This window comes from Melozone crissalis, unplaced genomic scaffold, assembly GCF_028551555.1.
Source record: "Melozone crissalis strain CALT ecotype California unplaced genomic scaffold, PUWL_Pcris_2 ptg000014l_1, whole genome shotgun sequence".
Lineage (NCBI taxonomy): Eukaryota > Metazoa > Chordata > Aves > Passeriformes > Passerellidae > Melozone > Melozone crissalis.
The window spans coordinates 16,760,405-16,890,833 of NW_026535792.1; the positions used below are offsets into that span (position 1 = coordinate 16,760,405).

A 130,429-nucleotide genomic window follows, 5' to 3' on the forward strand; every position below is an offset into this window, starting at 1 on the left:
AGGGATGGTCCCAGGGCTCCAGCCTCCCCGTCCCAATCCCAAAACCTCCCTGGCAGCTCTCAGCAGCCCAGGAGATGCTCTGGATTTCACCAGGAGCCAGGAGCAGCATCCTGGTGCCCTCTCAGGGAAGACAGGCCACGCTGCCTGATGGCAAGTGATGAGGAGCAGTCTCCTGGGAGGGCAGGAGGACACCAAGGCAGGTGAGGGGGGGTCAGATCCTCCTAGGAGCTGTTTGATGAGGAAAGCTCAGAGCCAGGGCCGAGCTGACAGCTGCCTGGTGTGACAGGTCTCAGTACCTCCAGTGGGCTCCAGGCCAAGCCCAGTGCCCCGGGATGCTGGAGCCCTCCCTGCCTGCTACGTGCCTGTCTGATCGGGGCCAGCCGTGCCCACAGCCGGCAGAACAGGCTCGGCTGGCAGCGCGCCCGGCACGGCGGGATGGAGCCCTCGGGAAGAGCTGGAACGTCACCCTGGGAGCACCTCAAACAAACGCACACAGGGCCGCTGCTGGCCCCGGGAGCCTGGCATCTGTCCCACCACCTGCCCACGGGAGATAAAGCACACGGATTTACACTGCAGGGCCGCAGGAGATCCCCAGCTCCCAGGGAATGAGCACCCAGCCACCAGAAAGCATCCCCGTGCCTGCCACGGCTCCCCCGGCCAGCTGCGATTTAAATTTCAGACAAATTGAGCCTGACCTCTGTTTCCACACCCAGCAACTGCAAGGCAGACAGACAATGACGGAGGGATAACCACAGCCCAGAGCCTGGGCTCTCCACCCCTCCTGCACAAACAACACACCCGGAGACACAGCTCCGTGGCAGTGCAGGACCCACCTCCCCATGCTCAGCACCTTCCCAGGACTACACAGAGGGAATCCGGGCTGGCACAGAGGGTTGGCACAGGGGCTGACCTCACCTGACCTGGCTGTGCCTAGCAGGGGGAACCTGAGGTTCACACTCATGGGAAGAGCTGGCTTGGGTCACACCCCCATTAGAGCTGGTTTCCAGCTTATTCCCTTAAACAGACACCACTGATCCACCATAATTTCCCTGGGCTGGGAGCAGGAGGGAGCTTTATTATATCCATAGCCAAGAGAATACAGGGGTGCTCAAGGCAACCAGCTGCTGCTTGTGTATTTGCCTGGAGGAGCCAACTCAGGGTCATGCTTCGGAAGTATTTGAGAAGCACAGCAATTAAAAGATTGGAGCTGGCAGAATGAGCTGTCTCCCTCTGCCCTGCTCCACGCCTGCGTCCACCCACCTGCATCCGCCCGGAATCACTCCTCTGGGCGGGAGGGGTGGCACGGTGGGGGTGGCAATGAAACTCCACTTGGCTCCATGCCCGAGCTGCTGCTGACCCTAACAGGCAGGCAGGGCTGTGCTGCTGACCCTGACGGGCAGGCAGGGCTGGGCTGCTGACCCTGACGGGCAGGCAGGGCTTCTCCCCGCTCCCCGAGGGTGCTCCCCGCTCCCCGTTGGCGGCTGTGCCTCTCCAGCCCCGTGGCAGCGCGGTGTGCACAGCAAGCCCCGTCCTGCCCGCCCCAGCAGCAGCTGCACCCTGCGCTCCCCTCGCTGGGAGGAGCTGGGTTGGGTCACCGCGCTCCTTTGGCGGCGGATCCCGAATCGTTGAGCACTGCTGGGTGGATCCGTGTGGCTGACAGCGCTCTGATCAGCAGCTCTGCTTGCCCCAGCGTTCCCATCCTCTGCCCTCCAGCTGTTTGGCTGATCCTGCCCACCCTGGAGCATCTTGCTGGGCTCGGGATACAAACACAGGAGATCCCTACAGCCTGATAGCCTGGCCCACGCACAAACCCTGGGCTCCCAGAGCTCAGAACGAGGATGCCAGGTTTCTTTCCCATGGTGGAGGGAGCCCAAAGAGAAGCAGCTAGAAAAGAGCTCCGGGAAGCCTCACGCAGGAAGGGAGGCAGGCACGGGCTCTGGTGCTGGCTGCAGCGCTCTCCAGGCAGGATGCTCCAGCCACCACTGCTGCTGCCACCTCCCAGCCCTGCTGTCAGCACTGACGGGACTCACACAGGCCTCAGCCTCGGCTTTCCCACGCAGGAGCTGCCTTGGGAAGTGGGAGGAGGAAACGGATCTGCTCCGTGTCCCCGGTGCTTCCTCTCAACCCTCCATGCCCTGGTTTTTTTTCTCTTGTGAGAGCAGGGAACAGCCTGTGTCACAGATAACAGAGGCTGTGACAGACACTGCTGGGACATGTGAAGCACTGTGCACAGCCCCAGACTCCTCCCCACCACCATCCTGCACCTGGGACAGCCACCAAAATGCTCAGGGCTGGGTCTATCATCCAGCTCTGGGCATGTTTGAAGGATGCTGTCGGAGGTGTGGGGGGCAGCAGCAGGATGCTCAACCTCCCCATCTGGCCAAGGCAGACTCTGAAATGCTCACCCATGGGCAGTGAAGGCCCAGCTGCCTACTGCCAGGTGGGAAAAGGCAGGAATGCTAATGGAATACTGGTTCTAGCCAATGGATCTGCTGTGTCCTGGGAGTCTGGTCCAGACATGAGGGTACGGAGGGGGTGGATGGTGGAGCAGGGAGATCTTTGTGGATGCTGGAGGACCACAGAGAGCACAGATCCACCTTTGGGGAAAGTGAGCCTTCCAAAGGGGTGCTTGCAGCCCACAGGGACCTTAGCCCATCCCTGTCCTCATGCCAGGACACCAGAGCAGAGGATGAACTCCTGGGGTGCTGGGACATCTCCCTGCTCCAGCTGCACAGTCCAGCTTCAGAACATCCCAGGGACTGCGCTCCCACGGGGCTCCCCAGGCAGGGAATGCCCTTGCCCAGGCAGTCCAGGGGAGCTGGGATGCTGGCTCAGCTCTGGAGGCTGCCTGCAGTGCCACAGGCTGGCTGCCAGCCCGGGGACGGCGGTGGCAGGCTCAGCCCCAGTGCCCATTGTGCTGCCGAGGGAGCGGGGCTGGGGGAAGGGACACGTTGTGGCCTCAGCGTGGGGCCAAGGCCACCGTGGTCACCCAGAGCAGGGCCGGCAGGGCTGGGGACATGTCACTCCTGCAGGATTAGCACAGGGTCAGATACCATTCCCACGGCTGCTGAGCTGGGATGGGCTGGGATGAGGAAGGAATGGGGTGAGACGGTGCCAAGGAAGGATCCGGTCAGGTGAGGAAGAGGATGGGGTGGGATGGGGCTGGGGCAGGATGGGACCAGGCTGGGACAGGGCCAAGGTGGAACACGGCCAGGGTAGGATGGAATTGCAGTAAGATGGGGTTGGCATAGGATGGGGCCAGAGTGGGCCCATCCCATCCTATAGATGGGACTGAGATGGAAATGGAGAGGGATGGTGCCATGTAGGGATGCAGCCTGGCTGGGATGGGACTAGAGTGGAACAGGGCCAGGCTAGGATGTGGCCAAGCTAGAACAGGGTTGGGATGGGATGGGATGGGATGGGATGGGATGGGATGGGATGGGATGGGGTTGGGCTGGGATTGAGGTGGGCTGGGATTGGGATGGGGATGGGATGGGATGGGATGGGATTGGGATGGGATGGGTTAGGGTGGGATGGTACCAGAGCGTGCTGTGAATGGGGCAGTATGGAGCCAAGGCAGGATGTGGTGAGGGTGGGATGAGGCTGGGCTAGGATGGGACTGGTGTGGGATGGACCCAGGGTGGGATGGGGCCACGTGAAGGGGCCTGCCCTGGCTGTGGGATGCAGGAGGAAGCACGTCCTGCCTGGATGGAGGCTGTGAGCAGGGCTGTAGCTCAGAGTGCTCGTCCTGCAGCCTGGGGCCAGGGAGGGCTCGGGAGGATGGAGCACAGCCCGCAGCATTCCCAGCGTCGCTGTTAGTTTAACAATACCCCGCTGGCCTGCATGCCGGGGCTAATTTTATCCTTGGAGCCAGGCCAAGGCGGCCCTAACTTTCCTCGCTGTGATTTATCCCAGCCATTTCCCTTCAAAAACAAGGCCCCCGTGCCAGCCCTGCTGTCTCCAGGCAGCAGCACACTGTCCCAGCCAGGGCAGAGCGGGGCAGGATCTGCCCCTTGGGGGGCTGTTTAGAGAGCACGAGGGGGGTTGCTGTGGGAACCCCTGCTAGGGTCATTCCCCCCACAGCATGGGGATGTTTAAAGCTGGCTGGAAGCCAGGGGATGCTCAGGCAGAACCTTCCCCGGGATCCTGGAGCAGCTCTATTTTCCACAGACATCTCTGGGAAGGAGGTGGGTGTTTTTTCTACCAATGATTTTATTGAAAAGGCTGTGGGGCTATTTTTTTCCCTTTTTTTCCTTTTTTCTCCCTTTTCCCAGTCAGCAGCCATACTTGAGAAAGAGCTTTCTCTTTGCCTCTGTGCATCTAGTTAAAAACTGATCAGTAAAAATGCTGCAGAAAAATGGAAAATATTGAAAACATCTTGTGACAAACAAACAAAAAAAAATTCTTCCAAATAAAGATCTCTTTTCCTCTCTCTTATTTTTTTCCATCAGAAAAGCTTTTAGTGTGCAAAATGTCGACCGCTTGGATTTCTCCTCCCAGCGGGCTGGGATGCGCCCACCCCTGCTCCAGGAGAGTGGGTTTCAGAAAGCTAAAAATCACTGGGCAGACACCCCAGCACCGTTACCTCCCCACCTGTCCCTCTAGTGATCCCCCCACACTCCTGCCAGACCCGTGGCAGGGTGGGAGATCCCCAGGGAAAGAAAGGAAGAGGTGGCACGGCCAGCCCGCGGGCGAGCCCTTCCCTGCCAGGGCGGGAAGGGGGAGCAGCCCAGAGTCATTTGGTCACTAGCGTGGTGAGTTCCAGCCCGTGCGAGGAGCCCCGGGGGCTGCGGGCAGGGCGGGATGAGGGTTAGAGGTTGTCGTACATGCGCAGCGTCTTCTCCAGCTGCTGGCTGACGCGCTGGTAGAAGACGATCTGCTGCCTCAGGTAGGACTGCATCATCCTCTTGAAGTCGGCCACGCGGCGCTCGTGGAAGTGGTTCATCTCGGCCTGCAGGGCGAAGCCCACCACGCGGCAGCGCTTGCGGATCCCGTCCGCCTCCTCCTGGTCCATCCTGCCCTCGTCGCTCATCCGCTGGCTCTCCTTCACCTTGGCGAAGGCGCCTGCCGGGGCAGGACAGCGTCAGGGGATGGGTGCGACCCTCGGGACCTTCCCTGCATCTCCCCCTGCCCATCAAACCCCTCCCTCCCCTCCTGGCAGGCAAAGACCAGGAGCATTTTCCCTCTTTTTCCCTCTTGACTCTGGCATTCCCAGCTCCTTTTCCATCGTAGGCAGTCAGCCTCATGTATAGTTGGTTTTGGGGGTCTGGGCTCCTGAGTGCTGTGACTCAAGGCTTGGGGTGCAAAGCGGACGTGGGGCAGTGTTAGCACAGTGAAGCACCCCAGCCAAGCCCGCCCTCCAAATATTCCATGCCATTCCATGAATAGGGGTCAGGAGCAGCCCTGGGAGACCTCATGAATAGGGGTCAGGAGTAGACCTGGGAGACCCCAGCCCAAGGAAGCAGTGAACCAGGATGTGGCAAGGGCACGTGGTGCTGTCTGGAGCTCAGCTGGGAAAGCATCTCCCACTCCCAGAGGCAGCTGATGCTCTGACACCAGTTTTTCCCTCTCCTTCCATGTTTTTTTACAGCTCGGTTTCGAAAGAATCCTGCCTGGCTCCAGCCCTGCATTCCTCCCCCTCATTAGCACAGAGGCTAAAAAACTAAAAACAGGATCTGGCCCGCTTCTGGGCTCTCTTCCCTTCTCCCTGCCCCTTGCCCGGAGCACCAGACCCGGGGTTACAGCGCTCCCGCTGCGCCAGCCCTGCTCCCAGAGGGGAGGAGGAGGAGGAGGAGGAGGAAGAAGCAAAGTTTGGAGGCCAAATCCTGCCTTCCGCTCTGCCCACGCGGCCTCGCTTCCGGACGGGATCCAGCCCCTCTCCATGGGTAAACAACACTCAGAGGAAAGGCAGGGAAGCTGCCCGGGCAGGACTGAATCCTCCCTGCGCCCTTTGCCTTCCCAGCCTCCCCCAGGGATGCCGAGTGATGCACAGACATCCCGGCACACTGGACACAAACAGCCCTGGCTTCACCCTGGGGAAAACCTGTCCTGCACACTCTGGGGACACTGGTGTGGGTGTCCCCTCCCTGCTGCGGGCAGCTGGGCGGGGAGGAGTGTGTGTGGACTTTGGCCCCACACCCACAGTGCTGGCTGCCTGGGTGCAAAGGGACACCGAGCCCTGCCTGCCTGCTGCCTGCCCCAGGGAGAGAACACAGACACTCCTCCCTCGCTCTGATCCCACCAAATCCAGGGAACCAGGACAAACGGGACGTGGGGAGCTCTGATGCCCTGGGGGTACTAACACCCTCCTGCTGGGCTTGGAGGTGCAGGGACATACTCTTGAAAAGTACAACCCTGGTTGCCCCCAGAGGCTCAGTGTGTCCCCTATCCCAATGCCCTGCCTCCTTGGGCCCTCTGACCAACCCAAGGCCATGTCCAGCCATGTCCCAGCCCTGGGGGAGCAAGCTCTGGTATTCCTGCTGGCCACCCATTCTCTGCCTTGGCAGGAAGGGAGGATGAGGGGAGACAAGTGGCAGTGGGTGGGGATGCACAAGAGGTGCAGGGCAGGTCACCCCAGACCTTACAGCAGCAGTGCTGGCTCCTGCTCACAGTCTGGAGGAAGTGACATCCGTGCTGATCACCCCTGGCAGTGCTTTGGGTAGCACCAGCAGCAGTTACAGAGTCCACGGGATCACTGGGGCAGACTCTGGACCCAACAGCCCTAGCAGACTCTGCCAGGCTGGGCTGACTGGAGGGCTGTGCCAGCGGGGACCACACCACACCCCTAAGAGGCATAGGCAGTGGTTCCCACCCCCATTCTCATCCTCATTCCCCATTTCCTTCAAGGCCCAACAGAGGATTTCCTCATTGCATCCCCATCCCACTTGCAGCACCATTCCCACTCACACGGGGCCATTCCTGGGGAGAAGAATGCCTCCTTACCTTTCTGCAGGTGGATGATGTCTGGGAAGTTGGAGAGGAGCCCTTGGTACAAGGAGAGAGTGTCCAGCATGAGGAACAGGTCGTTCTTGGGCTGCTCAGCAAACATCTCCCCCACAGTCTCATACGTCTTGCCCGTGTGGGAGATGGCGTTGTTGAGGGCATCCAAGCTGTAGGGAGGGTCCATGTGGAAGGAGTGGCTGATGGCTTGGAAGGCATTGCCCAGCTTCTGGAACTCCTTCCGGAAGCCCCCCACGTGCTTGCGCACCAGCTCCGACGCCACGTTGGTCAGCTGCAGGACGCTGTCATCCATCTTCTTGCTGAAGGCCTTGAAGGCATCCACGCGGTCCTCCACATCCTGCAGGTCCTGGTGCTCAGTGGGAATCTGGATGGTGAGGAGGAAGCTGGCGCCCACCATCTCGTCCTTCTCCGCCCGGCGTTTGCCCAGCTTCCACTGCTTCTCGTCGCGGCAGCAGAGGAAGTGCTGGAAGCCCTCGTACTGGGAGAGCACGGGGTGGCTGGTCATGTGCTCCATCCAGAGGATCAGCCGCCGCTTGCGCTTCTCAATGAAGTCCTCCTCGAAGCGGCCGGTGGCCTGCTTCTCGGGCAGGTGCGGCACCGAGATCACCGTGAACTTGTGCAGCAGGCGGTTGTAGAGCCAGTCGAAGTGCTTGTAGCGCCGGTACACGGGAGAGTTGAAGTTGCTGGGAGTCAGCTTGTAGGAGATGTAGCTCTTGATGCCCTTGAACTTGGTTTGCTTGGTGGGGTCCTCCACGGAGCAGATGAACGGGTGGGGGTTGGCCCTCCACTGCGGGCCTCTGGAGCCCATCTCGATGCAGTAGGTCTCGGCGATCTTGGACATCAGGGGCACGTCGCCCAGGATGAAGGCTTCCACCCCGGAGCGGACGAAGCAGGAGAAGCGGTTGAGGTTTCTGCCCACCACGCTGCCCCTCTTGGAGGAGCCCATGCTGTCCTGCCTCTCCAGGGCCGGCTTGGGCCGGTAGCCGGCGTGCTGGTGGTGCCCATAGGCCGCCGGGCACGGCAGGCTGGGCGAGGGGTGCCCGTTGGTGCCCGGCGCGCTCCGCGGCTCCTCCACCACCGTGCACGCGTCGTCCCAGTCATCCCAATCGTCATCATCATCATCCTCAAAACTGCCCTGGTAGGAGATGCCGGGGTTGGGGGATGCCGAGTACAAGGAGGAATCGTGCCCGGGGGAGCCGGCCGGGCTGCTGGAATAGTCCGTGTAGTTGGAGCCCGAGCGGGAGCGGAGGATCTCGACATAGGAAGCGGGGAAGAGGCCGGTCTCCCCACGGCTGTTTTGGCCCTGTAACCACCCGTCCAGGGAGTTCTCGCTGAAGATGACGAGCTCCTCGTTCTCCTGGATGCTGATCTCCTCTTTGTTTTCGCTCTGGAAGTTGTAAAGCGCTCTGGCTTTCAACGCCATGGCCGGTCCCGGCTCGGGAAGGGGGGGGAGCCAGAGGAACGCAACCCCCCCGGCCAAAACACCCCCCCGATCCCGGCAATACCGCGGGCTAGCGCGGCTCCGGGATCACCACCACGCGCTGTGGGAAATGGCTTGGCCGCTTTCCCAGGAAAATAATAATAATTAAAAAAATTAAAAAAAAAAAAGGTGCAGAAGAAATCCCTTACGAGGTGACGCCAACGTCCCTATGTCCAAGTGACCCCCCGCGATCCCGGCGCCCCGGTTAAAAAGAACATTCCTCGTTTAAAAACGGCATTCCCTGGATAAAAACAAGATCCCCAGTCACGCGAGCGGCGTTCCCCTGGCTGCTGCGGGATGCAGATTCCGGCCGGCCCGAGAGCCGGGCTCTGCCATGTCCGCGCAGGGTTTATCTCCCTGGGAAGCTGATCCCGAGCTTTCACTCTCCGGGAAGAAAACCCCCGGCTGCCAACGAGGAAATAAATCCAAAGCGATTTTTCTCGGGGCTCCTGTGGGTATAACACCCTAAATTTCCCGTCGGTGGGCGCTGGGAGAGCGCCGGGCACGACCCCAAACCCTGCCCAACCTCCCGGTGATCCCGGGATTTTGCAATTCCTTTCCGGGCCGACTTTCCCGATGGCTGGTGGGGTCTGTTTTTTCCCTGAAATCCGTAAATCTCACGCAGGACGGAGGCGGCGCCGGCGGTGGTGCCCGTGTCGGTGTCGGGGCCGCTCCTGCCGCCACCGGCTATGACGGGGCAGCGCCGGGGCCGCTCCCGCTGCCGAAGGGGTGGCGGAGCCGGCCGCCAGCCTCCCGTGACGCAGGGCAGCGCTCCCCGCTCCGCCGCCCGGTTCGCGGCGGGGAGCGGCCCGGCCCGGCCCGGCCAGCCGCACGCTGCCCTCTGCAGGCAGCCGGCCCCGGGGGCACGACTCCCCGCCCGCGGGGGCTGCGGCTGCTCCCGCGTCCCCGCCGGGTCGTGTCCCTCGCCCGTGCCCGGTCCCAGCCCGCAGCGCCCCGTGCCGGTGCCCGGGCGCGGGGGAAACTGAGGCACGGGGCGAGCGGGTTGAGAGGGGCGCGGGGCCTCCGCGCCAGGCGGGGGCGCTGCGGGCGGCGCGGGCGGAAGCGCGGCGGGCGGGCCGCGGGGTTGCCATGGAGGAGCTGAGCGCGGCGCTGGCGGCGGGCGTGGGGCTGGCGGGGCCCTGCAGCCCGGCCGCGCCGCACCCCCGCCTGGCCGCCTACAAACCCCGCGGCGGCCCCGGGCAGGCCGAGCGCCGGCAGCGCCTCCTCCGCATCCAGAGAGAGTGAGCGCGGCGGCGGGCGGGATGGGAGCCGCCGGGAGGGGAGCGCGGGGCGCGCTGGGCCGGCTCGGAGCCGCCTGAGGGGAGCGGGCCGGGCCGCGTGTGCCGTGCGGGACCTCACACCCCGCGGGTTGTTTGCTCGACCCCAGGAGGCGGCTGGACTACGTGAACCATGCCAGGAGGCTGGCGGAGGACGACTGGGCAGGGGTGGAGAGCGAGGACGAGGACAAGGAAGGGGAAGATGCGGAGGAAGAGGCGATGGACGTGGATGCTGGTAAAAAGCTGCCCAAGCGCTACGCCAATCAGGTGAGGAGCCAGCTGTGTCCCTGTGGCTGTGGGGCAGGAATGTGGGGTGCTTTGAGGCCATGGTGATGGCCATTTGCGGGCTCAGAGGAGTGTGTCCTGCTCGGCTTGGTTCTCGCAAAGAAGTTGCGCTTAGTTCACCTCCAAAACACGTGGAGATGGGATGTGCTTTAGAATCGCTTAGGCTGAAAAGACCTCGAAGGTCAGTGATTCCAGCCATTAATTCTGCACCACTGTGTTCCCCACTTTAGGAAATTTCAGCTCAGCCAGCAGCATGAGTACCCTGTTAGGCAGTATTCAGCTAAAGATTTCTGTTTCCCTGTGTTTGGAAAGGAAAAAAGGGCAAACTCAGCTGGTTTTTATCAGCCTGGGTGCTATATTGGTTCTAGATAACACACAGCCACTTAGGCAACCTCTGAAGGGGTCAGCTTGTCCAGGCTCTTTACTCCTGGCGTTTTGGAATCTCTAAGCCCTGCTGTGTTTTTAAACCCCAAGGTGTGGGGTGCCCAGTGTGAGCCCTGTGCTGTGGCCTGAAGCTCAGTCAGCAGCTGGGAAGCAAGAGGAACACTTGGGGAAGAATGTGTTAGGCAGGTTGGACTTCATTAGAGGGGAGGGAAGGAGCCCTTTGTGGGGTGACAAGCAGTGCCGGCTGCCCTTAAAACACCCAGTGTCAAAGCTAAGCCAAAGCCTCCTTGCTCTACCCTTGAGCTGTTTGTTGTCCTTAACTTGAGGAGAGCTGTTACTGACTGGTTCTTCTCCCTGGGCTCCCTGTAGCTGATGCTGTCGGAGTGGCTGGTGGATGTGCCCTCAGATCTGGAGCAGGAGTGGGTTGTGGTGGTGTGTCCCGTCGGGAAAAGGGCTCTTGTCGTGGCCTCCAGGGTAAGTGGGCTTCCAGCAGCTGCTGAAGGATGTCTGCCCATTCACAGCCAACACAAAACTGGCTTGACTGGGTTTTTTCTCTCCTTTTTTCCTCACAGGGCACAACAGCAGCTTACACCAAGAGTGGCTTCTGTGTCAACAGGTTCCCATCCCTGCTGCCGGGGGGAAACCGGCACAACTCAACCAGTGACAAAGGTACAGGGGTGAGGAGGGTCTGGATGGAGAGAAGGGAACTGCCTGGGAGTTTGTGTGTGTTCTCAGACCCAGTGCTGCTCCTCCAGCTCCCCCAAGTTCCACGGCTGTGCCCCTTTTTTGTGCTGGGGGTGCTCAGCTTCAGGCCAGTTTCTGTATCCCTGGAGATAACTAGATGGGAGCAGGATCAGATGCCTTTATAAGCACATAGAATCCCTGAATGGTTTGGGTTGGAAAAGACCTTAAAGCTTGTCTTGTTCCACTGCCCTGCCAAGGACAGGGAACCTTCCTCTAGAACAGGGTGCTCCAAACCCTGTCCAGCCTGGCCTTGGACGCTTCCAGGATGAGGCAGCCACACCTGCTCTGGGCAACCTCTGCCAGGGACTCAGCACCTTCACAGGAAAGAATTTCTTCCTAACATTTAATCTGAAATTGCCCTTTTCCAGTTTAAAACCATTGCCTCATGTCCTGCCACATCTTTTAATAAACTTCCTGTTTGACTGACACTCTTAAAGCCTGACATCCTCTCTGTCCTTTAAGAGACACCTTTGTATGGTGTCATCTTCCTTAATATGTCTTGGAATTATTTTTATTGCCCCAAAAAGAGAGGCTTATTGTCTGGCAAATGCCATTTTTTTAAACATGCCTTTGCTTGTGCCTCTGACTGATCCCTTTGCAGCCTTGTGTGACTCCTCAAGCTCAAGGCTTTTTGTGGCTGCAGTTTGTGTTGGCAGGAGGGGATCCCACAGTCCCACATCAGGGCAGAATTAATGTCAGAGAGCTGGGACCTGGTGTTAGCCAGCTGGCTTGGGCAGTGCCAGGAGCAGGTGTGGACCTCCCTGTGTTTGTGTGTGCAGTGTACAGCATCCTGGACTGCATCTACAACGAGGCCAAGCAGACCTACTACATCCTGGACGTGATGTGCTGGAGAGGACACCCTGTTTATGACTGCCAGGTACTGACCCTGCCCTCCCTGCTGTTCCCTAAGCTGCTTTGCTCCAGCACTGTGTGAAGCTCACTCTGCAAAAGGCAGAAATTTCCCCTAAGCACAGCTTTAGAGCTGCTGGATAAGTGTTTGGGTGGGAGCAGCAGGGTTTGGGGTGCTGTTTCTGCAGATTAAGTCAATTTGTAAATCTCCCAGGTGAAGGCAGAGGAGCAAATGTGGTCAGCAGACGCTGCCAGGTGATGTGTGGTGAATGGTGAATGGTCACTAACTCTGCCTCCTTTCACAGACTGACTTCAGATTCTTCTGGCTCTCCTCAAAACTCCAAGAGGAGGAAGGGCTGGGAGAGAAAAGCAGGATTAATCCAGTAAGTCCTTTTGTACTGAGGAGGAGGCTGAGGGGGGGTAAGCTCTCCTGTTCAGCAGGCTTCAGCAGTTTCTTTCACAAGTGGAAGCTTTTTTTCCCTTTTTTTCCTTTCCCCTCACAGATCTGATGAAATGGGATGCCGTGGTCAGGATGTAAATAGAACCACTGCATATTGTAAATGGGTTTAGTGGGGTTTTTCCCCCCCCATCCAAAGTGCTGAGGGAGATCACACTGCAGGGTATCAGCTAACTTCCATGCTGTTTTTAGCTTTCCCTTGTAATGGAATGGAAAGCCAGTGTGGTTTCTTCAGGAGCAGTGTTGGTTGGCAGCCTGACTACAATGGGGTTTATTCTGGCAGTCTTGTGGGTTTGTAAAGCTTTAAGCCTTCCCTCTGTTTAAACTGATCATTGAAGTTGTCAGGATGAATGCTGGCTTGCCACCCAGAGTTCCTGCTGAGCCAGAATAAAAAGTCTTCCTTTGAAGGCTTACACATGGGGGTCAGACCTAGAGTCCACAGCAGCTTGGAACATGAATTTTGGGTGCAGACATGAGAGATTTGTCTGCTCAAACATGGCCAAGCAGAACAGCTCCTGTGAGCTGAGCATCTCGGTGATAAATGGAGCTGACTGCAGTGAGGGTGTCTGTGTTCAGAGAACATCCTGTCCTGACTCCCAACAGGAATATCCAGGAGATAACTACCTAATGGAGGGGGGATCATTTCAGCTTTCATTTCCTGGGTGGAAAGATTGGCTTGGCTGAGGCAGCAGCCTGGAGCAGACGTCTGTCTGCTTTGCATCCTGCCCGGAGGTCATGCTTTTCTATTTTGGTTACAAGAGCATCTCTGGGTCAGATCTCCTGAAAAGTCCTTCCTGCAGTCTTAGGTGCTTGGGAAAAAAGGTATCAGGAATGTGGGAGCTGTTCCTCACCCTTTCCCTCTTATGCCACATCCTGCAGTGGAGGAATCCTTCCTTTTTAGCTGCCTGCACACCAGTGCTGGATTCAGAAACTTGTTCTCCTGTAGACCAGAGAGTTGCCTCTTCTAACCCTCTCTTACTCTTCCAGTACAAATTTGTGGGCCTGCAGAACTTCCCCTGCTCCTCGGACAGCCTGTGTGAGCTGCTGGCTACAGACTTTCCCTTTGAGGTGAGAACACTCAGGTGGGGGCCTGGACTCTCTGACAGTGCTGGGAGAGAGTGCATCCCCTCTCCTTGGGAATTTGCTCTCCTGAGGCTGCAGAGAGCTTGCCAAGTTGCTGTTTGCTGTGTGTGAGATGGATGCCTCTGTGCCCGTGTTTGATCTGTTGCCTTGTCACGCACCTCATCCAACCACACAAACGAGCAAGAGTTAAACCATGGCACTCCCTGGGTTTGTGCTGCCCCTGCTGCATTTGGCTGTGTCTGAAAGAGCCTCTTGGGGTGAGAGCACACTCAGGCTGCCTCCACAGCAGCACAACTCAGGTTCACATAGCAGTGTGATGGACAGCTGACCTTTTTAGGGCCAAAACTGGTACTGACCACTACCCTAGGTGGGCTTGTGTGCGTTTCCTTGGTGTTGGTGCTTCCAACAAGGCAGCTGGCTGTTTTGTGGGGAGGAAGGAGAAGGGTGGTGGTGAGATCCCAGTGTTTCTGGGGGGTTTGGGTGTTCATGATGGGTGCCTGAGGTGTACTGGAGCTGTGGGCAGTTGGCTGTGACAGAAATCCCTGAGCAGTGTTTACAGAGCAGGACACCTGTGTTTGCTTCATCAGCTTTAAAAGTAGAATCATACAATATTGACTGGAAAGGGACCTGCTAGTAGCTCAAATTCCAGATCTGGCCCTGCACAGGACAGCTCCAAGAATCCCACCCTGCGCCTGAGTGTTGTCCAAAGGCTCCCTGAGCTCTGGCAAGCTTGGGGCTAATGGCTGCTGCTCTGAAGAGCCCATTCCAGTGCCTGACCATCCCCTGGGGGAAGATATTTCCTATATCCACTCTAAACTTCCCCTGCCATAGCTGTTGTGCTGTTCTGACCTCCAGGAAAGGGCAGGACAGGAGCAGCCACGTGCCACCCAGCTCAGTTGTGTGTGGTTGTGAGCAGTGAGTCTCAGCTCCTTGTGGAATCAGCTCTGGCTGCTTTTGCCTGCCCTGGCTGATTGTCACTGCAAGGGAAGGGGATGGAGGAGGCAGTGGCATTCCGACCCGGTGACAGTGACAACATCTGTGATCCAGAACCTCCTCCAGTGGCTGCAGCTGTTCCTGGGAGTGCCCAGCTCAGCCCTACATCAGGAACAGCTTCCACAGAGATTCCTTGTCCCACAAAGCCAAAAGCCACGTTGATGTGACAGCATCTCTCATGGTCTCCCATCCTGAGTTAGCCATTAAAATAGGTCTAGGTTTAAGTTAAGGGCACTAACTTGGCTGTGAGGGCTGACTTTGCTTTCTGCTTGTGAAAGCCAGGACAGTCATCAGAACAAGTTGGAAAGTCCCAACCCCTCACTGGTCTTGCCAGACCCTGCTCTGAACATGGATTGAGGAGCCTTCCCAGCTTTCTTTCAGCTGGCTTGCTCAATAATAAATGCTCCAAGTGCCTCTGTAGAAACAGTCATTCCTGGCTTTCCTGAGTAAAGTCTTCATCCCCTTCTGAGGCATCTGCTCCCGTGAGGAAGGCTGCAGTGTTTGCCCACTGCAGTCAGATCAGCAAACCTCTGGGCTACAAAGGAGGCCATTGCGAAACTCTGGAGCAGGAGATGGAGCTGAACAGGCTCCAGCTGTGTAATCCAGCTGTGATTTACCCCCCCAAACCCTCTGCTGTATCAGGGTGTGACCCCAAAAAGCAAAACGTGGTGTACATTGGCTCAAAGCAGCCCCAACAGCACAGGAACCGTGGTGCTTTTTCCAGGAAGAAGGGAGCTGTGGGTCTGTGTGGTGTGCCACAAGAGGGAGCCCAAAAATCCCCAAAAACACCTACTACCACGGGCACAGAGCAGAGTAAACTTTGCAGGAGGCAAAATACATCCTGACTATGGGTGGAGGGTAACAGAGGTGTTCTTAGGTGTGGACCCAGCATCTTTGGATGCTGACAGGGATCCTGTGTGTGTGGTGGCCACAGAGGAGGTCAGTGCTTTTAGATCTGGGTCTTCAGAGTTAATCTGTAACCTCAGAGCTAGGGCCTGCTCTACTCTGTTCAGTGGACTCTTATTCCCTGGAATTCAGTAGATTTTGGATCAGTTGGCTGGCTCTGAATTTCAAGTGGTTTTTGGAGTGGATCTTAAGAGCTGCTGTCCCTCTCACAGATCTGATAAAACCATGCCCAGGCAGGGCAGCCAAAACCTCTGAGAAACCCTGATGCTTAGGAATGGGAGGACTGTTAGGCACCTAAAATCTGGAAAGCATGGCTGTGGAATGTTAAATCCTGCCAGGCCAGTCTCTCCTGAGGTTCAGGCCTTCAGGGACAGCGTCAGTCCTCGTTCTGATGTGGCCACTGTCACTGTGGTGACTTGGCCAACAAATGAAATAAATGGGAAGGAATATAGGAGTAAATATAGGGAGCCTGACCTGTCTCCACCAGGCTGAACTCCTTTGAATTCTCCAGCTTGGGGAATGGTCTGGAAGGCCTTCCAGGCTCTGATCTGTACCAAAACATTCCTGTGGGTACCAGAGAATCCCCGTTGCTCATCAAGTGCCACGCACCCGCAGGAATGGGCTGGATGTACTGGAGTGCTGCAGAATCTGATTCCTGCCAGGAGGCAGGGTGGGGGAAAAACTTTTCACTTCATATGTCCAGAGGGGTTGCACAAGCTCATCATGATGTTTACTGTTGTGGTTTTATGTTTTCCTAGCGCAGAAATCCCCCTTTTTCTGGGATTATTTTGCAAGATGTTAGCAGTGACTGAAAATTATGGACAGAATAGTGCCAGAAGTTTTACCCTCTCTGCCAGAGGTTAGCATCTGTGGAGCAGAAGTGGACATATGCTGCTTTGTGCTCAGCCAGTGTTTCTGTTCTGGAGTCTGTAGGATCAGGGAGGGCCCTGGGATGAGTTCATCCTGAGGTGGGCTCTTGTTCTCCCCTTTTCTGCCCACTCAGCCACTCTTCCTCGTAGCCAAATGGCCTTTTAAGAGCTTGTGAAGCTGAGCTAAGAGGAGCACCACCTCCAGCATTAGTCAGCCTGACAGCAGGATCCAACCTCGCAGAGCACACCCCTGGGAAGCGTGGGAAGAGGGGGGATGAGAATCCCTGAGCACGGTGGGGAAGTGGGGAAAACGTCAGCCAGCTGCAGCACTGCAGAGTGTGGAAATAGTAGCACAAGAGTTAGGGCCTAAACCTTTAAAGTCCTGAGTGCCCTTAACTGTCACTGATTGCTAGGAGAAGTTCTCTCCTGGGAAACGTTAAGAATTTTTTTGGCATAAGCCAGCTGAAAGAGCTGTTAGGAATCGGGGCTCCTTGGCGTCACACGCTCGGGCTAATTACTTTCCAAATGTATTATTTAAAATAGCCCTAATCCAGTAAAGTGGGCTGCCTTATTCAGAGACTCTCTGGCTTTTCTGCAGAATGGGATGAAAGCATCCGGAGGACGTTGCTCTGTGCCGACACCAAGCTGGACTCATTTGCCTTTGACAATTTAAAGCCATCTGGGAGTCGCTGATCTTTCAGGGCAGCAGCTCTGCAGGTTTCTCCTTTCCCTTCCGCTATTTATTGCACTGCTTGAGGAAAAATGATCCAGCTGGTGGTTTTGGCCTGCAAACAGAGAGCAGAGCCGTTGTCTGGTGCCTGGTCATTCACCTGCAGGAGCCTCAGCTCTGCCCTTTCATTCATTGTCTCTCCTGCCTGCAGGTTGATGGGCTGCTCTTCTACCACAAGCAGACCCACTACACCCCGGGCAGCACCCCGCTGGTGGGCTGGCTGCGGCCCTACATGGTCCCTGAGATCCTGGGGCTCACCGTGCCCACCACTGAGCTCACAGCCAAGCCCGACTATGCCGGGAGGCAGCTCCAGCAGATCATCGAGAGCAAGAGGAGCAAGAAGCTGGCGGGGGAAAAGGGCCAGGCAGCCACGAGGAACGGACACTACGAGCTGGAACACTTGTCCACCCCTCAGCCAGAAAAGTCTCCGGAGGGCCGGGATGGAGCAGTGAGCCAGATGGAGAGTTGAGCTGCTGGGACAGCCCAGCTGGGCAGAGAGCAGGGAAAACCTCCCTGCTCCTCACTGTGCCACGTGCTCCTGAGGGGGCAGGGTAATGATGATAGGATGGCTTTGTTTAAAGGGCATGACGGTGGAATATCTTGCCCCAGGTGCTGCTGGATATTTTGTATTTGTTGTTACTATGTACCTATATACTCTTTGCCAGGACTTCTGTGAGGCCTTAACAGTCTGGTTCTTCACTAAAGCAGTCATGTGTTGGGAAATTATCTGTCCCCATGGCACAGGGATACAGTTCAGCTCCTGACCCCGCTTCTGTTAGAGTCTTGGCAAAACTCCAGCATAGGAACAGTGCTTGGACCTCTGAGGTGCAGCTGCTGCTTGTGACCCTTGCAGCAGCCCCACCTTCCCAGCCCTGGAAATTGGGGCTTCTCAGCCTTTGATCCAGCTGTTTTCTGAGGCCTTTCCAACGAAAGTTGTTACTAACAAAAAGTTTGCAGTGATCTGCTGTAAATGCAAAGGCTGGACTTTCCACACCCATGCGTTCTTGGGAAAATCTAAATTTCCCTGCGTTGCAGCAGGACCTGCCTTGGAGCAGGGCTTTGTGCGGCAGAAGCCTGTCTCTCCTCGAGGCTTTTCTCCCCAGTGGGGGGAGGAAGGAATGGGTTCTCTCTGAAAAACGCTACCATTGATCGTGCCAAATAAAAGGTTTCTCAGAAAGACAAATTCTTGAGCGTCTTCCTGCTACCTAAGGGTGGATGCGTGCTGTGCCTCCCAAATAGGGATTGAAAAATTGGTTCCAGTGCTGACTGGAGCAGAGGAAACGCTTGTGTGGGTTTAATTCTCTGCACATCGAGGTACTTCAGTCTCTTGTCCTGTCTTTCTCATCCCCAAGCCCAACCCCACCTTTTAAGCACCGGCTGCTCCCCCTCCCTGGTTTGGGGGGGATGAAATGGGGTTCTCACTGTCCCCATGCTGGTTTCCAGAAAGGGATGAAAAGGAAGGAGATGAAATACCAAGCTCACGGCAGCGTTGGGGACTCTCCTCCCAGCTCTCTATGGAAATTCCCCTGGAGGAGATACTGAGAGTGGGGATGGCCACCTGCAGATAGCGGGTGCACTTGTATCCTGCCCTTGCACCCCCCGTTTTTCCCAGAAAGAGCCTGGTTTCTGTGCCAAGCGTGTGAGCTGTGTGCGACCATCTGGCCGTGCAGCGCTATTGATGATGGCAGTGGGCAGCAGGAACCGGCCTGGCTGCGGGAGGGGGCTGCCCTCCCTCCCTCCCCTTCCCCGCCAGGGAAGTGGCACCCGGGCCCCGCAGTGTTAGAGCTGTCGCTTTCTAACAGCTGCTTAAGTTACTGGTTTCGGTGTTGTTTTTTTAACATATGAAGCAGCTGACCCAGGGAAAGAGGATGAGCACCTGGACTGCCTTAACCTCCCAATCCCTCAAAGGTTCCCACCTTCAGCCTCCCTGGCTGGCAGACGTCTGCAGGGAGAGCGCTGAGCAGGATACAGCATCCAGCCTCCTGTCAGCGCAGTTTTCCTTCCATCAGGCAATTAAACCCGGAGGTGGGCATCTGGATGGAAGATTTGTGCATCCCTTAGGGCAGAGAAAGCTGCAGCTCAGGTTACTGCCCTCCAGCAGCTTTCCAAGGTCCTCCAGGAGGGAAGGAGAGGAAATAGAGCCGAAGAGGGGCTGTGTGCGCTGATGGAGGAGAGCAAGAGGGAAGCGACTGCAGCTTCCCGCCGGCTCCAGATGATGCCTCATAGTTTCCCTTTTAAAAGCACGAGCTGGGCTGGAGGAATAAATATTTGTGTTACAATTCCTGTTGGGAACGAGAGGCTGTTTTCGGAGGGAGGGTGTCAAACGGAAGTCGCAGGAGCCAGCACAGTTTGGTGCCGTGACTATTCTGTGTGCTGGGTGCGATCCCACTCCCAGCAGGAGCAGGCAGCAGCTCCGCTGGAGGGGTCACCCCACCGGGGGCTGAAATCTGGCCTGGGGCAGGAGAGCTGAGCAGGCAGCTCGACCAGGAGCCTGGAGCCCTCATCCAGCCGGGGCTCTCAGCCCCTTCCCTCTGCCCTACTTCCATTTTCTCCCAGTTAGGTGCAGAGGCTCCGGCTGTAGGCACGCTGCCAGCACAGTGCTCCTCGGCTGAACAAAATGTCCCCTTGTCCCAGGGCCTGGCTTTTTGGAGCGACCGCTGCTGCGCTTGCCGGGATCCCCGCTCCTTCCCGGAGGAGCTTCGGGGCTCTCCGTCCAGGCGCTGACACCTGCGCTCGGCTGGGAAATGCAATTTAGGGACCGTAGAGGAGGGAGCGGAAAGAGACGACTGGAAACCCCGGACTCCCGCTCGCGGGGGGAAGGCTGGAATCCCGGCAAGGGAGAAAGCTGTGCCGGGAATTTTATCCAGTAACAGCAAGGGAGGATGCGGCTGCCGGGAATTTTATCCAGCACCAGCAAAGAGAGGAGGATGCTGCCACCATTTTAGCGGCGGCGCTCCCGCCTGCCGCGGCCGGAACCGGGGCTGGGGGAGCCGCCGCGGAGCCGGGGGGGCTCCGGGCCCCTCCGGCTCCATCCCGGCTGCTGTCCCCCTCTCCCCCCCCCGCCGGGGAGCGCTTCCTGTCCCCCGCCCGCCCTGCGGGGTCGGCCGAGCCGCGGGGAGGGGACGGGGAGGAGGGACCGGGGGCTGCGGGCGCTTCCTGCCGCCGCCCCCGCCGGGGCAGAGCGGAGCGGGGCGGGAGCTCGGCTCGGCCCGGCCCAGCCGAGCGGCGCTCCCGGGCCGAGCCAAACTTCCCGGGGAGCTCGCACCAACACACGCACACGCATACGTAGATATTTAATTTAATTTTTTTGTTCCCCCGTTTTATTTTAATTTTCTCGGCATTTTCGGCGGGGCCCCCGGGGCGGAGCCGCCCTCGCCGCCGGGAGGGGCCGGTGCCCGCAGCGCCAGGGATGGGCTCCGCCGGGGCGTCCTCCGCCTAGAGCAGCCCGGCTCGGCTCGGCCCGGCCCGGCCCGGCGCGGCGCGCAGCATGGCCGCGGAGCTCAGCGCCGAGGAGGAGCAGGTAGGTCCCGCCGGGCTCCTCTTCCCCGGGTCGGGCTGGGCAGGACCGCGGGGGCTCCTTCCCCACACCGCTCCTTTCCCATCGTTATTTGGCTAGCCCGGGTTGCCAGGCTGGTTTTTCTCCCAGCCAGGCGATTCTCCCGATGGGAACCCCCCACATCCCCACGCAGCCCCCCCATCCATCCATGCCAAACCCGCAGCCTCCCAACCCACGCAGCGCCCACCCTGCAACCCCCATCCACGCACCCCCCCAGCCTTCCCATCCCCAGGAGACCTCGCAAGGCCCCCGCCGTGGGTGCTGGGGCGTGGGTCCCGCATCCCCAGGGCAGCGTGGCCCCCAGGCAAGGCTCCCTGCGGTGGGGATGGTGCGTGGGGATGGATGGATGGATAGATGGATGGATGGATGCGTGTGCACGCGCTTCCCACGCCCCAGGCCTCCCGTGACGTCCCGGCTTCCTCCGCCGGCCTTGCGTCACCGCGGGAGGATGTTGCTGGGCTCGGGGAACGGGGCCCTGGAGCCGGCCGGGCCGCCTCGGGTGGCCGCAGCCATCCCTGCCTGTCCCCTCCTTTGTCCTCTCCGCCAGGCTTGCCCGCCCGCGGCCGCTGGGCTTCCCCGTGCATGGGGATGTGGAGCCTGGCAGCGGGGCTGGGCGAGCTGCCGGCATCCCTCTGCCCCCTCGGGCTGTCACATTGGCCACGTTGGTGGCGCTGGGGACTGCAGAGCAAAAAGGCAAAAAGTCCCGTTTTCCTTCCAAAATGGTCGGTTTTCCAGCTGGTTGCCTGGTTGGTTTTCTCCTTTAAAAATCCTTCGTTTCTACAGGGAGGTTTAGGAGGGCTGGGATGGAGATGCCAAGTCCCAAAACCTCTATGGAAGAGCCCCTCCTGCAGCCTGCGGTGGTGCTCAGCAAATGCAGAGCTACCAGGCTCCTTCCTCCTGGGAGCAGCACTGCTCTCTCCAGGGTGATCAAATCCCAAGGAATGGGGAGTGTCCTTGGAGTGTCCAAGGAGGGAGTGTCCTCTGTCCCCACAGGTGCCTGAGATTTGCGTTTCTCCTGTGTCATGGAAGGGGCAAAGCTTCCAGAAATAGAGGTTTTGGAGATCCTGCACTGGCAGGGAAGGCTGGTTTGCAGTGGGAGCAGCATCCCAGGGGAGGGATCTGAGATGTCTGGTTTGTTTGGGAATATTGGATGGAGAAGGTGAAGAGATGTTTGCAATAATGGCTCCAGGTTTGGGTCATCAGCTTGGTGTGGGGAAGGCTGCCTTCCGTGCTGCCCTCGGTGGCCTGGAAGCCAAAATAACAGAAATTCCCTTCTTTTCATGGGTAAGTTGTGGTTTGGGCTGGAACATGCCCTTCCTGCCATCCCTTCATCAAGATTCCTCCACTCTCCCCTGTTACCAACAGCAAGCCAGGGGGAAATTCACCCTTCTCCTCTTAGGCCAGCCTTGGGACATCTCATCTGCTGGCTCTCTGCAGCTCCCTCCCTGGCCTATCCCTGAGGAGCCAAACCAATTTTCCTCGAAGGTTTTCAGCCCAGCTGCAGTTTCCACAGCTTTATCCCCCACTTCCCCACGCTGGAGAAGGAGGGCAGGTTTTGCTGCCTGGGGGAGGAGGGCTGGGAGAACCCCTGGATTCCTGCAGCAGTGGCTTTGTCACCACCCTGCTCCAGCGCAGCGGGGACGGGGATGACGCCAGCACTCCAAAGACCAGCATTGTTCCAAACGCCTGGCCACGGACAGTTTCACTCCCAGTGCTGCAGAAACAGGACTTCTTGCTGCAGCTCTGGGTCACAGGCTTTGTTTTTGGCGCGTGGAGCGATCCCTGCTCCGCTGGGATTGACATGTGTATAAATCCATTTGGGATTGGGGCTGGGAATGATGATGAGACCCAGTGGAGCACAAAGAGGGCAGAGCTATGGCTGGCATTGATGCTCAGCTCTGTAATGCCTGGCTCCCTGCTGTTGACTGGCAGCACTGGTAAGTTTGGAATTTGGTTTTGTTCCCAGGGAAAGCTGGAATTCATGGCTGAGCTGCCCTGCAAAGATAGTGCTTGTTCTTGTGCATCTTCCCCTTGCAAAAACCCATCACCCCTCGTGACAGCTGCTGGGAATGGGATTGTGTGAAGTGTGCCGGGTTAGATGTTGAGGAAGCAGAGCTGAACTGCAGGCTGCATTCTCCCCTCATTGCCATCATGCCCTCTGGGCCCCTCTTCCCATCATCTGGGGACTCCCTTCCCATTATTTTGGAGTATCATTGCCAGCTCAGGCTGCGGTGTCAGCTCTGGTCTTTGTCTGAGGGAAGTGGGATTTGTACCTGGCTCTCACTCCCACACCTTGCCTGTGCTGGGGAAGGATCTTCTTCACTTATTTTGGGTTTGCATCTGCTGCCCTGGATTTTGAGCAACTGGGTGCCACAGGGGATGCCCTGGCAAAGCAGAGGTGTGCCCAGGATATATTGATGGGATATGTTTACAGATATGGATGTGTGGATGTGTGCTGTGTTAAGGCTGAAGATGGTTCCTGTATTGCCCAATTTATTATCCTGTGGTGCTTGCCTGGCTGCTTTGTGTGACTCTGGGACCACGTTAGGGATCTCCTGGCTGCAGAGTGCTGGGAGAGACCCCGGGATGAGCCGTGCTCCTGTGGCCCATCCCATGAGAGGGGCTCGCTGTCCCTGCCGAGCCTCGCGCCGCCGATAAACCCCGGCCCTTCGCTTCCTCCTGTCGGAAGTCATTAACACCGACAAGCTTTTCTGGCTCAATAGCTCCCAGTAACTCTGAATAGTTCCCAGTAACTCCGTGCCTGACATCCTACACCGCTGCCTGGCTGCCTCCCTCCCTCCCTCCCGGAGCCAGCCTTCAGCACTGCCCTCCCTCCTCCACCTCCTTGCTCACCATCCTCCGCTCTGGGAGCCTGGAAGAGGTTTTATTTGGCGTGTGCCTGGGTGGGAGGAAGGCATTTTGGTGTCTCCTTCCATTGAGCAGGATGCAGTGGAAGACTGGGCTGCACTGCCCTGTCTCCCCTGGGGACAGGGGATCAATGCACGACAGAAGGCAAAGCTGTGTCCTGGGACCCTCCTGGTGTTCCATGTATGTGTGAAACTGGTGTTACCGAGTGAGCTGGTCGAAGTGTCAGCCCTCCAATGTCACTGCCTGTGTTCCCTCAACCAAGTTCGCTGCCCCGTGGTGGAGCTGCAGCCCCAGGAGGCCACTGCCAGCTGATGGGGCTGTGCTGGGGATGCTGTGTCTGAATGGGAGCTTGTTGCCTGTAAAATCCTCATTTTGCTCCCCCTCTCCTTTCCATAAGTGTCCCCAAGCCTCCAGGCCATTTTTCTCACCCCTTACTCCCTTTCTGCCACTGCCCTTACCCTTTTTGTGGTGGAGCTCCCTGCTTCACCCCAAGAAGCTGCTTGGTCTGTTGAGGATTGTAGCTCCAACAATGACCAGGGATGCTCCTTGGCCACTTCTCCTCCTTCTCCTCTTCCTCTCACCCTGTCTCACTGCATGCCCCTGATGTCTCCCACAGGCCACCAAGCAGTTCCTGGAGGAGATCAACAAGTGGACAGGCCAGTACAATGTGTCCCCGCTCTCCTGGAATGTGGCTGTCAAGTTCCTCATGGCCCGCAAGTTCGACGTCCTGCGGGCCATCGAGCTCTTCCACTCCTACCGGGTGAGTGAGATGGGAACCCCCCATGTGAGGGCTTCCTGCTCCCTGGGACCACCCTCCCCCTCCTCCTTTTTCTTTCTCTCTCTCCCTTACAAGTTTTATCCAGCTGGAAAATCCTTTTTCAGCCAAGGCGGGTTGCCATGGAGATCTCACCGATCCCGATCCCTTCCCGTGCTCTGGGAGGGGCTCATGGGGTGCCCTCCTGGCTGGTGTGTGCTGCCCACAGAGCATTTCCCTGTGTGTTAAGGATACACATCCATGATTGCCTTTTCCAACCTGCTGTTGCAAAGCTGCTCCTTCTGTTACTGGGGGGGTGTGCTGGAAGATGATCCCATGGAGCAGAGGTTCCCTGGGACAGCTGGGTGGGCTGTGCCTGTGTCCCCTGTGCCCCCTGTCACTGCCCTCTGTGCCGCAGGAGACGCGGCTCAAGGAGGGGATTGTGAAGCTGAAGCCGCACGAGGAGCCGCTGCGCTCGGAGCTGCTCAGTGGGAAATTCACCATTCTGGTAGGTGGGGTGTCCCCCAGGGAGCTCCCCCAGCTGGGGGGCTTCTCCCAGCTCTGTTCCATGGGGATGCTGTGGGAACCTGACCCTGTTTCCTTGGCAGAGCGTGCGGGACCCCTCGGGAGCCTCCATCGCCCTGTTCACAGCCAAGCTGCACCACCCCAGCAAGAGCGTGCAGCACGTGGTGCTGCAGGCACTCTTCTACCTGCTGGACCGAGCTGTGGAGAGGTGAGCCTGCCTCTGCAGGGGCACCCTGTCCCACACTGAAGGGTCCCAGGGAGATCACTGCTCCCCATGGCTTGAAATTCCCTGCTTTGAACTCTAGCCAGCCCTCCTTATGGAGCTGTTCAGCAGGGGAGCAAAATCCCCCAAGCCCTGAGCCAGGCTCTTTGCTGCCTTGCCCTGTCCACGCCCTGGGTTCAGTTTAGCAAAGTCCTGGATTCCTGCAGGCTGTGGCTGGGGAGGAGGCAGCCCCACCATCGGCCAGACGTAACGTGAGCCCTGCCAAAAATATAAACCCAGGACATTCCCCTGCCATTTATCCTGCTGGGCTCTTTCTGGTTTTGACCTTACCCATCACGAGTGATGCTGCTGAGGCAGGCTTAAGGCACGAGTCTGGCTTAAATGAGGGTTGTAGGAAGAGATGGTGATGCAGCTGGGAAATGCAGAAGCAAGGTTTGGGTCTGTGAGTCCTTCTGGAAGCATGGGAAGGGATTTTTGGGGGTCAGTATGGGGCAGAGCTGCTGATGCAGGAGCCAGGTTTTTGCATGTTGTGGGGTTGATGTTTTTCTTTTCCTCCTCTCAGCTTTGAGACACAGAGGAACGGGCTGGTATTCATCTACGACATGGCAGGGTCACAGTACACCAACTTTGAGCTGGACCTCAGCAAGAAGATCCTCAACCTGCTCAAGGTGGTGCCTGGGGGTTAATTCATGTCTGAGGACAGTGTGTGGGCCACTCACTCAGCAAGAACCCAAAGTCCTGTGGTTTTGGCATCAATTTGCCCCCCAGACCACGCTGACCACGTCTCAGCCAGCAGCACCAGCTGCAGGACCTCGGGAGGCACTGGGAGCTTGCCAGGCTGCACCCGGCTGTGGCTGCGGTGTGGCGCGGACGGGAGGGATCAGCTGTCCTCGGGCTGGATTCCTCTCACAGCTGCTGGCAGCACTTTTGGGAAAACAGATGCAAATTATTTTTTAATCGTGCTGGCATTTGGTGCCTCCTCCCTTCTCCGGAAAAAAATCAATAAGAGTAAATACTGGCCAGGGTGTGTTCTTTGCATAATCCCAGTTCCCAGTCTTCACCTCTCCCTGTGGAGCCAAACCCTCTGCTTACCTAATTCCAAGGAAGTAATTTGGTTCCTTATCAAGTCATAAAAGCAAGCACAGCTGTGAGCGTGCGAGGCACACTTCAGATGTGGCATTGCCCTCATGGGTTCCTGTGCTGGCTGTCACCTCTGCTGGGATATGTCCCCTGCCACAGCAGAGTGGGTCTGAACCCCTTCTCACACCCACAGGGTGCCTTCCCAGCTCGGCTCAAGAAGGTTTTCATCGTGGGAGCGCCCATGTGGTTCCGTGTGCCCTACTCCATCATCAGCCTGCTGCTGAAGGAGAAGCTGCGGGAGCGGGTGAGTGGGGACCCTCCTGGCATGGGACTCTCCTGGCACAGGAGCCTCAGCAGGCAGGGCTGAGGCTGCTTTCCTTTCGTGCCAGGGTGATGAAAGCAGCTTGTGCCATTCAGCCCCATCTGCTGGAAGCTGCTGAACACCAGACCTTTGGCATCCCTGTCCCATCCCTGATGAATCGTCTCCAGCCTTCTTGGAGTCACCCCTGCCTGTCCCCTTCCTCTCACAGGTGCAGATGGTGAAGATGTCGGAGCTGAAGGATCACCTGCCCCGGGAGTGCCTCCCTGAGTACCTCGGGGGGTCCCTCAAGCTGGACCCTCTGAGCTGGAACTGCCGGTTCCTGCCCCAGCAGAACGGGCACCCCGACCCCCTGGACGAGCTCATCCTGGTGCCGCTGGCGGCCCCCAAAGATAACGGCTCCGTCCACGTCCCCGGGCCCAAGTCTGTCACCCTGCAGGAGCTGCTGGACCACGTCAGCCACAAGCAGAAACGTGGCATCTATGAGGAGTACGAAGACATTCGGCGCAGGAGCCCGGCCGGCACCTTCGCCTGCTCTTTGTGAGTTGTGGGAGGCATCCAGGTGCCCCTCTCACCCCAAAAAGCTGCATGCACCCCCACCCCAGGCTTCTGCTGCTGGGTGGGGTTCATTGGCCTCTTCATGGTGTGGGGCTTTGGGTTAGCAGCACAGAACCCCGGCCTAGGGATGGTGGGAGCCCCCTTTGTGGGTCATGCAACCTCTGGGAATAAGGGGGAGCTGCAGAGGACAGCAGGGACCAGGACCTGGCCGGGACTGCTTCCCGAGGCTTTGGCCAGGTGATGGCAGCAGAGCCCAGGCTACGGGCCCCAGAGGCTTGCACAGAGGGAGGGATGCTGCCTTTGCCTTGCCTGGAATACATCCCTGCTTCCCTCTCCAGGGCACCCTACAACCAGGACAAGAACCGGTACGGGGACGTGCCCTGCCTGGACCAAACCCGTGTGAAGCTGGCAAAGCCATACAGCCGCCCGGAGGTGAGCCAGCCCAGGAGGGAGCCCCACAGTCCTGTGGGAAGCTGGCACAGCTGTCCCAGGGGTCTGGAGGCCTTCTCTCACCCATGCTTTTCTCCCTGCAGCTGACTGACTACATCAATGCGAGCTTCATGGATGGCTACAAGCAGAGGAATGCTTACATTGGCACTCAGGGTATGGCTGAGCCAACAAGGGGATGTTCTGCTCCTGGTGCAGCCATGGGTTCCACCTCTCTGCCCTGTGTCAGCCCCTGGCCATGGGGGACATCCCAGGAGCTGGGCACTGCCCAGCAGGTCCCCCTTCTCCCAGGGTGTATTTACTCCTCCCTGGGTGTATTTATTCCTCTCTCAGTTTCCAGCTAGTGGACTGAAGTTTTTCCTTCTCCCCCTGGAAGAGAGCAGGGGGATCCATCTCCATCCATGATAGCAGCCCTCTCCCTGCCCCTATCCCAGCTCTGGATTTGCCCCATCTGCCCAGGGATGGGCAGAGAGGCAGGATCAGTGCTGAGCCATAGGGACATGATGCTGGAGGTGACAGTCAGTGACAGCTCCAGGCTGTTCATGGAGCCACACCTGGGTCAGCCCCTGCAGGAAGGGGCTGTGGTTCCCTAGGGGGGTGATGGGGGGCTGGTGGATGCAGCTGGCCAAGGGGTTGCCCAGATCCGTGAGGTTTTGGGCTGATGTGTGGCTTTCCCTGCAGGGCCTCTGGAAAACACCTACGGTGACTTCTGGCGCATGGTGTGGGAGCAGAACGTCCTGGTGATCGTGATGACAACCCGGTGAGCGCTCAGGGAGGGACACAGCCCCCTTTTTCTGTGCCAAATGAGCATTTTGGTGTGGGATAAGCAGTGCTGGGCTCGGGGCAGTGATCCTGCAGCAGTGGTGCCAGCCAGAGCCCCACAGAGGTGGGACATGGGGTCAAGGACAGACTGTTGGGTCCCTGTGGGATCCCCAAAGGACCAAGGCTGGGTGGAATGGGAGGTGTCTCAGGCAGGACAAGGAGGACATTACCAGCTTGTTGTTGTCATGTTCCCAGGCTGGAGGAGGGAGGCAGGAGGAAGTGCGGCCAGTACTGGCCCCTGGAAAAGGATTTCCAGGTGTGCTTTGGGGCCCTGACCATCACCAACCTGGGCGTAGAGAACCTCAGCCATTACAAGAAGACCATCCTGGAGATCCACAGCTCAGAGGTGCGTGGGCACAGCTGCCTGGTGGGGGAATGGCATGGGGGCACCAGGGATCAGGGGAGGGAAGAGAGTCTAAACCCCCTGCTTTCCCCAGACCAGGGAGCGGCGGCTGGTGTCCCACTTCCAGTACCTGAGCTGGCCAGATTATGGTGTCCCCTCTTCCGCTGCCACTCTCATTGACTTTCTGGGGGCCGTGAAGCAGCAGCAGAGAGTGGCTGTCAGCGCCCTGGGACCTCGCTTCAAGGGCCACCCCGGGGGACCCCCAGTCGTGGTGCACTGCAGCGCTGGCATTGGCAGGACAGGTAATGGGTGTGGGGGAGGATTGGGGATGGTGGGGTGACAAGTGCAGCTTCTCTGGGGCGTTTCCATCCTGGGGACCCACTGTCTCTGTCTCTCTGGGAGCCTCTCAGGGACCCTCAGCCAGTCCCGAGTGGGCAGACACCGGGGAGATAGTATCTTGTGCCCCGAGGGTGCTGAGGGCACCTGGGCTGGTCACCTTTGCAGCAGGAGAGACACCAGAGACATCGGTAGAAGATGAAGGGCCGTCTCTTAGCAGGGGTTACTCCAAGGTTTTATTCAGGGGCTCTGGGGAGCTCCTGCGCCTCCTGCTGAGAGCCCCGGGAGAGGTGCCAAGGTTACATTTAAAGGGAGGTGGAAACCCAAAGTAGATAACATTTTACTAACCAATAAGTGACACTAAGGGTTGGGTACTGGGGGATAGACAGGACAGCTTGGGGGGCTGAACCCTGGCCTCTGGCTAATCACTCGGTGACCTGGACTGAAGCTTCTAGATGGAGGGATGGGATGCTGAGTGATTGACAGAGAGTCAGGGTGGGGATTTGGGGATGATCTCATCCAGGGAGTGGGATAACACAGGTAAAGGGAGGAGGGTACAGTCTGGGATAAACCATTTGGGAAAAATATGGGGGTACAAAACAAAACTACTTCAAAGTATTTCAAAGTATAAAAACACACTATAACAACCCTGAAACATGTCCTCAGGACTTCCCACAACCATCAGACCTGGGAGAAGTCCCCAGATGCCCTGAGGAGATCAGTGGAGGGCTGAGCACCAGCACTCCAGTTCTCACAAGGGGTGGTGATGGTGCCATTCGGCGTCTGATGCCATCCCATCACCGTCCCTAGGTACCTTCTGCGCGCTGGACATCTGCCTGTCACAGCTGCAGGACGTGGGCACGCTGAACATCTACCAGACGGTGCTGCGCATGCGGAGCCAGCGCGCCTTCAGCATCCAGACCCCCGAGCAGTATTACTTCTGCTACACGGCCATCCTGGAGCACGCCCAGCGCGAGGGGCTGCTGCTCTCCAACCACAGCCGGGCCGCCCAGGACAGGAGCTCGCCGGGGCACTGAGAGCCTCCGCCTCTCTCGGACGCCGCTGCCCATCCCCGGGGGCTGCCCCGCCGGGACTCAGCAGGGCCGGAGCGCCTCGGCTGTCAGCACTGCTATGGAACTGTGCCTTATTCAACCCAAACGGTGGCTGCCACTTTGCCGGCACGGGAAGGGGCTCTGACTCCTCCCCGTCGTGTTTCGGTTGGGTTTGGATGGTTGGGGAGGTGGTTTGTCTTCTCTTCGAGTTGTTGGGTTTTTTAATTTTGTTTTCGGTTTTTTTATGTTGTTGTTGGGACCACCTAAGGCGTACCAAGAGAGGGGCTTTGCAAAGTCCTAGGAAATGTATTCCCAGTCCTGGGGCTGAGGAAGAGGCGTGTGCTTCGGCCTCACCTGACGCTCCATGTGTGTGTCTGTATGTATGTGTGTATATAATATACCCCTGCTGTGACCCCGCCCCCGGCTATTATATAGATACATATATACAACCTCCCCGGTAGCAGCTCCCAGGGGTCCCCGCTGTCCTGCCACCTCACTGCTGTGATCTCTGGAGCGGTGAGTTTGGTCCTGGCTCTGTCTTGTCTTCCCCCTTGCCCTTATTTCCCCTCATGGGCAGCGTTGGGACCCAGTACCCCCTCCTGTGCCCATCCCGCTGGAGGCACAAGGATACCCGATGGTGTCCCCCCTGTTTCTTTGTCTCATCCTCCCCACGGAGAGAGATAGCAGCAGTGCTCCTGGGAGGATCTGGAGGACTGGGTTGTCTGTCTGGAGGGTGCTGAGCTGGCAGGCATCCCCTGCCCTTGGGTGCCGCTGAGGGAGTCACTAGGTACGAGGTGACAGGGTGACGGGGCCCTGGGGACCGACCGGCTCTCCAGGTTGCCCGGCTTTCCCAAGCTGCCCTTGGGAACCCGCAGGCCCAGCCCTGCCTTGAGTCATGGGCTGGGAAAGTGCTGAGCAAGAGTAAACCCCAAACCCTGGAGAGGCACCGAGCCTCTGCCCCAGCCCCGCCACTGCCTGGGCCTCCCCAACTTTATACTGTAATAAGCTCTTTGAATGTGTATATTCTTATTTTTTTATAATCTTGGGGGAGGGGGGCGCAGGGTTTGGGAGGTTTTGTTTTGTTTTCTTTTGGGGTTTTTTTTGTGTTTGGTTTTTTTTTTTTTTTTTTGTATTTAACATTAACTTGATCCAAGCCAGAGCCAGAAGTATTTGTAAATGTTCCTATTTTGCTCTCAGAGAAACCTTTTTGTTGTTGTTACTTTTTTGGGAGTTGTTTTGTTTTTATTTGTATCGATATATAAATATACCACCAGTGACCTGTCCTCTTTGCTGTCGTGGGGGCATTGGGCAGGACAGAAGGAGGGAATTCAGGGCTTTGCATGGGCTGTGATCTCTGAAAACCAGCTGGCCCCATCCCTGGCTACACGTGGACTTTGAGGAGCACAGGGCTGTGTTTTGGGCTTCTTCTGGCCTGGGTGAGGCTGAGGCAGAGATAACCAGGCTGCAGGAAGCTTTCCTGGGCAGGCAGGATAGTGTCAGGAGGGAAGGCAGCACAATGAGCTGGCGTAGCCAGGGGGGACACAAGCCACCCTGCTCCAAGCTCCTGCCTCTTTTCCCAGGGCCTTGACAAGCCTCAGGATATCAGGCTCCTGTCTGGCCATGGGATCTGCCTGCTGGTGCCTTTTGCTGCAGGATTTGGGGGTGCAGGCATCGCCTCTGAGCTTCTAGATCCCCTCTGAGATGGCATGTAGGGCAGAAAAATTAGGGGGAACTCCTGGGCTGTCAGGCAGCACCAGCGCCTTCAGGTGCAAGCAATGCCAGTCCCGGAGCAGCAGCAGCAGCCTGAGGCTTAGGGATGAGGGAATAAAAAAGGCAGCTTGTGCAAATGAAGCCCTAGAGCCAGCCAGAGAGCTCGTGCCCCAGAGCAGGGCAGCTGGCAGGTGTGAAGAGCAGCACCTGTGTTTGTTCAGCTGAAGCCTACAAAAGTGAGGGATGCCAGTGTCTTTCTAGGACTGGCACAGGGAGAAGCTTTCCCCTGTGCTCCGGGGGTGGACTGGCGTGGCTGTGCCAAACTGAGGTCAGACACAAGCGCTGGAAGGCTGGAACAGAACCAGAGGCAGCAGGGAATCTGTCTGGAAGGGCTGCATGTCCCAGGGCATAGGAGTGCATGACAGACGGGTGTTGGCAGCACCCCTGGAGCTGTGCACATCCTGCCTGAGAGTGATTCTGGTTCAGCTGCAGTGTCCCATCCTTCCAGGTACCATTTTCCACCCAGCTGTCTCCTGGAGCACCATCAGGCCAGGCAGTGTGATCTGCTCCTCTGGCTCAGGCTGCCCCAGAGTTTCCCACCAGGCACCCATTCCCTCTGAAGGAAGGCTCCTGGGGCCCTCCCTCCTCACTGCCAAACTTTTTCACCCAGCTGAGCTTTCTTCTCAGCACACGTGCAGGAGGGGAGTGTTGGCAGTTCATTGTTAATCCTGTGCTGTCAGCAGCAGCTCTCTGTGGCTCAGCGGGGCTTTTGGCAAAGTGTTGGGTCCAGATCAGAAAGCTGCAGGTGACGCCAAGTGTCCCACGTGGCCCCACGAATGTGCCCAGCCCATGTCTGTGAAATCCCAACAAGCCTGCTCTGTGCACACGGTAAAGGTGGCTGTGCCTTCTAGCTCAATGCCACAGGATGTGGGCACAGAGAACCAAAAGGTTTCCAAGACTCATGTGCTGGGTATCTGATAGGAATAACCAGAGGAGAGGGAGGGAGGGAGGGAGATAACCAACTCTGGCTCTGAATGGGAACAGCTCGGATATGCTGCTCCCTTTGAGGAGGGATGAAGAGCCCATCTGTGCTGGAGGCGGAAGAAAAGGTTGTAAACCTTTTCCACGGGAAAACAACCCAAACATTCACCCTCCCTTACTATTTCCAGGGCTGCGTTTCTTCTCAAAGCCAGCATTTTCAGTCCTCTTGCACAACATGAAGTTTTGTTCCATCCATTCCTTCTGTGCCAGCAGGTCCTGCTCAGCAGTAGAAACAAGGATTTCTCTGGAAATGGTCACTTTACGCAGGCAGCCAAAAGTTACTGGAAAGAAAAACTTTGTATTGTTTGGAGAGCGGTGGGAAATACGGGCTGTTGAGTGCAAGCAGCCTGATGCCTGGAGGATCTCCCCTTCCCTGGAGTGGCCCAGAGATGGGGATCAGCCACCACGGGCAAAAGTTAACAACACAAAACAAAATCCAAAGTTCTGCTGGAGTTCGGAAACAGGGATTTAAAGGCATTGCAGGGCAATCCTAGAGCGGCACTGCCATCGCTGTGCCCACCTGTCTCGTTCGGCTTTCTTGGCTGCGCGCACGCCTCGCTAATGACGATTACTTTAGTGCTTGTAATTTTGTACCCTGGGAGTTTGGAAAGAGCCTGGCTCCAGAGCGCTTCATTTCCCAGCCCTTCTGCTTCCTTGCCTCCGGTTTCCAAGGCTCAGGCTCGATCTCCAGAGGCACCGCAGCCCGTGCAGGCTCAAACCCCCGTGCCGAGAGCCCTTCCAGGGGTTAAATCGAGCTGCAGCTCCCAGACACAGAGAGAGAGGAGAGAGCTCCTCTGCTTGTCCCGGCACCACCCCGCTGCCTGCGCCTGCAACGCTCTCCCGCTCTGAGGAAGGGAAGAACAGCTGGAAATTAAAAATAATATAACTAGGAGATTTGGACCTTGTTAGAGTAAAGGTGCTTGAAACATACATCTTAACACAAATGTGGAACATGTGTGTTTGTATTTCACCCTTTCCCGAGCACGCTCTAGATGCCCAGACGAGCACTAACGGGCGGCCAGGCCTGGCTGCTGCAGCCTCCGTCAGGGGAGCCCAGCAGCGCACTCCACAACTTTCCAAAGGGAGAAGAACGCGGTGATCGCAGGCGTCAACCCCCATGTCCAGCTCGTGTTCTAGCGGAGGGGAAGGCCGGCTGCCGCCGCGGGGGCACCGGCTGGCCCGGCTCCCTCCCGCCCTCCGCCGCCGAGAGAGGCCTTTCCCTGACACCCCCCTCCCTCCCTCCCGCCGTGGGCGGTGCGGCCGTGACGATCGGCACCGCGGGGCCAATCCGCCCCGGGGGGAGTTCCCCCTCCATTCAGGGCTGCTCGCCTGCGCGTTGAGGGTAGGTAACAGCTGCTTCCCCCACACGCACTTTCCCAGTTTCCCCCCCCTTCACGGGAATCGCTTCCCAAGGGCCGGGCGGGCGGCCGGGCGGGAACCTGAGGGAAAAGCGGGGGGGGGGGGGTGAGAGGGGAGGGAAGCGCGCGCGCGCTCCGGATCCCGCCGGCGGGAAGCGCGCGACGGGCGGGGGGGGAGGCGAGTGACTGAGTGTGTGTGTGCGGGGGGGGAGGGAGGGGGCCATTGCCGCGGCGGCCACGCCCCCTTCCTGGCACGCCATTGGCTGCGGCGGCTGAAGGCGCCGCCCCCCGCGGCGCGCACCGCCCACGGCCCCCCCTCCTCCTCCTCCTCGGTGCGTGCGTGCGTGAGTGTGAGCGTGTGCGAGTGTGCGGGGCGTGTGCGGGAGCGAGTGTGTGTGTGCGCCCTGTGCCCCCCGCCCGCACGTGTAACCGGCCCGCCCCACGTGGGGCGCCGCCATCCCGGAAGTGAAGGGGTCGGGGACAAAAGGCAGCGCCGCGCCGCCCCCGGGCCCGGGCCCCGCCGCCAAGCCCCCCTCTCCCCTCCCGCCGCCGAATCGGTTGGCACCGGGGCCCGGGACCGGGGGGAGGACGGCGGGGGGAGCCGCTGGCGCGGGCCGCGGCCGCGATGTAAACATTCCACAAAAGGGCTCCCCAGAGAGGGGGGCGTGGTCTCGCCGGTGGCGGGCGGGGCCAATTCGCCGCGTGGGTGGGCTTCTCACCGTGACGGCGGCGCGGCCCCGCTCGCCAATTGGCCGGCGCTTTGGTACCGCAGCCAATAGGGCGGCGGGGGAGGCGGGACGGGGGCGGGGCGCGCTGCTTATACGGACATTTTTCTTCGGCGGTCGCTCCCCCCCCTCCTCTCCTCCCTCCCTTCCTCTCCACATCCCCTTCCTGGGGGCCGCGGCCAATAGGGGTGGGCCGAGTGGGCGGGGCCAGCTCTCCCATTGGCCGAGACGGTGACGGGCGCGCGTCTCAGCCAACGGGCGCTCGGGGCTCCCCCCCTGCGCGAGGAGGGGCGGGATTTCCCGGGGAACAGAGAAGCGGGCAGCGCTCCGCCGCGGCGGCCGACAGACGGTTACTCCATCTTACCCCCCCCGCCGAGCCCCCCGCCCCCGCCGGGGCACCGGCGCCGCCCCCGCCCGCCCCCCCCCTCCGGGAGGAGGGGCGCGGGGACCCCCCCTTCTCACTGCGCCGGGGACAGCCCGCCCCCGCCGCCCGCCCGGGAGGTGCCCGCCACCCCCGGACCCTGAGGGAGACCCGGCCGCTGCCAGGAGCCGCTTCGAGGTAAGGAAGAGCGGGGCGGCGGGGACGGGAGGCCGCCGGGCCCGGGGCCGGCCCCCTCCGGCGATCCGTAGGGGGCGGGGCCCGGCGCCGGTGCGGCGGCGGCGCGGGGTTGGTGGGGGGGGCCGGTCGGTGCCCGCGGCGCGGCTCCCCGGGGAGCCCCGGCCCGCGCGGGCGGCCGCGCGTCCTCCCGCCCCGCCCCGCCCCGCCGGGGTGTCCCGGCCCCGGCATGGCGGGAGCGGCGGGCGGAGCGTGCGGCGGCCGCTGGGCGCGCTGCGAGCCGGGCGCCGCCTCCTCCCCCCGCCCCTCCGCCCGCCCTCCGCCCGGTGCCGCTCCCGGGCTGCGGCGGGACCGCCCCCGGCAGCGCTCGCCCGCATTGCACGGCCCCGGTACCGGCCGCACCGCGCGCCGCGGCTCCCGCCCGCCCGGGGGGCGTTCCGAGAGCCGGGGGGGGCGGCGCGGAGCTCCCCGGTGCCGGCGCTCGCCCAACTTGCCGGCGGAGTTGCCATGAAGGCGCTGTGCCGGTGCCGGTGCCCGCGCTCCGGGCTGGCCGGGTTCCCCCGTGGCTCTCGCCGCTCTCCCGCTCCGCAGCGCGGCTCTCCGGAAAGACCTGTTGGAGCGGCACCGGCGCGGAAACCCGAGAGCTCCCCGTGCACCCGTTAATGTATCTGCGATTTCAATAGCCAGCCGGAGCCCTCTGCGCGTCCTGCCGTGCTCTGAACTTGGCACATGCTTACATCGGTATTTCATCCATTTTTAAAAAATTCTTCAGGCAGTTGTACATCCCTAGAAACTACTTTAGCGTTGGGTTTTTTTGATAGCAGGAGGCTGGTGGAGTTCAGGTAGCTTTAAAAGTATAACTGTGCTTTATGCCTGCTTAACTAAATCCTGTTTTTTCTGCCTCTTCCTGACCTGGGTTCAGACCCATTCTGAATTTTAACAGTCATTTGTATGAATAGCACATGTGCTCAGATACAAGTTACACCCCTGAAGAAACTTATTTATTTGGACCACTGAAATGGGGCAAAATAAGTTGTGTCAGCTCTGTTTTAAACTCATTATTAAAGGCAGCTCCAGCTGTCTGATTTTCAGTCTCCCACGCTGTCCAGAGGAACCTAAACCTGGTCTGTGTGTTAAAGTGTAGCTTAAGGCTGATATAACGCCTCATGTTTCTTTTAACTTGCCGCTTTTAGTTGTGCTATAAGGTGCAGGCTCAGTAAACAAGTGGGAAATGCCCAACTTAATTCAGTACAGCTGTATCTGTACTGGCCATTTTCCACTCCTGACTTGTAATTATTGTAAAAAATACACTTTCAGAAAAGTAAGCATTACTATATAGGATCAACTGTACAGTGCAGTATTTTAAATTAAAATGGCATTTTATTTTAATACACTTAATTTTAAAGCATCTGTAAAACTTCCTTCATCACATGAAGTGCCTTGGCAGCCTGGTGTCAGCCTGTGCTGGATCTCCAAGAGTAGAAAACCCCTTTTTAGGGTCTTTTTTTTTCCCCTGCTGAGGTGAAGTTAGCAGTTTTTCACATGGGTACGCTCTTTGCAAAAGGAAATCGTGCTTTCTCCCCCCCAGAGTCTCTTCTCTTCATCCCTCCCACCTTCTGCTTCTGCTGAAGACACATGCTCTCAGCATGAATTAGTCTGAGACGCTGCAACGTAGTCGTTCATCCAAAAAAACAGCACTAATCTGCTCAAGTTTGGGGAAAGTCAGGCTGGTTTTGTGAGCAGTGTGGGGAAGGGGATGCTCTCCCCCTGGCCCCAGGCTGGCTTGCTGGGGGAGCCCTCTGCTCAGGCTCCTGGCACGTGTGGGGCTGGGAGCATCGTGTTGGAATTGGCAGGCGGATCATTTACGTTTCCAGGATTTATGAATCGTTTTCTGTCCAGATTGCTGTTCTGGACTTCTCCAGCGTTGGAAAGCTTTTATGGCTGTTGGAGCTGGAGCAGAAAAGAGCCCCATAATAGCTGTCACTTCAGCCTGGGCTGTGCTTTTGGGACCAGGCTACTTTTTTCCAACCCTGCTGGGGTCTTGTCTTTTTTAGTTTGGTTAAATAAAAGGATTCTGATCATTCCCTCTGTGCATGGGGTAGGTGCAGTTAGGAAACAGGGCAGAACAATGCTCGGATTGTGTCTGTGGTGGGGTTTGGCACCTGGGCCACTTTTTGGCAAAGCAGGGATCAATGCCTCACCAACTTGTTCCCCATCTGGACGAGTGGGGTTTGTTTGTGTCCCATCTGCCTCTTGGTGAGTGCTGGCACCATGTCACCCTGCAGAAAACTCTCCCAAAGCTTCAGGTCGTGCTTTTCCAGCACTTTTTTCTAGGGATGCCTCTCATTTAGTTTTGGAACGATGCTCTGGTCCCAGATGTGCCTTTCTGTATTGTGGCCAGGGGGTTGTCCCCGTGCTGCAGGGCTGTGTGGCACCGTGAAAACAAAGTGTAGCAGTGAGTGCTGAGCAAGCTGGGTCACGTTCTGGAAGTCGTGTGGCTGGGTTAGCAGCACTGCTGGAACCCGAGCTGGCTCCTTTCAGCAGGCACTGCTGTGCACTCCTCCATAATCCCGTGTGGGATGTGTCCTGCAGGACATCCGTGACTGTTCCGGGAGCAGAGCTGACACACTTGCTGCTCCCTACTTTTGAGTCCTCTCTCCCTCGAAAGAAAACCTTTTAAAAAGCCCTCACGTGTGTTAAACAAACCCTCTGCAGTTCTGCAGTTTTTCAGAGGGATCAAAATCCTCTCCAGTGAATTTTTACAGGTTGTTGGTGGAGGTGGTGTTTATCCACAGGTGTGCTGCGTTTCCAACAGGTGTTGAGGCACTGCACCTTCCCAATTTGCTTTCTTCCTAGTCTCTATTTGGATATTTCTTTTAACTTCACCAGCTGATCTCCAATGCCTGAAGACCCTGCTTATCTGATGGGGAAAGCTGCAGTAGAAATAATGGAGGTTTTTGGGATATTTTGTGGTAAAAAGCTGGGGAGCAGAGCTGCCACCAGTGAGGCGGTTTTGTGATGGTGCCTCTGTTGCTCCCATGGAGCAGTGAGCAGGCAGGAGGAGAGCCCTGCAGTGCTTCTCCAGCTGAATCCAGCCTTGTCCCCTCTTTGTTCCTTCTCCTCCTTGTGTCAGTACTGCCACTCCTCTGCTTTCCTCAGCAGAGGGAAAGGGATGTGCTCCACTTGCCCTTATCTGTCCCACCAGCTCATGTGGGGCAGGTGGATGGGGAACCCTCTGATGAAGCTGGTGAGGTAAAATTCCATAATTCTAGCATTGTTACTGAGATACAACATGGCTTTTCTTAATTTTTCCTTTGCTTTACCAGCTGAAGATCCTGTGTGTGTCTGCCTGATGCATCCTACCTGTGGCACGGAGCTGGGAGGTGGCACAGGTGGGAAGATCCAGGGATGTGTTCCCTTTTCCTGCAAAAAAAAAAAAACTCAAAAAGCCTAAAAACTAAAAACCTCAGGGGAAAATAACCCAAATAATTTTCATCCTCCCCTAGACAGAATGAAGTGTGCTCCTTTTAAGGAGTTAAAGGGGAATTTGGGTAGAAATGCTGCTGCAGAAAGGGAGTTCAATTCTTGACTTGGTCTGCTCAGGTGGAGCTAAGATCTCCTGCATGCATCCTGTTGATGCTTTTCACAAAGGAAAGTACCTGAATTTTGTGACTTACTTTCAGTCCCTGCTGTATTTTGAGGGCTTTTCAACCCTCAAATTAAGGTTACAGATGCTGCAGCTTGAATTGGGGCTCTCTCAATCTGCACTTCAAAGTCCATGAGGGGATGCCAGAGATGTGTGCTGCATTTCTGAGATGATGCATAAGCATAGTATTGTTTGTAATGTGGAGGGAAAACTCTTGGTACAAATCTTTGATGTTGTGTGCTTATTCTCAAAATACCTTTCCCTTAGCTGGGCTTTGCCATCATTAAGGAGAAATCAGTTGTTACTGAGGGTGGAAGTGGGTGGAATTGCCCCTTTGAGCAGCATGCTTTGGCTAAATCAGTTCAAAATGACATGTCTGGTCCTGGGTTTCTCTCATTGTTCCTTCCTCAGCTTTTTTTGGTGGGCTGTAGGAGGGGAGGGACTTTCTGCAGGACAGATCTCTCCAGCTTTTGAGCAGAGGAGATTGGTGGGAGATGCCAGGTGAAGATCAGCAGGACTTCAGTGAGGAAATGAATGCACTCTGGGACCATCCAGCAGCATATCTCCTCCTGCAGGATGCAGACCAGTCACTGGTGTGGTGCTGGTCTGGTTTCCTCTCTCTCTGGTTTGGGTGGTGATGGATGCAGTGTTACCATCACCAGTCTCTGTCTGGGTACAGCAGAGCTTTGACACCATCTCTCTGCTAGGATTTTATTAAATCAATCAGCAATCTTCATTAAGGGCTGCTTTGCTGTGAGACACTCTTACTCAGTGGGTTGCAGACCCTTGGTGGGAGTTAGTGTGGTGTTAAATGGGAAAATTGACTGCTGCTATTGACTATTACCTATATATTGACTATATATATATACATATATATACCTATATATATATCTATATATATATATATATACACACTATATCTATATCTATATATATATATATATACACACACACTTAGATAATACAGAATTTCACAGCTGAAGCAGCTCCAGTGCTTGGATAAAGCTCCAAGCTCAGTTGGTGAAGGTGAGGGGAATTCAGAAGGAAGATGAGCATACATGAGCTTTAATTTTTGCTTTACAGAAGTTTCAACTAACTTATAATTAAATTACAGAAGTTTTAACCACACAGCAAACTAGATTTTTTGGAAAATTGTACACTTGGCCTGCAAGAATTGGGAGCTTCAAAAACTGATGTTCATGCTGCTGGTGTGTGTGGTGATGGATCCTTGGTGCTGTCATGATTCCTGTGGCCTCACAGGCCAAGAATTGTGGTGTCTTCACAGGGAAAAGTCTTCTGAGACAGCCTGAGGTGGCATTTTAATCCTCATAAGGGCACATGAGCCTTGCAGCCATCCTCTGCCCTCAAACAGCCTCTGCTGCAGGGGCTGGTGAGTGCATCTGCAGGGGTGAGTGTGGAGTGATGCTCTGGGAAGTGAGTCCCAGGGGTGGGACACTGAGCAGCCACCACAGCACGTGGATCTGCACACAATATTGGAAGGATGAGGGCAGAGCCAGCCTGGGGGGTCAGAGGTGAGTGGCAGGGCTGGCTGGGGGAGCAGGGTTCAGAGCAGGAGGGTTTCCAAGTAGGTGAGTAGCTTGTAAATAGCTGCCACCAAGGCTTTGCCCAGACTTTAGTCATGCACTCAGCCATTGTCATGCAAAATCCTGGCCAGCTCTGCTGTGGGTGGATGGGGTAAGGCCAGATTTACTCAGTTTAGTCCCAGCCTTATTAGCATAAAACTCTGGTTTTGCAAAGTGAAATGTGGCCTGTGCCTGAGAAGGGTATCTCCATGAGGGGAGTAGCTCCATGGTAACCTTCCTGGCCCTTAATTTATCAGCAGAGACTGGTTGAAAAGCCAACCAGTGCAGCACCACTAGAGAAGTGAGCTCCTGGAGTGTGTTCCTGTGTGTGGGGAGGTCAGGCTTACTCAGGGTTTGTAACTTGCAGTTAAGATGCAGTTGATGAGCTTTTCCCCTTTACTTTGAGCAAGGAGTCCTCCTCTGCTTCCTGTCTGTGACCCGCCAGGTGATTTGGGGACCTCTTGAGAGGTTAAACTTGAAGAGTAACTTCAGAAATAAATTAAGTCATCTTCCTTGTTGTCCTGCCCTCTCTAAGTGAAAGGAGGGACTAATAGGGAAAGTTTATATTGGATATGGGGAAGAAATTTTTTCCTGTTGAGGGTGGGGAGGTCCTGGCACAGGGTGCCCAGAGCAGTTGTAGCTGCCTCATCCCTGGAAGTGTCCAAGGCCAGGCTGGACAGGGCTTGGAGTACCCTGGGATAGTGGAAGGTGTCCCTGCCCATGGCAGGGACTGGAATGAAATGATCTCTAGGGTCCCTTCCAAGACAAATTTTTCCAAATTTTCCATGTTTTATGTCATGGAGAAGAAAATTTGCACCTTTGTCCTGCTGATTCCATATTTGATGTGAGATCTCAGTGAATGGTCTTTGGGTTATTTGATTAGTGACAGGTTTAGACTGTGCAGAGCTGTCCTGACTTGGTAGGTGGGGATTGGCTCAGTTGGCTGTTAGCATTATTCTGGGGAATGTTGTTCCCTCTCATTTATCCATGTGCTTGCCTTAGCAATGAGTGTGCCTTTACTGCACTGAACTGAAGAGGGCTTGCTCTGGAGAGATCCTGAAGCAGAAGAGGGTGGTTTCACTGTTTTCTGTCCTTCCAACATCTTAACAGGCTGCCTGTGCTTTTGATAAACAGCAGATAACATCTCAAGGATGGCAATAACTATCAATGGACAGAAAACAGCACTGGGATTTGCTTGCAGTGAAGAGTGCTGGGGTGACTGGTTCAATCCAACAGAGCCAGGAATTCATGGCTCCTTTTGGAGTGGGACAGTGGCAGAACGACCTGTTGGATTTGAAGTGAAATCAAGACGCAGAAAAGCAACTTGGGGTTGGGCAGGAACATGAAAAGAAATACAGGGGAGTAAGTGAGGGAGCCGCTGACCTGTGCTCCCTGGCAGACAGGCAGGAATCCAGCTTCTGAGTGGGGCAGGACCACCAGTGTGGCATGTGGTACCCAAAATACTCCTAGTAGTAGACCTAGGTATTTCCCTAAAGTTACACATTAAATACACACATGTATTAAATGCTTTGGGGCTTTGTAAGCAGCTTCAAACTCTGATTCTGCATCCTGCTTTTTCCCCATGTTTTAAAGCATCTCTCACAGCTCTCATCCTGGACTGTCCAAGAGAGGTTTTTTTCTGTTGTCAGTATAATTGGTGTGTAGATAACACATCCTTGCTTCCCCAGCCTGTTGTGTTCAAGCACTGCATTCACGAGCTTTGCATCAGTCAGGGTCTGTGTGCTAGCAACATCCTTTAGATCTCTCACATCTCTCATCCTACCTGGACTGTCCAAGAGGGTTTTTTTTCTGTAGTCAGTACAAACAACGTGTAGGTAACATATCCTTCCTTCCCCATTCTGTTGTGTTCAAACACTGCATTCACGAGCTCTGCATCGCTCGGGATCTGTGTGTTAGCAACATCCTTTAGGTGAGACTGAAGAAATCCTTACCTTTCAAGTTCCTACAACAATAAGGCTGTACTTTTTGTGCTGAGATATGGTTGCATGTTTTATGCTGAAAGCTAAATCTTGAATTCCTCTTTCCCTTTACAAGACACCAGCACCTGAACAGACAGAAGCTCACCGTGCCTGCTCACGGTGATCTCTGCAGCACAGGAATGCTGGATCAACTTCCCTGTGTGCTTTCCCCAGGTTTTGAGGTGCTTCCCGAGCATGAGTTCAGCATGAAGCGGCGATTGGACGAGCAGGAGTCTCCCGTGTATGCGTCGCAGCAGAGACGTATCACCAGCAGCACCGAGGCTTTCCCGCACCAGCACCGCGTGCTCGCCCCGGCCCCGCCGGTCTATGAGGCCGTGTCCGACACCATGCAGTCAGCCACGGGCATCCAGTACTCTGTAACTCCCAGCTACCAGGTGTGTGTGCTCAGCCCTTAGCTCCCTGGACAGCCAGCACTGTGTTGTAGTGCCACAGAGTTCCGTATTTAACACAAAGTTTTGTTTTGGTAACCGGGGTTTCCTTTAAAAAATGGACAATGTACGTCTCGTTGTCAGTGCTTGCTTTGTTGGCTTCATTCATGAACCAACATGGTGTGACTTGGCTTTCTTGAACATGATTCTTCTACATGATTCTTCTAATGATTCTCTCAGACCAGGTCTCTGAATCAGTCAGGTTTGTGGAGGGTTTTTCCTCCGTTTTTCTGTTTTTCAGCAGGAAAAGGTTTGCTGTTGTAAAAGACGTATGGTATCTTGGGTGATCTTAAGCTTAACGGACTAGATCAGCCTTTAGATTGAAGACTTTCAGGAAAATTGAAATGTTTCGTAAAACATTACCCCAGAGTCATTAGGTGGCACTCTTCCCTCTCTTGCCTCCTTTACAGGGAGCTGGCAGTTGGGAACAAGGAAAAAAGGAATCTTTTTAAGAGTACACTGGAGATAGCCTTTTCCTTCTCTTTCACTGACAGCTATTTGTAGCATATTTGTCTCTGCCACATTTCTGGTATGTTCAATCTTCCACACTTGTGTTGCTGGTGAGCTGCTCTCCCTGTCTAGTGCCAGGTTTTACACACAGCTTCATCCTTGCTTCTCCAGAAAGGATATTCACAGTGATAGTGGCAGCCACAGAGCTGAAGAGCTGCAGGCAGACCCTTTGTAAGAGGGTGTGTTGATACTGGCAGTCCTTCCTAAAAAGAACTTAGATGGACCAGCAAGCAAACCTTATTTTGTCCATGAAGATTAAATTAAGTATGTCCCATCTAAAAGAGGCTTGGATGGAAAACTGAGTTTGTGAAAATGATTTTCCAAATTGAAATTTTCCTGGTTTATGGTATGAAGAAGTCCTGAAAGTGCATGGTTTCTGTTCTTTCCTTGGTTTTCTAGGGGAAATACCAAGCTGGGTTTTCTCCTGAGCCTGCTGATGCCAGAGAGCCACAATTTGACTTTCAGTACCTAAACTGAATTATCAAGAATGTTGATTCATTCATTCCGATTATTACTTGTGACATGTAGGGAAAGGACAGAACCGTGGCTCTTGCCAGATGAAAAATTCCATTTTACCCTCCTTTTCCAGGAGGACAGGAAAGGGGACATACAGGACAGGCAGTGAGTGTGCAGGCTGGGGACAACCTGTGTTTGGCGCGTGTCTGCAGGGAGGGTGGGATGAGAGTTGTCTGGAGTTGGTCAAGGAAAGCTGTTAGCACTCATGGTTAAAGCTCAAACCAGCTGCCTCCTGCTTCCTTGACTGTCCTGCAGTGTCTGGGGAGTTGGGAGGCCGTGCCTGATGTGCTGTTTGCCTTGGCAGGTGTCGGCCGTGCCGCAGAGCTCGGGCAGCCACGGGCCGGCCATCACCGCCGTGCACAGCGGCCACCACCACCCCGCGCCCGTGCAGCCCCACGGCAGCCAGGTGGTGCAGAGCCACACACACCCCACGCCCCCAGCCGTGCCTGTGCAGGGCCAGCAGCAGTTCCAGAGGCTCAAGGTAACGTCAGAGGCTGCCTGAAGTCAGCCATCCTCTCCCAAAATTCCTTCTGCGGCCAGGTCTCTTTTTCCGTCCATTTTTAACTCCCTTTCCTTTCTCCCCCTTTCCTTTCCCCCCCTTTCCTTGTTTGGCAATCTATTCAACACAGAAATGGACTTCTCTTTCTGCTGAAGTCCTGTTGTTTCACATAGCCATGATAAAAAGAAATTGGACTGGCCGGGAAAAGATTTGTGGCAGGGAGGGAAAGGAGGAATGTATTGCTTAAGAGTATTTGGATGAATGGGTTAAATTACCAAAACATTTGGTGCTTTTCTGAACACATGGCATATGTGGGTGGTTGTGTGGGAGTAATTTGGGAGTAAGGAAGGCTCTATTCTCAGATTATGTGCTGTAAAACCCTTAAACAAAGAGAAAAGTCCACCAAAAATAACCCCTTTAAGTTGCTACATTTGGAGAAGGCACATCCATACAAATTGATGCCTGTTTCAGCTTCTTCCAAATACGGTGTGAGTCTTTTCCAGTTTTGGTGGAAACCACTGCCCTTTCCTTTTGCTGAATGTGGGAAACTTCATTTCTACAAACCTCTGAAAACCAGTTTCAAAAAGAGTGCTTCTTCCTCACAGTGAAATCCATGGAAAGTCCTTTGCTGATGCAAGGTTGGGGCTATACATGAGCTTTTCTTCCATTGTTTAATTTCAGACCCAAGAGGGGTCCCATGTGCAGCTCTTGCAGCTGCTGAGTGCTTGGCCAGGCTGCTGGAGGCTCAGGGACCCAGAGCTCTTGGTTTGGGCCATGGCTGTTCTTCCTGCACCTCTGAAAATTGGCTGTTGGTACACAAATCATGAACCTCTTGCTGTTTGAGGTGTAAAACAATTTGCCACCCACGGTTGCCATTTTCAAAGCCCTTCTATGTTGAACTGAAATGTCTGGCTTTTTGAGAGAAGTGCAAGCGTGTACCTGGCAGACATCTACTACACTGAATATGTCATTTCCACTTTCTGCTTATTCTTAGAGTTCCATAATAATTTCCACATATGAATGCAGGAAAAATACTCAGTCTAGTTCTGTTTATCCTAGCAGTCACTTCAGTGATGGTAGATTTGGAGCATGTTGGGTTTTGGGTTTTTTTTTTTCATTCTGAGTAATTCTGCTGATCTGTGTTGCTTTTTTTTTTTTTTTCCTTTTTGTCTTTTTTTTTGGTACAGTTTTATCTTGTGGGCCAGGAGTGGGGAGTGAGTACTTCTTATTCAAACAGTGCTGGTAGTACACAAACCAGGCTCGTGAGCTTTTTGCTCCTTATTTCCCTGCTCAGGCTCAGGGCTAACAGCTGTGTTTTCAAATGCTGAGTGTTTTGCAGAACAATGGGAGGTGAAATCAAATCTTCTCTGCTAATATGACCTGTCTGGTCTGTCTCCAGGTGGAGGATGCATTGTCTTACCTTGACCAGGTGAAACTACAGTTTGGTAGTCAGCCACAGGTCTACAATGACTTCTTGGATATTATGAAGGAATTTAAATCTCAAAGGTAACAAGCTGCATTTGCTTCTTCCTTCCAGAGTGTGTGTGGACATGGGAGCACAGGGCAGGAGCTGAATTCTGTCCTTTGTATACAGAATACCACACCTGGACAATGATGTAAAAGCAGTTGTGTGCTTTATTTTCTGAAAATGAAATGCATCCCTTCATTTATACTAAATCTCTGCCTAGAGTGTGAGTTCACAAGTTCAGCCTTGACAGCTGATTCATCTGGTTGTCTGCCCATTAATAATGGTCAGACTTGGGACTGGATCTCATGGATATAAAGCCCTGTCTGGGCTGATAAAATAATGCTAATGTCACTCTTGTGTTCAGCAGTCTGTAGGATTCAGTTTTGCATTGTTTTATGTGTTAGAGGTGATAAGGGGAAGGAAAAGTGTACTGGAAGATTGCTGTGTGGAGAACCTTGTCCCAGTGCAAGGTGCCAGGGGACGGTGACATTGTGATCTTATTCCTTGCCCAGCATCGACACTCCGGGCGTGATCAGCCGTGTGTCGCAGCTCTTCAAGGGCCACCCTGACCTCATCATGGGCTTCAACACCTTCCTGCCACCTGGCTACAAGATTGAGGTGCAGACCAATGACATGGTGAACGTGACCACCCCGGGGCAGGTTCACCAGATCCCCACGCACGGGCTGCAGCCCCAGCCGCAGCCGCAGCCGCCGCATCCGTCGCAGCCTTCGGCGCAGTCGACCCCGACACCAGCACAGCCGGCACCACAGCCCACACCTGCCAAAATCAGCAAGGTGAGGGGCTCTGGGTGACCTGCCCTGAGAGCACAGAGACCCTGCTGCCTCCAGCTGAGCCTGGTGTGCAGCTACAGGGTGAAAAATTAACTCCCACGCTGCTTTCCCACAGTATTCGTGAACCTTCATGTGTTCCCCTTCTGCTGCTGGATTAGTTTCTCGTTTTCAAACTTGAAGAAGTTAATTTGACAGCAATTCAAATAAGCTTTTCAAAACACTAAGGGTTTGGAGAAGCCTTGTTGCTGGCAGTGGGGAACTGAAAGACAGAGCATCTGGTAAATGGCACACACGTTATTCAAGAAGTGATCCAGCAACCTAGGGAAAAGGTTCCTAGTTAAAGCACTGGGCACACACTATCTGCCTGCTTTTGTGTGTGTTGTCTTAGACCTAAAGTCCCAAAAAATTGCCCATAAAACAGAGGTTGTGATAAAGATGTTCTCTTTGCTGTGAAAGTGTGTGGGTCATTTCAAATGCTTGAGGCAATTAAGCCTTTAGGAGACCTTCATTTGTTATTTGGTGGCCTCTGCATTGCTTAAAGTCTTGTTTTCAGATTGAATGGTTTTTGTAGAAGGGTCTGGTTCAGCTGTCAGGGTTCAGGAGTTATTGGCACCATCTAAAGTGCAAGAGTTTAGCAGAATTACCGTGGTGTTGCCTGTAGGTATTGGTTGTGTGTGCCCAAAACAGAGACCTTTGAGTAACAAAGGAAATTTGACTCTGGTTTAGATATAATCCAGATTCTACTGTCCAAAAAATGTATTTTATGTGAAACAGAACAGCATAATAGACATTCAAGGAGATTACTCCAGATGAAATTTTGTGTCTTTTAGCCTCAAAGTGCAAAAATACTTCAGAGCCTTAGGGAGGGGATCTCCAAAGTTTCAAGGGTTAATCCCTAAACTGTTAGATAACAATTGCCTGGAAAAGCTAAAGGAAGAGGTAACATGCAGTTAAAAAGCAGCAGGATTTAAAATGTGGCAGTTAGCTGATCTCTGGGCAAACATTGTTGGGACATGCAACTTCCTGCTCAGAAATGGCAAACAAAAAACATGCTGAAAGATTTGGTAAAAGATTTGCCAAGCTGGACCCTGCAGAACATTCCAGAATGAACTTGTCTGTGCTAGATTTCAGGGATTTTTTCTGAAGAGATACATGCTCTCAGTAAAGATGTAGCAGTCTCCTTCTTAACACCTTGGGATAAGTGGTTTTCTCCCTATCACACCTGCAAAGTGTTGAACTGTCCTTGCTGAAACTTTAAAATGAGCCTGAGGGACAGGCTAGACAATGAGGTAAGATGTCCCTACCAGGCAGGTAAATGCAGGACAGGATATTGTAACAGGATATTTATGCCCATCCTAAGACAGTTATTTAAATTCTCAGTCCTGAAAACTCTGTTTAATATAAGTTTTGAAATGCAAAACATGAGGGGAATAAGTACTTCCATTTCCATTTAAAATGCCACCTCAAAACTAAATTTTCACCTGGCTGTTCAATGTCCATTGAGAGTATTCAAAATAATTACTCACCGCCTGCTTTTTGTCTGAAGAAACTCGTGTTTTCCCTTGCTATTGCCTTCATTCATCCCACAATTGTTGACTAGTGCCAAAGTGACTGGCTGTGTGGGAGCCAGCCATATCTATGCATTTTGTCTCTGTTAAGTTTTTGAGGTAGTTTGTGTCTCTTGTCAGGTTTCAGTCCAAAGCAATTAGCAAGGAAAATCATCTTAATACCAATGGCTTGAATGGCCCAGCTATTTTGTCTTGGTGATGCGGTTTAGTCTTTGCTGGCCCAGTAAATATTTATCTATTTTTATTTATTTATTTATTTATCCCTAAGTGGGTTAAAATTGCTTTATCCTGACCGTGAGGGGGGTCTGCTGCTTCCTAACAGAGCCTGTGTTCTCCTCAGCCATCGCAATTGCAGTTTAATCTCTGCTAGCCCGCTAAATATTTATCTATTTTTATTGATTGATTTATTTATCCCTAAGTGGGTTAAAATTGCTTTATCCTGACCGTGAGGGGGGTCTGCTGCTTCCTAACAGAGCCTGTGTTCCCCTCAGCCAGCGCAGTTGCAGTTTAGTCTCTGCTGGCCCGCTAAATATTCATCTATTTTTATTTATTGATTTATTTATCCCTAAGTGGGTTAAACTTGCTTTATGCTGACCGTGAGGGGGGTCTGCTGCTTCCTAACAGAGCCTGTGTTCCCCTCAGCCATCGCAGCTGCAGGCCCACACTCCTGCCAGCCAGCAGACGCCGCCGATCCCGCCGTACGCGTCGCCGCGCTCGCCGCCGGTGCAGCCGCACACGCCCGTGACAATCTCCCTGGGCACCACACCGTCCCTGCAGAACAATCAGCCCGTGGAGTTCAACCACGCCATCAACTACGTCAACAAGATCAAAAACCGCTTCCAGGGACAGCCAGACATCTACAAAGCCTTCCTGGAGATTCTCCATACGTATCAGGTGAGTGTCGGAAATGTGGGTTTGTGTCTGTGTATGGTTCTTCCTCTTGCTTTGCTTTGGGAGTGCTGTCCAAAACTTGCATTTGGGTCTCCTGCTGTACTAGCAGTGGCCAGCAGGTAATCATGGACTGGTTTGGATTGGAAGGGGCCTTAAAGATCATCTAGTCCAACCCTTTGCCATGGGCAGGGGCACCTTCTGCTAGGTCAGGTTGCTCCAAGCCCTGTCCAGCCTGGTCTTGAATTCTGCTTGAACTAAGCAGAAGTCTGGCAAGTTCGAAAGATTACATAGCGGGATGAAGTAATAGATCTCAATCCATCATCTTTATTTGGAAGTGTCTGCAGTGCTTGTTTAAAAACTGGGTTTGGCTTTTTTCTATAAGCACGTGTCAGGATGAGGCAATGTGGCTGTAGCTCTATGTTAAAAGCAAAAAAAACCACTTCCTTGGTCAGTGTCTTACTGTTCCAGGGCCAGTTGGGCATTTAGGATGCATTTATAGTGTATATATAAGTATAGATATTTAGAATATATGAGTCATACTATTAGTATAGTATGATGCTTTATAAAAGAAGCTGAGACCTTTGCTGTTCCATTATTCCTGTCACTGAAAGTTTTTTTTCTTTGTCACTTGAATAGTTTGTGCATCCTTTCTTCTGACACCTCTCCTCTTTCCTCTGGCAGAAAGAGCAGCGTAATGCCAAGGAGGCAGGAGGGAACTACACACCAGCCCTGACAGAGCAGGAGGTCTATGCCCAGGTGGCTCGCCTCTTCAAGAACCAGGAGGATCTGCTCTCAGAATTTGGGCAGTTCCTGCCTGATGCCAACAGCTCTGTGGTGAGTACCCTTGGAGATTGGGTGAAATACCTAGTGCAGACTGTTCTGTATGAAGCCAGTGTTCAGAAAAATGTGCTCTTGCTCTAACTTTCCTGGGGTGTGGGAAGGAGATCGGGGGGTAGACTGTGTTTTCTGGCTACAACTTGTCTCTTAAAAAACTTTTATTTTAAATGCAAGATGGTTGTTCTAAGTTAGGGCTGTAACTGCAGTAAAATCCATTGATCATTAGAGCTATGAGCTTTGGGGTCCCCAGCACAGGAAGGACATGGATCTGTCAGACCAAGCCCAGAGGGCACCAAAATGATTACAGGGATGAAGCACACCTCCTGTGAGGAAAGGTTGAGAGAATTAGGATTGTTCTGCCTGGAAAAGAGAAGGCTCAGGGGTCACCTAATTGTGGCCTTGCAGTATCTGAAGAGAGCCTCAAAAAAAGATGGAGAGAAACTCTTTACAAGGGCATGGAGTGGCAGGACAAGGGGGAATGGCTTCAAACTGAAAGAGAGTAGGTTTAGATTAGATAATAGAAAAAAATTCTTCCCTGTGAGGGTGGTGAGATACTGCCACAGGCTACCCTGAGGAGCTGTGGCTGCCCCATCCTTGGAGGTATTCAAGGGCAGGTCGAATGGAACTCTGAGCAACTTGGAATAGTGAGAAGTGTCCCTGACCATGGCATGGCATTGGAACTGAATGACCTTAAAAGTCCCTTCCAATCCAACCATTCAGTGACATTTTGTGTGGAACGTAGCCCTAATGGTCTTGTGGGTTTGTCTCTGAACAAGCTGCTGAGCAAGACAACTGCAGAGAAAGTGGAATCAGTCAGGAATGACCACGGGGGCACGGTGAAGAAGCCACAGCTCAACAACAAGCAGCAGAGACCCAACCAGAATGGCTGCCAGATCCGACGGCACTCGGGCACCGGAGCCACCCCTCCGGTGAAGGTAAGAGCCTGGGCTGCTCCTTCAGGATGTGTCTTCCAAGTTCTCGTGGTTTTTGTGGCACAGGCTGCAGCTTGAGAAGATGGAAAATAGTGTTTTGTTTTCAAACCTTTCAGAAGTCCTTGTTTCCAAGCACAAGTGTTGGCCTCTGATTTTTGCGAACTGCTGGTGGTATCTGTTCCTGAGGGTGGGACATAGTTAATTTAATGGCTTGGGGAAACAGAGTTTTCATCACTTTCTAATAAAGATGTAGTTTTAATAGCAGTGTTTAATGAGGAGGAGTGATGGAGTGTGGAGACAAAAGTCTCAGTAATGCCACAGAATAAATTTGCCCAATATTTGTAGCAAGCGTTCCTAAGGCACGTAGGAAAAGATGAGCTAAAAAGGTGTGCCTGAAAGCTTTGTTGTAGTACAACTTGGAGCAGATGCAGTAGAATCATGTTTGCTCATCTTTCCTGTGATGAAGCTTTTAATACAATGATAAATGATTATTCTCTCAGCAGAGTTTGCCCTTTTCAACTGACGCATGATTTGTGAGAGCAGTGAGGCTTTGTAGTGCAACAAAAATTGTCCTGTGGCCAGGTGGCCTCGTGTTTGTGCATGAGGGATAAATTTGCCTGCTTTTTTTGAAGCCAGTATATCTTCCTTTGTCATGAGAAGCATTAGCAGGCATAATTGTACCATTTAAGTCCCCTTCTGCCCTTTCTCCTCCTCTTCAAATCGAGGGCACCAAAATAAAGCACGTTTTGGAGGCACCTTTCAGCCTTTCTGAGAATGGGGAAAATAAAACATCTTTCAGTAGAATGTAAGAGAAAAAAAAATTGTCATTCTGGGGAGGTGTAAGACTTGCAAAACTGGATGAGTGATAGGAGAATCATCTATTCTGGCAGTTTTCCAAACTAGTTATCAAAGTAAGATACGCTGTAGTGTGATTGAAACAATCAGCTAGTTACAGGAAAGGGTGAAACAATGTATTACAGATATATGGAGTGGCATGCTACTTATTAACATTCAGTAAATTAACTTGTAGCACATGCTTTAATAGACTTTTCTTCTTTAAAAAGCCACCTTTCCTTTAATGGGAAGCACATGCTGAGGTCAGGGGGCTGGCACTAACCTGTGATAAATAATCAAATTATCCCAACTTGTTGAACACACCTTTTCTTTTTAATTGCCTAATTGCCTTTTTTTTTTTTTTTTTTTTTTTTTTTTTTTTTTTTTGATAACAGAAGAAACCAAAGCTGCTTGGTTTGAAAGACCAGTCTTTGGCAGAAGCCAGCAAACATGGTGTGGGGACAGAATCTCTCTTCTTCGAGAAGGTGAGAGGCAGGATGCAGATGTTGCATGTCCTTGATGTACGTCCTTCCTATGTACACATCTGGATTTTTATCACAGTGAAGTGTGTGAGGTTTACACCACCCTGATAACATTTCTCAGCTTAACCTCAGATGTATCCTGCGACCTCTAAGTCAGATACATTGAATTTTTTAAAATTGGTGATATTTTTTACATGTGTCTTTTCCCCAAAACTCCTTCTCCAGCTTTCCACCTGCTGGGCAATTTGTTTGAGGGAATGGGATTATTTTCCCGTAACCCACACTCCAAGTGGTTTTCCCCTTTATAAGGTCCCCCTACAGCTGATGATGTGTCTTGCTGTGTTGGCACAGCTTGTACCCATCTACAGCCAGCTGGCTGCAGGGGGGGAGCTCAGTTTACAAAGCACCTGATTCATATTTACTTTGGGTTGGGTTTTTTTTAATTTCCCCTCAGAGATTAATCTAATTAATTGCACAGTTGTTACCTGTTGCTGGTTTAGCACACAGATCGAGTGAAAGGAGATATGGGATGTTTCCAAGTGGTGTACCTTGGTGTCTTCTCTGAGATGTCCATACAGTGCCTTATAGCTCAGAGGGGAGTATGGGATGAAGTTAAAACCATCTTTTAAGCAATATTCACGCACTGATGACAGTCTTGGTTGCTCCCTGCTGATCTGGTGAATTCTGCAGCGTGATGGGAACCAGCTAATGGTAACTGGGAACCAATTTATTGCTTGGAGGATGTGTAGGTGTTAACATGAGTAAACCTAGAAATCCCTGCTGTGGAATTATAACCATAATGATGAATAACTTAACAGTGATAGATCTGTGTGCTGTGTAGATCCTGCTGTTCTTGTAGCAAAGGTAGTGGTGTTGAAATGAATGGTTTGGTTTTCTCATTTTGTGAAGATCAGGGTTACAGAAGGAGGATTGTCTGTGACACTCCAAGCTGGAAGCAGGCAGAGGCTGGAGAGGTGTTACCCAGGGCATGGGTCTCATACCCCCCACTCCCTGCTTGAAATACTCTCTGAAGTTTAAAAGCAGCCTAGCTGGGTTTGTGGTGCTGCAGCTGTAACTGATGTTGTCCATGATTCCAGTGCTTTGTGATCCAGCTGTTAGAGGGTTCTCTGAAGGATTTAGTTCTTCACTTGCAGCTCCTCTCTTAGAGTAATGCCCCAGAGCTGACATTGCAGGGGATCCCAGCGTGGGGGTGGCTCCCAGCAGTACCAGTTTGTCTGGCCCTGTGTACAGGGCAAGTTCTCTCTGTTCAACTCAAAGATTTGTGTGCCTCAGTGGGAAACACAGTGTCAAACCCAGGTCTCCTGGACCTCCCCCAGTGAGTGTCACCCTGACAGCTCCTCTTCTCTTGTCTCTCTGGCTCAGGTCCGCAAAGCTCTGCGCAGCACCGAGGCGTACGAGAACTTCCTGCGCTGCCTGGTCATCTTCAACCAGGAGGTGATCTCCAGGGCTGAGCTCGTGCAGCTGGTCTCCCCATTCCTGGGGTAAGTGCAGCCCCTTTCCTGGTCTGTTCCTCTTGTGGAGCCAGGAAAGAAACACTCACCTTCATGGCCTTCTGCAGTGCCCTTTCCTGTTTCTTATCCCAGAGAGATTCCCAGCTGTGTCCTGACAGGCAGCGTGCAGGAGCAGTACAGGTGTTGCTTGCTGTGTGCCTTCCCTTTCCAGTAGGGCAAGCAAAATTATTAGCAGCCTCTTTTATTTCAGTTTCTTGCTCTGGAATCATTCTCAAATTATGTCATTTGAGAAAAGATCAACTGTCTAATTACACAGGGAAACGTCCCCCCAAAAAAGCAGAGTGCTGATATAAGCTCACTAAAGTTTCCAAAAAGCAGCTGAATTCTGTCACAAAACCAAAAATGTTAAGAGGAACTCTGTACTTTAAATCATGGAAATCATAATTCCTGTAAGTAATCTGTACTTATAGGAATTTATGATTTTCATGATTGTCAGCAGCATACAGAACAGCTCTATTAATTGGTTAAAACCAACAGATATCCTCTCATCTACTTTGGGCAGCAGGATTTCAGTGTTTCTTTTACCTGGGCACTGAATGGCTGGCTCCAAGGGAGAAGGCAGTAGCAACATAAATTGGGTTCAGGACCCCATTACAGTAGCTACTGTGCAGAGAAACTGCCCTAAGGAGCTTCCACTCACTCTGTAGGTCCACTGGAATTAGCCAGACATCAGCAGAATGCCTGATTTTAGGTAAAAAAGGTGCAATATTTGACAAGAAAATTCTGTACTTTTCTCAACTACTGCCTGTGCTCCTAACTATAGGGAAAGATAAAATATAGGGGTTTTTTTATTCTGGAGTTGGACATTGTCTTTTGCCATATAACAAAAAAACAATTAATAACTAGTGATTCAATTAGTAACAGGTTCAGTTCATCCTGTTGCTGGAGCTTTGCATGAAATAAGAGGATGTGAACAAATGCTGTATTTTAGACAAATAAATTTTTCAGGAAATTCTACAAACAGGCAAACTTGGGCCTTGCAGGCAAAGGTTTCTCTGTGATTCATGCTGCTCTGTGAAGTCTGGTTGAAGCAATTGCTTGGCACTGAAACCTTTTGTGTAGTTACAGAATTGCCTTTGGGTTTCTTCTTGCTGCCTCTGGAAAGGAAAGGTCTGGTTTAAGGTTCAAACCATTGGCAAACAATGAGCAGCCTGGCCTGAGTTCTGTACCAGGGTGGTTTGGGAGACGCAGATGTGGCTGTGCCATGAGTGCTGTCCCTGTAGCTAAAGCTTTGACAGCTGCTCCTTGCTGGTCACTAATCCTAAAGCACCTTAGCTGCACCAGGAGAGCAATCCCCACCTGATCAACAGCAGGCGCTTGTTTCCCATTTCTCAGGCTCTGTGAGAGTGGGGCTGAGCAGAGAGGGTCTTCTCACCAGATTGATAATTTAGAGGGTTCTCTGTAGTAATCAATTCTAGCCTCAGCATCACAGCTCAGCACTGTTTGCATTCTGTTTAGCTCATTTTTCACTTTGTTCCTTTTATTTTAGGAAATTCCCAGAGCTTTTCACTTGGTTTAAAAACTTCCTGGGATATAAGGAGTCTGTTCACATGGAGACGTATCCCAAGGAACGGGCTACTGAGGGGATTGCCATGGAGATTGACTATGCCTCCTGCAAGAGGCTGGGCTCCAGCTACAGAGCCTTGCCCAAGAGCTACCAGCAGCCCAAGTGCACGGGGAGGACTCCTCTGTGTAAAGAGGTAAGGCAGGGGCAGTGCACAGAGCAAGGCTCTTGCCAGCCTTTTTGTAGCAAAACAGAGCAAGATGGGGGATTTTGTTTGTATCCCTGTGTTGGAAAGGTTCCTGGGGGTGGTGGGCATGGGGCTGGGGTCAGGCAGCTGCTTTCCCAGCACTGCTCCATGCTGCTCCTGCAGCCAGGCATGTGTGGGCACACCAACCTGGCTCAGGATCACCGCAGTGTGTGTGGCAGCCCCAGGGGAGCACAGCTCAGGAATTCCTGGTGGCACTCCCATAAACATCTGGATCACAGCCAGAAGTTATTGCACAGGCTGAGGTGTCAGTCTAGGAACTGGGTTATGCTGGGAGTTGTGGTACCCACGTGGCTGTGATGGTTGGCATCAGCTCTTCTGCAGAAGTTTGTGTAAGGTTTGCATAGAGTGTTGGGAGGCAGCTGGAGAAAAACCTACTGAATAGTTATGATGGTTAATTACTGACATACCTAATGCTCTTACATCTTGTTTATGATGTGTTATGTGGTATGACCTGTGAAAGGAACATTAAGATTGCAAACTTCAGTAGGAGATGACAGAACTGGTTTTCTGTGTGATCTTAATGTGATCTCAGAGGTCCTTTACAAGGTAGTATGTAATTCAGGATTATTGCTACCTTTTTACCTAAATTCTCACTTAGTCTGCTTTCAGAGTTGTCTCTAGGCCAACTTTAAAAGAAAATCATGTTTTCTGTAGACAGATTCTCCCACGTATTCCCTCAGATGCATCTTTCTTTCTCCCTGAAATGCTGAATTTTTAATCCATGTCTTGACACGTCTCTCAAAAGCTTCTTGTGTGATGCAGTTACAAACTTTTCTCCTGTGAGAATCTAATGACTCAGTTGTTCAGGCTTTGAGTTTATGGAAACTGGATCTGGTTTTCAAGACTACCTGCCAAAATTATTGTTTCTATGCCTTTGGCCTCTTTGAGGTGGTTGTTGGGTTGTTTGTTTGCTTTTTCATGTTCTGCTCCTATATTGAAAGCTGCAGGTGCTAAGCTGTTTTGTCAGGAAAGGTGATGCTGGGGTATGGTTTTATACTTCCAATTAGCCTTATTTGGAGGCAGCAGCTGTGTCTTGTCTGACAGTGAGGTCTGCTGTGGTGACCATACAGTGTTGGTGGTGAATCACACATGGGGAACCAGCTGGTTGCAGCTGACTAATCCAAAGTAGCAGAAAAAGCTCCTTTCACCTTTATTTTCCTCTTTTCCATAAGGTTTTTCCTCACAGCTCCAGCCTATGAATTTTTCAGGCAGCCTGGCTGTTTGGGTTCTGGCTGTTTAGGGTTGCCCTGTGAATGCTGGGCTTTGGAAGGCACCCACACTTTTTCCAGCTGGAAATTAGATTGCCCCATCAGAAGATTGCTCTTGAAGCTGGCCAGGTGTGATCCCCTTGAACACTGACCACAACTCTTGTTCTCTCTCTGCCTCCCTCAAAGGTTTTGAATGACACCTGGGTCTCCTTCCCATCCTGGTCTGAAGATTCCACATTTGTGAGCTCCAAGAAGACCCAATATGAAGAGCACATCTACAGGTGTGAGGATGAGCGTTTTGAGGTAAATTGCTTTTCCTTGGTTCATGTCTCAGAAAGCTCTGTTCTGTGAACAGTTAATGAGTTTGATGTAATGGTACCTTTAATTCTGCATCTTTTATTGTGTCTGCCACCTGGTTTTTGGCATAAAAATTTGTTTTCTCTTCATGCAAGAAGCAGTGGCTGCATAACCACTAAGCTGCCACACCTGCCCCTCACCTTTTGTGTGGAGAATTTAGTTCACCCTGCTCTACATGAAGTTGTTGAATGGACAAGCATGGAATTGCTGCATCTTTCCTGCCCACATAGCGCATGAGAACATGCATTCCCCTGTAATCATCTGCAAAGCAATATGTTCAGGATTTTAAATGACTGACATTTTGACTGGAAATGGAAGTTAGCTGGGCAATTACCTGAATCTGCACAGATTTGGCACGTCCTTTTGTAGAGTAACTGTCAATTGTGTTCTATTCCCAGCTGGAAGATGTAATTTCTGAACAGTATCATTCTGGTAGCCTTTAAATTCTTCCACAGTATTATTTAGGGAGCAGATGAAATGTAATTGGATTATTTTAGAGCAGCTGAACACCAAAGTGCTCGAGTACACCTTGTTAAACAGGCGCAGCTTCTTGTTTCGTGTCACTTGAATGTTTGCCTCCGTCAAGTATCACGTGTTGTCTATTCAAATGCTACGGCTAATGGTACTCTTCTCTCCAGCTGGATGTTGTCTTGGAGACCAACCTGGCAACCATCCGTGTTCTCGAGGCAATCCAGAAGAAGCTGTCACGCTTGTCTGCAGAGGAGCAGGCCAAATTCAGGCTGGACAACACCCTGGGGGGCACCTCGGAGGTGATCCACCGCAAGGCTCTCCAGAGGATATACGCTGACAAGGCAGCGGACATCATCGATGGGCTGCGCAAGAACCCCTCTGTGGCTGTGCCCATCGTGCTGAAAAGGTACTGACTGCCCCAGCACCCTGCCCCAGGCTCCCCTCACAAGGGTGATGTACTCTGTGCCCTCCAAATTTATGGAAACGTGGCTGAGTGTGCCCTCCACAAGGCTGTGAATTTACCCCAAAAGGTGGTTGTGACGGTGTTCATAGGGGTTCTTGGATGAGGGAAGAAACGAGGATCTGACTCCATGTTTCAGAAGGCTTGATTTATTATTTTATTTTATATATTACATTAAAACTATACTAAAAGAATAGAAGAAAAGGATATCATCAGAAGGCTAGCTAAGAATAGAATTGGAAAGAATGATAACAAAAGCTTCTGTCTCGGACAGAGAGTCCGAGCCAGCTCACTGTGAGAAACAACTCTATGAGACCAATCACAGATGCACCTGTTGCATTCCACAGCAGCAGATAACCATTGTTTACATTTTGTTCCTGAGGCCTCTCAGCTTCTCAGGAGGAAAAATCCTAAGGAAAGGGTTTTCCATAAAAATTGTCTGCAACAGGTTGTGGCTGCCCAACCCCTGGAAGTGTTCAAGGCTGGGCAGGGCTTGGAGCAACATGGTCCAGTGGGAAGTGTCCCTGTCCGTGGCAGGGGGTGGAATAGGATGATCTGTAAGGTCCCTTCTGAACCAAGCCATTCCATGATTCTATTATTCTGTGAAACTAAAAAGTTCATTTATATTCTGGACAGTTGGTTGTTCCATAATAAACACCCAGAGGGAATTGCCCTCCTGAAGCAAAATCCTTACAGCTCAGCTGGAAGGATATAGAGCTTTTGTTGTCTCCTCTTAAACTTTTTTCTTCCCTGGTGTCAGCACTGTGTGTAAGATAAGGGAACTGTTGTCCCAGGGCTAACTGTGATCCCTTTCCAAATCCTATGGGTCTGTGTACCCAGATCCTGGTGTCTCTGCCATCCTCAGATTCCCAGTCCTGTTTCTGTTGTCAGCCTCCCCTTCCTCAGTTAAAAGGGAGTGGATGCTGCATCTCCTTGGGGAAGGTTGAGGGGATGTGTAAGCAGCACATGCTGTTTTATCTCTGTGGGGCTCTTGGTCCTGTGTTTTGGAGTTCTGGGGCTGGGCAGAGCAGCCTTCCCAGGATACCTGCAAGGTCCCAGTTTGCCTGCCCTTCTTCAGCTGAATCAGGGGTGCTTTGCTTGGGATGCTGAGTCAAGGTTCAGGGGTGCATTCCCAGGGTACTCAGGTGTCCATGCTTTGTTTGGTTGTCCAAACTAAGCTGCCCTCATTCCACAGGGGGAGCTTTCTGGAGATCTGAGAGACCAGGGCCAGCTTTTTTGCCTTCCCTGTCCCTTTATTCCTTCTCCTAGGGCTGCTTTGTTCCTGCATGGTTTTACCTAAATGTGAAAGAAACCCAGAGTGGTTTCTCCAGAAGGGTGTGTTGAGGGGGCACCTCCTGGAAAGCTCCTTTCTGTGGGATCTTTGATCCATGCCCATTTCATTGGGAGTTCATCTCTTGTCAACACTCACTAAGAACCACGGGCTGAGGTTTTTCTTAGATGCTCACCTCTTAGCTCACCTTTGTTTTCTTGATCCAAGGTTAAAGATGAAAGAGGAAGAGTGGCGAGAAGCCCAGAGAGGATTTAATAAAGTCTGGCGAGAGCAGAATGAGAAGTATTACCTGAAATCCTTGGACCACCAGGGCATCAACTTCAAGCAGAATGATACCAAGGTCCTAAGGTCAAAGAGTCTCCTCAATGAGATTGAAAGCATCTATGATGAGGTGAGATGGTCACCAGTAGCTTCCTTCCCTTGAACTTATGCACTTTGCTAGTGCAGTTTCGGTTCCTCTTCCTCACAGCTTGATGAGGGAGGAAATCTGTTTCTAGCAGGCTCTTGGGTGGTGGAGAGGGATTGTTTAGGCTGGCTTTTATGCTGTTTCTCCTTTGCAGAGGCAAGAACAGGCTTCAGAAGACAATGCTGGAGTCCCCACAGGCCCACACCTCTCACTAGCCTATGAAGACAAGCAGATCCTGGAAGATGCTGCCTCTCTCATCATCCACCACGTGAAGCGGCAGACGGGAATCCAGAAGGAGGACAAGTACAAAATCAAGCAGATCATGTATCACTTCATTCCAGACCTGCTGTTTGCTCAGCGAGGTGAACTCTCGGATGTGGAGGAGGAAGAAGAGGAGGAAATGGATGTGGACGAAGCCACTGGGGCTGCAAAAAAGCACAACGGTGTTGGGGGCAGCCCTCCCAAAACCAAGCTGATGTTCAACAACACGACAGCCCAGAAGCTGCGGGGCATGGATGAGGTCTACAACCTCTTCTACGTGAACAGCAACTGGTACATCTTCATGAGGCTGCACCAGATCCTGTGCTTGCGGCTGCTGCGCATCTGCACCCAGGCCGAGCGGCAGATCGAGGAGGAGACGCGGGAACGGGAGTGGGAGAGGGAAGTGCTGGGCATAAAGCGAGACAAGAGTGACAGTCCTGCCATCCAGCTGCGACTCAAGGAGCCCAGTGAGTGACTTCTGCTGGGAGGCTGGGGGAAAATGGTGTTTCTGTGTGACGGTGTTCACAGGGGCTCTTGGATGAGGGAAGAGACGAGAATGCTGACTTTATGTTTTAGAAGGTTTGATTTATTATTTTATGATATATATTACATTAAAACTGTACTAAAAGAATAGAAGAAAAGGTTCTCATCAGAAGGCTAGCTAAGAATAGAAAAGAAAGGAATGATAACAAAGGTTTGTGGCTCAGGCTCTGTGTCTAAGCTAGCTGGGCTGAGATTGGCCATTAATTACAAACAACCACATTAGACCAATCACAGATCTACCTGTTGCATTCTACAGCAGCAGATAATCATTGTTTACATTTTGTTCTTGAGGCTTCTCAGCTTCTCAGGAGGAAAAATCTTAAGGAAAGGATTTTTCATAAAAGTTGTCTGCGACATTTCTGTTTGTAGTGTGCTGACAGAGTGTTTGGTGTCTTCAGGCACATGACAGCAGTGACCCTTTAAGATGGGCTCTCTTTTATTATCCCTGGGAAGATGGGGAAACATAGGACTTGCACTAGCAGAAGGATAATGAGCAGCAGTTATTTCATTGTTGTACACTTGTGAATTCTCAAGTTCCCTAAGTAAAACCTTTCAGAAATAAATTACTCATGGAGGAGGCTAGAGCTAGAAAGCCAAAGATTATGAAAGTACCTGTGGCCTTGAAAGGTATGATTTTATGTACAAAGATTTATGTCCATAAGGGACAAGTTTAACTAACTCTTCAGCTTACGTGGGTCACCTGAGGACCAAAGCTCCCAGCAGCCCTTCCTGGGGATGGTGTTCCCATGTGTCCCCTTCTCTCCTGCTGCAGTGGACATCGATGTTGAGGATTATTACCCGGCCTTCCTGGACATGGTGCGCAACCTGCTGGACGGGAACATGGACTCGTCGCAGTACGAGGACTCGCTGCGCGAGATGTTCACCATCCACGCCTACATCGCCTTCACCATGGACAAGCTGATCCAGAGCATCGTCAGACAGGTGCCTGCAGCACGGCCTGGGGGCTGGGTGGGGTGGGGCAGGGACAGCAGGCAGGCTGTTTGCTCCAGGCTGGCGTGGGAGGCAGTGTTGTATGCCCACGTGGGGAATTTCGGTAAATTCAGGGTATTTCTTTACCCAGCTCTCTGACCCTCATAGTAAAGAAGTGATAGAGAGTGATTTTTGATCTGTTTGAATTACTGAGAATATTCTCTACAAAGTTTTCCATATGTTTTAGGATGTAAGTATTCAAAGCATGTCCAGAGCTAATCTTGCTTTAGCTTTGAAAAATAAAACAAAGAAATTACATCTAAATAGTTCCTTTCCATCAGTGCTGTAGGAGTGCATGCTTTTTCTAAAAACCTTTTGTCTCTTTTATCTGGCTGCTGGAGTAGCTCATTTTGGCTGTTAAACTCCAGTCCTTTTATTGGGTTGGTAGGAAGAATGCATGAGCAAAGGCAAATTCTTGTGCCTTTTTGTAGCATAAAGAACAAAAACAGACACAAGGGGCTGGAAGTGGAATAGCTTGAAAGGGCCTTCCTCTTTCAGAAGGGTAGAGCTGCTCTTCAGAAGCCCTTCAGTCCAGAGATTAACTGAATTCAGAAGACAGTTGGGAGACTTTTGATTTTTACACTTACACAAAATATGGATTTGATCTTAAACCTCCCACCCCTCTCCTCAGACACAGCAGCAGCCCCTTGGTGAGGAGAGGACACGCTGTGTCACAGAGCTCTGGCCCTTCCTCCCCTGCTGCTGATCAGAATGTTCTCTGTGTGTAGTTTTTCTCTGAGTAGTTGTGCTTTGTCACCTGCTAATTTTTCTAAAGATCTTGTAAGCTTTTCACATAGCAGCAGAGATCATCTGCAAGTGGAAGAAGCTAAGGGATTTTTTTTTTTTTTGCTTGAGCTCAATCCCATTGTCGCACCCTTACTTAATTCTATTCTGATGGGGGTGTAGCAGCCTCCCTGACAAACCCCTTGTCCCTGTTGCTCCTGTTTGCAGCTGCAGCACATTGTGAGCGATGAGATCTGTGTGCAGGTGACAGACCTGTACCTGTCAGAGAACAGCAACGGGGCCACGGGAGGGCTCCTGGCGTCCCAGTCCTCCCGCACACTCCTGGAGGCCGCCTACCAGCGCAAAGCCGAGCAGCTCATGTCCGAGGAGAACTGCTTCAAGGTAAAGCCAGGCTCTGAATGCAGTGCAAAACCAGCAGGAGCTGAGGGGGTGCCTTTGAAGAAGGGAGAGACACTGGTCCTTTGAAAAAGAGCCTTGTTTAGGCACCCAAAAATGAAGAAAATTAACTCTGTCCCAGCCAAAACCAGCGCGCGTGCAGCCAGGTTTTAGAACAGGTTAATGCTTCTGTAAGGGCCCCTCAGAAATGAAGTTTCAAGGAGGAATATATTTCCTGGACAGCAATGAATATCCCCTTTACAGCAGCTTTGGGCTGTATCATACTGACTGCTGGGCTGGCCCTGCTTTGATTTGTTAGCTCAGACTCTCCGTTTCTCTGGTGTCTCAGTTTTGTCGACTGTTGGGAGATCTGCCACTACTCACTGGGCATTAAATCACTGCTGCCTGCATACATTGCTAATAAACCTGTGCTAATCAAATCCATACTTCCTTTGCTGAAGAGGCAGGAAGTGGTCAGGCCCTTTCTGAGCCAGAGAAGTACTATGGATAAAAGCCTGAGAGTATAATATCTCTTCCTGTGCCCACAAACTTACTTTGAGGGCCCAAGAAGCCCCCAAAACTGCCAACTTGCTTCATTGTCCCTTTGCCCCAGTGAGAAGTGAAGGTGTCTGTTTCTATTTCATACCTCCTCTTGCTGAAGTTCTTTCTGCTTTTCCTTTGTAGCTAATGTTCATTCAGAGCAGAGGTCAAGTTCAGTTAACCATTGAGCTGCTGGACACAGAAGAGGAAAACTCGGATGACCCTGTGGAAGCAGAGGTAAGGGCAGCTTGTCCAGAGAGCTGACTGTGATGGTCAAGGTTGAGATGAGTGGTGGTGTGGTCCATTAGCACAAGACAAAGAAACATCAAGGACCTGCCATAAAGCTTCCATTGATGTGAGCAGGCAAATCCTTCTTGGTTTATTTCATATTAGAAAATACTCGAAACCACATGAAGAACCATTGTACCTGCCTTTTTGGGCATAAGATGCACAGAGCCTTCGGAAGGCATGTTGTGTTCTGACTTCCAGCTCAGCCTCCTCAAGGCCTGCAGTTGTTTGGTGGGAGGGCAGTGGCTGATGTGTGCTCTGTGCTTGCTTCCAGCGCTGGTCTGACTACGTGGAGCGGTACGTCAACTCCGACTCTACCTCCCCCGAGCTCCGCGAGCACCTGGCCCAGAAACCCGTCTTCCTGCCCAGGTGAGTGGCCAGGCTGTGCTGGGAAAGGCCCTTGGAGGTCCTCTCATTCCACCCCTGCCGTGTGCAGAGACACCTCCCATAGATCCTGCCCAACCTGAGCTTACACCCAGGGGTGGGTGCTAATCCCAAGAGGGGTTCTCTGGTTTGCAGGAATCTGAGGCGGATCCGCAAGTGTCAGCGTGGTCGGGAGCAGCAGGAGAAGGAAGGGAAGGAGGGAAACAGTAAGAAGTCCGTGGAGAACATAGAGAGCCTGGACAAGATGGAGTGTAAATTCAAGCTGAACTCCTATAAGATGGTGTACGTGATCAAATCAGAGGATTACATGTACAGGAGGACCGCGCTGCTGCGAGCTCAGCAGGTAGGAGCCAGCCAGAGAACGGGGTGGGCTGCTGGTGTTTCCTGGGACCCAGGGGAAGGAAGGAGGCATTGCCTTTCCAGCTGTTTGGGAAGCTGTAAAGGTTTGGGTTTGTCCAAAATGAAAACAACCTGTGACTCCAGATGGGTGAAATTTAGGAGGATTGCACTGGAGGAAACTGATCTGGTCATCTGGATGCTTTGACAGTCTCCTTTCCTCATTTTATGGGAATATTTCCATCCACTTCTATCATGTATTTAGGTTTATAAAACAACTACTTACCATGTTTCTTACTGATGAGATACAGGTAGTGGCTTTAGTTCATTAGTTGTAAAGTAATTCTCTTAAACTTCGCATCCACATCAGAAGAAAGCATTTTATTGCAGCATAGTGACTTTGAAATGCTGGTACTGAGGATTTTGATTTAATTCAGTCTATCTCATTCAACTGGCACAAACCTCAAGGAAATGTAAGCTTATAAGCAGAATACTGTGTGCCAGTGCTCTTTACAGAGAATCTGAGCATAAGTTCTTGAAGTGTTAAATATGTAGTGTGCAGCTTATCCCTTGGTTACTGGAATAAACTGAGGGAGCTGTAGAAGCTTCATTGGATTTTGGAAACAAACCTATTGGATTTAGCAGTTAACACCCCAAAGCAGTTCAGTCTCTGGGAGAAGAACAAACAAATAATAAAATCTGTAAGTTTTAATCTGGAGGTTTAATTATATTGGCTGTTTTTAATTATGACTGTAGCCATGGCTTTATACCATCTGTCCTGCATTTAGCATTCCTTAGGCAGATGCTCTTACCCAAAAAAGTGCACACTTCTTCCTCTCCTGATGTTTCTGTTAAGTCAGAGCTTCTTGTGCCTGTTAGACCTGGTCTGGGTCTTAATTCTCTGTAGCAATTGTGTCCCCAGTATGTGTAACACATGTTGAACTTGCTGTTTCCTGGGACTGTGGCCCTCTCAAGGGGCTCTGGACAGACTCTGAGGGCTGGAAAGAGCAGGATTGCCTGGCCCTGGGTGCTAGCAGAGAGTAATGCAGAAGGGACCTACTCTGAGCTGGGCATGCAACTTTCAGGCTCCCACTGCATATGTTCTGTGTCCTCAGCCTGTGAACTGTATTAAACAAAGAGCATAAACTTTTTTATATTTATGAGCTCATTTTGCCACGTATTTGCTTGGAGAGGAGACTGGGCGAGCCTTCATCAGAGCTTTCCCTCTGTTGCTAGTGCAGTGCCTGCATTACAAATTCCCTGTGTTTTTGATCCCCTTGCCTGTGTCACCCAGTAGCCAGGCTTGGTGTTATGCTGCAGTTTGGGGGCCAGAGCTGCCTTTTCCTAACACCTCTCCCTGTCTCTGCAGTCCCACGAAAGGGTGAGCAAGCGGCTGCACCAGCGGTTCCAGGCCTGGGTGGACAAATGGACCAAGGAGCACGTGCCCCGCGAAATGGCAGCCGAGACAAACAAGTGGCTCATGGGTGAAGGCTTGGAGGGCTTGGTGCCCTGCACCACCACCTGTGACACAGAGACCCTGCACTTTGTCAGCATCAACAAGTACCGCGTCAAATACGGCACGATATTCAAGACACCCTAGGAGTGCCCCGGGGCGAGGAAGAGCCGGGGGATGTGTGTGTGTGTGCGCAGCCAGGGAAGGAGGGAGATGCCTTTCTCCCCTCACTGTGCATCTCCGTCACATGGCCACTTGACTAGTGCGTGGCTGGTGCAGCCTGTCCCGCTGGGGACGTGGATCTCTGCCCGGGGCCGTGGGCTGCCGGCCCTTTGTGGGCAGGAAGGACCCTTCTCTGAACTGAGCCATCCCAGAGAAACACCACGAGCTCGTACACACCAGCAGCGTTGAGGCTTTGACTCCCCGGAGGCCCCGAGCGGCGAGGGAGGGGAACAGGATGCTCCTCACCACCGGCCCGCTGGGATGTGTCCCCAAAATCCCCAGGTGCCTGGACTGCTGGGATGTGTCCCCGAGGTCCCCAGGTCACCACTGGATGGATTCCCCTGTCCCAGCGGGCTCCCGTGGGGGCCGGGGCAGCGCAGCCCGGGTTCCTCTCGCTCCCTCCCCTCCCTCCCAGGCTGGACTCACCCTGTGCAGATCGGTCTGTCCTTTCTAGTGCCAGTGGAACTGTTTTATTTTTATTTTGGGTTTTTGGTTTTGTTTTTTTTTGGTTGGTTTTTTTTTTTTTTGTACCTGCTTGTTTACTAGTCTCTCCTAGTGCCATGCACCAGCTTTTCACACACATGTACGTACACACACACAGCAGAGAACAACACGATTTTAACATGTTCCCCTCCTTTTTTGTAAATAAATGTACAAATTGTCAATTTTTTTTGGTTTTTTTCTTTTTGTTTTGTTTTTTTTTTTCTTTTTTAATTAAAGGAATTATGCTTGATGTGCTAGCATAACTGTACTAGCTTCTTGTGTACCATAGTACCAGGTGGCTTGAGAATTAGTACCGACAGACAGACCGATGGAGACATTTATTACACTTTTTACCAAAGGGAGTTATCATTGTAGTGCTTTTTGTGTGGAAACTTTTTTCTCCTTTTTTTGTAAATAAAAAAAATAATGTCTTTGTTCTTAACTGGAGGAAGACACTCGCTCACCCACAGCCGTGTTCCTGGTCTGAGGCACTGTTGCAGCATGCAGGTTTTGGGGTGGGAGAGGGGAGGGGGGAAGAGGGAGGTGTAATCCAACCCCTTTTCTAAGGCTGGCAAGAGGAAACAGCAGAGGCAGCATGTGCATTTGGGGGTTAAACAACTGAGGTGTAAGCAGCCTGAAAGAAATATAAATATAGAGTATATAATTTTAATTTTTTTTAATGTTTGGCTTTTTTCCTGGTGGGTAATTTTTATCCACCTTGTCTTCCAGCTCCAAGGATCTTCGCTTTTGGGAAATGTTGCTGAGCAACTCAGCTGGGGCTGATTGTGCTGATGTATTTTTCCCTTTCTGTCTTGGAGAAAACATCATGGGAAATACCAAGCCAGTATTCGACAGAGCTCTGTGTGTGTGTGTGTGGGCAAGAGAAGGAGGTGGGACTGAGGGGGGGCTTGGTGCATTTCACTCCAGAAATCCACATATGGGATATATATTTTTTTAAGCAGAGAAATTTAACGCTGGCAGATCTTTAAAACGCGGGGGAAGATTCCAAATTTAAGAATAAAGAAGTCAGCACAGACTTTGTAAGCCACGACAGCCACCACTGCACCGTGCTTCCTCAAAAGGAGGTGGCTTTCCTAGCAAAAATCCCTGCTGCCAGTGCTGCACACCTGGAGTGGCTTCCATCGTTCCTGGACTCACTGTGCACGTTCACAGAATCATAGAACACACACTTTGCTAGCAATAAATCACCTGTGTCCTTTCTCCTTGCTGTAACCACGCAGGAAGGGGCTCTCGTGTGTCCTCTTCCATTCCAAAGGTGTCCTGCACGCTCCCCTATTATTTCCCCCCTTTTTTTATTCTGGTGTATGCTCAAGGTGATGTGGGAGGGAAAATCTTTGGTGATTTAGGCTTTTGGCTAGCTGCTGCTGCTTGGTGGGTCCTATGCCAGGAGGGTCCTGTGCCTGCACGTCATTGAGCCAAGGGGGCTGGGGCAGGTCCCTGGGACACACCGTGGGGAGACCTCTGCCTCTGGTGCTCCATCTGACACCCCAGCTCTGCTCCCAACCTGTACAATAGCAGAGGTTTGCTTTTTTTCTAATTTTCTTTTTATTTGATCTTGCTTTTTGTATTCTGTAATCTGATCCTCGGCTCCGGGCGGGCTCGGCCGCGCCTGCGCCGGGCGGGGCGGGGCGGGGGCTCGGCCGCTGCCATGGCCGCGATCAAGCACCGGCGTACGGCCCTGGAGCGGGTGGAGAAGTTCCTGTCCGACACCTACTTCACCGACTGCAACCTGCGGGGCAGGTGGGCGGCGCGGGACTCTCCGGGACACCCCCGGGGCGCTCCGCTGGGTCCCCGCGGGCTGGGGACGCTGCCCCGGGCGCTGCCGGCCGTGGGTGCGGGGCTCGGGGGGCTCCGTGGTCTCACGCTGAAGGGACAAATCTCACACACACACTCTCCTTAGTGGGCGTAGAGCGTTGTCCCGGGGCTCCAAGGCACAGCCCCGCAGCCCCCTGCCCTCCCCTGGCCGCCCAGGCCCATTATTCCTCAGCCATCTGTTAATATTATTGAGGCTGATGGGTGCTGGCAGGGCGATTCAGCCGAGCTGTGAAAGCTCTCTGTCCCTGAGCTTGTCCGAGCGGGACTGATCTTGTCCATGTGACCGTCTCTGTTCATGTGCCCGTCTCGGACCGCAGGCTTTTCGGGGATCGCTGTCCCCCGGCATCGCTGTCCTGCTTCCAGACCCCGCGGCGCATCCCGTACCAGGAGGCTGTGGCGCAGCAATTCGGGCCGGCGCAAGTGGGAGAGTCCTTCGGGCCCACGTGAGTAGCAGGTTTCGGTGTGCTGTGCCCGTGCTGGCGTCGGAGCTCGTGTCTCAGAGGTGTTTGTGTGGGTGAGTGCTCACCAGCTCTCCCTGGTGAAGGCTTGAGTTGATCTTCCCTGCTGAGTGCTTGGAGATGTCTGCTCAGAAGCCCTAAGGGAGATTTCATGAGGGAACTCACAAGTTTCTTGCTGGTTTTTGCTGAGAGTTCCTTGTGACCATGGTTGTGTCTGTGATGCTTCTGGGGGGATGTGTTTGCTTGTCAAGTTTGGGAGGAGATTCTTAACCCAGCAGTGGGCAGACAAGATGCCACTGCCGGTTTCTCTGGGTTTCCAGAAAGGCACAGGTTAAATCAGGTGTGTGTATGGACAGGCAGCACCCTGTGTGTGAATCCCATCAAACTCGTGGGCTGTCCCCACTCTGGCTTTTCCATGGAGGGCTCCCTCGGGAGAAGGTCACACAGTGGGCTGAGGTTGCTGCCTGCTCTCTTCCAGGTGGGAGACGTGCTGGTTTAAGGTGGAGCTGAGCATCCCCCCGGCGTGGGCAGGGCGGGAAGTGCACTTCGTCTGGGAGAGCGATGGGGAGGGCATGGTGTGGCGAGATGCCCAGCCCGTCCAGGTATGGAGACAGATCAGGGGTGTGCCAGTGCCCTGCTGTGTACACAGGGTGACCTTTGGAATCCCTACCGTGGTTTGTGCAGGGCTCTGTTCCTGTTCTTGTGTCAGCAATTATCCCACAGCACGTGGGACCAGCCCCTCTGTCCAGCTGGACTTTGGGGTATCTTACCCTGCCCATCCATCCTGCTGTCATGGACTTCTGCTGAATGTGCCATCTTCCTGTGCAGGGATTGACCAAGGAAGGAGAGAAGACCAGCTACATCCTGACAAGAAGCCTGAAAGAGTCAGAGCCCCACAGGTGGGTGGTCAGGCGTGCCAGAGCCCCCCACTGCTGGGGGACCTTGGTGTTGCTGCAAGCCAAGAGGCTGAGGACACACACACGTCCTTGTCTGTGTCCTGGTGCTTGTGACTGCTCCCTGATGGCTTCCTCGTGTCCCCACAGCCTGACACTGTACGTGGAGCTGGCCTGCAATGGGCTCTTTGGAGCTGGCAAGGGCAGCATGATTGCCCCTCCAGACCCGGACAGGAGGGTTACCCTGAGCAAGGCTGAGCTGGTTGTCTTCAACAGAGATGTCTATGAACTGCTGGTGGATCTGGAAATACTGCTGGACATGGCTCAGGTCTGGGAGCTCTTCTTCCCTTTTTCACCTTTTCCTCAGCTTCACTGCTTCTTCTCCTGCTGCTGTTCTGTGGCCTGAGACCTTGGAGGAGAAAATATTGGCTGCTTCTGCAATTTAACACAATTGACACTGTCTGGGCTTGATGATCCTTGTGGGTCCCTTCCAACTCAGGATATTCTAGAGTAGGAGAAAACTGAAATGAGAGAAGCCACAGGTGTTTTTTCATCCACTTTCTGCTCCAAAGCAGGCTATGTTTACCACGGTCCCCTGGAATGGGCGTATGTGGAACCTGGATTGGGAAGGCATGTGAGAAAAGGCCAAAGGCTGTGTTTGTGAAGCAGAGACATGGTGTTTACCTGTTATGACTGCCTGAGATAGATGTTGAAAGAAGGTAGCAGGTTCTCCTGGAGGCAGGTAACATCTGAGCTGATGCAGTGGCCAGAGTCATGCTTTTATCCCTCTCAACCCCAGCTCCTCGGGGAGGAGAACCAGAGGAGTTTCCAGGCACTCTACACTGCCAACCAGATGGTCAACGTGTGTGATGTTACAGACCCCTCCACCTTCCCTGCTGCTCGTGACCTGGCTGCAGCCATCTTCAGCCAGAGGAACGGCGAGAGCCAGCACACCATCCATGCCATGGGACACTGCCACATTGACTCTGGTGAGAGCAGCAGCGCTCGCTCTCCTCTCACTGGAGGCCAGGGTGTGCTGCCCAAGGGGAGAACAGGCTGTCCTTGGGCTCCAGCACACCTTGAGAGCAGGGAATGGGCCCTGTGTGCTGCCACACTGCTGGTTTGTCACTGGGGCAGTGAGGAGTGTGGGTCTGGCTGGCTGTGCCCTTTGGAGCACTGCTGGGACTGGGGATGAGGGATGAATTACAGCCTGCTGTCTTCCACCTGCTGGGCTTCACCCCTCGATTTCCCATCCCAGGAGGGGTTTCAGAGAGGCTCCAGCTCCGTGAGGAGCTTGTGTTAGGTGATAACCATGGCTGCCTGTCCCTGCAGCCTGGCTGTGGCCCTATGAGGAGACCATCCGTAAGTGCGCCCGGAGCTGGGTCACCGTGGTGCATCTGATGGAGCACAATCCAGAGCTCACCTTTGCCTGCTCCCAGGTGAGGGATCTCCCTCTGGACACCTCTCTGCTCCTGGGATGTTGCTTCTCCAGCAAAAGGAGATGGGGGGATGTAACTGGGTCGAGGCTGTTTTGGGTCTGGGGTCCTCAAGGAGGCAAGGGCAGTTGTTAGTGGATATAAAGTTGTTTATTGCATGAATACATCAGTCTTGAAGGCAGAGAGTTCAAGGTGTTAAAAGTCCATGCTAAAGTATTAAAATCCATGCTAAAAGCTTTCTGGCAGAGAGTCTCGGGCAAGAGCTGCGGCTGCAACAGCTGCTCTCTGGTGTAGGGAAGTCCCAGGCCTCGTGCAGGAACAGCAGCAGCAGGGACCACGGCCTTCTTTCTTTCTTCTTTCTTCTTCCTTCTTGTCTTCTTCCTTCTTGTCTTCTTCTTCTTGTTCCTTTTAATACAAGGGGACTCTTATACACAAAACTACCAGTCTAAGCTAAAAGGACGATTCTGAAACATTCTTTCTAAACCAATCTAAACTTAATTCTAATCTGCGAAAGTAGTATGAAAGTAGTGTCAGCTCTTACCTTAAAAACTAGGTATATAATATTATCTATTTACACAGATATACTGTCTGTTTTCTTACTCAAAATTTATGAGTATGAGTTTATGTATTTACATTAATACTTCTATCTATTTACACATATAGTTCTGTCTGTTCTAGAGATGCAGTCAAAGTTCTGCTGTGTTTTTGATATGTCTGGAGCTAAGTTACTGAACTCTAAACTAGGCCTTAGGGCCTTTACTAGCTAACACAGTTTCTTAGGGTGCTTAAAATATATTTCTGCTTTCTTAAAACTGTAACTTATACTTGCACTTCCTTAAAACTCAAACCTTCACTTCTGCTTCGTATCTATGTGGCTTAATATATCTTAATTTCTCCGAAGGCTTTATTCAGCCCCTGCATTCATGTGTCTCTCTGAGGAGCTCAGAGAGGCTTGCAATCCCACAAGTGACGAGCCAGAAGTGCTGCAGGGGGCAGGGCAGGCTGTGGGGAGCTGGGGCTGACCCCTGTGCCCTGGCAGGCTCAGCAGTTCCAGTGGGTGCAGAGCTGCTACCCCGGGCTCTACGCGCGCATTCGGCACCTGGCGGCCAAGGGACAGTTCATCCCTGTGGGAGGCACCTGGGTGGAAATGGTGAGTAGCACGGTGAGCCTGGCTTGGCACACCCTCCTTGTGCCACCCTCTGGGACCAGGGGGGAGCAGAGCCTTTGCTGAGCCTGTCTGCTTGGGGGTGGTCTGCAGGCCTAGGAGCAGCAGCTGTCTGAAGCGTCCAGCCTGGCAAGAGTACAATGCTCCCAAATCACTCCCTGAGAAAGGAGCTTTGGAATCCTTTTGTGTGTGCTCCTCCTTTTCCCCTCTGCTGAGCCCTGCTGAGGTTCTCCCCACGATCTGCCAGGCCAGGTGGGTGGGAATGGGGGGTCTTACATGATCTCTCCTTGCCTGTGCCTTCCCCAGGATGGGAACCTGCCGAGCGGGGAGTCCATGGTGAGGCAGTTTCTCCAGGGCCAGAGGTTCTTCCAGGAGCAGTTTGGCCGGATCTGCACGGAGGTACTTGTTCTTTTCCATCACGCCCTCCTCACCCACCGTGTCCTTGCAGCCCTTGCTCTTTGTGCGGCTGGGCTGACCTGTGTGTGTCTCTCCCTGTGCTCCTGTGCCCCAGTTCTGGCTGCCAGACACGTTTGGGTACTCGGCCCAGCTGCCCCAGCTGATGCGTGGCTCTGGGATCCGGCGCTTCCTCACGCAGAAGCTCAGCTGGAACCTGGTGAACTCCTTCCCGGTGAGCTCTGCTGCCTTCTCCCAGGGGATGGACACTGTGGGTGCTGGGGTCTTCTGCAGGGCTGGACCTGTTGGTTCCACAGCTCCTCAGTTCAGCTAACACAGGCTCTGCTCCCAGGAGCCGCTAGGTTTTGCTGGCAGGGATGTCCTGTCAGGCTTCAGGAGAGAGGAAGGACGTGATTAGAGATGTCTAATCTCTAATCCAGCCAGGCCCCTGGCCTCTAGCTTCCAGATGGGAAGCTGTGAGTTGTGTGCAGGTCCAACAGACAGCAAATCCAGCCCCTGCCCTGGTGGCATTCCCTGTTCTTGTCCTCTCCTTGCACTGATCCATCAGGGCATCCTGCACCTCCCTGGAGAGAAAGTGAAGGCCCAGTTTGAGCCCTGAGGAGGCTCTGACATGCCCCTGTGCACCACATTTTCCTTTCTCTCCCCTCCAGCACCACACCTTTTTCTGGGAAGGCATTGACGGTTCCCAGGTCCTGACCCATTTCCCCCCTGGTGACTCCTATGGGATGCAGGGACGAGTGGCAGAGGTGAGTGAGGTGCCAGACCTGCATGAGAAGGGCAGTGCCAGCCCCCTGAGGGGCTCTGGGAGAGGGGAGGGGAGCAGGATACCTGCCAGCATTGCTGGACAAAGGCTGTTGGGGTGCCTGATGTGCCCGTGCCTGATCTAGGCACTTTGGGCTGGGGAAGAGGAGCAAGACTGGGCTTTGCACCCTAAAGACTGACCTGGCTTTCTTGTATGGAGCTGTGGGAGCTGGGGCTGGGTGCCAGGGGATTGCAGCTGCCCAAAAATCCCTCCAGGTGCTGAAAACAGTGAAGAACAACAAGGACAAAGGCCGTGTGAACCACAGCGCGTTCCTCTTCGGCTTTGGGGATGGAGGAGGGGGCCCCACGCAGAAGATGCTGGACAGGATGAAGAGAATGAGAGACACAGATGGGCTGCCCAGGTGAGAGGAGAGCTCCCACCCTCTCTCCTGGCAGGGGCATTTGCTCTGAGCCAGGTCTGGCCTTCAGCAGTGCCAAAAGAAAGGGAGAAGGGCAGGGAGATGGGCAAGCAGAAGGCTGGGAAGGATTTTCAGGGCATGGAATCTCTCCATCAACAAGAGCTGCAAGAACAGGTCCGCAGGGCAGCCATGGACTGCTTGTGAGCCCTCAGGAGAGCTGTGGGGTGAAGGGCCAGCACAGCAGCTGTGCCTGGGGAATGTCACAGGAGAGGGGTAGGAGAAGGGAGAGGGGAATACTTTGTATGGTTGTATTGCAGTTTTTGAGGCCTGACACTTTTCCAGCCCAGATGCACCCTTGGCCATGTCACAGGCCTCTCCCCAGCTCATCACTGTCTGTGTGTCTGTCCCACAGGGTGCAGATCTCCACTCCTGACCAGCTCTTTTCTGTCTTGGAGAAGGAATCATCCCAGCTGTGCACCTGGGTGGGAGAGCTCTTCCTCGAGCTGCACAATGGCACCTACACCACACAGGCCCAGGTGAGGGTCCCATCCCAGGCAAGGGGGCCAAGCACACTCACAACACCTGCAAGCAGCCAACCCTGCTGCCCTGGAGCTGGGATTCTGCTGCTGGTGTGAGAGATCCATCCCAGCTGCCCATCTCCTGAGCATCTCCCTTCTGTCCTTACCAGATAAAGAAGGGCAATCGGGAGTGCGAGCGGATTCTGCATGACGTGGAAGTGCTCAGCAGCCTGGCTGTGGCTCAGGACTCAGCGTTCCAGTACCCTGCCAGCCAGCTCCAGCAGCTCTGGAGGTGAGGGAGCACCGCTGGTGCTGGGGCAGAGCTCAGTGCTGAGCACTGTGTGTGCACAGCCCCTGCCATAAACTTTCCTACCTGGGAAGAATTTGCTGCTCTGCTTGATTCTCCTGCTGAAAGATAACTCCAAACCCTCACTGCTCTGCTGTCTGGAAGCTTCATTTCCTACCGAAGCTTCTTCCTCCCCAGTTCTGGCTTGTTTGAGCTTGTGCTACAAGGTATCTCATAGCCCTGAGGGGTAAAAACAAATATCTCTTACTGCCTGTGGTTGTGGTTTACTGACAGCTGACAGGCCCTAACATGAAGGGATTTAAAGGGTGCTGTGGTAAAAATCCTTTTCTCTCAAGTGCTGGGTAATGGGGGAATAAGGAACAGTTATTAAGATTGTCTGTCTTGCAAGCAGGGCTCTTGTTTGAGAGAAGAGCTTGTTCTAAGCCAGCACAAATCCGGTGCTCTGTGCCACTCTCTTCCCTGGTTTCTGCTCTCTGTGTTAGGTTATTGCTGCTCAACCAGTTCCACGATGTCCTGCCAGGCAGCTGCATCCAGCTGGTGGTTGAGGATGCCCTGCAATACTACACAGGTGAGCAGGGGGTTTGGCTGGGAGGGCGCTCACCTGTGGCAGCAGCTCCTGCCTGGTGGGGCTGGGGAGGCTCCAGCCCTGGGCTGCCAGGGCCAGCTCAGCAGCCATGTCTGAAATGGTGTTAAATTAGCAGCCAGGGGATTGAGAACCATCCCAATTTATTGGCTTTTCTGCTTGCTGCTGGCATGCCAGGATAGGCAAGGTTTTTTTCTGCCTGCCCAAGGGGTGCTTGCAGGAGCTTCAGTAACCAGAATTTTCCAGCTGAGCTGGCACAGCTCATTGTAATCTTGTAACAACAAAGTTCGGAATAATTATACACTTGAATAGCTAATAGATAATAATAGTTAATGATAATTAGCAATTGTAGCTTGGAAGGAGATGAAGTGTGTGTACATTTGCACGGGGAGTGCCAGAAGCTCTCTCAGAGCCAACTGAGGCCCTTCTGTTGCCCAGAGATCCGCAGGGCTGGTGCTCAGCTGCAGCAGGAGGCTGTGCAGTGCCTGTGCAGGGATCTGCTGCAGCCCCAGGCCTGCAGCACCCACAGCACCCTCGTGTTGAACACCTTGGCCTGGGAACGCACCGAGGTGATCGCCAGCCCTGGACCAGATGGAGCAGAGACTTTGGGTATGTCTGACTCTTTTATCAGAGTTCCCAACAGGGAAATGCTCTGCCTTTCCCTCCCCTGGGGAGGGTTTTATTGACTGTTCAATTTGTTCTTTGGACAACTTGAAAGGGCATGAAATCCTCTGAAGTATACATGAGGAAGAGGAGGGTATGGGAGGAGGCAGTAGATCTGACATGACAGCAGCAGGACAGCAGTAGTGTCACTTAGGGTTCAGTCTGGGGCGAGTGTTGGAGCAGAACTGTCGCAGACATCTTTTATGGGAACTCCTTTCCTTGGGATTTTTCCTCCTGAGGAGCTGAGAGGCCTCAGGAACAAAATGTAAACATTGATTATCTGCTGCTGTGGAGTGCAACAGGTGCATCTGTGATTGGCCCATGTTGGATGTTTGTAATTAATGGCCAATCACAGCCCAGCTGGCTCGGACAGAGAGCCAAGCCACAAATGTTTGTTATCATTCTTTGCTATTCTATTCTTAGCTAGCCTTCTGAGGAAATCCTTTCTTCTATTCTTTTAGTATGGTTTTAATGTAATATATATCATAAAATAATAAATCAAGCCTTCTGAAACATGGAGTCAGATCCTCGTCTCTTCCCTCAACCTGAAACCCCTGTGAACACCGTCACACAGAACCTCTTTTCTTTCCAGCTCTGGTGACAGTCCCCAGCATGGGCTATGCCCTGGTGCAGGAGCCATTTGTGCCTCCTCAGCCTGTGGCAGTGAGGAAACAGGTAAGCACAAGGCAGATTTCCTCAGGTCTGTGTTCCCCACATCTGGAGAAATCAGGGTTAGGGTTGAAAGGAGGAGAAATCTAAGGAATCCACAAGTTAAATTTGCATTGGAGGCACTCAGCTCCCACAGGTGTGGGTGTGTGACACCTGTTTCTGGCCTTTTCCCAAGGAGGATGGCTCCATTACCATGGAGAATGGGGTCATTGCTGTCTGCCTGGACACGATGGGGCGCCTGACCTCGCTTCAGCTGCTGGACTCAGGGAGGTCTGTGTCACCCAGTTCCTGGCCCTGAGCTCCTCAAACCTCTCCCAGACCTTCTCACTGTGCACCTTTCTCCACTGCCAGTCCTTCTGATGCTGCTGTTCCCCTGTTCCACTTTCTTTTAGAGAGTCAGTCCCAGATGGCTGCTATGCCAACCAGTTTGCACTCTTTGATGATGTTCCCCTCTACTGGGATGCCTGGGATGTGATGGATTATCACCTGCAAACCAGGTAGAGGAGCAGTGCATGCAGCACTTGGATTTTGGGTTTGCCCTGAGATTCCTGCCTCCCTCTCAGTCCTAGCTGTGAGAGAGCATTCGCTCTGCAGAGGTGAGTGCCTGCTGCATTGGGATTTGGATCTACCAGGCTGAGACTATCTCTGCCTTCCTTCCTCTCTCTAGGAAGCCAGTGACCACACTGCTGCAGCCTCTGGAAATCACCCTGGCTGGGGGCCTGCGGGGAAGTGTGAGCTTCTCCCTGCAGGTGGGGAAAAGCAGCACCTTAACCCAGGAGATCATCTTGGATGCCACGTGCCCCTACCTCCGCTTCCTGACCCAGGTTTGGCCCGTGGCTGCTGTGTGACACTGACACCCTGTGCAGCTGGGAGCTGGGGAGCTGCACCTTGGGCCTGGATTATATTCCCCCTCCCTGTATTCTTCCCTGGAGTCCCCTGCTTGAGCAAGCAGCCCAAGGCTGGGGTCCCAAGGGCCAGGGGTGGAGGTGGGACCCACCAGTTGATCCGTGTTGAGACTCTGGTGTGTTTTTGTTGTAGCTGGCGTGCACTGGCTGCTGCACACCAGGACATGAGAAATGCAGTGTTTGCCTGTCAGTCCCCCATGGTGACAATCCTTCTGCTGCCACGTTTAGGTGGAGTGGAAGGAGGCCCACAAGTTCCTGAAGGTGGAGTTCCCTGTGCAGGTGCGGAGCACGAACGCCACCTACGAGATCCAGTTTGGGCACCTGCAGCGGCCGACGCACTGGAACACGTCCTGGGACTGGGCTCGCTTCGAGGTGAGAGGGAGCTGCTCTGCTCCTGGGGCTGCTCCTGCTGCAGGCAGTGCCCCCTGTGTGCTGAACATCCCTTGTGCCTGCTCAGGTGTGGGCTCACAAGTGGCTGGATCTCTCTGAGCACGGCTTTGGGGTGGCTCTGCTGAACGACTGCAAGTACGGAGCATCGGCCCACAGGAACGTGCTCAGCCTCTCCCTGTGAGTGAGGGGTGGGTCAGGGGGGCTGCTGGGGCACTCTGCCTTCTGAGGGGTCCCTTGGAGGTCAAGGCAACACCTGCTCCTAAATGACCTCAGTTATAACAAGGAGATAGTCTGGAGGGTGGCTGTTTTCTGAGAATTATTTTAGTCAGTTAGAACTAATTCCTGTGAACTGTGCTCAAAGATAATTCAGGAGAGATCAGACGCATATTTGTAGCAGCTTTTCTGTTGCTGACCAGGAAGGGAGGCTTAAGGAGAGGAAAGGAACAGGAGTGTTAATGTTAGGGTGCATACAAAGCTAAAACAAAATGCCTACTTCAGTTTGACTTAGTGAGCTGCAATTTTCACAGATGACACCCGTTTTTTAGCTTCTAGAGCTGTCCAGGGCCTGTTTGCTGTTGTGTGTTTGCTTCCACGTCAGGGCCCAGCCTCAAGGTAGCACAGGAAGCAGCAGTCTTGTCACAGTGCTCTGGGTGACGCTGGGTGCTGCCAAGGTACCAGTGTCACTAACCTCACCTCGCCTTAGGCTGAGAGCCCCCAAGTCCCCTGATGCCACGGCAGACATTGGGCACCACCAGTTCACCTACGCTGTGATGCCTCACCAGGGTGAGTGACAGAGCTGTGCCCTGTGGGGACAGGCAGGTTGGCAGCTGCTCCAGTGAGCCTTGGGGTGAGCGTGCCCCTGGCTGTGTGTGTACAGACACTGACCACAGAGAGTTCTTGTGCTGCAGGCTCCTTCCAGGAGGCTGGTGTGATTCAGCAAGCCTACAACTTGAATTTCCCCCTCCACGTGGTACCAGCCAGCCGTGCCCAGTGCCCAGCCTGGAGTGCCTTCTCTGTCAGCTCACCTGCCGTCGTGCTGGAGGCTGTCAAGCAGGCAGGTGCTGGGGTGTACAGGAGGGCAGAGGGGCTGAGGAGCTGTTGTTGAGCAGAGTTTGCTCTTTGGTGGTCAGGCTCAGCTGGGCACAGCAGCCTGTGCTGGAGGGGCTGTGCCTGTCTCATCTGTCTGATCTCATGTGTCTGGACTCCCCCAAGGCTGAGGACAGGCCTGAGGCTGTGGTGGTTCGTCTCTACGAGGCCCACGGCAGCACAGTCACCGCCTGGCTCCAGACCCCGCTCCCCGTGAAGGAGGCGATGCTGTGAGTGCAGGCAGGAGGGCTGGGGGCGTGTGGGGATGGAGATCAGTCCTTCAGCCTTGTGCTTTGTCCCCAGCTGTGACCTCCTGGAGCGTCCCCTGGCGCAGGGCCGCCTGCCCCTGGAGCAGCAGGGCCTGAGGCTTTCCTTCACACCCTTCCGAGTGCTCTCCGTGCTCCTGGTCTGGAGCCACTGACCCCAGACATCGCCCCTTGCTGGGGCTGCAGCCACCTGGACCAGCCCTGGGAGCTCAAATCACAGGCTGACCTGTTCCCCATGCCAAGAGCTGTGCAAGGCAGCAGCTCCAGGGAAGGGCACCGTCCCTCTGTCCTGCACCCAAGTGTTGGAGAGCAGGGATTGAACAACCCTGCTCCTCAGGGAAGGAGGGCAGCTGCCCACTGCCCGACCAGGGAAGGTGGTTTTGAGTGAGCTCTGAGCTCATTTAGGTGTGGACAAAGGTGCAGACAGGTTGGTGGCCCCTGCTCCTGCTGCAGAGGTTTGGGGACCAGCAGCTTCTACAGTGACTCCTGTGTCACAGCCTTCATCTTGTCCAGCAGTGTGTAAAAACACACTCCACTCCTTCCCTTCTCCCCCTGCCTGCCCCTTGCACTGCCCTTGCAGAAGAGGAAACAAAAAAAAAATCAAGAGCATTACATAAAAAACAAGCTCCAGCCTGTTTTCTTAACCTGTTTCCAGGTAACTGCACTGACCTGTTTCCTCCCAGGTGTTTGCTGGAGTTGCTTTTTTAGTGTCTGCCTGAGAAGGATCTCACTCTTGGCACTGGGCAGGCTGAACTTACCTTTATTTTGGGGGGATGAGGTGGAGGGGAAGCCTGATCCAGCCCCTATGGAGAAGAGGCTGGGCACAGAGGGATTTATCCTTTGCATGAAAAGGCAAAAGGCATGCACAGTGATTTCTACACAAAATACTTTATTAATCAGCTAAAAACAGTGATTTGGTCAGCAGCCAGAAAGGGAGGAGGGAGAAGGAAGAGTCAGAGTCCAGTACAACACGTGGACCTGGCCCTTTTTCCCCTGAAATGCCCGTGGACAGCAGGAAAAGCCCCATCACCAGGCTCAGCTTCTCCCTCCCACATTGGCAGCATGCCACAGCAGCAAATAAGTGTGAGCACAGGTAGGGAGCAGCTCCATTTCCACTAGCACTAACCCTGGTCCATGGCCAGGCCCTGCCTGAGCTCCTCTTGGCCCCTCAGGAGGTGGCAGCAGGTGACACTCACACGGCAGGGGCTGCACCTGGAGAACAAAGAGGGCAAGGAGGAATCAGAGGGCAAAGGGGTATCCAGCTCTGCCCCATGGGCTCCTCTCCTTCCCCTCCATCCCTTTACCACCAGGGAGCTCTCCCAGAGTCCCCAGGGGTGCACAAAGGCACTGCCAGGCTCACCTGTGCCCCTGCGAGCGGATGCGCGGCGGCTTCTCCTGACACGCTGAGGCACCTCAGGCGAGGCTGGGGCAGCACTCACTGTCCTCCTCCCACGGGCACGTCCCTTCCTTGGCCTGCCAGCCTGCTCCTCCTGCTCTTCCTTCACTTCCTTCTCTTCCTTCTCCTCCTGCTCTTCCTTCTCTTCCTTCTCTTCCTTCTCCTCCTGCTCTTCCTTCTCTTCCTTTGGGAGTTTCGCTGCAGCCCTGCGGCGCTGCTTCGGGGCACGGGGGGTGACCTGGGTGAGTGTCAGAGCTGGAGATGACCAAGGTGGGCAACTCCATGTGGGATCATCACCATGAACAGGGCAGGGGCAGCAGGACAGACAGACACAGCCACACAGCTGCTCACCTTGGGGCTCGGTGCCTCGGGCTCTGCCTTCAGCTCTGGGCTCTTCTTGCGGGGCGCCTTGCGGGGTCTCTGCCCTGCACCAGAGATGGGGGGTGAGGAGAGGGTGAGGCAGAGCCTGGAACAGCATCCCACTTGCAGGGATGCTGTTCTGAGTGAGGATGAAAAACCAGCTGCCCCCAGGCAGGTTTGGATGCTGGTAAGAAGCCTTGGGGACAAATGGCTTCTGTCCCCTGGTGCCAACGGCTGTCAAAGGCCTGGCAGCACCCCAGAGAGAATGGCTTTGCTCCAGCCTGTGCCCCTGTGCTGCACAGCAAGAACAGGCTTTCCTAGGAGCCCTCCTGGAGTGGGTCCCTCAGGAAGGGAAGAGGAAACTCACCTTTGGGAGCCATGGGGCCAGGCTCTCCCTGTAAGGAAGGCACAGAGCATTGGCTGGGGTGCAGTCATTCTGCAGGCAGCAGCAGCAGAATCCCTGACCCTTCTCCATCCTCCAGCCACTGCAGTGACAGGGAAACATCCACATTTCCCTGGGAAGGCAGGGGAGTTGGGCTTGCTCTGCCTGCCCTTTGCCTTGGGGACTCTGCCATCATTCCCTGTACCTGCAAGGCCCCAAACACAGGGCCCAGGAGGGAAGAACAGGGCTGCCAGACCACCCAAACACCCCCTCTTCCCTCCATCTGCTGCAGATTGCTCACCACCCATTAGCTGGCTGCCCACCACAAAGGAGGTCCTTGTCACCCCCCATGCCCAGGAGCTGGGTGGAGAGGGAGACCCCCAGGCACACAGAGCAATGGGAGTCTCAGCAAGCAGAAAACAGGCCAGAGTCCTTGGAGGAGTGGTTTGGGGGCTCCCAGGCCCCTACCTGGAACCATATGGTCCTGCCACTGCGGTCCCGCAGGGAGCTCATGCCGGGCACCAAGTAACACTGCAGCCAGTTCTTAAAGTTGGAGTAATTATCCGGCTGCTCGGGGTCCAGGAGCTGCTTCTCTGGGAGGGGAGACAGGGAAAGGAGAGAATCAGAGCAGAAGCTGTGACCACCATGTCAGGGTGGCCCCCCACACCTCATGATGCTGAGCATGCCAAGCCCTGCCCTCCCTGCCAGCCCCGTCCCCTCACCTGCCATGATCACCTCCATGGGCACGCTGTGGCACAGCTCCAGCAGATCTGGGTTCTCCTGCCTCAGCTTCACCTTCTTGCTCAGCGTCAGGGAAGGATCCTGCAGGCATGGAGAAGGGCACAGGAGTCACCTGGCAGCTGCCTCTGCTTCCTCAGCTTCTCTCCTCCCGTCCTCTTCCCCATCTCTTGCCCTCCAGAGGATGAGCTCTCCACACATGACAGCCCTGAGCTCACCACACAGTAGCCTTCCAACTTAGCTACAAAGCCATGAAAGAGGGCTAACACACAGAAACACCAGCAGCAGGTCGTGTAGTGTAGTTTTCAGGCTTAAAATAGCCACTTCCTCTCCCCTGAGGCCACAAGATCAGCCTTGGGCTTTACTGCAGCCTTCCCCTTGGGGATTTTAAGCTTGCAAGGTGTTTGTTTCCCTCTCCTCTTCCTCTCCACCCACCCCAAAACCACTTGTAGACTTCCTTAGGGCAGGAAGCTCATCAAGAAGGGCCACGGGCAAGCAAACCTCTGCCTTTGGCATCTGTCTGGAAACCTGCTGCTTTCTGAGCCTGTGAAAGCACCTGGTGCTCCCCACCTTCTTCCTCCTCTCCTGCTCCTGCTCCTTCAGGGCCTCCAGCACGGTCCGAGCTTTTTCAAAGGGAGGGATCTTCAACCTGAGAGAGTTACACAAAGAAGGTCCCTGTCACCCCTTTTCTTCAACAAAAGAAAACAATGTAAGCAACAGTAGTAGAAGCTGCTGTTGTCCATAACAATCTGTTATTTTGAGGCACACGTTTTCACGATAGGTTTTAATGTCTACTTGGTATATTTCATTTCAATTCCACGTTTTAGGAAAAATGCATTCCCTCAACTCCCACCCACTTCCTGTACCCCTCTACTGCAGTTTCCTGCTTCTTTGCCCTGATGGCTCTTTCTAATTCTAGCTACATTTAATTCCTACACTCAGGAGTGGGAAACTTAGTCCTTTTCACACAACTACAGCATGACATAGAGTTGAGGCATGTTTTAATTAAAAGACAAGAGTGGTGAACAAATTTTCATAAGGAGCAGATTGTCTAATAGAACTTACACGGTTTCTATGAATTAGGCTATAAACCCCAAAACTATATAATACTATGTAGTGGGTGCTCAACCCACCTTACCTGTACAGGATCTCAGCACGCAGGTAATTCCCAATTCCATTGAAATACTTCTGGTTTAAGAGCACCTCACAGATGGGCTTGTCAAAAGCCCTGTCCTCCAGGTTCTTCAGCACATTCTCCCTGCAAGCGAGCACGGGCCATCAAGAAGAGTCACCCGGACATGTCTGTGCAGGGAAAGCCGCCAGACCCGAGCGGGGGCATTCCCGGGGGGCTCACCTGAACGCCTGGTACTCGGACACCACGCAGGGCCCGCGCTCCGGCTGCCAGGCGTCCCCCAGGCGCCAGGACCCGAAGCGCCGCGGGTCCACGAAGCAGAGGGCGCGGGGGGGGCTCTCCCGGGTCAGGAAGCGCAGGTGGGCATGGCGGGGCAGCTCGGCGGCGGGGCACAGCCGGAACGAGCCCGACATGCCGAAGCGGAACACCAGGTCCTGCGCGGGGGGACTGGCGGCGGGGTCCAGCGCGCTCAGCGTCAGCCGCAGCTCCTTGCCGCGGGCGACGGCCGAGATGCCGTAGGCCTCGCTGCGGAAGGGCACCTCGGGGCCGCGGCCCACGGCAGAGCGCTCCACGCCGCCCGCGAACACCAGCGCCCCGCAGGCCCCGTTGATGAAGCGCCCGGCCAGGTGCAGCTCCGGGCACTCGGGCATGGTGGCGGCCGCACGGCACGGCCCGAGCCCGCCGCCACCGCCGGGGCACGGCCCGCCCCCATTGGCTGCGCGGGGCGCGGGGAGCGCTCCCATTGGCTGCGGCGCGGGCGGCGCGCGCTCCCATTGGCCGCGGGCTGATCCCGGAGGTCGGTGCCCTGCCGGGGCGGTCCCGCCGCGGGCGGAGGTTGCACAACGCGGGGCGACACAGCGGGACACGGCTCAGCTTTGTCACCGAAACTTTATTGGAGCTGCCCCGAGGAGCCTCGGGAGCCTGGAGGGAAGGGAAACGTCCTCCTCCGCAGCCAGGAGCACCAATCTGGACTCCCAGCTCAGTGTCACAGCCTCCCGCCATGGCTGGGCTCCTTAGAGAAGGGTGTTCATCAGCGCCTGGGCCTGCTTCAGCTCTGCAGAGAGATGTGGGGATGTAGGGGAGCTGCTGGTACTGCAGCATCCCTTCCAGCATCCCATTCCCAGCGTGCCTCCCACAGCAATTCCCCCCGCAGGATCCCCCACGGAGGTCCCCGCTGCCACCCCTCGTGGTGCCTCACCTGCCAGCAGCACCCAGAACTTGTTGGCCGAGAGCGTCACAGGGACAGCCGTCATCTTCTCACACTCTCTGTCCCGCACGTTGAAGGTGAGGTGCACCACGGGCTCATTGACCTCCTGCAGCTCGCTGGAGCTCAGGGTGTAATCCACCCGCCAGTGCACCGAGCCCAGCTGGCTCACTAGGGTGGGCAGTGGCAAGGTGTCAGCAGCCCGGCTCTCTCCAGCAGGGTAACCCCAAACCCCCAGCACCCCACTCACATCGCAGGCTGCAGGCCCTGAGCCTGTCCTGGAGGGGGCTCTGCTTCTCCTCATAGGAACGGCACAACCCGCTGGCATGCTCTGCTCGTCAGGGGACACAAGGGAAAAACCCCTCTGCTCACACCAGACCTGCAGCTGCCAAACCCCCCAAAGCACCCCAGGGACCGACGGCACACAAGGGAGGTGATGGGGACAGCACAGCAGCCAGCCTGCCCTCCATCTGGGTGGGAACTGCCACCCTCAGGGTTTTCCCTACCTTTGGGCAGTCCCAGCTGCTGCAGCTCGCTTGACAGAGACTCACTGTCTACATTGTGCTTGGCTGCACTGGAGAGGATGAAGCCGAGGACAGCAATGGTCGCCTTCACATCCCCTGACTCTGCAGACAGGAGGGAGGGCGAGCTCTGTCACCTTGGGAAGGCAGCCCCAGATCCATTGCTGCCCATCCCTGCAGCATGGCTCCATCGGGGGATCCTGGTAAGGACAGCAGTGCTCACCTAACTTTGCATCTGAGGTCAGCTTCAGGATCTTGTCATACTGTGAGAGAGCAGAGCATCACGGTGGGCACCAGCTAACACACTCACTACCAGTGTTAACACTGACAATTCTTACCTAAACATTAATAATAATAAAACTTACTATGCATATTAGTACTACTAGCAGAGGCCGGTAGCGTTCTTAACGCTGAGGCTTGCATGAAGAACACGAGATTAATTAACGTTGCTGATTATGCCATTGTAGCGCTGGCCTCCACTGCGGTACCCCACACTTACCTCGATGGGCTCCCCCAGCAGGTCCCGCAGCACCTGGGCGCAGATCAGCTTCAGCTTCACCGAGGACTGCGGGGGAGAAAGGAGAGTGAGCAGCGGGCCTGCGGCAGGCGGGGCGCGGGCGGGGGACACGGGGGACACTTAACTATTTTGGCCAGGGTGCTGATCTCGGCCAGCACCCAGTCGGGGCAGTCCAGGTCCCCGCAGAAGCGGAAGCGCTGCGGGAGAACAGGCGGTCAGAGCGGGCAGCGGGCTCCACACGCCCTCCCCGCTCCCCGCCGCCCAACCCCTCCCCACCATGTCGCCGCTGCTCCCCGGTCCGCGCTCCTACGGCAGAGCCGCCTTTCCGACCCGGAACCACTCCCGAGCCGCTGCCCGCTACGCCGCTCCCCGCCGGGGCGCTCCGGTAGGGGCTCGGCGGGGCCTGTTAGCCGGGACCCGGCAGGAGAGCGGCCGGAGGAGGGGCCGGGACTGCCGGAGCGGCACCCGAGGCGCGCCCGGCCCGTCGAGCAGCGCGGGCTCCGCCCCACCGGCGCCTCGCGCTCCCACGGGCCGCGCCTCACAGCGCCCCGCCCGCCAATCCCCGCTCTGTCCAATCACGGCCGCCAATCTCGGCCCGCCTTTCTCCGCCCTGTCCAATCACAGCCGCGCTTTCGGTCCGGGGGCGGTCCCGTCCAGCCCAGCCCGCGCAGGCGCAGTCCCGCCCAGCCCGGCCCCTCAGGCCGCCCTGAGGGCAGCGGTGGCGCCGCCTCCGTCCCGCACTCGCGTTTGCACCCGCGGCCGCAGGGCCGGAGCGGAAATGTGGCGTTCGGAGCCGGGGCTGAAGCTTTACGGGCCTCGACCTGAAATAAAGATCATGTTCTGGTGCACAAGCAACTGCCCCTGGCCGCAGGGGACCCCAGACAATCCCTTTAAACCGAGAATGCACCCATGTCACTGGCCAGTGAGTTGGGCAGTTATGACCTTTATCACTCATGTCTGTAAGAGCAGGACATTCAATGCCCCTATGAAAGGGGGTGCACTTCAGTAGATGTTGGCTGTTGCTGCATGAACCTCGGTGTGTGTTTGTCACATTCCTGTCTCCACCATCAGTGACAGTCCCCTGTTTGAACTTAAATCCAACCTATCACTGGGGACTTGTTTACTTCTCTTTTCTAACAAGCTAGGCTGGCTGAGTTGGTGTCTGTTAGGCCAAATTTCCTGTGTAGCTCTAGGCCAGCTGTAGCTGTCACAGCTCCCCCTTTCTGTTCTAAAACATGCAAGGTGCTCTCTGTCATCCCTCTGCAAGGGCCCTTTGCAAACAGGATGGCAGGACAGAGTGGCGACACAGACGATTCTGCCCAACTCAACAAGCCTAGATTCTCTCAGCCAGTGATGTTGTTACAATAAAGTTGTAACATTCATTCCCAGGAGCTGTCAGGTGGGATCACACACAATACAAAATTTCAAAATGGCATGCCCCAGGCTTATAACTGGGAGGTTACAAACTTTTAACTCTACGAACTGGAAACATTTTAACTTTAGAACTGTGAGAAGATAACAGGGAAAACAACTTGTCAAGTTCAGGTTTTGACTCAAATATATAAAATACTCAAGACCCCATATTATAAAATCTTTGTGTCGTTTGAATAGGTAAAATCCTTAAACAAACTGTCACTTCAGAAGGTCCCAAATCTCCATGTAACAGGTATAGAAGTTGTTAAAATCGCTGGTCCACGATATCTGCTGAGGGACCATCAGGAGGGTGCTGTCTCTGGTCCCCAGCAGGACATAGGGCAGGGCAGACACACCTGGCTGGTGTCCATCCTGTTCTGATGTCTGTGGAAATGCACCCATACCCACATCCCCATGGACCTTCCCTCCTGTTTGTGAGAATGTCTTTTGTCATTGCTTTAGGTGACTGGGCATCACTTGATGACTGTAATGATAGGAAATGGGTTAAGATTACTGGGTTTTGGGATTGTTCTGGTCCTGTTAAGTGATTCAGTGTGTAAACAGTTTTTGCTACTCTGCTCTGTGGGTGTTTTCTTCCATTAGATGAACTGCACAATGGAACTTGGCATTGCATTGTGCAGCTTTTCAGTCCAAGAGTCCTTAATCTCTGGAGCCATCAGGATAATGGATTTAAAGCATTTTCTATATGATTAAATGTCATGGCAGGCAGAGGAGGTAGAGTGCTGTGACCTTCCCAGAAAAGCATCTTTAAAAACACATCCTGGGTGCACGGGCACATCTCACTCTTGCCCAGTGATTTCAGCTCTTGGGTGATTTCAGCCACGAGCAGCACAGAAGGAAAGGAGAGAATCTTTGTATGGGGTTCCACAGAGGGTCTTTATTGAGCTCCTACCCCCAAGGGGTCCAGGGACAAAGATCTCTCCCAGACAACAAGACATGGGGTTTATAAAGGGATACTGAGGGGCAGGCAGAACACCAGAACGAATGAGATGAGGGCACAGGGGTGGAACAAAGGGGAAGGGCCAATGGGATACATAGAACAAGCATGCAACAATGCATTCTGAGGGAAGCTTTTTTCCTCACCATGACCAGGGAGGTTGTTGCTTAAGGGTTGTCCCTCCAAGGGAGTATGGTAAGCTTCTCCTCAGTTTACCAGCCTCCACAATTAAACATGTGAAGGAAAAGTCTTGAAGTTTCAGTAATTTACTCTACAAAACTTATACAAAATAACTATACAAAAACTTTAAAATATCTAATGCAAAGATTAGCTTCTAAGTGTAAAAAAATAAATCTTCTTAAATTAAACATGAAGGGGAAAGGAAATACAGACTGATTTATGTTCTCCAAAAGGAAGGTGTCAGGATGCCCTTTGGTAATGGAATTTCCTCTGCCTGTAGACATTTCTGCACAAAAGTCTTCAAACGTGACAAACAGCCCATCTGGCCCGAGCTGGTCACAGCTTCAATTCTTGGGATATAGGATTTCTGGATGAAGAGCATTGTTTTCCAGAACTGAATCCCATACTGCCTCATCAGAGCATTGCCACACACCTCCAGGAAATCCAGAAGCAGCACAGCTGTCACATCTGCCAGAGGCTCCAGATTCAACATCTGCGCAAGCCAGCGCCATCCATAGCACAGACCGTGAGGATGAGCCCCTTGCCCGCTTCCATACGGCCAGCGGAGCTGAATGATGGCAGCGTAGAGACGAATCATTCCTGACATCCTTTTAAGAAAATGATCTGCTTCTTCCACTTTGGAATCATGAACTTCATATCCAAGCATCCTCTGGTACTCTTCCATTGAAGTCCCTTCTTTCCGAGCGGGGTAAAATGGCACAGAATATGGGCACTTTTTGTGCAGATGAGCTAAAAAGATGTCTCCAACTCGAGGGTGTAGTTCCCAGATTCCTGAGAGCACCGCAGCCATTGGGAAAGCTGAATCGTGGTTGAAAGATACTTCTCCTTCCCCATGTCTCACAAACTTCTCTGCAAGTTTGTAACAAACAAATTCCAGCCCCTGTGGATGCAGAGTCGCCCATACCATTTGGCCTTCAGTCTGAACAGGCTTCCCAGACAGCAGGTTATTGATCTTATCAAACACCTCTCTCAGCTGAGAGCCTGATATGCTAGAGATCTGGCTCACAGGGATTGTAGCTGCTTTCTGCAGGTTTGTCTTTATCTTCTTCACCTCAGTGTTGCCTTTGCAGTTTCCAATATCACTGAAAGCAGCAGCACATTGCTCAGCAGCATCCTGAAGCTGCCAGTACCACTGCATGATGCTTCCTTCTGTTTCAACTTGAAGTCCTTCCTTCTGCTGCTTTCCCCACGACTGCTGTGCAGGGACAGAAGTCTGCCACATCATCTGCTCTCTTTTCTCTAACTCTTTCTGGTTTTGCTTCTTTTCCTCTTCATATTTCCTCCTTTTTCCTTCTAGAGCTGCAGTGATTTCCTGCTGCATGCTGGATATCACCCCTCTCATCTCCTGCAGGGCTTGTTCAGAGCTGGCCACATCTGCTGGATCCGGGAGCCCCGTCTTGCTCGCGATGCGGATGAGCCCTGACACCCGTGCACAGATCTGGTTGCCACGATCGCTGTACGCAGCCAGATCCATTCTGGGCAAATCTTTGTGCCTGGAGCTGGGATCAATCTGCTGGTTCAGCTGCAGCAGTTCCTCCTGGATGGAATAAAGGCGGTGCAGTCTCTCCTGACCCTCTTTCCTGCGCAGAAGCTCCTGCTCTTCCTGGTGTTGCCTCTGCTGCTCTGCCTCACGCAATTTTAGGTTCAATATCTTTGCTCTACGTTGGTGTTCTTCCTTCAACTTCTCTTGCTGCCTCTGAGCCTCCTTTGAGCTCTTCTCCATTACTTCTTGCAGCTCTTGGAATTCCTGATGCCGCTTCAGCTCCCTCAGTTCATCAAAGTGCTTCAGCTGCTCACTGGCCTGGGCATAGGCTGCCCTCACCATCTGCTCCAGCTCCTCCTGCCGCTGTCTCAGCCTCTCCCTTGCTTTCAGCCTGTGCATCTCTTCATACATCCGAATGCAGCCTTCGACTTTTGCAGCTTTAGATGACAGAACTGCTGAAGCAACTTCTTGATTTATTTCCAGTAGACTAAGATGATCGTTTTCCTTTTGCTCAATAGGATTGGGCAGAGCTGTTGGTAATGCGGCTGTGGTGACGATACTTTGTGGCTCTGCTGAGGGATGATGGCTCTGGTTCTCTCTCGTATCCTTTGCTGGTAGACAGCTCTGTGCCATGGTGGGATGGTTGGCTGGCACATTGTCCCTGCCCTGGGCAGTGGCACAGCCCCAGGCAGCCACAGGGCACTCTGCAGACAGGTCACCCCCTCCCAGGGAGACTCCCTTGCACCACATGGGGGATGTTCTGCCTGTTCTCCTCCCCTGCTCGCCCAGTGCCATCCCCTGCAGCAGCCTCATGTCTCGTTTGCTCTCCAACTGTTTGATCAGGTCCAGGATGAGCCTCCAGGGTTTGACAACATTGATGGCAGTTTCATCGGCTGTGGCAGCTGCTGCAAGTATGCATCTGCCAGCCCAATCCCACGTGTTTAAATCCAAGGCTGCCTCTTCGGACACGTCCAGTCCGTGGCTCCCACACCACTTTAGTAAGGCCAGTAAAGCCTGTTTATCATATTTAATCCCTCTTCTTGTTAAAATAAGGCTCCATACCTGGAGTGTAGGGTCTTCTGGAACTGATACCCACGCTCCCATTTATCCCAGTGATGTCTGTAAATCACCAAGGTGTTTGGATCCACGTGGCTTTCCCTGCTGTTCCTTGCCACACTCTCCACTTCAGGCAGAGCACTCCACTGCCCGCAGTGCTCTCTGCCCACCCGCAGCTTCCTCTGCTGACTGCCGCTCTGTCTTGGCTAGAAAGACTGGTGTCTGCTTCCAGAAGGCAAGATCCTGCAGAAGAGGGGAGTTTTCCTCTGAAGATCCACTGGTGAAGAAGAAGGGTCTGGTCTTCCTCTGGGAATCCAGTGGAAAAGGCTGCCTGTGGTGTTTGAAGTCCCAGATTATATCCTGGAAGCAATGCTTGGCTCCTCCCCCTGGGTGGAGCATCTCACAATGGGAAGATGGAATTTTATCAGTCAGGCAGTGACACTCAATGGCTCATTAACAGAAGATATCTCCCTGGTGGGAGGATGGGTCATGGAAGAGATAAAGAACACTGCCCCATCTGGTTTTAACAGATGGTAATAGAATACATCTGGTTACATCTTGCATTGCAACCTAAGACAGTTAAATATTTTCTAAATCTTAGGACATATAGCCGTTTTCTTTCAAGAGGTAAGACAAATCCAACTGAAAGAGCTGTGATGGAACACTGATAAACACCTGTTTGTGGATAAAAAACATACAGTGTGTTCACCTTTGATTTTGTCTAAGATTCTACTGCTCGTTACAATCTTTGTTCCAATTGCTGTTTTGTCTTCCATAGATAACACAGTAAGATCAGTGATGATTTTATATTATGGCTGTTATTGATTGTAAGCTGTTTTAGCATTTTTCTTTATTTTCCTGTCATAGGTACATGACTGTTTAGAAAGGTATTATCTCAGCTTCCTCAGAGGTTTATGGCTGATAGATTGATTACAGGATGTGAATTTTCCAATTTAATAATAGGCATTGTTCATAAGATGTTATTAGTGTACTTATAGCTGGTTTCTTCTATGCTTTAACATCTCTTTGTGTAATTATCTAAAACACACGTGGTTTCAGGATCCTTCTTTGTTCTCTAGCTGTTTATGCATCTCCTAGACCAGGTTAGAGCCAATGCAGGGACCAGCCAGAGAGCTATGGTTTGACCCAATACTGTCTCATAATTTTAAGCATTTTTCAGAGTTCCAAGAAAAGAATCTGAGCTTTGTTGAAAGCCTCCTCTATAATAATAACTGGGAAAAACCACAAGACTAGCAGTTCAGAAGTATTCCAGCAGTTTGCTGTGTTTGAAGCATCTCTATCCTGAAGGAAACTTCAGAGTGATGCCAGAGCTAGGTGGTTTGATTAGTCTTTAACCCCAAGGCCTTTACTCATAACTGCTATTTTTAGGAGCCTTGTTTTAAAATGTGTTTAGGGAATTCCCTCCCAGTTGGAGCCTGGGTGGTGGCATGGCTTGGGTCTACCTGGATGGAGAATTTGCCAATAAACCCAGATGTCTTCTGCATCAAAACTAGATTCAAGTCACTTTAACTTGGCAATTTGACCCTTTATATGTTACAGCTGAACCTATTTCTAGAGTGAGTTTGGGAATTATTATCCAGCAATAATTATCCAATCCCTCACTAAATTGAGGTTTGTCAGCTGGTTGCAGACTCTGGGATTCCTAATTACCCAATTTCACATGTCGCATGGATCTCTGAGAATTTGCATCATCCCTGTCTCCAACCAATGACCTCACATACCACCTCTTCTCTTGGATTTGCTTCCCCATAAAGTCATGCTTTAGCTTCAGGAGAGATGAGCTACTCAACTGATCCCCTGGTGACAGGGAGAGGTGGCATTTAAAGGTCACCTGCTGCCACAAACCCCACGGCTTCCCTGGTTTTAAACACAGCAGCCCTACAAAATGACCTTGGGTTTGCTCCTGGGGACCAGAGAATCCCTCTCCACACCTCAAATCATCTGGCAATCCCCCAAATTATCCAATAGAGCCAAAACAAAGATGGTTTCTTGGTCTCAGGAGGCATTTGGAGGGGAGTGGGAGATTGATGGGTTAAAAATTTGCTTTTTTTAACTCCCCAGCACTAGGGCTGTTATCCCAGAGCTGCAGAGGACCAAGCCCAGCTCGCAGGCACCAGCAGAGCAGCAGCACCTGGCTGGGGTGGTGCTGGGAGCCAAGGAGGAAGGTCAGTTCAACACCACCCCCACACCAGACACACATCTTTCACAGCTGGGTTTCACGGTCTACAAACAGTTTATTTAAGATACAAAATTCACAAACTGATTCCTTAACAGACCTGAGTCTGCATTCTGCTCAGGGAGCCCCTGGCAGCTGCTGTCACAAGGTCAGGGAGAGCTTCTCAGCATCTCCTTCCCACACACAGCCCCTCTCCAGGCTCCCCCCAGCTGCAGATTCTGCTTCTCTCCTCAGGCAGAAGTGCTTTGCCACTCAAAGGCAGAAGTGCTTTGCCACTCAAAGGCAGAAGTGCTTTGCCACTCAAAGTGACTATCCTCAGAGTCCTGCAGCGGAGAGGGAAGAAGTCACTTGAAACCCCTCCAGTGAAGGCAGGAGTGAGGGTCCCTGCCCTCCAGGTCCCCACAGGGTTCTCCAGCCCCAGAGATCCTCACCAGCTAACAGGAGAACCTGTGAGCTGCAGAAACACCAGCTCTCAGGCACAAAAGATAATGCAAAGGATACAAAGGCCACTCACCTCTGTCCAGAAGCCCTGGTTATCCATTTCCAACGTCTGCACCCCCACTTCAGGGTCTCTCCTGTCCCAAAGGGCTCCTCCAGCCTGCCAGCCCAGCCTCTTGGTGCCCAGGCACTGGGGAGGAGAGCACAGGCACTGCAGCCCCAGCAGCCCCACAGAGCCCCCCAGCCCAGCCCAGCCGACAGAACCAGCCCTCACCACGAGCACGATGGGCGCAGCCACGATGCAGAGGCCACCGATGACCACCAAGGCCACTCCGTAGGCTGGGAAGCCACGCTGGGGCCTGGGAGGATCCAGGGTGTCCTCTGGAGCAGAACAGAGCATTGAGAGCCTGGAGCAGCTGCTCTGCCCCACAGGCTGCCAGCCACCCACTGCCCCGGGATGAACACAGGGGATTCATGAACTCCTGTTCCACCCCCTCCATGCCTTCTCCTCCCAGCCCACAGCAGCCTGCAGCACAAGGTCCCCAACCCCAACGCCCCAGGCCATGCAGAGGCCAAGGGCACAACTGTCACTAAATGTCACTGCCTGCTCAGCTCAGCAGCCAAGACACCTGAGCCTCTCCTCACACAGGGGATCAGGATGGGGTCAGCTGTGGATCCACCCTGCTCCCAGTGCAGGTGTGGAGCTTGGAATCTGGATGTGGCACTTGGGGATATGGTTTAGGGGTGACTATGGTGGTGCTCAATTCATGGTTGGACTAGATGTTCTTAAAGGTCTCCTGCAAATTTGATGATCCCGTGATTCTGTAACCCTTTGCTCTGGAGCTTTGTTATCCCCTGCCCACTGGGTGAAAAAATCCTTAAATTGATGCTGAAATAATTGCTGTCCCTAAAGGCTTAAACACACACCTCTTTATCTCCAAAGACAACAAACCTACAACAACTCTAAAACAGCCACCATGAAGGCTCACAAGATCGTCCTCATCTACTTAGAATGACAAATCTCTCTTGTCAGTGATTTCTGTATCCGTGGATATCACCTTGACAGTGAAAACCAGAAAACATTCTTCAATCATAATGTCAGTCATTTTCCCAGGTACCCAGGTGCCAGAGGGGAGCTTACCTCCCACAGCCAGAGAGAATGGATCCACGTGGATGTCAGAGCCAGCCAGAGCCTGGTTTGGTCCCACTGCGTGCACGAGGGTCTTCAGCACCTGCACGCTGGTTGGAGCGGGGTGCTGGAAGATCATGTTCCCATGGCAGAGCAAGGAGCCAGGCCTGCAGACAGGGATGGGAACAGCTCCAGCAGCTGCCAGCCCCACCATGACCCCACAGTGGGATGGGTGGGCACTGCCAGCCTCCTCCCAGAGGGTTTTGCTCAGCAGGAAGAGATCTGTGCACTCAGGGAGCCCTGGGATGGAAGGGACATCCCTGGAGGTCCAGCAAGTCACCACTGCTCCAATGGCTTAATGCTTGACCTCAGCTTCCTCTGCAGATCCTTCTGCAGCCAAAAACGTGCAGCTGTCAGCCATGAGCTGCTGGCTGGTGTCTGAAGGGACCCCCCCCCCGCCCCTGTGCAGCCCTGCCCCACAGAACCCCTGCTCCCACTCACAGGAATTCCTTGATGATGGCTGTCAGGAAGGATGGGTAATCCCTCAGGGCTCTGGCCACCTGGAAGAAAGGGTGTGCTCAGCTCCCTGTCAGCTTTTGGAGCATTTTGGACACCCCAAAGCAGCCCCTCTCCCTCCCTTCTCACCCCACTGGGAGGACCTCAACCCCACCAGCCCCATTCCTACCACATCACCAAGTTCCCTGGAGAGATTGTGGTGCTCTTCAGAGAGAGGATCCTGAAGCTTCTGGCTGAAGGGTCTGTTGGTGACGACAAAGGACAGAGGGTACACGAGCAGACCCAGCTTGGACCCTGAAGGAGCAGGAAACAAGAGCTGGCTGAGCACATTTGGCAGCGACCCTGCCCACAGCACACACAGGGACCATCCTTACCCTCCACCGAGATGGAGCTCAGGTCCTTGGAGAGGTCTGAGAGCGCAGTCAGGGCTTCCAGAACCTCCTCAACATCAGCATGGACAACTGTGTCTAGGTAGAGGTCTCCAGTGATCTCCGTGTTCCCACCCAGGTTCCTGAGGGGAGAGAAGAGCTCTGAGCAAGGCAGGAGGGTTGGGACCCAGCCCCAACACTTTTACTGGAGGTTTTCTCCTGAGACCCCCACAGAAGGGGCTCAAATACAGTTTCCCCCAGCTGCACATCCCCTGCCAGCTTTTCCCCTCCCCTCCATCCTTGCAGCACAGCTGATGAGCTGCAGAGGGCACAGGAGAGAGTGAAGGCAATGAAATCAAGAGATTGGCAGAGGAGCAGCTGCAGCCCATACCTGAGCTGGGAGATGGTGAAGTTCCTCACGTTGTAGAGGCCACTGACAGATGCAGTAATCTAGGCAGGGAGAAGACAACAGTTCACACCTTCCCCTGTTTAGCACAGGTTAATCCAGCATCCAGGCTGTGCCCATTCCCTCAGCATCTCCCTTTGGAAGAGGCCCCAGGGCTTGGCATACCTCTTGGACCAGCTTCTTCAGCAGATCCATCCTGTCCACCCCAAGCTGGGAGCCAGTGAGGGAGATGGACAACTTCTCTGGGTCCAGGTTCTCCAGGCTGAAGCCTAAGGGAGTTGGGAAAAGCTACACTCAGACCTGTTCCTGCAGCTTCCTTGGGAGGTAATGCTCAGCCCAGAGCTCACCCATGGCCACACAGCAAAGGCAGAAAGCAGCAGGGCAGCTGAGTGAGGAGGGGTCCCTTTGGATGTGGGAAAGGTTGGGATGAACCATTTCCCAGCAGAGCTGGGGCAAAGAGGGGAGGCCAGGGAGCTGAGCAGAAGCCCTGGCACACACAGATCCAGCTGTTACAGATGTGCCCTCCACCACCCTCCATATCCTTACAGTGGATTTACACAGGGATGTTCAGGGAAGGAAAAGCCTGGAACCCAAACTGCACGGGTTTTGGCTTGGAGAGGGGCACAAGGAGGGCGCCTGGCAGCAGCCCTGCTGTGGGAAGATGTTCGGCACTCACCTGCAGACTGGACAGACTGGGGCTCCAGCTGCCAGCTGAAGATGCTCCTCCCCTTGCTCGCCTCCGTGACCACGGTGCGGATCAGGTGGGAGTTGGTGGGAGCAGGAGCATCCCCCCGGAACAGAGCCTCCCCTCTCACCACCACGGAGCCGTTCCTGCAGGGACAGGACACAGTGGGCTGCACACCTACTGCTTTTTTATCTTTTCCAGGTGCATTTATCCAGGAATTCAGACAGGGATCCCTCGGGATGATGACACCAGGGAGGGAGTATAGCCCCCTCAATGCTCCTGTCTGGGGATTTCCTGGGCAAACAATTCCCTCCAAGCCAAAGCTGCAGCAGCTTGGAAGAAAAAACCAAATGGAGACCACTGCTTCATCCAGCAGGGTCCATCTTTATTTCACACACGCCAATATTTATGTTTCTAGCATGGGAAAGATTGAAGAAAACCTCATGAATGTGTAAGGGGAAAGACAAAATAGCTTACACCACCAAACACTCATTAAAGCACACAAGATTTCTGCCCTTATCAGCCATTCACTCCAACATCCACCTCCCAGCCTTCAGGGAGGCAAGGGAAAAACAAATCACCCGTGGTGTTCATGGCTGCAGCCATTCCTCTGGAATGCACCTTTCCCAGGGGAACACAGAGTCTCTATCAAAGTGAAACAAGTTGCTCTTCTACTCAGGACTCTCTTTAAGGCCAGGGTGGCCAGCAGAGGCCACTGCTGCTACAAACCCAGCGCTCCTGCAGCTGCACACTCACATGAACTCGAGGACATTCGCCTGCAGGAAGCTCTCGTAGCTGGACAGCATCTGGTTGAGCTGGAAGGAAGAAGCACCTGGTAATTAACTGAGGAGGATTTCCAAGCTCCCCCATGTGAAGGGGAAGTGTAGGAGCAGGTGGGCAATAAATAGAGGGAATTCAGCCCAGGCTGCCCAGGGGAGGGCACGCTGGCAGCCCAGGGAGTGCCAGCCCTCTGGGAATGCTGGGCATGAGCTGGGATACCCAGAGCAGCCACCCCCATCCTGGCAGGGAATGCCCCAGCAATAACGCCCCGTGCCAGGGCCCTGCAGGCTGCCAGGGCTGAGGGGAGCCCAGTCCCAGCTCAAACCAAGCTCCAGTGGAGCAGTGCCAGGGCTTTGCCCACCCTCACCATGCTCAGGTGGGCACCCAACCAGCCAAGGGCTGGTGCAGCACTCAGGCTGCTCCCCCCATCAAGCCTTGGCACCACCCCACAGTGCCAAACGTGTCCCAGGAACCCCCAGCACCCACCATGAGTGTCACATCTCCCTCCAGCCGCCGGTAGCTCAGGGAATTCCTGCTGCCCAGGGCCGGGGCGTAGGCGATGCCCAGCAGCCGGAATTGCAGGGGCAGCACGTGCACAGGCTGGGCGGGCAAGGGCAGGCCACAGGGGTGGCATGCAGGGGGGTTTGTCCCTGTGGAGCCAGGTGTGCCCGTTGTCATCAGCTCAGCTGGGCTGGAGGCCGCTCTGGTGGCTGCAGGGAGCTGCTCCGAGGCTGTGGAGGAGTTCTGGGAAGCGCTGGAGCCACTGGGCATGGCATGGGCATGGAGGGTCAGTGCTGAGGGCACAGCCAGGCTCTGGGAGCTGGGCAGGGAGCTGGCTGCACGCCCAGCCCCAGGAGAGCACAGCAGGCAGGATGGAGAGGTCACAGTGCCGCTGGTGGCAGTGAGGTGCAGAGCTGGCTCTGTGGAGCTGGGGGCAGGCACAGAGCCTGGGCTGGCAGGGCTGGGCCCTGGAGCTCCTGCTGCAGTGGGAACAGGTCCCAGTGCTGCTGTCCTGGGCTGGCTGGGCCTGGATTCTCCTGTCACAAACGTCTGTCCAAGCTCTGGGGTGGCACCAGGGGCTGTGGAGCCCATCCCAGTCACGGTGGGACCTGCAGGGCTGGCAGCCCTGGGCTGTGCAGGGGGACAAGGCCACTCACTCTGTGTCCCCAGGGTGACAGCAGGAGCCCCAGGTGCCTCCATGGGAAGGGAAGAAGCCAGCAGGTGATGATGGTGGGCACCAGGAGCTGCTGCAGTGGCAGGAAGTGATGCCAGGACAGCATCCAGGAGTCCAGACCCAGTTCCTGGAGCAGCTGCCTCAGGCAGGGCAGTGCCAGCAGTGCCCCAGAGCCCCTCTGGTGCCAGGGCAGGGGACACCCCCAGCGTGCCAGGGCTCAGCTGGGCCCAGCTGGGTGTCCCCTGTGCTGGCAGAGCAGAGGCCACCACCTGCTCTGCTGGGCTGGGGCTCCAGGAGCCAGCACCCATCAGTGCCCATGTGGTGACATTGGGTGGGAGCTGAGACCCCACAGCTGCCCCTCGGAGTGGCACCAGTTGGTTGGGTGGCACCCGAGTCACTGCAGCCCCTGCAGAGGGGCCAGCAGCAGCTGTGGGGAGGGCAGGAGGGTGCAGCCATAGCTGGGAGGTGGCAGGGACGCCAGCAGCTGGCTCACTCCCAGCTCTGGAGGTGGCCTCAGAATCTCTCTGTGGGCTCTGGGGCTCTGCTGTGCCCGCTGGCTGCCCCAGGCCACCAGCTGCACTCGCTGCTGGCACCTGTGTGGCACCATCTGGTCCTGCTCTGTGGAGGCCACCCCGAGCAAGGTGACCCCAGGAGCCAGGGCTGGGGACACCCTCAGGCTGGAAGGGCTGAGCTGAGGCAGCAGGCACCCTTTTGCCAGGCCACGGTGTGGGGGACAGTGTGACAGCCATTGCTGTGCCCAGCCTGAGCCCTTCCCTGTCCCCAGAGCCAGGCTGTCCCTGCAGGGAGGTCCTAGGTGTCTGCGTCCCCAGGCTCTGTCCCTCAGCAGTCACAACTCCCTGGATCCCTTGGACGCAGCCCGAGGAGAGCAGGTCCCCACAGGCTGTCCCCAGAGCGTCACCCACCGCTGGCTGGGAGGCTGCTGAGCCCGGGGGAGCCCAGGTGACAGCAGCCAGAGCAGCCAGGCCGAAGGGGACAGCAGTGGCACACGCACACACGGCCAGCAGCAGGAGGGCTCTGCAGCACCGGCTGTGGGCAGCAGGACACGGCGCTGTGCCCGCAGCCCCTCCCCGCTCAGCGCGGGGCATCGTTCCTGCCGCAGGGGGCTCCCGGTGCTCCGACCCCTCCGCTCCTCTGGGAGAGCCCACGGCAAGAGCTCAGCTGTGGAGAGCGACAGGAGGGGATTCAGGGTGAGACTCTGCACTCCCACATTCCAGTGTCCAGCCCATTCCCAAGCTTCCCATCCGCTGAGCTCCCCATTAAACCCTTCCCTTGTCCCCAGCAGGCTCCCAGCTCAGGAAGGGCTGTGCCAAGCCTCAGCACCTCCGGGGAAGTTCCCAGGGTTGTAACAGCCCTGGGCTCAGACATTCCCTCATTCCCTGTCCCAAACACCCTCCTCATCCCCAGAAACCTCCCCAAGGAAAGCCAGGCCCCCCAGCACCCCTCACCTGGCAGCAGCCCAGAAGGAGAGAGCACCAAGGCCCAGCCAAGTCCTGGCTTTTATCTGCTTTCCCAGGGGAGGAGGTGGCTCTGTCCCAGCTGCTCCCAATTAACACAAACTCATCTGAGCTCCCCCAGGTGCAGCTGAGGGGTCTCAGCTTCCCTCTGCTCCTCATGGAGCTCTCAGCAGCAGCAGGAGGGGGTAGGCCTGTCCCTCCAGGCAGGGTGATCCCCAAACCCTGCTGATGCTCCCCAAAACTCCCTCTTTGTGGGGTTGTGGCAGTGTTCACCTCCTGGGCTCCACCAGCTGTGGATTGCAGCCCTTGGCTTTGGGATCAGGCAGATTCTGTGCCTGATGGAGGCTCACAATGTGGGGTCTCAGGGGTCAGCCCAGGCTGCATCCCTGAGCACCCCAGACTCTCCTGCCCAGTTTCTGATGCTCAGACATCCACCAGCAGCCTTTTCCCAGGCTGTCACCCGTGGGGTTTGTGGAGGCTGGGATGTGCTCCTGTGGTGGCATCCTGGACACTGGATCCAGCCCCCAGGGATGGCACAGAGGGGCTGGGCACAGCACTTGTGGCTTCTGCAGGGAGAAGAGGGGAAGTGCAGGGGGTGGGGGATCTGGGGACCCCCCAGCCCCAGGAAGGTCCCGTTGTGCCCAAGCTGGGAAGCAGAGACAGAAGCAGGGCAGGTCTGGAAACAAGCCAAACTCATTTAAACCAGGTGGAGGCAACTCTTCATATTCTTACAAAAAAAAATTAAATAAAGGGAAGGAACTTTCTTCCCTGGAACCTTATATATGTACAAAACCAACATTATTAACAAACACTGCTTTCCAAATCACTGTGCACAGGCATGGAGTGGTGGGGAAAAGTGAGGAGAACAGCAGCACCTCCCTCACACCCACAGCCACCTCATCCCTACGGAAAACCAGGAAGGCACCCACAGAAATCCCCCAGTAGCAAACACACCTTTTGGCAAAAATAAGTACAGTTTGGGTAGGGTCATTTCTACCCACCTCCCCACCCCAAAATAAATATTCCCTGTAGTGAAATAAAAAATTAGAATAACCCTTGTTTTGTTCTCCCTGTGCCCTGCAGCAGCTTGAAGAACACCTGAGCAATGAGTTTTTAAGGCCTCTGCTGTGTACCCTGCTGCAGCCCCCAGGGTGAGGGGCTGTCCATTGGTCCTGGCATGCCCATATCCCTCCTGGCATGCCCATAACCCTTGGAGATGAAAGGATCCCTCCTTCCAAGCTCTGGCAGCATCATTCCCCTCTGTGCCCCTTCAGTCTCCACCAAGGTGGTCCCTAAATGTGCATCTCCCACGTTCTCCTTTGGGACAGGATCTGGGACATGAAGTGATTTGGTTTTCTTTTCTTAAACAGTCTCTTTAAGAGTTTCTTGCAGCCTTTTAGTTTAAATAAAAAGACATGTACAAATTACTGTATTTCAAGGAAAAAAAAAAACCCAAAACACATGACCTGAAGGCAGCAGCTCCTTATAAAGGTTAATCCAGAACATTCGTAAAATGTCTTCATTTATGACAAAACCAACTTAGTCCTGGGACTATGGAAGTCACGATTCCCTTGCCCCTGCTGTTGTGCCAGGTCTTGGTGGTACTTTAAAGGTGGAAATCACAGAGGAAGGGGATGTTTATTGGGAAAGGCATGGATAAAGCAGGAGGGGGATTCAGAGGAGAGAGGAGGAGGTGGGATGTCATCCCTGCAGTCCCTTTTTCCAAGGCTGGGGATGGTGCTGTGGCCATTTCCATGCTCCTCTTGCTCCAGCTCCACTGGAACTCCAGCCATTCCCTCTCAGCTCCCCAGGGCAATCACAGATGGAGGCGGGAGACGCACTGAGAGATGATCCATTCAAAGAAAAGCAGCTCCAGCTGCCGTGAGGGGCTCGAGCCCATGCCTGCGGGCCCGGATAACCTGCCAGCAGCACCTCTGTGTGTGTCCCTGGAGCACCCTGAGCTGCTGTCCACCCTGAGCAGCATCCCAGAGGGTCCCTGCCAAGGAATCAGCACCCTGGACCATCCTGATGCCAGTGGGACCTGAGCACCTGCCTGCAGGGCTGCTGGTGCTGTCGGCATCCTCAGCTCTGGGGACTCAGGACCTTCCCATTGCTGTCATCGTTTGGCTGTTGCCCTTGGCACATTCCTCAGTGCCTCCTTTTCCTTGATCTCTCTGTGGCTGTTGCTTTGCCACCAGTGCCTCCAGGCCAGGGCTACCTGGGAGAGAGGAAGGAGTGGTTAGGGAGGGCACACCTCCACATCCTGAATATTCCCAGCTCCAGCCCAGCCCCAGGAGCAGAGCATCCCCAGCCAGCTCCAGCTGCTCATCATCACATGAAATCCACATACATACCCATCAATAAAATGACAAACAAATCCCACAAATTCCTAAAAACCCACTTTGGAAGAGGAGTTACTTACTTGGAAGGCTGCTGGCCAGTCTCTGAGCTTGAATCTGGAAGAAATAAAGGTGCTGTTAATGGCCTTGAGCAGCAACAAAAGGTTATCTGGACACAGCAGTGAAGTCATCAGCTGGATGGGACAGCCACAGGTGACAGGTCTGACACTGTGCCCTTGGATGGGCAGAGGTGGCCTGGAACTGTCTGAAACCTCCTTGACATGCCCAGGATGAGTTTTCTCCCTTCCAGCTCAAACCTTACCCCTTCCACAACCCATGGAGGAAAATCTGGGCAGAACCCTCAGTAGGAGAGGGATGCTGAGGCACCTTTGGAAGCTCCCCAAGAACAGCAGCACCTGGAGGGCAGGTGCAGCTGGAACATCCCAGGGACCCATCCCCAGGAGATGCCAGGCTACCTACCGAGCTGCTGCTGGATGGAGCTGTGCCAGTGGAGGTTGAGCAGGTCGGGGTAGATTTCAGGGAGCCACTTGATGGCCAGGAGCTTCAGCATGCGGGAGGTGCAGCTCTTCAGCTCCAGCTCCCTCAGGTGCCTCTCCTCTGAGAGCGTGGTGGGACGCAGCTCCACCTTGTGCTTCTGCAGCACTTGGTCCACAAAGCTCCCGGGCAGCTTTGGGAAGAGCTTCTCCTTCACCACGTGGATGGGGATGAAGATGGCTCCCGCCCGGACCACGTGGGGGAAAGGGCAAGCGGACATGAAGGTCCTCAGCTGGGAGAGCAGCTTGGTGAGGAGCGTGGCCACGTCCTGGAAAGCCAGCCAGATCTCCTTGCCATTGCTGGGCTTCTGAGCATTGGGAGCCTTGGAGCCATCTTTGGGGCTGGGCAGGGATTTGGGCATCTCCCCCAGCTCTTCTGCCAGCTCAGCCTTCTTCAGCCACTGCCGCAGGAGCTCCGGGGAGGAGCGGGACACCGAGCCCGAAATGGTGTCACACAGCAAGGTGTGCAGGGAGCTGAAGTACTGCCCCGAGGGGGTCCCTGAGGGGATCCCAACCTTCTTCACCACCAGCACCTTCTCCTCCTCTGGAGTGGGGGGGGCTTTGGGAAGCACAGTCTGGGGAGGGTTTGGGGCTAGGGTGATGCTGACCTGGGGGCTCGGCGGTGGGAACGGGGGGTTGCTGGATGGAGAGGAGGCTGGGGGAGCTGGAGTGGGGGTGCTGCTGGGGGGGCTGGGCTGGGGGGCTTGAGAGCTGCCATCCTGCTGGGGGGGCTCCGTGCTGCCCAGGAGGGAGGGCTGCAGCTTGTATTTTTGGAACATGAAGTTGGCTGAGCTCTGGAAGCTGGTCCTGTCCCCTGAGTCTGCCTCAGGCACCTGGGGCTGCGCTCCCTCTCCCAACCCCACCTTCCCTCCTGCAGCTTCTTTCTCCTCCTTATCCTCTCGCTCCAGTGGCCCCTCCGCGCAGCCAGGGGGTCTCTGTGTGTCCCCAGCTTCCACCAGTCTCTTCTTGAAGCTAAGGTCCAGCACCATGTCCTTAGGGGGTGACTCCTTGCTGCCCACCCTGTCAGGGCTGCCCTCCCGAGACTCCAGCTCTTGGGGCACAGGCTTTGGCTTTTTAGGGACGCTCCTGTAACAGCTTTCCCCTTGGCTCTGCACAGCATCACTGCCCGACCTCAGGCTGGGCACCACCGAGACGTCTCTGAGGGCAGCAGGCTCTTGGCTGCCAGCCATGCTTTGGGGTGAGGAGTGCTCCCACAGGTGCTTCCTGCAGAACAGGATGGGGTCTGTGCCCTTGGCCTTCTCCAGGTACTCCTGGTAAGGTGCCAGGCTGAAGACGTTGTGGATCACAGGCATTGGTGGGGAGGATGACAAAGCCTTGGTGTCCCTCGGGTCCTCCAGCCCTTTGTTGGGGGTCACGGATGGAGAAGGGCAGATGAGCTCCTTGGCTGGATCCGTGACCTTGCAGGCATCTCCTTGTCCTGGTCCCCCATGGGGGGTGTCCTGAGGGGCTGGGCTGCTGTTCCTCCTCCCTGGGTGCAGGGGCTCCTCCTCCCCTTGCCTGGGTTTCTCCCAGCTCCCTCCTCTCTCAGGAAATGTCTCAGTGAGCCCAGCAGAGCCCCCAGAAAGCTTCTCTGGGGCGCAGACAGGCTGGAAAGCGCTGCTGTGCCTCGGCGCTGCTCCCCACTGCGGGCTGCCCACCCTGTGCTGCCCACAGCCCGGCTCCGTGCCGGGAAAGGAGCCCTGGAACACGGATGCAGCACCTGGGCTGAGGGCAAACCCCGGGTACCCGCTGTTTCTGGGCACCTCGGCATCCCTGGCTGCCTCGGCATCCCTGAGTGCCACCCCCAGCCTGGCACCCGCTGCCCTTGGCACGTAGGGCTCCAAGGGGCTGGGAAAGTAACTCCTGGGCTCCTGGGGCTTGAGGTAGGTGCTGGGAAAGGGCTCCCTGCTCCCCACGTAGCCAAAGCTGGGCAGGGCACTGGGCTCCCCCACAGTGGGAGCTGGGGGGTGGTAGAGGGGGCCAGATCTGTGGGGTGACAGCGGGTACGGGGGAGGTGGGAAGCACATTGCTGACCTCTCCTGGATCACTGGGCTGCTGTCAGGTGGCTGGAGCTTGGGCCAGGGGTCCAGGCTGAGGTTGGGGACTTCTGGCACCTTCTTCTGGCTCTGGGCAGAGGGACAACTTGCTTCCAGGAATGGGGTGCTGGGGGGTGGCCCATACTTATCAAAGGTGAGGCAGTAGTGGGGTAAGGCAGCGGGGGAGCTCAGCTGCTCCCTGGAAGGCAGGGCCAGGCCGGAGGGCAGTGGCAGGAGGCTGTGGTCAGCACCAGGACCACTCCTGTGGGGCTCGCTGGGGTGCAGAGGGTGGGTGGCAGGAGGCAGGGCCCAGTTTGCCTCCCCTGGTCGCTGCTGCAGGCTCTCTGCTTGTGCTCCCAGCAGCAGAGCCATCCTGGGAGCCAGGAAGGAGGTGGGGGCTCCGTACACAGGCTTGGGGACTGCCAGAGGAGCTGCCTTCTTCACCGGCAAGGGGCACCTGGGACTGTCCAGCTTCTTCCTGGCCATAAGCTGCTCCTGGCTCAGGGTGTCCTTGCTCTTCTGGGTGTCCGGGGGCTGCAGCCTGGTGCTCAGGCTCTCTGGGGGGTACAGCAGCAGGCCCAGCAGTGGCCCCTCGGCCGGCACGGGCTGGCTCAGAGCTCCAGGGCCATAGTGCAGGTAAGCAGGTGTGGGGTTCCAGCCAGCCGGGGGCTGCTCGGGGCCCTCGGGGCTCTGCAGAGGGCAGGCAAAGTAGGAGCCCTTGTAGCTGAAATGGTTTCCAGAGCCAGGGTGGGGCACGGGGCTGGATGTGCCTGCGATTTTGCCGGGCAGGCAGCTGGGGGCGGGCGCCAGACGAGGCAGCTTCTTGAGAACCACGGGGCCTGCAGACTGTGAGTACCGTTTGGAGGCCATTTATACCTCGGTGCCGCTGTCCCCACGGGAGAGGTGAGCTGGCCTGCCTGGAAAAGAGAGACAACGAGCCATGAGCAAAGCAAGTCCCCACAGCCAGCAGCCTGTGATAGCACAGGGTGCCAGAGGGCTACAAGCCATCCCACAAGGTGAAAGTGTGGTGGCTAACAGCGGCTCTGGAGGCCTCACAGTCGTAGATCACCCCAATTATACCTTGACCAGTCGAGGCCGTTGGGGAACCAGCGTAGACCGTTACGGAGGCAGAGAGCTATTGGCCACTGAGCTGGGGGGTAACTGAATTCACCCAGTCAGCACCAACCACGCAGGGCTTCTGAATCTATATAAAGGTGTCACCATCCGCTGGTACAAGCAGGGGACATGATTTTGCTGATCTCAGAGTGCTAAGGACACACAGCAGGGGACTTTCAGTTTAATCACAGCAGCGCACCTTTACTGAGGGCCAACAACAATTATGCCACAGAGAGAGATACAAAGAAAACAAAGTAAAGGGGGGAGAGAGAGAAGCGGGGCGGTATGGCTACCAACAGAGAGACAAAGTCCTCATGGTCCAGCCAATAGATTCATCTTCATTCCGTGGGGAATCATCAAAGTTACCTCAGAAAGTTACTCTTTATAGTCTTTGTCCAAAGTGAGTGGCATCTGGCCAAGAGGCGGGGAAATTCATGGGCTATTGTGGAGAGGCCTGTTGCTCCATGAAGCAGGTGTAAGAGTACACAGAGCAAGCTGCTCCTTGCCAGTCCCTGCCCCAAGCAGTGTACCGTGGCAGCACAGCATGCACCCTGCAAACAATCACTTGGCAGGCATCCACCCCAACCTGCCAGAACTCCAGTCGGGGTCTTCAGGGTCTCTGTCCTTGTGAGGGTCGTGAGGCAAATGATGGAATATGGGGATGCAAGTCTCATTGGAGGAGAAGGCTGTTGTACAGGTATGGACCCTCTTTTCATGCAAACCAGGATAAAATATTATGAACAGGCTCTACAAGCCTCGCTGTCATGGTGTAAGAGGCATGGACAACCACAGAAACTGCTTTTAGTGCATGCGGTAAATAGGTATGATTCATGCTGACAAAATTGAAACAGTAATCATTATTGATACAGTAATTAATATCTGGAAATAATAAAACAGTTAAAAGGTGTAGTGCCAAGAAAGAAAGGGAGAGGAGGGGTTCCATGCCCCCCCCCCTTTCCTGCAGACGTTCAAGGCAGGAAAAAGCAAGAGATAACAGCTAGTAAAAATTAACAGAAAGAAAGTAAAATCTGGTTGGGTCCCAGGAAAATGTTAATTATATGAGATTCATTGCTTTGATGCTTAAATATTATATTATGTTAGTTTTGACTTACATTATACTAGCTTGGTGCACATGTGTAACCCAAAGGTGAATTAAAGGACATTGAGGAAGAGGAGAGGCCTTCAGCAGTGACAACCCCCAAAGAGTGGTGAGACCACCTAAAAGAGTGGCGGAGCACACGCAGTAAAGGTGGTGATGAGGGCGGAGGTAGAAGTGTGATGAATCCAAAATGGGAAGAGATGGCATTGATACACGGCATAAAAGGGGAAATTTTCGATTGACAAGCTCATACATGAGGTGGCAAGGGTCCAAGGACCCTGCAGTTCATACTCAATGCAGTTTTCTTTTTGCTTATGCGCTACTATTGGAACCAAATTATCCCTTATTTTAACCAAATTGTATTGTCAATATTTCAAGTGTATCCGATCTTATATATTTTCTAAGCTATTCAATTAAAATTGCTGCTACCTCTAATATTGTTTGGTTTTTTGATGATGGGATAATTGGACGAATATAACAGGGACATATCAAAAGCAGAAGCATGATAGTTTTTAAAGTTTAACAGTTTATAAGCAAGTCAAATGCAATTTTCTTTGTTAGTGTAACTATGAATGTGAATAGTGTGCAGCATACCACCCTGAGAAGCCGTGCTTGATGGCTCCGGGACATGCTTGAAAAATCCTTTTTGATGGTACGTGGGATACACAACTGGTAAGGCCAGACTTATTGAGATGGATGCAGACCCTCATCCAACCCAAGCTTATCATTTGTGTCAATTATTTTGGGCATTGTGCACTGTTTGTCACCCTGTCTGCAAAGGGCCCTGCAGAAGACAACAAACGTTGCCTTTGTTTTAAAAACAGAAAGGGGGAACTGTGGTGGCTAACAGCTGGCCTGGAGGCCCCAAAGTCATAGATAACCCCAATTATAACTTGAGGTCATTGGGGAACCAGGCTAGGCCATTAGGGATGCAGACAGCTATTGGTCACCAAGCTGGGTGGTAACTAAATTCAGCTAATCAGGCCTAACTGTGTGGGCTTTCTGAAAATACATAAAGGGAACTGCAATTAAAAAAAATTTTCCTGTTGCCACATGAACCTCGAGTGTGGTGTCATGTGTCAGTCTCAGCTGCAACATGAGGGTAACCCAGGTTCTTGTTAATTGATCCCTTGGGGTTGATTAGAGTGAAACAATGCTGATTAAATGGTGCTTATAAATATATATATACATATATAGAAATATCAGGTTTATTTTAGAACAATTTAGTTGTAGTGGTGCCGTTTTGCTTATTATCTACTGTAATAAAGCAATATAAAAATACAAAAATAATACTTCAAAAATGCCTAAGGAAAAGAGAAGGTAGGAAAGGGCAAGGGGAGAGAGATCCCATCACCCATGGATCTTCCAACAAGACTGGAAGGTTGCAATCGCACGGTGATGATCTACCTGGGTGAGAGAAGGGCAGGAAGCACAAAGTTCCAGGGGTTAATAAAATGCTCAGGCTCAGTGGGAACAGCCAGGTACCTCCCCTGGGGCAGGGAGTTTTACTGTGGATGATGTAATGCTGCGGATCACGGGACACCTATCTGCGTATTTATTTGCCTGTGACACAACTGCTTGTAGGTGCAGATAGAGGCCAATTATGGCCCATCAGAGGGGATGAATATCTGCAGGCTAACCACGGCACTTGGCAGGATTTGTCTCTTATCAGCCTCTCCCCTTATCTTGTCCAACAGGTAACTGCAGCCCGGGCTGGGGGTGTGCCCCTCTGCACTTGGGCACTTGCTGCAAATGCTCCATTGTTTGAGGCATTAACCATGAACATTCCAGCCTCACACACCACCCCCGGCTCAAACATTCCATCAGTTCTCTTCTGCTGCTGCTCGCTCCAAATCTCACACCGTGGTGGCTTTCAATATAATGGGACAGATCATGTGACATTTTCTTCTATTACTTTGTCTAGATGGATCAGTTCTCCTGTTAATATCTCTGAAAACTGTAGATTCACCATCATAAATTCCAAACCTTCTGAGGCAGAACATAGAAGGTTGTACATATCTTTTTTGTTCCAAATATGTGTAAATCCTTGCACGAACTCTGAGGCTAAGTTTGGCTGGGACAAAATTATACTGTTGTAATAAAAAAAGCTTTTCCCACATTTTTTTTTCCCAAGTAAAAAGAGTAAATAAACTTACCAAAAATGAAACTAACAATGTATAAAAGTTGTTTGACTAATATTTGGTCCCCAAATGAGACCATTTGTCATTACTTTCGATGAAAACACAAATAAAACAACTATAGATATAATAATGTCTGATAATCTTAGCACAAACTTTTAGTGCATCAGGCAGGGCTCAGATCAAGACAGGGAATCTCTGCACATCTGAGTCCATTTCCACAGGGGAATGTCACTGCAGGTCCAACACCTGTGTGTGCAGCATTAACTGGAGATGCAAAGTCTGCTGTACAATTCTAGAGCGTGGCCGGTCCTGAGGGCTTTAATTGTGCAGGGATTTTCCCTTTCCACAGGAAACGACCCTCCCTGCCAGTGAGGGCACTCCTGGGAGGCTGGTGGGGCATTTCTCCATCCACCTCCTTGGAAAAGCCCTGGAAAGCTCTGGCTGCTTTGGTTCCACAGCTCAAGGAGCGTCTGTTGCAGGCAGCAGGAGCAAAGCTGGGTCAGCTCGGGTGAGGAGCCAGCAGACACAGACCCAGAGTGCCCCAAAATTCCCATCCCCGGCATCGCCTTGTAAAGTAATGTGAGGTTTTTACGCCCAGGCAGCAGCTCAGCCTCTCCCTCGGGGGATCTGGGGCTGCTGTGGGGTGGGGCTGGCCCGCAGGGACAGGAGGTGGTGCCAGCAGGTGGAGCTGGCAGCCTGTCCCAGCACAGCCCTGCATCCCGAGAGGCCCAAGTGCTCTCTGAGCATCAGCTGGCATCACCCAGCGTCTCCTGAGCATCCCACAGCCCCAAGAGCAGCACTGGACCATCAGCCTGCATCCCTCAGCATCACATGGGCGTCCTGCACATCACCCAAGCAGCCCCAGGACAAACCTGAGCCTCACTCAGCACTCTCCCAGCATGGCCAAATGTCACTCCCTGTCACCCAGCACAGCTCAGCACCCCAAGCCCAGGGATGGACTCCCTGCAGTAGGATCTCCTCCATTTTGGGATGGTTTTTTTCCTTTTGTGGCAGCATTAGCAGGGAAGCCAAGGAGGAAATGGAGGAAGAGCACGTGGAGATAAGATAAAAGCCACATCAACAGCAGGGGAAACAGGGCAGATATGGAGGGAGACTTGAGGGGGAGATAAGGGAGAGAGCCACTGGGGCTGCTGCAGCTTTGCCAGGAGGGGACCAGAGCTCCCCAGCTCAGCCCAGAACAGCACAGCCGAGGCTGCACCCCTCACTGAGCCCTCCTGGTGGGATTCTCATGCAAGCTCCAACAATTGATCCCTTCCCAGGAAGGACACGGCTCCCCTGGATCCCCTGGAAACCCCCACGGGAGCCATGGTAATTCCCTCCCTGCTCGCACTCCTGACAGCAGCTCCCCCACACCATTTCCAACAGCTTTATCCTCAGGATAAATCCCTGGGGTCATTCCCAAGATGTGCAGTGCCAATTCAATTTCCAGCACTTGGATCCAGGGAAAACAGCTCCCTTCAAATGGAAGCAAGCTTGAAGAAAAGCCCAGGCTGGGTTCTTTTCCTTCCAAAAGGGATCTCTTGGGAGGGTGGTGTTTAAATCCATCTCCCTGGGAGATGCTGCGTGGGAGGGCCATGCAGGCGTGGGATCCCTTCCCAGCTGGGACAATGTTAGGGGAGGACAAGCTGGGACAGAAATCCAGGATCTTGTGAGTCCCGATGTTTCCCCACTGCTGCTTCCCTTTCCCAAAGCCCCGGGGATCTGCAACTCCCCTCGGTGGGGACATTGTGACACTGCTGTCACCACGGGAGCGGGTGACGCTGTTGGAAAAAGAAATGAAATTTAGCGAAATGTTTAATTACAGTTTAGTTATGAGTTGTGTGCAAATTGGTTTGTGAAAAACAGTTCTGTAGCCGTTGATAGTATGTGTTGGGTTTTGTGTGTAACTTAGCAGGTAGTCTTAGGAACTTAATAAATATTTAAACTAGTGTAGGAAAGTAAGAATGCTAACCTGTCTGGAGGCAGCATACAATGTTCTTAGAATAAGATAAGCAGAAGATTTATGATTTTGTTTGTGAACTAAGGAATGTATCACAAGGGGTCTGTTAGGCAAGGGGAACTGTTTCTTGGAGACCTTGTTATGAATCGCATGAATGCAAATCATATAAAAGGGAAGCACCTGTACGTGAAGTTGGGGCTCTGACTTGGGACGCTAGTCCACAGGCTCCCGGGCCCTTAATAAAGCACCGCACAAAACTTATCCGAGTTTTGTGTCCTTTATCTATCGGGCAACAACGCCACCGGGCACCATGCAGCCGCCCTGTTCCACTCAGCTCCGAGTTAAATTCTGCCTGGAGGGCTGCAGGGCAGCACGAGTGATCCCAGTGCAGGAATTGTCTGACAGGGCTGAGCTCATGAACCAAATTCGGGACAGGGGCTCCCTCTCTCCAAGAAATCCAAAGGGATTTTGCCCAACCTGTGCCATCCCCACACCTGTGCCAGGCCAGGAAAAAACTGCTCTGCTTTTGCTGCCACCACCAGCCTTTTCCCTCGGGGACTGTCCCAGCCAGGGGGGAGGAGAGGGACACGTGGGAATCAGCGCTGGGGGCGATGCTTGCAAGAACCCCAACACATGCAGCCAGTAATTCCGAAACCCTACAGCTGAGAAAAGCAGCGGGTGCAATAAACACAACCCCCTATTCCTCTTTTTTAGTGTTTTTTTCCCTTTTTCCCCCCCTTCCCTCTTCTCAGGGCTTTTTCCCACACGGGGCCGTTTGCCCGGGAGGGAGTAAAAGTAAAACCAAGCTCAGAGCGAACACGTGTCCGCAGTAGCGAAACCTCCCTGATAAGCTCCGGCGGGAGCCTTATCTGCCGCGCTTTGGGTGTCCAAAGGACACGGGAGGGCTCCCGTTCCTCCCCGGCCTGCCAAGGCCGTGGGGAACACCTCACACATCTCTTTTTGCCCCGATAGCCGCCAGCAATGCGCCCGTGGGTGTTATCAGCGGAATTTCCTGCCCGGGATGCGATGCCCGGAGCGGAGCCTCTCTCCGCACTCTCCCGCCTCCTCCACCGCCACGTGATGCCAAAAGCAGCCGCCAGCTCCCGGCCGAGCCGCAGGAACCGAGCAATAAAAGCTCCGGGAGCCGCTGGCACCCGGCAAGCCCAGCCCCCCGAGGGGCTGCGGCACGGGGGGGGGCCCGGGCTCTCCCCGCACTCCAGCGGGAAGGAGGCGGATTCCCCCGGCCGCCTGCAATCCCGGTTTCACAACCTCGGGGATTTTGGGATCCTGCCCTGGAGGTCACCGTTCCCATGGCCGGCGGGCTCGGATGAGCTCACAGGCATCGCTCCCCCAAACTTCGGGCATTTGAGAGAACAAGCAAGCGGCCTCAGCCCCCCCTCATTCCACATCTTGTCCCTTTTCCACAAAGTTTGCAGCTGCCCAGCTTCTCCCAGGCGGGCAAAAGCCCAGCCGGAGCCTTCCCGTGGACCAAGCCCGCTGCTTTTTAAGGCAGTATCCCTCTGGAATGCATGCACCAAGCCACGGCTGGTCTGAGATTCAAGCTGAAACTTCCCCTCTCCCCCACGGAATGCTCATTTTTATTTAAAAACCCTCAAACTTCACGGGGCAATGAGTAGTCACCAGAAGGGCTCAGCGACTGCGTCTCCTTCTGCCTGGGGAATTAAAACCCCTCCAAAAGGCATCGATGCCATCCCGGCCCATCGATGTCACTCACATCCAAGGCAGGCCACGGTCACGGCTGGGACCCCCTCGGTGCTGGCAGGCGCTTGCCAGGACACGAGGTGTGGATGTGGCAGGGCTGCGTGGCCGTGGCCGTCCTTGTGTCCCCTCCGCACAGCCACGGCCACCGCATCAGGGTGGCCAACACTCCGGCGAGCCCCACAGAAACCTCTGGCAGGAGCTTGAGCGCACTCACGCTGCGAATCAGCCGCATGATCCAAAGTGTCCATAAATGGTTAAATCCCGGGATGCGGAGCTCACAACCCGTTTTTCCTCGCACGGCGCGAGGAGAAGCAGCCGATCCCGAGGAAGGCGTGCAGGGCTCCCCCCCTGCCCGAGGGTTTCAGCCGCGGGAGGAGCCCAGGGCAGGCGCGGCGCTGGCTGGGGGTCCCCCCGCCCCGCTGCCCCCGCATCGCTGCGCGGCTCCTGCGGGACGCGCATCCCTCCGGGCCCGCACTCACCTGCGGCTGCGGCGCGAAGCCTCCCCCGGCGCATCGCTACGGGCTCGCCTGGGGGCTCGGCGCGCACGGGGAACGGGGGGGCGCTGCCCCTGCTCGGCCGGCAGCCCGCCTTGTGCGGAGGAAGTGGGAGGAGGAGGAGAAGGAGGAGGAGGAGGAGGGCTGGGTGTGCGTGTGGGCCGGCCGGAGGAGGGGAGGGGACGGGACGGGACAGCAGAGGACAGCCCAGCCACATGTGCGCTGAGCTGGGCTGGGCTGTGCCCTGCGCTCGGAGCGGGGTCTCTCGGGACGGGGACACCCCCCGCGGTTCCGGGGTCACCCACGGAGGGGTCCCCGTTACAGCGAGCCCCCCATTATAGAGGAGGCGCCGCATGGGGAGCCCACGGTGTGCAGGGGAGCGTTATTAAGAGCAGCCCTCCTTTTACGGTGACTCATTAAGGGGACCCCCATTTTGTGGAGCCCCCCGTGAAGGGGCCACCATTTCAGGCAGTCCCCATTAGGAACTGCCCTCTCATTAAGGGGCGACCCCATTAGGGAGGAGCAACGTTACGGGCACTCTCCTTACAGGCAGTGCCCATTAGGGTGGGACCCCTGCAGGACCCCTCACTTACAGGCAGTGCCCATTAGGGAGGCACCCCTGAAGGACCCCTCATTTACAGGCAGTGCCCATTAGGGAGGTGCCCCCAATTACAGGCACCCCCATAAGAGAGGACCCCCATGGAGGGGACCCCCGGTGCGGGTGTTGACGGTGAAGTCCCGGCTCACGGGAGGTGATGTGCCTGTGGGACATCGAGGGGATCGGTGATAACTCCGTGCTGCCCAATCCAGTTTAGGGGCTCCACGGCTGCCTGAGTAACAAATGGTTCAAAAACGCGCGCACAGCTCACCCTGACAGCAAAGACCTTCATATGTAACATTTTCTGATGAATTGGCGCCGCTCAATAAAGGCGTGAGTCATCTTGAGCCATGAGCGCACCTTAGGCGGAGTCACCCGCCCTGTATCCGGGTGTGCTTCTTAGACCTCCACCGGTGTTAAGGAGTTTAATTTCCCAATTTACCGGCAGCCCCCACGAAGAGGACCCCCCATTGCAGCCCATGCATTGTGGGGGTTCCTGTGAAGCAGGAGCTCCTTTACAGAGCACAGCGGAGCCCTCCCGGGATGCGGCCGGAGGTCCGGCTCCGGCCGCACACAACTCCCTGTGCTCACAAAAAATCGCTTTCCCATTCCGTCTGCAGAGCCAGCGATCCGCTGGCAGCCTGGGGTGGGCTGGGGGTGGCTTCTGAGCCCCCTCAGAGTCACTCCCCGCCGCAAAGCACAGCCCTTCTTCCTGCATTTAACCCCTGCCAGCCCCAAGCATTAACGCGGAGCGTTTATCTAAGGAGTCGCGTCTGGAAAAGTCCATGCAAACATTCCCAGACTAATCATTAACCCTCATAAAAGGCACGTAAATATGATTAACCCAGTGACACAGATCCTGGGAGATTAAGTGTGTTGCCCAAGGCCGTGGAGTGAAGCAGCGGCAGAAGCTCAGCTCCCTCAGGCAGTGAGAAATAAAGATTTCGAAGTGAAAAAAGAAATAATTCCCCTTTTTCATGACTTCATGGAACAAAGACCGAGAAAGCAGGGTTTAAATTCTCCTTTCCTTGGCCTCACAAGCATTATTTTCCACTTACAGCTTTAATTTATAGCAGTTTTGTGGCAACAGCAAAGAAAACAAGGATCTGGGAGGAGCAGGCGTGGAATTCCCAGTCCCTTGGCTCCAAAGTTTACACACACTGCTTTGTCTGGAGCTCATCGATCAGGTGCTGCCGTTAATATTCTCTTTGGTAATGCAATTAGAGAATAGTTATTGCATTCGATTATGAAATGTTATATATTAGTGTGCCACACAGAATAGTTAATATATATTAAAACAAGCAAATGGGTGGATAATACAGGTTGTTATTTAGAGTTATGGGCATTAAAACTACCAGTGTTAATTTTGACCTGACTGAACAGAATCACAATTCCCTCAAAATGGCAGATAATCCCTTCAAGCTTGACTTGGCTCATACATTTACATAACTTTACTCAAGAAACACCTTTCCTCATACTGGTTTGGCCACATCCCTGCTGCCAGGCATCCAGCTGGACTCTGAAAGGTAAATTTCAACAACATTTTCTCAATCTTACATTTCTCTGGTGCAGAGAGAGGAGTTTCTACCTGCTGTCCCAGCAAATATCTGCTGTTTTGTTATTTTTCCTGTGAATTTCCTTCTCTCAGCTCCCTGTGCGGTTCATCTCTGCCTTGGCAACTGAGACGATCTGAGCTGCTCCTTGCTGAGGCATCAAACCTGCTGGAACAGGAGATACCAACTTCAAAAAAAATCCCCATGATTTAACTTTAATTGTTTTAATTTTTATATTAATTTCTAAAGACTTGGGAGTGTGTCTCTGGGGGAAAGGTGGGTGGTGATTCCCACTCAGGGCATGGCCATTGCCACCCTTTTTGCCCCTCCAGCTATCAGCATCCTCTCTGTTTGGTACCCAGTGATGGGAGCAGCCCCAGAATCCCCAAAGGCTTGCTGGGGAGGCGAGGATTTGACTGATTCAGTCAAATTTTGGCCGTGTGGTTTTCAATTCTCTTTTTGAGGCTTCTCAGCATCTCTGTTCAATCTCTTGTTTTCTGGGCTGTGGCTCCCCCTCAGTGCTCAGGAAAGCTGCAGAATTCACATTGTCACTGCCTGCAGGGTCCCCAAATTCCATGTCCCTGTGGGACACCCATCCTGGGGCTCCAGGTGGGATTTTGGGCATCCAGGCAGCACTTGGAGTTCATTGCTGCTCCACAGCCACACCACTTCTCCCATTCCCCAAAAAGGGTCGGTTCTTGTCCCAGCTTTTGCTCCCCAGTTTGTCCTGGAGCTAATTCAGCCCCCCAGAAGGATTTAACCCCCTCCAGGAGGGCAGAACCCAGAGTGATGGAGAAAGGTGGGTGGTCCCCAGCTCACAGGCCTGTGGCAGATCTGTCCAGGAACATCTACCTTTATTCATTTTCCCTCTTTTTTCCCTTTTTTCCCTTTGATTTGCTTCCCCATAAAGTCATGCTTTAGCTTCAGGAGAGATGAGCTACTCAACTGATCCCCCGGTGAAAGGGAGAGGTGGCATTTAAAGGTCACCTGCTGCCACAAACCCCACGGCTTCCCTGGTTTTAAACGCAGCAGCCCTACAAAATGACCTTGGGTTTGCTCCTGGGGACCAGAGAACCCCTCTCCACACCTCAAATCATCAGGCAATCCCCCAAATTATCCAACAGAGCCAAAACAGAGCTGGTTTCTTTGGCTCAGGAGCCATTTGGAAAGGAGTGGGAGCTGGATGGGGCCCTCCTCTACAGATGAAACACATCCCATAAACGGAATGAAGGCAAATCCCCTTGGTCCCCAAAAAAATCCCAAAATTCCATCCCAACACAAGGAATTTGGGACACCAGCATCTGTTGCTCTGTCCAAGAGGACAAGAGGGAGCTTTATCCCACCCCACCATCCCCAGGGCTCCTGCCAGGGACTTGCCAGCCTCGTTAGCAGCTCTTGCCTTGGAGACATCCTTGGTGGCAGCAGCACCCCTGATGAGGCTCTAATTAGCGAGCTAATTGGAATAAGAGAGCTGTAGAGACAGTCCCAGTGCACAGCCTGCTGCAGGAGAGGGACAGAGGAAAACAGGGATGAAGGGAAGGAGAGGTGGGGGGAAGATTAAGGAGGATTATAGGGAGGCCTCCCAACAGCTGCCATTATGGTTAAATTTAAAGTACAATTATTGTGAAGAGAGAGATCCAGGTTTCCTCATCCCACTCATTTCTTCTGGAGCCAAGAAGGAGTTGAAGCCTTGGAAGCTGCCAGCTCCTTCCAAACCTCCAAATGACTGCTGGCAGTGAGACAAGGAGACCCAAATACCCTCTGAAATGCCCACTTGCACATCTTTCCCTGTCCTGGAAGTCAGATCCCACACTTTAAGAATTTTTTGGGGTGGGTCTTTACAGCTTCTCCCACCCCTCTTTGCTCTGTATCTCTTTCTATGGGAGATATTCTCCTTCTATTTTCTCCTCTCTTCCAAGATGCCCTTTTAGGTTGAACTAGGAGAAAATTAAGTCTGGAACAGGATGATTTTTAAAGTCCCTTACAAGCAAAACCATTCTATCATGCTACGAAAATATGACATGGGCAACTCTGGTTGCTCATCCAACATTTTTCCAGCTATATCTCCTTCAAAACTTTGATTTGGATCCTGCCAGGGCCTACAGTTATTGGTAAATGAATAAAAATCCCAACTTACTCTGCTTGCTGCCCCAGGAAAGCAATAAAGACAAGGCCCAGCAACACAGAGATGCAGGTACCTCATTATCTCTAGATAATTATCCATAGGTAATGAGATACCCAAGCTCCAGCAAGAGCAGAGTGGGAATAAATCCCCAAGGGACGTGACAGATTATCACAATCCCACCCAGAATGATGGAATTGAGCAGACCCCACCAGCCAAGAGGGTTTTTCTCTGCTAAATCATTCCCTCAGCAAGCTGCTCTCCAAGGAACACTGAAAACAGAACTAATCCTGTTCTCCCAGGAGGAGGAATCCAAAAATAACCCTGTGGATGAATGAGCAGCTCAAAGCCAAGTGCTGAGGCTTGGGTTGAGCTTGGGAGCTGAAAGCTTTCCAGCTCCATGTTCCCACTTGAATTACTGCCCGGGCATTCACACGCCGTTCCTGCACTTCATTATGAAAAAGCCGCGGTGTTTCTTTTTGCTTTTGTTTCCCAGTACGGGACGTGAAATCCTGCAAAACCCTGGGGGAGGATGCAGGGAGGGAGAAGCTCCTTGGAGCAGCCTGCAGGCTGATGGAACCCATCCAAAGCTGAGGAAAGCCACTTGTGCATTGGGACATGGGCCTGGAGTCCATGGCTCCAGCGCTGAATTCCTGGCTGGACTCGCTGAGCTTGGCACATTTGGATGCTCCTTTGTGGGAAGTCCTGGCATGGTGGCAGCACTGGGGATGCTCCTGACGTGCTCCCTGCTCTCTCAGCACTGGGGTGGCTCATCTGCTCCCTGTCTGCAGGAAGGAAACACCCCCAAACCCAAGGATGGATACCCATGGAACACCCAGGCCAGTCCCACGGCACAGTTTCCCACGAGCACCCTGGGGCATGAAAGACCTTCAGCAGGAATCTCACACCCAGGAGTGGAGATTCCTGGGCTGGGATTCTCCTGTGAGCCCCACCTCCACATCCTGCCCTTCCAGGGGGAAGCAGCCCCTTACCCAGGTTTGTTCCTTGGGCACCTCCAGGGACATCCCAGCACTCCTGGTTCAGAGGAGGAGAGCAGCCAGGGCAGGGAAACACCGTGCTCAGTGCTGTGTGCTGAGGAATAGCCCTGTGGCCTTGGGAAAGCCTTGGGTGTGGTGACAGCCGACTCAGGGAAGCCCTGGCCAGCAGCAGCTGTGCAGTCCCTGTCACACAACACCGGGAGGAGCACCGGGAGGAGGCAGCCCCGTGCCGAAACACCCCTCACCTCCCTGGGCTGCCAAATGAAGCCAAGTCCCTCTGTGGGGATGGCAGCAGTGCCCATGTTTGGGGAGCAGGTCTCAGTGGCACAGCTGGGATTGGGGTGCCATCCCTACTGCCCTGGCTGCTGGCAGGGATCCCCACATCTCCAGGGATCCTTCCAGAGGCTCTGGAGCCCTGGCTCTCAGGGATCTGCATCCTAATAAGCACCATGATGTAACTCTGAGTAAGTCTTGCAATGGATCAGCCTGAGGAAGCTGCCATTTCTTACCTTTTTTTTTTTTTTTTTTTTACCCTCCCTTTGTTTCTGCTCTGGTTGAGGTCACCCAGTCTGAACCTCAGCAACTCATGCACCTTCTTCCCCTTCTCTTCCCATCCATGGCCTTATTCCCAAAGAGAATCCCTGTGTCTGTGCCAGCACAGATGCTGCTGCTTGTACCTAAAGCTCTGGAATGATTAATTAATTTATTTCTGCATGATTCCCAGTGTGGGAATGGCTGCAGGTCTCTGTAACATCTCTGGACTCTGTCTCCAGCAGTTATCTCTGATGTCCATATGTTTGGTGTTCCTGCAGGCTATCGACCCATCAGCTGCTTCCCACACATCCAGTGCCCACAAGCCTCCCATGGATCCATCAAGATGCTCCAAAAGTCTTTAAAACAGTTTTTGTTCTCTCCTAGCTGGGGTCAGGAGGAGGTTCACCTCTCCAGGGTGTTTGCATGGCATTGCTGCGGTATCTCCCGCATTCCTTTATCCTGTGTGGGAGAACAGGCATGGAATTGTGAGCAATTTGACCATTTTATTCCCTCTCCTGCCTGCAGAAACCACTGTCAATCCTGGAAACCCTTCTGCAAAACTCCCTGGCCCTGGGCTGGCTCCAGTGCTGCTCTGCAGGCTGCTCTCCTCCCTGTAGGGGATGGTCCAGGGTGGTCTCTCCTCTTCCTCTAGGCACTGGTGGGGAAGAACACACCAAGATGGATGAAGGTTTTCCACAGAGAAAAGCCAAGCCCCTCTGGGAACCCCAAGGACCAGAGTGGAAGGTGTCAGGATCCAGTGGGACTCATGGTTGCAGTGGTGGCCACCAAATCCCTGGAGCTCAGAGGCTTTTGCTGTGCCAGCAGGGATGTCCCTTTCCTGTGGGATCATCTCTTCTTCCTCCCAGCTGGTGCTGAGTCTCTCAACTGGGTTCTTCCCAGTTGGCTCCACTTCCCCCATGTCACAGGGAGCCATGAGTGTAGCTGCTGCTCAGCAACAAAAAATGGTGATACAGGTTATAAAACTGTTGCAGTAAGGTAGAAAAATCATAAAGAAAGGCTTCATGAAATCAGGCCTGCTCTGGCTAGCCTGTCATTTCTTCTAAGACACTTTTCAAGTTCCCATGTGAAATCAATCCTATTGTGAGCAGTTTGTTAGCACAACAATCTATTCCTGGCTGAAAAACAACTGGCACCTGTATAAACTGTTTTTACACCATTAGATAGAAAAATGAAAAGTATCTCTCACTAACAGCTTTCCTGTTCGTACACCCCGGGGGTTTGAGTGACTAATCAATACAGAATAACAACTTGTTACTAATCAATAATTGACAGGAAAGCTACTAACCCACTGGAGTCACACACGAGGTCTGTAAAACTGTATAAACAGGAGTTATGTGAATAAAGAATGGGCTTTTTCCACCATGAAGAAAATCGAGTTCCATGTGATTTATTCCCATATAAAAACACCAGAAGTGATGGGAAAGGGGTGCTTTCCTCCTGGTGGGACATCTGCAAGAAGCTCCATATAGGAGGGGATGGTCCAGGAGGCCAACTGGAGCTTCACCATCCTCCTCTCCCTGGTGGCTTGGCCTGAGGATTCAGCAGAGGAGACAGCAGAGCATCCCCATGACCTGCCAGGGTGCATTCAGGCTCCTCTGCTCCAGTCTGCAGCCTAATTGCAGGTGGGACCAGGAAGAGGAGCCTTCTCTGTTTACTCACATAGTTTCAAGGTGAGTAACACACGCTGGGCCCAGCTCTGGCTCCCTGGTGCTGTCAGGGTGAGACCTTCCCCTCGCAGCTGCCCCAGCCCCTGGGCTGCCAGGATGGGCTGAAGAAGCTCTCAGATGGAAGGACACAGGGCTTTGAACCCCCTCCTGCACCACCCCAGAGGGGCTGGGGGACACAGAACTCTCCTTGCCTGGCACTGAGGATCTTTGTCCTCCTTTCCTCCCCTTCCCCCTTCCTTCTGGCACCCAAGGAGCTGCTTTGATGCCCTCATGAGACAGATTTTCCACCGATAGCAGATCCTTGTGATAACAGAGCCTTGTGGTCACCCCTGTGACTGACTCATTCTTCCCAGGGGCTAAATCCTGGTGTCTTCAGCTCCCTTCAGGCACCTTGGGAAAGGAGGTATCTTGTTTCCTTCATAACTACCTCTACCAAATAACCCCCTCCTGACCCTGCAGCTTGGCCAACCCTTGGCCAGCCTGTCCCCAGGAACTCTCTGTCCCTTGGATGTGGGAACAACCCTTGCTGATGGGTTTCCTTCCTCCACAACCATGGGCTGAAGCAGAGGATCCCACAAAAACATCAGACCTCAGTGAGCTTCTACACCCAGCAGAGTGAGTGGTCTTGGTGTCCTGGGTGGTTTCCTCATCCAGGAATTGCTTTTTGAAGCCACCCTCATCCTCCCCTGTCAGGAGAAATCCTATGGAGAAACATCTTTGGACGTGCTGGATGCATTGGATGGTGCTGGGTTTTACACAAGAGGCAGTGAGTCATCACCCTCTCATCACTTATCTTCTCTGCACTCATGAGGATATCACAGACCTCGGTCACTCTGCCCTTGGTGCCCCCTTCCCAGCCTGTTTTCAAGGAAGTGGGCTGGAGACAGTGACTCTTCGAGGGTGTTTTCCAAGGAGAGCTGCTGGGGGAAGGATGCTGGTGGGACTTGGGAAGCCGCCCTTGTTTGCCGGGGCTGTGCAGGGTGTGAGGAGCCCAGGCTGGGAACACGGTGTGCTCTGCAGCCGCCGGCAGTGGGAGGTGCTGCTGGCTCCGGGGGTTATTGCTGCACCACTGAGGTAAGAGGGATTAGCACCGCGAGGTTGGGAAACCTCGGCCGGACCCTCTTGCCTTGCTGGAGTCGGATTGCAGCAGGAGCACCACGGAGAGCCCGAGGCCACGGGCTGGCAATCACCGCCCCGGCAGGCTGGGACATCTTATTGCCCTCGTAAAAACCTCTTTTCACTCATCAGGCTAATGTGGGTTTTAGCTGGAGTAATTAGAGCCTCAAAAAGGGCCCGCTCGCCTCCCACTGCCACATCCCCGCTGTCCCCAAGCTCCCCCTCGCTCCGCTCCGCCCTCCGTGTCAAGTATTTCCTTCTCCTTTTCTCTGCGGTGAGAAGGAAAAAATCCCAACCAAACCCCACAAAAAGGTCACTTTCCCCCTTTTTTGTCTTGCAGCTAACCCGTGGGTGCAGGGAGCTGTTGGAGCACCCGGGCTTTTGGCAGGAATGCTGCTGGCCTGTCCCGTTTGTAGGAGCTGAGACAGCCAAGCCTGCCAAGCACTGGAGAGCTGGGGATGAACCTGAAGCTGTTCCTTGAGCTGGGAGCTGGCCAAGCTCTACTGGCCAAGTGTCTTCTTTATTCCCTTCTAGGCTTTTTCCATGCCTGGGTGTATTTCCACAGCGTGGAGACGGGTGGAAAATTACTGGTGATGCTCCAGTGCCAGGTCCCTGCCCTGGCAGAGGTGAGCTAAGGCTGCGTGCTCATCCAGGGAACTTCTCACCACGGGATGCTGCTGGGGCTGGAATGCCTTGAAGAACCAGCTAAGAAGTTTAAAAAAACAAAAATAAAGCTATTAAAAATAAATAAATAAATATTATAAATATATCCCCCTTTTTTTTTCCCTGCTTAAAAATATTTCTCTGAAGAAATCCATCCATGCCAGCTCACGGAAGTTTTTGCACCCCAACAGCTGTCTGGGTTCTGCTCCTCCGAGGTACCATGAGAAAGTACAAACACATCCCAAACAGAGCAGATAAACCAGGATAAACCATGTGCACCAACATCCACAGCCCAAAATCCCTGTGATCCCACCCTCAGGGAGGAAAGCAGCAGAGGCAGAGAGCTTGGGATGACAGGGAGCACCTGGGATTGGTGGGATGGTGAGGGATGGATGGATGGATGGATGGATGGATGGATGGATGGAGGGATGGATGGACGGATGATGGATGGAGGGATGGATGGATGTTTAGAGGAGCAAGGAGCAAGCCCTGAAGATCTCCCTTCTGCTGTCCAAGGCATGATTCACAGCCCACGTGCTGCTCCACCAAGGAACCAGAGGCAACACCACAATCTTCCTGTTGTGGGAAAACCCCGAGTTCAACACGCAAACCAAGGAGCTGAGGTTGGGGTGCTGCACCCCTGGGACCTGGGAGCCTCCATCCCAGCATGGTTCCCCTCCTCCAGGCTCAGGAATGCTTATCTAACCCAGTTCCCCTGAGCCAGGACTGGTGGGAGGGATGGAGTGTGCCCTGCTCACATCCAGGTCATTGGAAAATCCCCTTGGCTGGGCCAGAAGCAGCACGTGGACATTGCATACCTCAGACTGCTGAGCCTGGCTTCTCCCCTCCTCTGCAATGGCACCTCCAGCCTTCCTTTTTTTCTCCTGAAACTACTGATTTGGCCTGTATTTGTGAGCTGTTTTAGGGAATTTCACTCTTCCAGCCAGGAAGGGCAAGCCCAGGTGTTTTGGTGCCCATCAAAGGAAAACATCTCCTTGGCAAACATAGCAAAGCCATTCATCACCTTCAGACACCTCTCTTCCCACGCAGCAATTTTCAGTGCCTGCAAAGGAAAAGAAAATAACAATAAATGAGTGAGGCTCTGGCTGTGCCTGCTGCAGAATCCCTGGATGGGGCTGCAGGATCTTCTCCAGCCCAGTGTGGGACAGGACATCCCCCAGCTGACTGCTTGGACGCACAATCTGTCCTTTCCCATCCCTCTGTTACTGGGACACTGATGCTGGGGCTGACCCCAGTTCCCTCAGCAGGGTTTTTATCGTGGAAACCCTCAGGAAAGAGGGCTGGGAATGAGGGGGTGGTGGATAAACCCCACTGCCAGTTCAGGCATGGCTTTATCATGCCAGGGAGAGGAGAGGAATGGCTGCTCAGGGTTAGGGCTGAAATGACCCCCTGCCTTGCTCCTCCCCAACCCAACTCCACATCCTCATCATCTTGCAGCTCATGGAAACCTGTTAGAAGGAGGTTTACTCCTGGCTGACCCTGCCTCAGGGATATCTGATGCCATCTGATCCACAGCAGCTGGATCAGCCCTTCCCACTGGGAACCACAGCTTGGCTCCAGTTCAGCATCTGCCCCTGGGCTGGGGACTCCCCAGCCCCAGCTGGCAGCTGGCCTTGATGCCACCAAAGTTCCTGGGGACTTCCCAGGGCTTCCCAGCCTTTGGAAGGGCTCACATTGCATCAGCCAGGCCTGGAGGAGATGCTCAGTGACACTCAGGGATCTCCTCCTCCTCTTGGCTTTCAAAGCTTTTCCTGCTTTGCATGTTCTCCAGAAGGACGCCAGATCTCCCTGGGGCACTCTTGGTGCCACTTGGATGGAGACCTCCTTGGATCACACACTAAGAAAACACAAATCCACAAGTTTTTTGTCCCCAGGCAGGTAATTAGTGGCTTGGGCTTTGCCTGCGCCAAGACAGTGGCTCTGCAAGACATGGCAGGTCCTGGGTTTTCCAGACTTTTCATCAGCTGGCCAGTGGCATACATAAATCCCAGCCCAGGAAAATCCTGGATGAGTCTTTGCTGTTCTTCACAGTCCCAAAACCCACTGACCACTTTCTCATCAAAGCTCAGCACCAGCAGAAGAACTATGCTCAGGGCAGGGTCCCATCTGCTCTCCAGAAGGTGATTCCCAGCTCACAATCCCAGCTTGGGCCTTCTAGCCCCAGCAGGACTTTTCAGCCCCAAACAATGATGAATTTTTGGAGAAGGCTCCATTACCCAGCTTGGCTCTGGCTGGGTAATCCCATCACCACATCCTGACATATTTTTTCCTTGCAGCAAAAGGGAAAAATCCCCCATAGCCTTTTGTCCTCCCATCCTACCACCTCAGGCCAGCACCGTCTTGGAGGCTTCCTGCTTTCCCGACCTCCTTGCTGCTCCAAACATCTCATGGGGCTCAGGAGATGGCCTGGGGCTGTGTCCTGATGGATTTCACTCCAAGGGGTTGGGGACAGACTGGGGAGGCAGCACAGGATGCTCTCACAGCCTCAAAGCTTGGAGACACCATCACAGCCTGGGATGGTTGTAAGTTGGTGCTGTGAAAAATGCATATTATCATATTATTGGCCCTTTGCAAATATTCAAATGAATACTAGATGTGTTATGTTGGAAAGTTATTCTGTATTAATCCCTTTTAAGTAGTGTGGTAAATATGGTTTTTAGGCTACAGCATAATATTAAAATAGAAACTATGTGATGTAAGATACTTTTTGTATTATTTTGTAATCTTTTTCATTCCTAGCTCAAGGAATGGAAAAGATAATCAAGAAATTCTTCGCATTATCCTATGTGGATAGAGATAACAGCAACAGACACCAAGATCCCAAGAGAAGAATTATTGCCTCCTTATCAGGACAGCTCAGACTTCGAGGAACCAAGAAGGTCAATTTACAAGATGGGGGGGGGGAAGCTGAAATTAAGCAGAAACCCCCTAGTTTGAAAGGAATGTTTGAATCATGTATGAGATCTATGAATATGCAATAGGCTATTGCTTTTAAGGGGAAATCCTTTGTTAGCAAAGTGTGCTTTGTGGCAGAGTGCCAGGCACCCTATGTCAGTAATTCTTTGCTTTTTATTTTATTTAGACTTATTGTCCTAATTGTTATTACTATTTTCATTACTATTAAACTTCTAAAATTTTAACAAAAGCGAATGGCATCCCTAAAATCTCCATCATATCCCCAGAAAAACGTGTGGGCAGCACATGGAGAAGTCCTTTTCCATGACAGCATTTCAAAAGTCCAGGAGGAAAAAGAAATTCCAGACAATAAATCAATAAACTTCTCCCAAACGTGGTTTTAATTATCAGTGTCGATGCAGACTTCAAAGGGAGGAAGGAGAGAGGAGGACGAGGAGGAGGAGGAGCAGAGGCTCTGATTTAGCTCTTAGCAATGTGTATTCCTCTGCATCCAGCAAAGATTGAGAAAGGGATTGATTTTGGAAAGAAAAAAAACCCCAAAAACAGATGTTAACACATTTGCAACCCAAAAACCCATGGGAAAAAAAGCCCCAGATCCTCACATTCCTGCACTGACTCCCATCAGCTCCCCCCAAACACCCGTGGCGGCCACTGCTGACATCAGTTCCAGGAGAGCCGCAGGAGCTGGGACGTGTTTTGGGGCCAACCCGCCTGTTTTGGAAACACTTCCCTCATTTCGAGGGTGCTGGTGCCAGCTCATCTTGGGCACAATGCCCTCCTTTATCTTCGGCTTCCCCATCGCCCCGAGGCTGCTCCTCCCAAGGTCATCCCACTGATCCATCTGGGTGGCTGCTCCTTATCTGCCCAACCAGGAGCTGCAGCTTCCCCTCTCCCCTCCAGGGATGGATGCCGGGCTGAGATAAAGATCCACTGGCTCCAGGGAGGGGGATGGAAAGAGGTTCGATGGAAAGAGGTTCTCCCATCCAAGCATGAGATGGAGGGGATCATCTGCCACCAGGACACTCGCTGGGCCAAAGAGCCCCGGGGCACCTCGTGCCCATTGTCTGGGCACTCTTGGATATGGGGAAATTAACATAAACCGAGATAAAACCAAGAGCAAATTAGCATAAAATGTATATACAGCCAAGAGAGGAGGGTGAGAGAGAAGCTGTTGCACTTCTCCAGGTATTTCTAAAACTCCTCTCCAGAGCCATGGTAGGAGAAAGTTGATTTTGCTCCAAAACTTTGTGCAGGCTGAAGCCAGCAGAGAACCAAGACCAGGGGGAAAACCAAACCCAAACCCGTGGCGTTTTGCATCTCATCCTCTGCTGGGCCTGAGAGGATGCTCGGGAGAGGGAGAGCTTCAAATCCTGGCTCAGAGAGGTCCATCCCCAGCATCTCCTGATTTCCTGAGGGAAGAGGAGATGCTGGCACGGTGGAGCCTCAGCTGGAGCATCCCAGGGGCACACCTGGGTGCCACGGGAGGGCTGCAAGGTCTCCGGGGCATGGGAAGGGCTCATGGGGAGGAGCCGGACAGACGGACAGCCCCGTGCCCGGCACTGGCCGGGTGGGGACGCGGCCGGCCGGGATTTTCAGCAGCTGAGTGAGCCAGCAAAGCAAACACGAGAAAAGAGCTCCCGAGTCATGTAAACAAACAAACAAGCAATTAAGAGATGAAATGAATCTCCCGAGTACATAACCTTTCTGTTTAAACACTGCAGGCCTGGAAGTGTCCCAGCACATCTGACCCAGCTTCGCCTGTGATCTCCCTGCGGGATGAAAGGGGCTGGGTTTTAGGGAGTGACTTTTCTTCTGCCTAATTATATTATCCTTTCTTTCTTGTGTTGGTTTATTTCAAAGGGAAAGTCCCCAGATGTTTCCTTCTGTTAAAAACAGGTTAGAAACTGTTGTAAAATAGTCGATAATTGTTAAACATGTACTGTTAGTTTGGTTATTATATTGTAAAAGGGTAGTTATAAGAAATACTGTACTCAGTAAAGTGCAGTATTTCAGTTTCAGTAAAGTGAAACGAGCCAGCCTGGACAGAACTGTAATGGGCCGATCAAGCGCCTTAAACCTTCATGCAAATGAAGGATCCAAAAAGAAACCAATCCAAAGGGACAAAAAAACGATAAAAAGGAGCATCTGACCCACTGAATTTGTACTGCTCCACCTGGAACATCGGGGCCATTGCTGCTGAGCAGCCCCAGTGCTGCAGCATCCTCGAGGGAACGCTCCTGCTCGGGCCCCCCTGCTTTAGGCCTTTTTTTTATTATAATAAATGCTGAAATCACTTTAGTAGCGGGAGCCTGCTCTCGTTTTTAACACTTTTGCATCCCCTCCTCAGCACTGAGCAGGAGCTGCCTCCCTCCATATCCCTGGAGCAGGACTGACTGCATTGACCTGTTAATGATGGAATTTAAGGACGGTATAGAGGAAACTATACCGTCCTTAAAGTGGGGTAAATCGACCCAGCAGAGGGAAGAGAGGAAGAGAAAAGCCAGGCTTTGAAAGGAAGGCAGACAGCCCTGGGAGAATTTTGGGGGAGAATGAGGACGCTTCTTCCACACCAGGACAAGGCACAGAGGTTTAAGTGGGTTAAACCCAGTGGGAGCGGTGTTAATTTCACTGGGGTTTCTGTCCCCTGCAGCTCAGGGCCAGCTCCCTCCTTGGAGCATCCAACTCCCCACGAGCTGCCAGACTCCCTCCTGCCTGCTCTGGGGCTTCTCTGCAGCCACTGCTGATTCAGGACAGCGAGGGGCTCACCCTGCTGGCTTCAGCACTGCCTCTAATCCCAGGCTTAACTTTAAGCCCAGGTTTGGGGTCCCACAGAGGACAGTAGTCACACAGCCCAGCCGAGGTCACCGCTGAGTTATGCTGACTCTTTCCAGGGATGGGGCTGGGTGGGGTGTGTGTGGGTGTGTGTGTGTGCAGGGTTTTAATGAGTGCTGTTAAATTGCTTAAATCCACACCCTTGCAGAATTTTGTGAACCAAAACTAAGTGTGGAGGTTGCAGGGATAAGGACCATTTAGAGGAAGCATCACTTACTAGTTTTTGAGAAAGAAAACCCTTGCTTGATACCAGACTAGGAGCTCTTTCAACCCTTGGTGATGGTGTTCCACGTTAAAAAGGCTTTTACTGAGGTGCTTGATGTACCCAAACACCCCACTCTGCCTCACCACCAGGTGCTCAGTCCTGCAGAAGATATTTGGGGACAGGGACCACATATTTGTGAGTCTGCTTAAAAGACTAAAATACCTCCTTATCTGGAGGCCAAGCATGCAGATACAGCCCAGGTGCCATGGGATGGAAAGGGGATGGAGAGGGGTGATGCAGCTTGGATACATCTGCATCCCTAGCAGGGAACAGTCCCCAAAACTCAGCAGACCAGGAATACTGGATGACCCCCCAAACCCCACCATGGAGAGGTGCTGGGTGACCCCCCAAACCCCACCATGGAGGGATGTGGGTTATCCCCCCAAACCCCACCATCCAGGGATGCTCGGCAGTCCCCAGACTCCAAAATCTGGTGGCACATGTGGCACTCGCCTCCCCACTCACCCCAGGGTGGAATTTATGAGCAAAGACAGGAACGGGGTTAAAAAGAGCCCGAAGCCAAGAAAACCTGCACAGACAGGGAAGTGAGAGCCCCAAAGATAGTGCTCCCACTCTTTCACATCTGAGCTTTCAGTAATCACAGCTGCTTTCACTTCCCCTTCGCCCTCCGCCTGTTCCTCCGCCGCTGGGTTTTGGTTCCTCTCCGCTCCCCCATCACCCTCCCCCTTCAAAGCCAAGCCTTCAAAGCACTTCAGCTTTTCTTTCCCTGGGGTGCTGCCAGTTCCCATGTCCCGGCTCTGGCACGACAGTGCCCTCCGAGGAGCTGGGGATGTGACAGGGATGTGAAGTGATGTCTCTTCCCTGCGGCTTGGATGGGTGCTCTGGGAGAGGACGGATGCTGAGTCAGGGGAGGGAGAGAAGGGTGAGGAGTAAGAAGCAGAGCAGCTGGAGCTCTCTTTCTCCACGGCTTTTCCCAGGTATTTGACTTCCAACGAAGCCGCGGCAGACCCAACAATTTAATGCTGATTATTTCAAAGAGCCGGCCCAGAGAGGCGGTGCTGGAGGGACGCGCTGCGCTTTGTTCTGCTGTGGCAGCGGGAGTGGCGCTGCGTGCAAGGGTCAATATTGACTTTGTGCCGAGGCAACCGGCGGGGTTCAGGGGCTGCAGGCATTTGGGTGCTCCGGCTGCACCCTGCCCGCACCCTGCCAGCACCCCAGCAGCTTTTTCCCGGCACCAAGCGCGATTTGCTATCGATGACAACTGCTGCTGTAAATAACATCCACCCTGAACATCTCAGAGCACACTCAGCCCGAGGGTATGCAGGATACAGACTCCCTGGGGATGCTGCTGCGAGAGAGGAGCTCCCCGCCCTCAGGAAGGATATTCTGGATGGGAACAGGGGGCAGAGGTCTGCCTGTGTGTGCCTTGGCACATCCCAGAGCTGGAATTCTTTCTGATAATGGCCGTGTTCTCTCATCACAGCCAAATTTTGCTGCCTTTATAAAGGAGCTGTGTTTGCCAGGATGGCAAACGTGGTGTGTTTGCACAGGGGGCAGTGAGAACCGGGTCAGGGCTTTCCCTGGCACCCTCATTCCCACTGGTGAAGGAAATCTGGGCATGGCATTGGCTGCCCAAGTCATGTGCCCAGCAGAGCAGGGGGACAAAGGGACAATGCTCCCCTCAGGAGCTTGCTTTGGGATGGCTGGCATGGCTCCCAGACCCCAGTTCCTGATCCCCAGGGATGCAGAGCCTCGGGAGCACAGTCAGCCCAGTGCAAACACAGCAGCTTGGGCCATCAATTATCCCCCGTTAGGAAATCTGGCTGATCCATGCCCATGGAGTTTATCCAGAGCCATCCCACGGCCTCAGGCTGCAGTGCATTTGGGGGACAAGAGCCCCTGAAGCAGGGATGGGAAGCTTTCAGCCATTTTTTCAAGCACATGTTCTCATCTTGTCCCTTTTTACGCCTTATCCTCTCTCCCAGGGCTTTTGCCAGCCACAGGCTGGGCTCTCTACCAGCCACATTCCTT

General features: G+C 53.8%; 11 protein-coding genes across 12 annotated transcripts; 5 read left to right on the plus strand and 6 right to left on the minus strand.

Moving 5' to 3' along the window:
* Positions 1-4,210: 4,210 nt before the first annotated feature.
* Positions 4,211-9,223, minus strand: SNX33 (sorting nexin 33). Its single transcript, XM_054272683.1, has 2 exons — positions 6,943-9,223; positions 4,211-5,064 (listed from the first exon to the last, which is right to left on the minus strand). Exons 1-2 carry the CDS (start codon positions 8,381-8,383, stop codon positions 4,811-4,813), a joined length of 1,695 nt encoding a protein of 564 aa, XP_054128658.1. The 5' UTR covers positions 8,384-9,223; the 3' UTR covers positions 4,211-4,810.
* A 306-nt stretch (positions 9,224-9,529) lies between these two features.
* SNUPN (snurportin 1) lies at positions 9,530-18,185 on the plus strand. The gene is made up of 8 exons (XM_054272653.1): positions 9,530-9,681; positions 9,828-9,984; positions 10,756-10,860; positions 10,959-11,055; positions 11,910-12,007; positions 12,285-12,362; positions 13,424-13,504; positions 17,169-18,185. Exons 1-8 carry the CDS (start codon positions 9,530-9,532, stop codon positions 17,484-17,486), a joined length of 1,086 nt encoding a protein of 361 aa, XP_054128628.1. The 3' UTR covers positions 17,487-18,185.
* Positions 18,186-20,257: 2,072 nt separating this feature from the next.
* PTPN9 (protein tyrosine phosphatase non-receptor type 9) lies at positions 20,258-31,183 on the plus strand. Its single transcript, XM_054272960.1, has 13 exons — positions 20,258-20,537; positions 24,058-24,201; positions 24,614-24,703; positions 24,804-24,928; positions 25,506-25,611; positions 26,217-26,327; positions 26,554-26,882; positions 27,239-27,332; positions 27,434-27,503; positions 28,029-28,107; positions 28,365-28,515; positions 28,607-28,814; positions 29,659-31,183. Exons 1-13 carry the CDS (start codon positions 20,505-20,507, stop codon positions 29,883-29,885), a joined length of 1,767 nt encoding a protein of 588 aa, XP_054128935.1. The 5' UTR covers positions 20,258-20,504; the 3' UTR covers positions 29,886-31,183.
* A 2,585-nt stretch (positions 31,184-33,768) lies between these two features.
* On the plus strand, positions 33,769-35,953 carry LOC128934684 (basic salivary proline-rich protein 2-like). Its single transcript, XM_054272478.1, has 4 exons — positions 33,769-33,993; positions 34,222-34,375; positions 34,476-34,922; positions 34,986-35,953. Exons 1-4 carry the CDS (start codon positions 33,769-33,771, stop codon positions 35,951-35,953), a joined length of 1,794 nt encoding a protein of 597 aa, XP_054128453.1.
* On the plus strand, positions 35,222-66,834 carry SIN3A (SIN3 transcription regulator family member A). Of its 2 annotated transcripts, none has more exons than XM_054272538.1 (21): positions 35,222-35,293; positions 42,673-42,893; positions 44,278-44,454; positions 45,872-45,978; positions 46,453-46,735; positions 48,925-49,194; positions 49,873-50,025; positions 50,805-50,963; positions 52,190-52,279; positions 53,660-53,778; positions 55,298-55,508; positions 56,975-57,091; positions 57,784-58,022; positions 59,575-59,758; positions 59,928-60,501; positions 61,350-61,519; positions 62,519-62,692; positions 63,371-63,463; positions 63,789-63,883; positions 64,034-64,241; positions 65,604-66,834. In XM_054272538.1, the coding sequence occupies exons 2-21, from the start codon at positions 42,705-42,707 to the stop codon at positions 65,832-65,834; spliced, it is 3,843 nt and encodes a 1,280-aa protein (XP_054128513.1). In that variant the 5' UTR covers positions 35,222-35,293; positions 42,673-42,704; the 3' UTR covers positions 65,835-66,834. The 2 variants fall into 2 exon arrangements, with proteins under 2 accessions (XP_054128513.1, XP_054128514.1); XM_054272539.1 differs by having other exon boundaries at positions 48,943-49,194.
* A 1,220-nt stretch (positions 66,835-68,054) lies between these two features.
* MAN2C1 (mannosidase alpha class 2C member 1) lies at positions 68,055-79,725 on the plus strand. The gene is made up of 26 exons (XM_054272556.1): positions 68,055-68,153; positions 68,546-68,671; positions 69,165-69,288; positions 69,515-69,585; positions 69,730-69,907; positions 70,379-70,568; positions 70,912-71,018; positions 72,055-72,165; positions 72,487-72,579; positions 72,692-72,808; positions 73,245-73,340; positions 73,612-73,757; positions 74,167-74,290; positions 74,443-74,564; positions 75,062-75,147; positions 75,601-75,771; positions 76,418-76,500; positions 76,670-76,764; positions 76,887-76,991; positions 77,162-77,318; positions 77,628-77,771; positions 77,857-77,966; positions 78,493-78,572; positions 78,698-78,843; positions 79,002-79,105; positions 79,179-79,725. Exons 1-26 carry the CDS (start codon positions 68,062-68,064, stop codon positions 79,294-79,296), a joined length of 3,096 nt encoding a protein of 1,031 aa, XP_054128531.1. The 5' UTR covers positions 68,055-68,061; the 3' UTR covers positions 79,297-79,725.
* A 318-nt stretch (positions 79,726-80,043) lies between these two features.
* Positions 80,044-83,814, minus strand: NEIL1 (nei like DNA glycosylase 1). Its single transcript, XM_054272788.1, has 9 exons — positions 83,372-83,814; positions 83,156-83,275; positions 82,588-82,666; positions 82,002-82,101; positions 81,748-81,872; positions 81,265-81,292; positions 80,889-80,962; positions 80,502-80,775; positions 80,044-80,353 (listed from the first exon to the last, which is right to left on the minus strand). The coding sequence occupies exons 1-9, from the start codon at positions 83,797-83,799 to the stop codon at positions 80,334-80,336; spliced, it is 1,248 nt and encodes a 415-aa protein (XP_054128763.1). The 5' UTR covers positions 83,800-83,814; the 3' UTR covers positions 80,044-80,333.
* A 342-nt stretch (positions 83,815-84,156) lies between these two features.
* Positions 84,157-85,858, minus strand: COMMD4 (COMM domain containing 4). Its single transcript, XM_054272828.1, has 8 exons — positions 85,668-85,858; positions 85,517-85,588; positions 85,374-85,439; positions 85,098-85,137; positions 84,860-84,979; positions 84,604-84,684; positions 84,348-84,524; positions 84,157-84,203 (listed from the first exon to the last, which is right to left on the minus strand). The coding sequence occupies exons 1-8, from the start codon at positions 85,668-85,670 to the stop codon at positions 84,163-84,165; spliced, it is 600 nt and encodes a 199-aa protein (XP_054128803.1). The 5' UTR covers positions 85,671-85,858; the 3' UTR covers positions 84,157-84,162.
* Positions 85,859-88,116: 2,258 nt separating this feature from the next.
* On the minus strand, positions 88,117-90,079 carry LOC128934685 (mRNA export factor GLE1-like). The gene has a single exon (XM_054272479.1). The coding sequence runs from the start codon at positions 90,077-90,079 to the stop codon at positions 88,160-88,162; it is 1,920 nt and encodes a 639-aa protein (XP_054128454.1). The 3' UTR covers positions 88,117-88,159.
* Positions 90,080-92,929: 2,850 nt separating this feature from the next.
* On the minus strand, positions 92,930-95,907 carry LOC128934686 (uncharacterized). Its single transcript, XM_054272481.1, has 10 exons — positions 95,904-95,907; positions 95,722-95,825; positions 95,542-95,600; positions 95,157-95,293; positions 94,952-95,076; positions 94,768-94,826; positions 94,279-94,433; positions 93,412-93,518; positions 93,214-93,327; positions 92,930-93,022 (listed from the first exon to the last, which is right to left on the minus strand). The coding sequence occupies exons 1-10, from the start codon at positions 95,905-95,907 to the stop codon at positions 92,930-92,932; spliced, it is 957 nt and encodes a 318-aa protein (XP_054128456.1).
* A 4,541-nt stretch (positions 95,908-100,448) lies between these two features.
* Positions 100,449-113,177, minus strand: CUNH15orf39 (chromosome unknown C15orf39 homolog). Its single transcript, XM_054272717.1, has 4 exons — positions 113,117-113,177; positions 102,490-105,516; positions 102,093-102,126; positions 100,449-101,888 (listed from the first exon to the last, which is right to left on the minus strand). Exons 2-4 carry the CDS (start codon positions 105,467-105,469, stop codon positions 101,885-101,887), a joined length of 3,018 nt encoding a protein of 1,005 aa, XP_054128692.1. The 5' UTR covers positions 105,470-105,516; positions 113,117-113,177; the 3' UTR covers positions 100,449-101,884.
* Positions 113,178-130,429: the final 17,252 nt, after the last annotated feature.

Coding starts and splice junctions, on each gene's coding strand:
- LOC128934686 (XM_054272481.1), bottom strand. Junction 95,601..95,721: donor TGAAGAAGCTGGTCCAAGAG/GTATGCCAAGCC, acceptor CTCCCTGCCTAG/ATTACTGCATCTGTCAGTGG. Junction 93,519..94,278: donor ATTCTCTCTGGCTGTGGGAG/GTAAGCTCCCCT, acceptor GTTCTGCTCCAG/AGGACACCCTGGATCCTCCC.
- SIN3A (XM_054272538.1), top strand. CDS start 42,705: ATGAAGCGGCGATTGGACGAGCAGGAGTCTCCCGTGTATGCGTCGCAG. Junction 46,736..48,924: donor CACCTGCCAAAATCAGCAAG/GTGAGGGGCTCT, acceptor GCTTCCTAACAG/AGCCTGTGTTCCCCTCAGCC. Junction 63,464..63,788: donor ATGACCCTGTGGAAGCAGAG/GTAAGGGCAGCT, acceptor GCTTGCTTCCAG/CGCTGGTCTGACTACGTGGA.
- PTPN9 (XM_054272960.1), top strand. CDS start 20,505: ATGGCCGCGGAGCTCAGCGCCGAGGAGGAGCAG. Junction 26,328..26,553: donor AGGAGAAGCTGCGGGAGCGG/GTGAGTGGGGAC, acceptor TTCCTCTCACAG/GTGCAGATGGTGAAGATGTC. Junction 27,504..28,028: donor TGCTTACATTGGCACTCAGG/GTATGGCTGAGC, acceptor CTTTCCCTGCAG/GGCCTCTGGAAAACACCTAC.
- NEIL1 (XM_054272788.1), bottom strand. CDS start 83,799: ATGCCCGAGTGCCCGGAGCTGCACCTGGCCGGGCGCTTCATCAACGGG. Junction 82,102..82,587: donor AGCAGGAGAGGAGGAAGAAG/GTGGGGAGCACC, acceptor CCATGCCTGCAG/GATCCTTCCCTGACGCTGAG. Junction 81,293..81,747: donor GCAGGACCATATGGTTCCAG/GTAGGGGCCTGG, acceptor CCTTCCTTACAG/GGAGAGCCTGGCCCCATGGC.
- SNX33 (XM_054272683.1), bottom strand. CDS start 8,383: ATGGCGTTGAAAGCCAGAGCGCTTTACAACTTCCAGAGCGAAAACAAA. Junction 5,065..6,942: donor CATCATCCACCTGCAGAAAG/GTAAGGAGGCAT, acceptor CTGCCCCGGCAG/GCGCCTTCGCCAAGGTGAAG.
- LOC128934685 (XM_054272479.1), bottom strand. CDS start 90,079: ATGGCACAGAGCTGTCTACCAGCAAAGGATACGAGAGAGAACCAGAGC.
- MAN2C1 (XM_054272556.1), top strand. CDS start 68,062: ATGGCCGCGATCAAGCACCGGCGTACGGCCCTGGAGCGGGTGGAGAAG. Junction 76,501..76,669: donor CTGTGGCAGTGAGGAAACAG/GTAAGCACAAGG, acceptor CCTTTTCCCAAG/GAGGATGGCTCCATTACCAT. Junction 77,319..77,627: donor ACCTCCGCTTCCTGACCCAG/GTTTGGCCCGTG, acceptor TGCCACGTTTAG/GTGGAGTGGAAGGAGGCCCA.
- CUNH15orf39 (XM_054272717.1), bottom strand. CDS start 105,469: ATGGCCTCCAAACGGTACTCACAGTCTGCAGGCCCCGTGGTTCTCAAG. Junction 102,127..102,489: donor CTCCATCCAGCAGCAGCTCG/GTAGGTAGCCTG, acceptor TATTTCTTCCAG/ATTCAAGCTCAGAGACTGGC.
- SNUPN (XM_054272653.1), top strand. CDS start 9,530: ATGGAGGAGCTGAGCGCGGCGCTGGCGGCGGGCGTGGGGCTGGCGGGG. Junction 12,008..12,284: donor ACCCTGTTTATGACTGCCAG/GTACTGACCCTG, acceptor CTCCTTTCACAG/ACTGACTTCAGATTCTTCTG. Junction 13,505..17,168: donor CTACAGACTTTCCCTTTGAG/GTGAGAACACTC, acceptor TCCTGCCTGCAG/GTTGATGGGCTGCTCTTCTA.
- COMMD4 (XM_054272828.1), bottom strand. Junction 85,440..85,516: donor TCAGCACCCTGGCCAAAATA/GTTAAGTGTCCC, acceptor TCTCCCCCGCAG/TCCTCGGTGAAGCTGAAGCT. Junction 84,525..84,603: donor CAGGGCCTGCAGCCTGCGAT/GTGAGTGGGGTG, acceptor TGCCCACCCTAG/TGAGCCAGCTGGGCTCGGTG.
- LOC128934684 (XM_054272478.1), top strand. CDS start 33,769: ATGTCCAGCTCGTGTTCTAGCGGAGGGGAAGGCCGGCTGCCGCCGCGG. Junction 33,994..34,221: donor TGCTCGCCTGCGCGTTGAGG/GTAGGTAACAGC, acceptor GCGGGGGGGGAG/GGAGGGGGCCATTGCCGCGG. Junction 34,376..34,475: donor GAGTGTGAGCGTGTGCGAGT/GTGCGGGGCGTG, acceptor CCATCCCGGAAG/TGAAGGGGTCGGGGACAAAA.